Below are 144179 nucleotides of genomic sequence, written 5' to 3'. Positions count from 1 at the left end.
TAATAATAATAATAATAATAATAATAATAATAATAATAATAATAAATACTCTGCCTTTTTTCCTTCAGCGTTTCTATATAATCTATCCCAAACTTCCTAGACTGTATTTTCTACAGCTTTCTAAAGCATTGCAGGCAATCTCTGCCCACAGCCTGGAGGTTTGATCCTGACAGGACTCAAGGTTGACTCAGTTTTCCATCCTTCTAAGGTTGGTAAAATGAGGAGCTGGAGAGATGGCGACAATATGCAAATAATGATTACATTGTAAACTGCCCAGGCAGTGCTATATAATGCTATGGGGAAGTATATAAGTCTAAATGCTATTGCTGTTGCTATTGCTAAATGTGTGTTGCCCATCTAGCATCACCCTTTCCATCTAGCACTCAGATTTTCCAAATTGTAATCTTAGGGATTCCCTTCAGAAATGCCATATGTACATTCTGCTGCTTGCCTTCAACCAGACATATTCAGCATATTATGGGTAGCATGAATAAATATACCCTTTAGAAATCTTTATTTGCCTTAAAATTCCATGATCAACAGCACACTGAATTTATGCTTTTTATCCCAGTCCTTTCATTATCTAGTCTTGTGTTTTCAGAAGTTCAGATTTTCGATAGTCAAAGAGCTACTCTCTTCATTCCCATGTCAAGAGATCTGTTCCACTGAATATGCCATTTCTCTGAAATTAAACAAAACAACCCAGTACCTCATTTTGGTGAATGGTGAAGTAGAGTCAATCAGCCTATGTGACAAATTTATTCCCCCTAAATAGTTACTTATTAATAGTTGCTTAGGAAGTCAAAAATATGAAAGGTTTAACATATATGAAGAGTATATTCTTCTTTGCTGATAAGGAAATAACTATTATGTTTCATACTTCAAAAAGGCAACTTCCTGGTGCATAATTCTCATTATGAAAAGTTATTCAGACTATCATCAAATTTCAATTATCAATTTTTTTTTCAATGAATTAATCTTTATTATAGTCCTTGACCAGACTGGTACAGTACAAAATATTGTCATGAACAGATGAGCAAATCAATGCATGCACTCTTGTGTCTCTGTGTGTGTTTGTGTGTATGTGTACAGTGATTTCTTCATAGTACCAATAACAGGAATTGAGCTAACCAGCAGGGAAGTATCAAATGTAATCTTTTTTATAATGTGAATTAACAGTTGATGGACCCTTGAGTCAATATTTGCTTAATTCTTTTGGCAGCAGCACAGAAATTTGCCATGTTGAGAATAATTTACTACTTCAAATCTGCCAAATATAAGTGGATATAAAATTCATTAGATCTATCTAGCTAATTCACTAAATAGGGTGCAAACAACAATAGAATGAACAATGCAAGACAACATGACTCACTCTTTCACATCACAGAGTTATTCACGAAAGGCGACATCTTCCTTTTAGCAACACTAAGGAAGAACTTTAAAACAAGCTAGTGTTAATGCTTGATGTTGTTTCAAGGTCAGACATAAAAAGTGGGTTGAAAAGATTTGGAAACCTCACCAAAATGTTGTTATGTCGCAATTAGCTCAAACCCATTTGCTGTTCACTATGCAAAATTTGCTGCCTTAGAATCTTTTTAACATTCTCATATACTTAGAATATTAGAAAATTAGACAAAAATATGCAAAACCAATTTTCTCTCTAAATTCCTATGTCAAACTGAAATATTACAAAGTTGTCAAGATAGGCAGGCTCTACAGGAACAAAATTCAATTTTAACTACAAATATAAAAACTGAAAGCAAGTTCTGATCACAAACTACTTGCCAGAAGTAGAGTTGCATTGATGCCCACCCAGCTATAGGAAAAAAACATGACTCCTTTCCAACAACCATTAATTTAACAATTACAGTGATTCACTTAATAACTATGGCAAGAAAGGCATAAAATGGGGAAAACTCACTTAACAACTGTCTCACTTAGCAACAGAAATTTTGGACTCAATTGGATTGTACGTCAAGGATAAATGATAGAAGATTGCAAATAAGGTAGAATCATTTGCCCCAGCATTAAATTCTCCTATTATAAACCCAGATTATAGGAAGGCAATAAAAAAACTGAATAATATATTTTCTAGTATGAGGTAAAGTTAGTTTGTATAAGCATGTTGCTTTTGAGGAAGGAAGTGAGCATTGATAAGCAACAGACTATGACCAAACTTCACAGCTTTTGAGAAGTGCTGCAGGCGTCACATTTATCCATCTCATTCCATAGGCTAAGCAAAATTTAGGTCCCTCATTTTTGGCACTAGGAGAAACATTTAGAATATATAAAATAAATCATTAATTTTGATAGTTCATCAACTTTCCTAAACAAAAGAATATCAATGCAATCAGTATGGGAGCAATTGGCTTGTTAAAAGTTCTATTTTGCAATAATTCACAAAGGCACAGTGCCTTAAATTGTACAATGAGGGGCAAAACAGATACAGGAGGAACAACAAAAGAGCTCTTTTAATGTGTAGTTCAGTAACATACTGTACTTCAAAAGCCTTAGCCTATCAGAAGTCATATTATCATCAGGGGATAGACCAGTGATGGTGAACCTTTTAGAGACTGAGTGCCTAAAAACTGGCCCCGCCCCTGCTCTACCTCCCTGTTCCACCCCCGCTCTGCCCCCCTATCCCCCGCCCCACCTGCCCACAGGACCACTCACCGCCTCCAGGGCCCGCTGCAGATCACCCAAGCAGCCCAGCAGCACTGCATGATGGGGTATGAGGGCAGAGTCTTGTCTATGCTGCCTGGCTGCCATGTCCTTGGCTGTGCTGCTCCATATGGGCCACGCTTGAGGGTGACTCTCATTCAGGGGGCTGCTGGAGAGGAGGGGGTCGTGGGGAGGCAAAGCTGGGGCAACGGCACGTGTGCCCACAGAGAGAGCTCCGAGTGCCACCTCTGGCACCCATGCCATAGGTTCGCCACCACTGGGATAGACAATGTACTTTCTCTTCAAAGCACTGGTTTTAAATCAAAAATTGAAACTTTTTCTGCATAGGAATGAAAGGCATAGCAGATAAGAGACCTAAAATATAAAATAGCCTTCGGAAATGAGAACATATTATTTTTGATTTCATACTTAAAATATAAGATAGCATTTAGAATACAGATTTTGAGATGAAATCTTTTATTAAACCCATTTAATTTGGGTCAAAAGAGAGAGATAGTTTATTTTTTAATCTCTGTCTCAGAATTGAACAGCAATAATAGTTAATCAGATTTTGAGAAGTTTCATATATTTGTTTTTAATGAAATCTTATTTATCTATTCTATTTTTTCTATAAAGCTACTCTCTTTAGATTTGTAAAAGGTAGTTTTAGTTTAATAATTAAATGCTGATTGTTTTCCAATAGAATACACATGGTCAATTTTATCAATAGTTCAGTAGAACAGAATAAATATCCTGTATTCTAATATTTATTGTATATACCAATACTTAAATAAGTTTAAAGTTTAGCTAGATCATACCAGCCATGGTTATCTGTAGCTCATACTGTCTAATTTGAACCACAACTGGTTTCAAAAGACATACATATTGAAATCAAATCACATTTAATACACTGGTCACAGTGTATTTAAGTGGCAATAGATAGATCAGGAAGTAAGTTTTGATTAATATGTAAGGTTATAGAAGAAACGCTTCACTCTAAATACAAAAAAATGTATTTATACATCTGTCTGAATACTGCCCCACACTTACATAACTTGTCATGAATAACATTAAGGTAATATATACATTAACTAAGCCATGATGATATGTAAATTAAGAAATTATATTAAAATAATTAATGAAACATTGAAAGATTATAAGTTTATTTTTTAAAATCAGTATGAAGGTTGGGCATTAAGCCTACAGAGTAAGGGCCAATGTTATATCTGAAGAAAGTACATTTCACAAACTGAGCACTACAAGGAAAAGCCATTATTTATGTTTCTGAGAGAGACAATGACCTCAAAAAACATTCTGTAAAATATAGTAAGTGATCAGTTTCATAGCAAGTTAAGCGGTTCCTTGGATAATCAGGCAGCAAGGTGTTTATACTTTCAGAGGTCAAAATCAACTCCTTAAACTGAGTCCAGAAGGTTATACATAATGCATATCTTTCAATATCAGGGTGGTATGACCTTGATCTTCTTTTCCTGTACACGAGCAATGCTTATATTTAATGAAAGCTAAACAAAATTAACAATGACTGATTCTGTTTCCATTTTTCCAATACTTCCAGAAGACAATTATACTGATTCCTTCCTCACTTATTGTGGAGCAAAGAATTGGACCTTAATGCTAACCATTACCCTATTCTTTTGTGGAAAGCCTGCAAAAACCAGTTATTATAGATTTGTGCATGAGTTGTTATTTCTTGGATGCTGGGATTGTTTGTTTTCTTGTTATATTGATTATGCTTATTTTTTTTAAAATAATGTAAGCCACTTAAAATACTGATTGGATTGAAACACATGTAATTTACAAGAGAGAAAGAAAGAGACCCAGGCATTATTGCCTTCTATTTGTATCCTTTCCATGTTCTCCCTTTAAAAAAAAAACATTTCACCATACAAACATTAGTTAGAGACAAAAGAACTGTATCACTGTATATTTTAATTGGTTTTGGTAGCTCTATAAAACTTAAGTACTTGTTACGATCATCATGCACAGTAGAAAATTGTTTGGGTCAGACAATAGACAAGGTTAGTTGCTCATTGGAACAGAAATCCATATATTGACCTTTATAGATTACTGTTTTGATGCAAATGCATTTCAGTCTTTTGCAAGTTCATTTATCTTATGATTTAAAATAAAGACCATTTTGCTAATTAGGAGACAGCTGTTCAGTTAAGTAAATGACTCATAGAAACATATTTATGGTATATAACTATTTTTCAAACTTTAGAAACTTTAAAAGGAAATAGAAAAGAACAGATGCTTGTTAACAGTATCCTGAAGAGTGTTTCCAGAAAGTTGTTGAATAGCTCTTAATTTAAAGACTAAATGATACAAAGCAGGAAATTCCCAAACATTGAAATGTTATGGTTGTGATTATACCTCATCTACTTCATAATTATCTGTTTTGTATAGCTCATGATTACATCATTTTGAACAGTAAAAAATCCTTGTTCAGTACATAATAATGTTCAATAAATATGGTGGTTTGCCTCATTAGCAGAGGATATTGTTTTTATTCACATTTTTCTCAACCAAGTAGTCTCTCCAGAGAGGTGGGAAGAGGGGAGTTTAAAATATGTTATATACAACAATAAATATTAAAAATACTCAGTCTGATCCAACTTCCTAAATGATGTTTGTGAAAGCCTCTTCTGCTGTATTTGCTGATTCAATCTAAAATATCATAGGTTCAAGATCTACCAACAGTTCCCACTTACTCCTGTATACCTCCAAATTCCCTCTTTTTAAGCAGACCTTACTTTGTCTCAGACCAGTTCCACATGATCCCAAATAGTTTTGGCAGTTTGTAGAAATACATAATCAAGCAGCTTCTGAAGCAAGACATACAAATGTAGACATGTGGACAAACAATAAGTTAGTTATTTGATCTTGAATTGCATTGGGACTTAAGAGGAAAGCAGAGTTTGTCAAGATAAAAATGACAGTTTTACCAATAGCCTGTAATCAGATAGCTTCAAAACCTAAAAGCAAAAGGAAGAATTCCATTTAGCCACAAGAAGTGCTGGAAAAAATGCTCTTCAGTCAAGACAGTAGACTCACAGTGGAGAGGTATTGATGTCTTCGTTCTGGCTAAATGCAGAAACTAGTATAGTTTGTCTGGTAGAGGTGGGTATGAGGCATAGATGTTTCTGGATTTTTTTGTAATAAATGACATGGTATTTAGCTGCCAAAGTGATATGCTATAAAATCTATGAAATAATGTAATTGTGCCAGGCAAAACTAGATGTCACTGATGTGATTCCTGTAATATCTCAGGAGATGATTTTGTTCTTTAAAATGGTGGTGTTTGCTTACCTTTGGGGACACACATGAGCATATGAGATTGAGACTGCTTCAGTGACTTAGGCACAAGAGGTTCTGCTGAGATTTTTTTCCCCATTTGCTTTCATTGTTTGTATCGTGACAATGGGATGGCTTTGTTCCTCTGAAGCTGATAGATATTATAAAAATATGGTATTTGCCAGGAATCTACTACTGATAACTAGGGGCCTTTCAACTACTCTTTTTCTCCAGGTGTTTTTCTTAGTGGATTGTGTATGCAAACTAAATCCATTGACTCATAGATGACTGGGTGGAGTTAGTTTAATCTTAGGCATGACTGGGTCTATTTTGATTCAATTTAATCCCACTAGGAATGGTTGATAGATCAAATAACTTTTTATTGGTATTCCCACGACATGCATTCCTTCCACTCACTGACCCAGTTATGCATGTTATGGAACAAGGTCATTGGCTGATTCATACATGGTCTGAATAGAACAGAAATGGCTGCATTGATGGGGGTCTGTTGGGTAGCCCATGGTGACAGGCACCTTAAGAGAACACAGATAACATGATTTGTTATTGAGCTGCATTTTGATACAAATTACATAATGGCATCTTTCTACAATAAAGTCATGATGCATTTGCTATCATAATGATAACATAGTTTGTAAAAAATGCCTATATGTTTGCTTTTACCCATGCTCAACTTGTGTATTTATTTTATATGGAAGCAATGTCATAGTCACATCTTATTCAAGTAGCATCAGCTTCTGTGGTTGTTTCAAGGATTCATTTTATTTCTGGACTTGTGAATAAATTCTGGACAACACAAGATAACATCAGTGACTTTTCTGAAATTCTTTACTCCTATCCAATCTCATCTGGGTTTTTGTAGCCCAAATATAGAACCCCTGTTCTTGAAGAGTGAAATGATCGTACAGTACTTGAAACGGCAGGAAAATGGGACAGATGGTGAAATTAAAAACTGAGTTATTTTTGTTGCATTACCTCATTTGCTTAAGTAAACTAAGTACATAGTCTTCATTGAATAGCAACAATTGGGACCAACAACTTGGTTGTTAAGTGAAGCAGTCACTAAGTGAAACTGTTACTATGCTTATGATCTTATTTCAGTTTTTCCTAGCTTTACAGCTAGGAAAGGTCTGGGAAGGTCGTAAATGCAAGGATTGGTCATAAAGTTAATTTTCATCACTGGCTTTACTGCAAACATTGTAGTCAATAATCAAGGACTACCTGCAATAATCAAGGACTACCTGGCTGCTAATTTTATATTTTCCAAGATCATTGAAGTGTATGTGTAATAAAATAACAACTTAGACCAGGGATCCCCAACCCCCGATCTGTGGACCAGTACCGGGCCACAGCATGCCAGCAACTGGTCTGCACAAACAAGCAAAGACCCATCCATGGGATGCAGGCAGCACACAAAACCATGCCCTTTCTGGACCACAGAAAAACGTCTCTCCACGGAACTAGTCCCTGGTAGCCAAAAGATTGGGGACTTCTGACTTAGACTATTAAGATAGCAGAGCAGAATATTAAAGATTGTAAATAGTTATATGCTTTTATCAGTCTAATAAGCTAAATCTTTAATTGTTAAGTTTCAGGCCATGTATTAAAGAACAAACCATGCTTGCTTCAAAATAGTTTGACTGCTACATATATAGTATGGGAGATGATTCCTGGATTAAAGATGATTAGGAAGACCTATAAAGCAAATCATTGCCATTATTATCATTATTACAGGTGATCTTCATTTAATGAGGAAAACCAACATTCTAGATTTGAGACCTGACCATTACACGATGGGGTGAGCGGCCATCTTCACCTAACCCCTGCCTATCTAGCAATTCAAAAGCATGCAAATTCAACTAGATCAGGGGTGTTAAACTGCCGGTCCGTAGGCCGGTTTCATCATACCAGAGCTGCGCCCACCCCATTGCCGGCAATGGCAAAAAAGCTCCGATACGTTGCGCAACATCACATGACGTCGCGAGTTTGACATGTCTGAACTAGATGAATAGGTTCCTCTTTGGTGGGGAGGAAACAGCACTTCATGACATCGTGCTGGTCACATAACCATGGAAACATTTTTGACAGTGCTGGCTCATGGCCTTGAATTGGAGATGAGCACTAGTTGGCAATACTAGTGGAGTAAAATCTGCAGGCACTCCTTTACTTTCCACCTCATTTAATGGCTACTTGCTCCATAACCATTCAAACTTACAAAGGCACAAAACAAGAGGTAATTATAATTGGTCTTAAAACTTACAGCTGTTGCAATACCTCTGTCCTCATGTAATTGCAATCCAGGTGCTTGGTCCTGGCTTGCAATTACAATGTTTTAGCATCTTACCATCATGCAACCACAAAGCAAAGCCAATGAGGAAGCTAACAGAAGTTTACAAGTTGTAATCTCACTTAACAACCTGCACAGGTCTTGCTTAAAGAATGGCAACCAGGATTGCTAGAACTACCATTGCCAAGCTGCACAGTTATGTGGGGTTTTTTTTATCTTAAATTCATGTTGGTTAATGATGAAGTTTCATGTCCCAATTAATGACACTATATCATTGTTAAATAAATTAGTGTAAACAATATTAATTTCACTTATCCCCAAACTTAGCTACTGGAGTTTATATGACATCTTTGGAGAAAAGATTGCAGAATGTATTTATAGAGGAGCAATAAATCTAATGATGGCGATCTTATTTGCTACCCGCAGTCTTGCATTACCCGCAGTCTTTGCTACCCATAGTCTTGAGGAATTCAGGGAGTTGAAATCCATACAACTAAACCTGCTGAGGCTGAGAAACACTATTCTAAACAATCCTGCATTCTCATCCTCAGTGTTCACTTACAACAACTGTTCAAAGCTTCAACAGTACTGAAAGTGATTTATGACTGGATTTCATACCTATGATCACTGCAGCATCCCCATGGTCATGTGACCAAAATTAGGGTGCTTAGCAACTGGCATGTATTAATGACAGTTGCACTGTTGGGTCATGTGGTCACCTTCCCAGCCAGCTTCCAACAAGCAAAGGTAATGAGGGAAACCAGATTTACAAGATGACTGCATAATTCACTTAACAACTGCAGTGATTTGCTTAACAACTGTGACAAAAAAGGACATAAAATAGGGTAAAACTCACTTAACAATTGCCTTGCTTAGCAATAGGAATTTAGGGGTCAATTGTGGTCGTACGTCAAGGACTACTGGTATACTTTCTTTTATATTTTTACTCTAAGAACAACTATCAGTACAAAGAAGCCCTTTTCTTATTTCATACAAAAAGGATCTGTTGTTATCCAGTCACTTCTGATTCTTCATGATCCAATGGACATCACTTCAACAGGCTTGTCTGTCAGTAAGTGTTTCTTTGATTTCTTGTAAACTCAGCAGGAATTGTCTTCTATTGGCCTTTTTTCCAGTTTCCTATTATTCTTTTTTCAAACATCAGGCCTTCCGCCCTAACTCTTAATGTGTATTTTATGTATAAAACATTTAAGCTTTAACTAGATTTTTTTTTGTATTAATAGTTAAGAGTGATCAATCATGTTTTATTTCATCTAGTATCGGTTTGTTCTTACAATCATATCTTCTCAGCAATTTTCTTTAGCATCACAATTCAGAGTTATAGATTTTTCTTGCTTACTCTGATGGTATAGAGTTCACAGATTAATATTACAGTTGGGGAAGCCGTGACCTCAGCAAATACATATCCTGGTGTCAGTCTCATATCTTTGTGTTTTAAGTGATAACTTTCTATGCTGTACAGTACTTAAAATTAACTTGTAAAGAAGTCATTGGCTTTGCTCCATTTACTTAATACAAAAATGTTACTATCCTGGCACACCCTTTTGAAATTTGGAGAAGGATATAATAATAGCTAAGCAAAAAGCTATGCACTCTATAAGTTTCCATTGATAAATTATTGTTTGAAAATGTAGGGAACAATATCAGTAAAAATAGGCAAGTATTTTGTGCAAATGTTTATACTGGTGGGCTTGAAGGCAAGAACAAGCTTTAGAAAAAAAACTTATTTAACCTTCTTTGAAAATACTATTTGGTTTAGTTGAAATCACTGTGATTATCCTAAAAGACTGAATTCTTCCTGATGTTCATATAATAGGTTCTCCACTTTGTGTTGCTTAGGGGTTTTTTGGCAGATTGTGTTTCAACTATTTCTTCTAGTTAGTCTCACATATTTGCTGCACTAGTTATCTAAGATACAGGTGGGACTTGTGACCATTTGAGGTTATGATGGGCTCCTCCCCAAAAAAGTACTGATGACCTGGTTCTGAAGTTCCAATGTCCCCCTGTAGTCAAATGACTGAATTTTGGGCACTTGGCAACCACCACATTCGTGGCCATTTCTAGGATTCTGCAGTCATGTGACTGTGATTTATGTTTTTGCTAAAAATCAGCATGGAGTTCCTCTTTCCAGCAAAAATTGCCCATAGAAAACAATGGGTTTAATTAACGACTATAGCATTCACTACATGACCACTGCAAAAAAAATCAACTTTATGACCATCATGACATATGACTATAAATGGTAGGCTCCATTACAGTGATAAGGTAAGAACTATTTATATAGAAGAGTATCTAGGGATTCCATATAATGAAACTACAATTATTAATTGTGATTTGAAAAATATAAATAATAATATTTGCTAATATTGATTTTACTATTCAGTTTAATATACAGGTTGTCCTTGCTTAACATCCATTTGTGTAGCAACTGTTTAAAGTTACGATGTTGCTGAAAAAAATAGACTTGCAACTGGTCCTCAAACTTAGGATTGTTGCAGTGCTCCCAAGGTCACATGATAAAAATCTGAGCCCTCCTTTGTTTATGATCACTCTTCCTGCCCCCCCCCAGATGTATTTTCTGCCTCCCTCCATTCCAATTACATACCAGTCATGTCAGGCCAGGGCATGAGGGCTGCCAAGGAGGCATGACTCTTGGAAGACTGTTTCTGCAGTGGCGGAGTCTTGGGCAGGATGGATGTGACGCAGGGTGTTTCTTATTATGCAAGCAATCAATGGGGGATGGAGGTGCGTTTCTCTGGGGCTTGCCACACTGCAGCTCTGGGGCTGCTTGCTGCACTGCAGCTCTAAGTCTTCTTCCCATGCTGCAGCAATGCGATTTCTTGGTATATATCACTGGGGCTGCTTGCTGCACTGATTAATTGGGATATTTGTCACACTGCAACAATGGGACTGCTTGCTCCTCCTGGCTTGTCATCACTACCAAGGAGATTATGATGATCCTGCCAAGGAAAAGTGCAGGGAAGAAGGTCTAATAGGATGGCGATAGGGAGTGGTAAAATACCTCTTGACCTCATTCAGGCAGAGATGGGGAGACAGAGATAGACAGGTGAGGGAAGTTAAAGTGGAGGCAGTGCCTTGCCTTGGAAGAATTAAGGCTTGGGAGGGCCCAATATGGGAAAGGTTTGGATCGGGGTGGGTCCTTGCTTGACAACCACATGGGATTCACCTAACAACTGCAATTAGGAATGCTGGCATTGCTGCCGCCAAGCAGAATTATTATGTCCTGTTTTGTTTAACTGCCATTTGGGTTAGCAATAAAGTTGCCAATGTAAAGTGACAACTACCTGTACCCTGTATTCATTTTGTTTTGTAAAAGGTCACACAACTCACTGTGTTCTAAATTCAGAATTAATTTCATGGATGTTTGAGTATCTGCAGATGGGAAGTAAAGAAGGAACAAGTTTCACTGAAATCTCTCATACAGTTGTTTCATTATGAGACACATAGAGTGGGATCCACAGAACTGCCTGTACAATCCTTACTTAATTATATTATAATTATTGGGCAAGCCAGTCTTGGTGCTCATGCTAAGATTGCTTATGTACACTGGAAAATGCAATAATGTACTAGTTATATAGTATCCTAAGATATTCTAGCAACAGTGCAAAAAGCGCAGTAGAAGCAATAGTAGAAAACAGCGTTAACATAGCAACCATTTTGGCTGATCCCACAGATTCCTTAGCAACACTATCATCTCTCAGCATTCACAATGTTCTCACATTAGTCATGCATGGAAGACACTAATTAGCATACAGCAACAGTGATGACATCTGGCAGTCCATTCTATACAGGATTCTATACTGTACTATGGCTTCACTAATATAGCTAATAGTATAGCAAGTAGTGTTAAGAGTACTGTGGAACAGTGAACTGACCACTGGAGCCATCAAGTATTTTTCCCATCTGAGTTCCAGTTTTGGTGTTCCCTGTGAAGGAGGGTTAAAACAGCTCCACCCTCTCCTAAATTGGGAGATTTATTTTATAAAAAGGGAACTGAAAGCAAACATCTGCATGAGTGCGTCAAGAAAAGAGTCAAGCCTGGAAGCTAGCAGAGATGTGAGAAAGAGAAACTGCCAACCCAAAGCAGGAATAGACTTCAATCTGCAAGAGAAACGTTCAATTGGGACAAGAGAAGAGAGCCTAACTAGAGTCCGCAAACCCATGCAAGACTGCAAATCAAGCCAAGCCCACTGCATGTAGCAGCCCAAGTGCAGAGTTCTACAAACCCGCTTCAGAAACAGAGGACTGAGTGATGGAGGAAGAGAAAAGCCCATTCATAAGTCTAAAAAGGAATGCAAAGGATTTTCACCTACAAATGGACTGAGATTGGCTACAAAAGCTGAATACCTGGGAGAAGAAAAAAGATTTAAAGGGCTCAGACATAGTTAAGATAAGAAAACATTGTTACAAACACAGGCATACAAACATAGAAATAGAACAAAGAGAAATTTAAGAATAGAGATAGTTCTAAATTTATAGTAATAATAGGGAGGGAGCAGAATAAGATATGAGTTTAAAGTTGTAAAATGGAATAGTTGTGTATGGAGAAAGATGAATAGTTTTTGTGTACTTTACCATGTTAAGAAAAATCTTAACAAGTACCAACAATTCACTGGCAATTGTGCATGCAATTTTCCAAGTATAAGTTTTCTGTGAGGTTAAATCCAGTCACCTATGCGAGCCACTGCTTTGCCAAGAATTATACCAGGACTACAGAGAGTTTTTATTCTCAACACAAGAATCAGACAATTCCATCATTTAGAGAACAGATTTTTTGAATATTATGTCTGATTTGAGGCATTACAGACAAACTGCAACCGATTTGGACAAGAACCTGCGAAGATAGCTAGAAATTCAAAATTAAGTCCTATGCAGACAGTTTGAAAGAAATTAGATTGTTTACTGTTGAGAAGACTAAATGGAGATTAAAGACTAAATGAAGATTAGTTTTCTTCATCTACCCTTAGGGATGTCACCCAGAAAGGAAACACCTATTCTTTATTGTTTCATAGTATAGGATATGTGTTGTCTGTTTGATCCACATTTTTAAATTAACTTTAAGAAGAGGTTGCTTAGACAAGCTAACTTTTCCTATTTATTTTCACTAGCTGTGAGATAACAAACTTCCTTTTCTAACCTTAATTAGATCATTATTTTCCAGTTTTGTCCTAACTAGGTGCCCAGGACTTGTTAGATACTTATCACTGTACCTGATAATATATATATATAATATATAACCTTCCTTTGCTGATGCAACTTGTGGGGAGAGAGGGGTGAGGAGACAGGTTGACAAGCTATAAAACAAAGTTTGTTTTGTCAAGCAAAAGTAACCTCCCATGGAATTTTGTAGTGTATAATGAGGTTGGCCTTGAAGGACAAAGGGAACATCCACTACCAAGGTAACAATCAGATAAATGAAACTTGAGCCCGAGCCCGACTAAGAAAGTAGTTTGTAAAAAGCTTCAGGCAGCCAGTCTCCCACCTCCACACACAACAATTCTCATGAAGGTAAAAGAGGAAGAAAATGCAACACAATCAGACTTGCAAGATTCTATTGCTGTGTCTGTTCTGATAAAAGTAGCATTCAGTCTGCAATAAAATTGTTTTAGTGTCTGTTTCTGCCTGATAGATATATGTTCATGTATCAAATGTAGATGCATTAAAATAAGGTATTTATTAAAATTAGCAGTAATACTTTCCATCAAAAAGTCTGTGTTCATTCCCTGACTTGATAGTTTCAATTCTGCTCTGCCCTTAAAGTATTTAATGGTTCACCTTTAAATATATATATATTTATATTATTTATCTGAAGCCTCCGGATGCTGTTTTACTTTCTTCCTTTGTAAAGCAGATGCAATCTCCATTTCTTCAACAGGAGACAAGGCATATGAAATATGACTCTTCTCATTAAGATGATTTAGATCATGCCATTATAATATTCTTTTACTAAATCTTATTAGTGTTATATGCAAACTGCCAGGAGCCACTCCTGAATCATTAGTATACTGGGAGACATTGCCATGCAGAAATTTGGTAGTGATGTCATTTTTAATTAAATGTTTGTCTGGCAATCAACCTAATGCTTTTATACTTGTCATATAGTTACTGAAAGTTTTCCTTATTTAGATTATTATACTAATTTTATATATTTCTCTTTTTAATGTAAGATCTTCTGGACCCTGTAAATAAATAAGTAACCTAAAGCTAATGAATGGGAAGGGGAAATACCATATCAGGTGAATTAGAGTGATGGCTTCATGCCATATCTTCAGTAGTTAGTTGAACTCATAAATTTCTTCCAGAAAATACACATAGAACTCAAAAAGAGAAGAAACAGTAATTTTGCTGAATCCTAATTTACCTCCTGAAATGTGACATACATGCCAAAATAATATTCAATTAGCTATTGCATGTCTTCCTAATTCTTAATAATTAATTCAGAATACTCTAACAACATGGTGACAGTATGTAGTAGTTAAGGGCTGTCAACTGTCTTGTGAGATGAGCTTAGAGACATACAAAATGTTTTTTTTAATCTGCGAATATAAGATGAGACAAAAGGAGATAACACACATTTCTCTCAGACCGAAACATTCCCAACTGGAAAGGGATGCTGGAGTATTGGCATAGGGGAGGAGAAAGCTGGTAGACTTGAAAGAAAAAGATTTAGGAAAGAAAAAGAAAGCTGATAGTTGGAAACCCAAAATGGATTCTAGACAATGTTGGCTTATGAAGACTTGTTGGTTCCAGGGAAAGATAGGCCAAGACTCGTGAAACATTGCTGAGTGAGTTCTGAAGATCATCAAATAAGATGGGAGATGAGGGACATGTTTTTCTAAAGAAAATAAGCTCTATAGAAGGTTGAGTAAGGCAGCCAACATAAATAATGCCCATTATAGGGAGGATTGTAGAAATAGCTATACATATAACTGAGATGATTTTACTATAGGCTGTAATATTTAATTAGACAGTAAAGAAGTGGTTAATCTACCAATGCTTCACTAGGCCCATATAATTCGAGTCTGCTTTACTATTTTTCTGCTGATTATTAGAAGGCATGAAGAAAGACAGGACAGTGAGAATCCAGTTGAAATGGTTTTAAATGCCTTATGTAAAATTTTGAGTGTTTTAAAAAGTCTGTATTGTTGAAAGAAACTTTATCTTTTCTCTATATCAAAAGTTTTTAATTTTTTTAAGCTATGGATCCCTTTGAGATAAAACTGAGTTTGACAACTTCTTTCTTTTTGTTGTGCCATATCCGTTATCGGACGTTGGCGATCATGCTGGCGATCCTGTTTTTATCAGCAGCTGCACGAAAAAGTGCTGCTGAGTTTTGTCCAAACCAGTCCCTTAGATTTTGAAGCCACGATGTTCTTCTTCTGCCTGGACCTCGTTTGCCTTCAATCTTTTCCTGGAGAATTAAATGGTAGACATGAATTCAGATTATGATAAATTCATTTTGTATCCAACAATAGTGCCAAAACTATACATTTCTTTTATTGAAGTTGGTATTAAAGGCAAAGCTATATCAATAAATGTTGAAGGCAAAAGGAGAAGGGGACGGCAGAGAATGAGAAGGTTAGATAGTGTCACTGATGTGGTGAACATGGATTTGGGTGGACTCTGGGACACAATGGATGATGGGGGGGCTGTCATGCTGTTGTCCATGAGGTCATTGAGAGTCAGGCATGACTTAGCAACTGAACAACAACAAAGATCAATAAAGATCAACCTGTCTGCCTGCAAGTCTATAGGTAGTCCTTATTGAACAATCACTTATTCAGTGACCATTCAAAGTTATGGTGGTGATAAATAATGGGTCTTGTGGTTGCAGCCATTACAGTTTCCCCATTTGATCACAATTTGGACACTGAGGAATTGTCCTGTCCCAGGTCATGCACACACACAAATACACAAAGAGATGGTTTTTTTCTCTTTACTAATGAGACTTACAAACACATACACATGCAATATAAAGACAAGTTCCTCCCCTCCAAAAAAGTTCAGAAGTTTGGCATACAAGAGTTCCATATCAAAGCAGCATGCAGGAGAGTGGTCAGTGAAGTCCAAATGTCAGAGCTTGTAACAGAATTGTCAGCTGGTTCAGGTTCAAATTCAGAGTTACAAGGATCATGAGTCAAGGCAAACAAAGTAGAGTTAACTAGCAGTTGTCATCAATGTGAAGCTGCTGCTTCAAGCTCCATTTTAATAGTAGTTTCCACTGAAGGCCGATTTAACTTTTACATAATCCACCATTTTACAAAACTAGGCTATATTGTCATTAATTTACATTTTGTCAAAACTGTAGAATAGGCAGGTGAAAAAAGAAATTCTTTTAAAAGAATTTTCTGTTTTCAAAAGTAATAATAATAAAGTTGGAAGGGACCTTGGAGGTCATCTAGTCCAACCCCATGCTCAGACAGGAAACCCTATATCATTTCAGAAAAATGGCTGTCCAGTTTCTTCTTAAAAACTTCCAGTGTTGGAGCATTCACAGCTTCTGGAGGCAGGTTGTTCCATTGATTAATTGTTCCAATTGTCAGGAAATTTCTCCTTAGTTTTGTAGTACTCATGAGATCAAAGCCCAAATTTCATGATTTGCACTTACTGGTGGCCTAGGTAGCTGGCTGAGGTTTCCTAAACTACAGCAGGTTTGTGTGTGCTGATGAGCTGGGTGGTCATAAGTACTGGATAATAAAAAAAGTGTGTATTACAGGATAAAGAGAGTATTTATTTATTTATAATTTAATTTATACCCCGCCCTTCTCCTCATGGGACTCAGGGCGGCTAACAGCCTCATAAAAACTACAATACAAATACAATAATTAAAAGCCGAATTAAAAAGAAATATTTAAACAGGCCGATCAATTAAAATTATCCTTAAAAATCCCCTGAAACTTTAAAATCATTAAAAATTATCCCTATTNGATTTTACTATTCAGTTTAATATACAGGTTGTCCTTGCTTAACATCCATTTGTGTAGCAACTGTTTAAAGTTACGATGTTGCTGAAAAAAATAGACTTGCAACTGGTCCTCAAACTTAGGATTGTTGCAGTGCTCCCAAGGTCACATGATAAAAATCTGAGCCCTCCTTTGTTTATGATCACTCTTCCTGCCCCCCCCCCCGATGTATTTTCTGCCTCCCTCCATTCCAATTACATACCAGTCATGTCAGGCCAGGGCATGAGGGCTGCCAAGGAGGCATGACTCTTGGAAGACTGTTTCTGCAGTGGCGGAGTCTTGGGCAGGATGGATGTGACGCAGGGTGTTTCTTATTATGCAAGCCATCAATGGGGGATGGAGGTGCGTTTCTCTGGGGCTTGCCACACTGCAGCTCTGGGGCTGCTTGCTGCACTGCAACTCTAAGTCTTCTTCCCATGCTGCAGCAATGCGATTTCTTGGTATATATCACTGGGGCTGCTTGCTGCACTGATTAATTGGGATATTTGTCACACTGCAACAATGGGACTGCTTGCTCCTCCTGGCTTGTCATCACTACCAAGGAGATTATGATGATCCTGCCAAGGAAAAGTGCAGGGAAGAAGGTCTAATAGGATGGCGATAGGGAGTGGTAAAATACCTCTGGACCTCATTCAGGCAGAGATGGGGAGACAGAGATAGACAGGTGAGGGAAGTTAAAGTGGAGGCAGTGCCTTGCCTTGGAAGAATTAAGGCTTGGGAGGGCCCAATATGGGAATGGTTTGGATCGGGGTGGGTCCTTGCTTGACAACCACATGGGATTCACCTAACCACTGCAATTAGGAATGCTGGCATTGCTGCCGCCAAGCAGAATTATTATGTCCTGTTTTGTTTAACTGCCATTTGGGTTAGCAATAAAGTTGCCAATGCAAAGTGACAACTACCTGTACCCTGTATTCATTTTGTTTTGTAAAAGGTCAAACAACTCACTGTGTTCTAAATTCAGAATTAATTTCATGGATGTTTGAGTATCTGCAGATGGGAAGTAAAGAAGGAACAAGTTTCACTGAAATCTCTCATACAGTTGTTTGATTATGAGACACATAGAGTGGGATCCACAGAACTGCCTGTACAATCCTTACTTAATTATATTATAATTATTGGGCAAGCCAGTCTTGGTGCTCATGCTAAGATTGCTTATGTACACTGGAAAATGCAATAATGTACTAGTTATATAGTATCCTAAGATATTCTAGCAACAGTGCAAAAAGCGCAGTAGAAGCAATAGTAGAAAACAGCGTTAACATAGCAACCGTTTTGGCTGATCCCACAGATTCCTTAGCAACACTATCATCTCTCAGCATTCACAATGTTCTCACATTAGTCATGCATGGAAGACACTAATTAGCATACAGCAACAGTGATGACATCTGGCAGTCCATTCTATACAGGATTCTATACTGTACTATGGCTTCACTAATATAGCTAATAGTATAGCAAGTAGTGTTAAGAGTACTGTGGAACAGTGAACTGACCACTGGAGCCATCAAGTATTTTTTCCCATCTGAGTTCCAGTTTTGGTGTTCCCTGTGAAGGAGGGTTAAAACAGCTCCACCCTCTCCTAAATTGGGAGATTTATTTTATAAAAAGGGAACTGAAAGCAAACATCTGCATGAGTGCGTCAAGAAAAGAGTCAAGCCTGGAAGCTAGCAGAGATGTGAGAAAGAGAAACTGCCAACCCAAAGCAGGAATAGACTTCAATCTGCAAGAGAAACGTTCAATTGTGACAAGAGAAGAGAGCCTAACTAGAGTCTGCAAACCCATGCAAGACTGCAAATCAAGCCAAGCCCACTGCATGTAGCAGCCCAAGTGCAGAGTTCTACAAACCCGCTCCAGAAACAGAGGACTGAGTGCTGGAGGAAGAGAAAAGCCCATTCATAAGTCTAAAAAGGAATGCAAAGGATTTTCACCTACAAATGGACTGAGATTGGCTACAAAAGCTGAATACCTGGGAGAAGAAAAAAGATTTAAAGGGCTCAAACATAGCTAAGATAAGAAAACATTGTTACAAACACAGGCATACAAACATAGAAATAGAACAAAGAGAAATTTAAGAATAGAGATAGTTCTAAATTTATAGTAATAATAGGGAGGGAGCAGAATAAGATATGAGTTTAAAGTTGTAAAATGGAATAGCTGTGTATGGAGAAAGATGAATAGTTTTTGTGTACTTTACCATGTTAAGAAAAATCTTAACAAGTACCAACAATTCACTGGCAATTATGCATGCAATTTTCCAAGTATAAGTTTTCTGTGAGGTTAAATCCAGTCACCTATGCAGAGCCACTGCTTTGCCAAGAATTATACCAGGACTACAGAGAGTTATTATTCTCAGCACAAGAATCAGACAATTCCATCATTTAGAGAACAGATTTTTTTGAATATTATGTCTGGTTTGAGGCATTACAGACAAACTGCAACTGATTTGGACAAGAACCTGCGAAGATAGCTAGAAATTCAAAATTAAGTCCTAGGCAGACAGTTTGAAAGAAATTAGATTGTTTACTGTTGAGAAGACTAAATGGAGATTAAAGACTAAATGAAGATTAGTTTTCTTCATCTACCCTTAGGGATGTCACACAGAAAGGAAACACCTATTCTTTATTGTTTCATAGTATAGGATATGTGTTGTCTGTTTGACCCACATTTTTAAATTAACTTTAAGAAGAGGTTGCTTAGACAAGCTAACTCTTCCTATTTATTTTCACTAGCTGTGAGATAACAAACTTCCTTTTCTAACCTTAATTAGATCATTATTTTCCAGTTTTGTCCTAACTAGGTGCCCAGGACTTGTTAGATACTTATCACTGTACCTGATAATATATATATAATATATAACCTTCCTTTGCTGATGCAACTTGTGGGGAGAGAGGGGTGAGGAGACAGGTTGACAAGCTATAAAACAAAGTTTGTTTTGTCAAGCAAAAGTAACCCCCCCATGGAATTTTGTAGTGAATAATGAGGTTGGCCTTGAAGGACAAAGGGAACATCCACTACCAAGGTAACAATCAGATAAAGGAAACTTGAGCCCGACTAAGAAAGTAGTTTGTAAAAAGCTTCAGGCAGCCAGTCTCCCACCTCCACACACAACAATTCTCATGAAGGTAAAAGAGGACGAAAAGGCAACACAATCAGACTTGCAAGACTCTATTGCTATGTCTGTTCTGATAAAAGTAGCATTCAGTCTGCAATAAAATTGTTTTAGTGTCTGTTTCTGCCTGATAGATATATGTTCACGTATCAAATGTAGATGCATTAAAATAAGGTATTTATTAAAATTAGTAGTAATACTTTCCATCAAAAAGTCTGTGTTCATTCCCTGACTTGATAAATTCAATTCTGCTCTGCCCTTAAAGTATTTAATGGTTCATCTTTAAATATATATATTTATATTATTTATCTGAAGCCTCCGGATGCTGTTTTACTTTCTTCCTTTGTAAAGCAGATGCAATCTCCATTTCTTCAGCAGGAGACAAGGCATATGAAATATGACTCTTCTCATTAAGATGATTTAGATCATGCCATTATAATATTCTTTTACTAAATCTTATTAGTGTTATATGCAAACTGCCAGGAGCCACTCCTGAATCATTAGTATACTGGGAGACATTGCCATGCAGAAATTTGGTAGTGATGTCATTTTTAATTAAATGTTTGTCTGGCAATCAACCTAATGCTTTTATACTTGTCATATAGTTACTGAAAGTTTTCCTTATTTAGATTATTATACTAATTTTATATATTTCTCTTTTTAATGTAAGATCTTCTGGACCCTGTAAATAAATAAGTAACCTAAAGCTAATGAATGGGAAGGGGAAATACCATATCAGGTGAATTAGAGTGATGGCTTCATGTCATATCTTCAGTAATTAGTTGAACTCATAAATTTCTTCCAGAAAATACACATAGAACTCAAAAAGAGAAGAAACAGTAATTTTGCTGAATCCTAATTTACCTCCTGAAATGTGACATACATGCCAAAATAATATTCAATTAGCTATTGCATGTCTTCCTAATTCTTAATAATTAATTCAGAATATTCTAACAACATGGTGACAGTATGTAGTAGTTAAGGGCTGTCAACCGTCTTGTGAGATGAGCTTAGAGACATACAAAATGTTTTTTTTTTTAATCTGCGAATATAAGATGAGACAAAAGGAGATAACACACATTTCTCTCAGATCGAAACATTCCCAACTGGAAAGAGATGCTGGAGTATTGGCATAGGGGAGGAGAAAGCTAGTAGACTTGAAAGAAAAAGATTTAGGAAAGAAAAAGAAAGCTGATGGTTGGAAACCCAAAATGGATTCTAGACAATGTTGGCTTATGAAGACTTGTTGGTTCCAGGGAAAGATAGGCCAAGACTCATGAAACATTGCTGAGTGAGTTCTGAAGATCCATCAAATGGATCTATTTCTATAAAAACAGCAAATTGAAATCTATTTGAATTGCAAAGAGAGTGATGATTATACAAGTTTATATATATTATAATGGAAATAACTGGCATATGTTAGGAGCACCTGTTTAGTGATATGTAAACTACAGTGATCAATATTTACTTTCCTTAGAAAAATGGTTTTAAAAAGGTGGCCTACAAGATGCTATAGCAGTATTTTTTTTATCAAGAATGCTTGACAATGCCTTCTTATTCTTAATTTATTCCAACTACACTAATTTTCTTGAGACATTGCACTGTCAAAAACTTACATTTAATTTTGTTCAAAATAGTTTTCACTGAAGGCCGATTTAACTTTTACATAATCCACCATTTTACAAAACTAGGCAGGCTATATTGTCATTAATTTACATTTTGTCAAAACTGTAGAATAGGCAGGTGAAGGTAATTTAAAAACTCCATTTTAAAAGAATTTTCTGTTTTAAAAAGTAATAATAATAAAGTTGGAAGGGACCACCCTATAGTCCACCCCCCTGCTCAGGTAGGAAACCCTATATTATTTCAGAAAAATGGCTGTCCAGTTTCTTCTTAAAAACTTCCAGTGTTGGAGCATCCACAGCTTCTAGAGGCAGGTTGTTCCACTGATTAATTGTTCTAATTGTCAGGAAATTTCTCCTTAGTTTTGTAGTACTTATGAGATCAAAGACCACATTTCATGATTTGTACTTACTGGTGGCCTAGGTAGCTGGCTGAGGCTTCCTAAACTACAGCAGGTTTGTGTGTGCTGATGAGCTGGGTGGTCATAAGTACTGGATAATAAAAAAGTGTTTATTAGGATAAAGAGAGTGACCTGGATAATGACTTTTTACAAAGTGGTATCCTAAAGTCTTGAAGAAGCCTTTGGGGTGGCTTCATTTTATTTTTATTTAAAATAAAAATTGAAGAGACGCCAAATCCTACAACAACATCTGAATAAAGATCAAGACTGACAGAAGTAAATGAAGGAATATAAAGATGGTTTGCTTGACCAAAGTTAAAATAAGACATGTTTCTATAAAGCTATGATAATGTTTACTTTTTGCTGACATCGACTGAAAACTTAAGATTTATGGATTTACATTTAGATAAGAAATGAGTTATAGGAAGAAAATATATTTTTTGAAAACTTATAGGGTGAAGAGTTATCAAATTTGTTTATACCCGTACTGAAGATTGGAAGTTACTTTTTTTAAAATTTCTTTCTTTTGCTTTCTTTTTTCTTTTCCTTTTTTGTACTTTTTAGTCTTTCTCTGAGTTTACTTTGTATTTGCTTTTACTATTGTAATTACAATTACAACTTCAATAAGATTTTTAAAAGTATATAATCAGAGAGAGAAGGAAGCAATAAAAATAAAAAGCAAACTGTTAATAGTAGAGAACCAATTTCGTGTAGTGTTTAAGGCAGCACACTAGAAATCATGAGATCATGAATTCACGTTCGCCTTAGGCACCCATCTAGCTGTGTGATCCTGAGCACTCACTTTCTCTCAGCCCTAGGAAGGAAGCCGTGGCAAACTACTTCGGAAAAATCTTGCCAAGAAAACTGCAGGGACTTCTCCAGGCAGTGTTCAAGAAGTGGGCATGATTGAACGGAGGGAAAACAAACATAAAAAGGATGCTTATAAGGACCGTAAAACTGAAGAAAAAAAATAATAGTGACAGCAACATAAATCTACATATTGAAATATTTTATATCAGTATGAAAATCAGATATTATAGAGTAATTGACAGCTGCAACTATGGACAAAGCCAGTTATTTGATAATATTTAGTGAAAATATAAGAAGCTGAAAAGAAAAAAGAAAAAGAAAAAAGGCACCTTTACAACCTCTTTTCTTTCTGTTATAAACCATTTCTAGAACTGTTAGCTTTACAAGATCGCTACCAAACGTGAAAGGCCATAAACTCCTAAACTACCTTAGCATATGGGGCCAAGAAAGGCAGGTTGAAGTTACAGGTACTCAGAACCACTGAGTGCCACCTGGTGGTATGTCTTTTCTATGATGATGCTCAGAAATACTTTTCTTTCTAAAGTTCAGCTGAATATATTTTAGCACAGAAAGGGATGAATGGGTATATAATTCTTTCTCCAAGGAACTTTGGCATCTGTGTTATTTTCTGGTATAAAATAGATTTATTCTCAGAGGCGTTTTAAATAAATACATTTTTTTAGAATAGTTTATTTATTTAGAAAATTTGTATTGACGCTTACTCGCACATGGCGAATCAAGGCGGCTTACATAAATAGAAAACACCCTATAAAAATAAAATAACAAGAGGGAAAATAATAAAATAATATAATAATTTCCCACTCCCATCACAGTACACATTAAACTAGCCATTTGAAGGGCTCTAGGTCTTCAGTGCCTTCCGAAAGAGTGTTAGAGTGGGGGCCAGTCTAATCTCTGAGGGAATGATGTTCCAGACACAGGGAGCCACCATGGAGAAGGAAATCTATATTTAAAACATTTGATTCATCCATCCTGCTGTCTCAATTATTTTAAAGTTTCCAAGAATTTTAAAAAGTGCTTTTTAAAATTGTAGTGCTTTATTAAAGGCTTTTTATTGTATTTTATTTTGTGTTTGTGGTTCACTATAATAATGAATATTGCCACCCAGTGCAAATGGCTGGAAAGTTTAATAATCCTATAAGAATTCTCAATATCTATGTAGAATTAAATAATATTTTGAATTGGATTGGGAAGCAGATAATCCAAACAATTATTACTGAAGGACATATGTTTTCTGAATGAAAGCAGTCCTACTAAGCATATTTGGGATATATTAATTCAAGTGAAGAAAATATGAGTTGCCACCACAGAACCAAGCTTCAACTTTTAGAGGAGCTGTAAAACGTCAGTGGTCCTATGCTAATATTAAGAGTTGTGTGGGACGGCAATGCCAATTTCATTGCCTTATGAGTAGTGATTAACTGCCAACTGACAAGCTACATTTCAGTGGCACTAAAGGGATACAGTTCAAACATAACAGCAGTTCTTTACATACTGAAATTATGAGGCTGAATTTCTGGCATAGTCAGTAGTGGTGGGAGAGACTTCATATAAGGCAGCTTCTTTGCTTCTTTGCGTTAGAAAGAACTTGCAACTTTAGAAATTTAGCAGTTATACCATTAAAGTATCCACCATTTCTGTGAAACTTTATACAGAAATTAAAAAAAAAGTTGAATATAACATTTGGGTTCTGATCAGCATCATAAGATTTCAACATCAACAAAGATTTAGTCTTAAGAATTTGAGAGTGCTGATTAAAATTTTCTTTGTAGTTTGAGTTGCAAGACTTGATTGTAAATCTTATTAAGAATGCATTGTCTAACATCTTTCCGACACCTTTGATAAATAGTTTAAAATTAAATGAAAAATTCAGCTCTCCCATAATCATCTACTGTTTGCCACCATTAATGTTTAGGACAATTAAAAAATGTATTTTTTTTTAATCACAGTGAAACCACAAGTAGTCCTTAACTTAGGACCACAATTGGGATCAGGTTGTCTTTGAATATTCATGAGATCAGAAGACTGCCGTGTTCCTTTTCTCAGGAGCATCTATCTGTACTCTTGGGTACTTCTGAATGAGAAGTTAGGTCAGTGCTTCCAGAAAAAACATCTGTCATCTTCTTCTGTAGTGAATGCAGCATCTGGATAAAAAAGAGCCTGGAACTTTTCATATGTCCCCTGTCAATGATCATTTTAAATTAGTCATGTATTATAACCTATGTTGCTGGGTGATGCGATGTTTAATTATATCTTTAAACAGCTTGGAATATTTTAATTGCCCCAAATCTTTTAGGAGGATACAGTATGGTTTCAAAATCCAAACAAATTGCTTTTAAAAAATAACCTGTCCACTTACCTCTTGATAAGAGGATTATTTGTCAGATTCCACTGAGCTGTTCTGAATTTGTAGAGCCTTTTAAATAATGCAACTGAGAAAAATAACAATAAAATACATTGAGAGGCCTACATAGCATAGATGCTTCTATGTTTTACTTGGGCAATATGGAGGATTTGAAATGTAACTAATTAATTTGATCTGGAACATGGAACAGTTCCTGAGGAAGAATTAATAAATTAATTGCTTCTACTATATAATTGTAAATTGTTTTCTAGGACATAATTATTTTGACAATCCCCAATGGAACATTTTTGAGAATGATCTGTACCTAGACCTAATTTTATTTTGATTTTATTAGACATTAGAGAGAAGTAGCATCTGACACAATTTTCAGACTCTGTGTGTCAACGCTGCTAACATCGGGTGTTTTAGCATTGACAACATATGGAAATGTAACCATCTTTTACCTTTTGCTTTTAGAGTTAGATGATGCTGAGAGGGGGGATGTGAACGAGAGTCCAGCTAGACATAACAACACTAAACCTAGCGTGAGAAACAAGGTTATTGTAACCAGAGCTGATAAGGAATTGGCCGGGCTGGAGAACTGGAGAGGAGGCCCACGCTTCAAGCTAATTGGGGAATGTGATTTATGACTGTTAATTGAAGAAGGGAATTGTGCTTTAATACTATGTGCTCAGGAGAGGGGAATTCAGTTTTTGACTTCGGTTATGCAGTGCTGAGATTATGCTATTCAAAATAAAGATTATTTAAGGTAAACAATGCCTTGAAGTTCTTTTGAAGAGTTTCATCTGTCGGAACCATGACACTGTGTTGAACTGGGCAGAGAAAAGTCAGAGAGTATGAACTGTACTTCCAGTCCCCATTGATGCTAATGGGTTTTAAATTGTTTAACTGTAAGCAAAGTACTATTGATTACAGTGGTTATTTTATCCTGCTGCATCCATCTATTTTAATTTTAGGCTCTAGTGCTCACATTACGATTAACATACATACCAGAACTTTGAGTAAACTGGTTGCTTGCTGGCTTCATAATATTAAAAAAAAATATCTCTCCAGGTTTGTGCATGGGAGAATTGTAAATATACCTTTAATAAGACATGATAGAATGCCTCTTTATTTCTAACCTATACACATTTTGTTTGAAAAAATTAATACCAAATGTCTTGTAATATTATATCCTATTTCAAGAGTTGTTTTTATTGATATATAAAAATGGTTGTTCTGGAGGCAGAGTTATATCAAAAAATGTATGGAGAATTTGATTATCAGTTTGTAAGTTTCCTTACTTCCTGCTTTATTTTGATTAGAGAAAGAAAGGAGAGAGCAAAAAGAAGTATTTCATTTATTCAAGTAGGTAAGGGCTGTAGTATGTATATATACATATACATAAACATACATACACACACACACACACACAAACATATATATGGATATATATATACACACACACATACAGCCCTTACCAACTTGAATAAATATATATATTAGCAGCAACCCATGCTGTGCTATTACATCAGGCATGTCCAACTGCCAGCCCACGGGCCGGATGCGTCACACCAAAACCATGCCTACCCCATTGCCGGCAATGGGGAAAAAGTCACGTGACGTCACAAGTTTGACATGCCTGTATTACACTGATGTAAAGCTGATTGAATCCATCATGATTGCTACAAAATTGCTCCTAGGCTACATTCATATAGTACTCTGAACTAACAAGCTTGTTTGATGATTAATGAATCAGTCACTGACTCTATCATATGTCACAATGGCCACTTTCCAAAACTCCAAAATGGGTGGCACGCTTAGAAAGATTGAGGAAATAGTGATAGCATACATGTTTGTTAAGCAACTTTTTAGCTAAGGGTGTCCTATGAACACAACCATAAGATTGATTTTATATTTTTGGCCCATTTCTCAGACTAGCCAACTAGCCTCAGATGTGTTTCCAAGTTTGCATTCAATAGGAAAGCATATTAACCTAGACTCTGTGATCCAAATGGATCCAATTAATCAGTTCCAACTAAAATTACAAATACTCTTCTGACAACTTAAGCAGTAATGAGTTCACATTTTAGGGATGCTTAAATATTTTAATAGTTGCTTTTTGTGAAATAGGTGACTATATAAATGTGATTAATAAAAAATAAATAATACACCAGCTTCTGTTTACTAATTCAGTGCAATTTATACTACAAAGAATTTGTGGACAAAACATAGCTATGTGTTTTCGGTGTAAATTTACATGAGTGTTTTTTCAAAGTATTTCCTTAAATAGCACTTCTTATTTAACAAAGATTAAGAATATATTCCTTTTAATTAATAAATTTAAATAAAGTTAATTTTATAAAAACAACATTCAATGAGATTGTCCATTGTTCTTAATGAGCTGAAAGACAATAGTACTAAAATACAAAAAAGTCATACGTATAATTTATTTCAATGACTATGCTGTTGTTCATTCACATTTGCTTTTCATTATTCTAAACTATTCTCATTTTCTATAATTTCACAAGTGAATCTTGATCTATTTTACTAAAAGCACGCCAAGCTTTGAATAGTGCTCATCTAGGAACGACATATGAGTCATGCTAAGCAGCATTCTTAATTATGTATTAAAAAATGGCTGTAGATTCTAGAACCAAGCTTTTAAGTTTGTATTTTGTTAATATATATGAATTTTTGTAACCATTAGTTTCTTGTAAAGAAATGTCATGTATATAATGTTTTCTGCGTTGATATTATCAATTAATTTACCTTAAAGTGCTTAAAACAGTTTTACTCTTGCAGTCCTATTTGTTTGAAATTTCAGGTTTTTTTACTGTAGCAATTGGCAAACATTGAGAAGAAAAGATATGACAATGAGAAACACTTACAAGAGATATACTGTAGATTTTGGCTGTTGCCACAATCCAGAGCTATATAAAGTGAGCTCACGACACTCAGGAATTTTTTCCCCAGTTTCCTTTTCCTGTGGTAAAATCCCTACATAACAGCAATCCATTTCATTGCAAGGAATTTCTATCCAAAGTATTTATCAGTCTCTGCCTTTTCATAGAAGTACTGCCCACATGTGTGTGTGGAGAAATACATCTCAGGGCAGAGAGGGTCTTCTGGGGGTGAAACTGGTTTTAAGTCTGCGAAATTGTGAAAATCTAAGGCATGGGACAAGAAACAGTTAGTGGCAACCAAAATGGCAAATCATCAAACTCCAAGATTATTAGCCAAAGTTCAAAAAAGCAAGAACTAGGCAAGTAGAGGCAAACAGGTGATCTATCCTGAAACATGGTATGATATAGCAAAAGAAATCCATGGAGAGCCAATGTGATTAACAAGTTATTTATATTAGAACTAAGCCTGATATTTCAATTATAGAGGGTATTATAATTGGTATTCCAAGTTGGGACTCAATCAGCGCTAGTAAGAATCAGTATAATTTCTTGAAAACTAGCTGCCTTGAAATTCAAAGCAAGATTATGATCCAAAAGCACCCTTTAGATTGGCTTCAAGATTTCTGTGACCAAGTGGAAAACCCAATTTACATTATTTTTGGACTCATTTAAACTGCACTAACATCATTAATCTGCCTCTGCCTCTATAATAACTATTACTCATTTTAAACATGCAAAAATAATCTTCCATATTATGTAATATCTTGTATTATAATATATAATGTGCTATATATTTATACCTAGATTCTGGATCTTTCTGTTGGATGGATTTTAACATAATATTGTTCATTTTTTGATATTTTATACAAGTCTGGTTGTGTGAATAGTTGTTAAAGAATCAGTATGGCATAATTTTCTTCATAGGTTACTCAGGTTACATGTTTTGTTCTTCCCATTCACATTGAGCTGTGTGGGCAGTGGATCATCTTTATTGTCAGTGAATAGATTATATATTTAGCTGTTCATCTGTTCTTCACATAATGACAAAAAACCCATGTTCTCAGTAATTTCAAACTAATTTAGGTGGCCTTAGAATTAGTTCTTTCTTTCCCACAATGTATTCCTAAATTATATATATTGAACTACAGCTCCTATATTTTCATTCAGAAGAAACAGTACTGTTATGGGAATTGTATTATACACAACTATGTCTGTAAGGTGCTACATATTAAAAAGCAATAAATGATACAAAAATCAGGAATTCACAGTTTATTAGAAAAGGCAATGATATAAATGTCTCTTAATTTATATGCTGTAAATGTCTATATAGTACAGCTTAATTTGAGCCCGAGTAATGAGGCATCATAATGTCAGGATGTTTTTCATTGATTATAGCTCGGCTTTCAACACTATTCTGCCGAGTATCCTTATTGGAAAGCTGACTGGCCTGAATTTTCCCCCCTGCATCTGTGATTGAATTAAAGACTTTCTGAGGAACCGGCTACAAACAGTGAGGGTTGGATCTGTTTTATCTATCTTCCTGAAGCTTTGCACTGGCTCGCCACAGGGCTGCATGCTTAGCCCCTACCTGTACTCTTTGTATACATATGATTGTGTATCATCCGACCCGTCCACTGCGATCATCAAGTTCGCAGATGATACCACCGTAGTGGGTCTTATTACAGGTGGAGATGAGACAGCATACAGGGGGGAGGTACAAAAACTATCCTCATAGTGTCTAGAGAACAACTTGCACCTGAACATCGGCAAGACAAAGGAAATGGTGTTAGACTTCCAGAGGAAAAGAGAGGAACCTGCCCCACTTTACATCAGAGGGGACTGTGTGGAGAGAGTTTCCTCCTTCAAATTCCTGGGAGTCTACCTCTGTGAAGATCTTACCTGGAAAATTAATACAGCCCAGGTGGCCAGAAAGGTCCAACAGAGACTCCACTTCCTCAGGGAGGGTAGAACAGGGTAGAATGATGACTCATGACCTTCTTCTACCGGTCTACTATTGAAAGCGTTCTCACACACTGTATTGTGGTTTGGTATGCTGGCTTGATAGCCGCGGACAGCAAGGTATTACAGAGGGTGGTGAGCACGGCACAAAACATCATGGGCTGTTCCCTGACACCACTGGATGACATCGCCAGGGCCTGTTGTCTTAGTAGAGTGAGGAAAATTCTCAGGGATGACTCACACCCTGGTTGGTACCTCTTTACTCTCCTACCATATAGCCAGCCGTACCAACAGGCTGAAAAACAGCTTCTATCCATGGGCTGTCAGACTACTGAATGGGACATAATTTTATGCATGATAGACTCATGAGGCCGGTGTGCTGTGCAATTAGCTCACAAGGTATAATAAGCTGGTGGGTTTGTAGTCACTGTGAGTTGTGGGGGGGCACGGAGGAAAACTCAGCCAATCTCACTGTATACATGTTATACTTTGATAATAAAGGTTCATTCCATTCCATTCATTCCATTCATTCCATAATCTTTAGATTTGTTTTCTTGGCTGTTCCCTAGTATTCTCAGAAATCCTCTTCAGCATTAAGTGTCCAATATAATAATGTAAATAAGGACTAAATTGCCAAACAAATATATGAAGAGGAATGAAAAGGAAGACTGAGAAAGCCGTGTTGAATGGAATTGGCAAGATTCTCAGAAAACAAAAAGCAAAGCAAAGATTTATGGATGTGATGGATACAAGGTTTGTAAGGATAGAAAAATATGGAAAGGTTATAGAGGATAATATTTGTGTAACCTGATTCTATTTTTGTTTCCATTTTTTTCTTAAATGATACCTTTAATTTCTGGGCTATGTCATACTCTTTGTCTACATTCTGCTAAATGTTGCTTAAGCCAGTGGTGGGATTCAAATATGTGAATAACCGGTTCTCTGTGTGGTTGCCACTTCTGGAAGTCCATTCTGGGCATGGGCAACAAAAAATTAGCTACCGGTTCTGCCGAAGTGGTGCAAACTGGCTTAAGCCAAAAGGGTTGTGTGTATCTGTGTATGTGTGTGTTGTAGTTCAGAAATATTTGGAGAGCAGGATTTCTTTCTTTGTATCTTATAACCATGAGAGATGGAATGCACCTTCAATCTTAGGCATTTCTTTTTGCATGCTATAAATGTGCACATGACATGTATTGTAGTCTGTGCTGGGCATACATAGCATAGTTAAGTTTAGATACAAATGAGCTTTATATCTATATTTATTTCTATCTCCTATCTTAATCAGAGAAATTAGAAAACCTATTGGTTTCGTTCACAAGGTTAGTACAGAGTTGTATTGAATAAAGCTCCTTGAACAGGATGATTTTATTCTGAACATAAAAGGCAATTTACCATTCTTCTTGCAGTCCTCAACCTCCATATAACCTTCTCAGGAACATAGAGAGAATGGTTCTGCTGTTTATAGGAGGAGGGAAACTTTTACCAAAAATAATTACTCCTATACCTTTTAGTTCACGTACATTCTACAAATGAAAGGATATCTTACATTTGGTAACAGTTCTAAATATAATCCACAGGTATTCATACTATCCAACCCAGAAACTACAATTATGACTGTTTTATGACAGCCTCTTTTGTAGCATAGTAGATCATGTTTGCAAAATTGTTGGTAATGCTAAAAAAATATTACACCGAACTGTCACAAACAGTAAACATGATGTAACTGAAAAGATTTGATTCTTTCTGAGGTGCTCTTAAATGCTTTTAAAACCATCCTCATCTTTGAATAAATTATTGTATTCCATTTGATTGACTACTCAAAATGCTATTTATCTTATACTTTTAGAATGCTTGGCAATACTTCCTGTCAAAAGCAGATGTGAGAGACTGAAAAGAATAAAAGGACCACATACTGAACATTAAGGCGGAAATAAATCCCTTTGAGCTTTTTCTAATTTATCTTCTCAGCCATGTTATCAAATGAGATTTTATTTCTTATCTCAATGATATGTGATATATCTAAATTATATGTGATATATCTAAATTGAACTTTAATTATGAATATTTCAAACCTGTAGAATTTGTTGTCTGACTGATATATTATCTCAACAATCCCCATTGGAACATTTTTACTTCATTACTTTATAGGTAACTCAAGGCAGTGAACATATGGTACCTAATATTCCTTCTTCCTCCTATTTTCTCCACAACATCAACCCTGTTGGTTGGGCTGAGAGAGAGTGATTGTCCTAAAGTCACCAATCCAATTTTGATGCCTAAGGCAGGACTAGAACTGGTCTCCTGGTTTCTAGCCTGGTGCCTTAACCACTACACCAAACTTACTGTTTTAAATATCTAACTATTCTCTTTTAAGGATTTTAGAGTTCTCTGAATTGACAAATGTATCAGTGTGACTGTAAATTGAGACATCCCATGGCCAAATAACTATTTCTGTGATCAGTTTTGTGATCAGTTCCATGCATTCAAATTGCGTGGCTAGGTGCCTTGTTAGATGAAGGGAGATAGATTCAACCACATTAGCACTGATTGTTTTGTATGAAGTATTCTTATATCAATCCATAATCTACATACTACTATTATATACTATTTCTTTAAGAATGGAACTAATCTTCCTTTAGTTTAATAGTTATAAGTGACCAATATACAGGTAGTCCTCAATTTATGACCACAATTGGGACTGAAATTTTAGTCGCTAAGCAATGCAGTTATTAAATCAGCCACACCCAATTTTACAACCTTTTTGCCATGGTTGTTAAGTGAATCACATAGTCATTAAGTAAATACAGCTTCTGCTATTGATTTTATTTGGATGCTGCGACCATCATAAATATCTGCCAGTTGCCAACCACCCAAATTATGATCACATGACTGCAGGGATGCTGTGACAGTCATAAGGGTGAGAACCAGTTGTACATCACTTTTTAAATTACCGTTGTGACTTTGAACGGCCATTAAATGAGTGGTTGTAAGTCAAGCTCTATTTGTAGTACTGTGCTTCAATGAGTACTATCACAAATTCCAAATATACAGTTTATATATATCTATATCTATATCAGATGATGTATGTATCTTTTAACATATCCAATTGTAGCATGATTTCTTAAAGAATTTTCACAGCATCCATATATTTTTTTTAATTTGGATCCAGAATATTAATTGCTTTTAATTTCCATTGTAATTAAAGTTAACCATAATAAACTTAATCACATTGATTTTCAGTAGGAATTAACTCAGTATGCCTCAAATGTTTTAATACAATAAAGAAAAATCAAATATGCGTATTATTACATCACTTCACATTTTTGTTCTCCATTTTTCTAGGGATTTCTTGGTCATCTATCGGTAAAATACGTGCATATATTCAGATGACTCTGGGACATTTTTTGCATCAATAATGAAAGGATTATCTGGCAGTCGCAGTCACCATCATGGGGTTGCCTGTGAACCTGTATGTGATTCTCTGCTACATCACTCAGATAGGAAGCCATATTTGTTAAATCCTATGGACCATCATCCTGCAGATCATACTTACTATAATCAAAGAAACTCTTTTCAAGGAGAATGCATGGCTCCATACAGTGATCAGATTGCTAGCAGCACATTTCCTCGGAGACATTATAATTCCCACAAAGAACTTAAGGATGAATGTGCTTTGGTGCCACATGGAACAACCAATAAAGGTAATCGCATCCCTGCCAATCTTTTGGACCAATTTGAAAGGCAGCTTCCTCTTAATAGAGATGGCTACCATACTTTACAGTACAAAAGGACTGCTGTAGAACATCGTAGTGATAGTCCAGGAAGGATCCGCCACTTGGTGCATTCTGTTCAAAAGCTTTTCACAAAATCTCATTCTCTTGAAGGCCCATCAAGGGGCAGCATCAATGGAGGCAAATCAAGCCCAGAAGACACACAGAGTATAAGATATGGCAAACGTAGCAAAAGTAAAGATAGAAGATCAGACGGAAAATCCAGGTCAAATGCATCTGGATGGTGGAGCTCAGATGACAATCTAGATAATGATGTTTGTATTTATCATGGACCAAGTGGGATAATGACTATGGGAAGATGTCCCGACCGTTCCACTTCTCAGTACTTTATGGAAGCCTATAATGCTCGAAGCGAACATGCAGTAAAGCCTTCCAGAAGCAATAATGATGTTAAATGTTCTACCTGTGCAAACCTGCCTGTAAATTTGGATGCTCAGTTAATGAAAAAAAGCTCTTGGTCCTCTACTCTGACAGTAAGCAGAGCTCGTGAAGTTTATCAAAAAGCTTCTATGAACATGGACCAGACAGTTCTGAAATCAGAGACTTGTCAACAGGAACGGTCCTGCCAATATCTTCAGGTACAGTATATGTCATTTATTTGATTACTTGTACTTCTCTTGGTTCCATGTATATTTTTCACACTGAGATGAAAAGGTTGCAAATGAAAAGATGTAAGTGGGAGTTAATCTAAATACAAATTATGAATAAATCTGCATTTTGGTTGCTAAGAAGCAGTGTTTCAAATGAATGCATACAGTGAGGAACTGATTCACTTTCTTAATATATGAAAAGAACAAGAGCTCCTTAAATAATTGGGAGGGAGATTAAAAAGGCACTCTAGGCACACAAAACAGCACAGCAGGGTCACAAGCAGCTAGAGGTAGTAAAGCTTTCATTTTGCAGTACAATCTCAGTGAATTGATATTCCCAGGACAGAGATTTGTTGGCTTCTGTAATCGTGGGATCTGCCTTCATGTTATTTGGTGATGAAAACTTGAGACCTTTTAAACACTTAGTAATGTCACAGCGTTTTGTATACTATGAACCAACCTACAGTCAGTTTTTGTCACATACAAAACAACTGAACAGCCTTTAGGAAATAATTATATGAAGTGACCAGGTTGGTGTTCCTGGCTGTTATTCCTTTAAAATAAATAGCTAGCACTCTCTGAAAAATGCAAAGTTGAAAGACTGAAATTATTGAGTGTTCTGATTATACTCTTTAGGAGTACATCAGTGACTCCCGCACAAGCTGTTTGCAGTTAATAAAGCGTCACTATTTTTCACCAGTATTGTATCTTTAAATGTCAAGAATCAGATGTCTGCTCTTGGAGCTATCATACTGCCGGTTAATTTTTGTGGCAAGAACGTGGATCAGAAAATTAACACAGTTTCAGCTGTAAAAGATCTGTGGATTATTTTTTATGCATTTTCTTTTAAAATGGATATGGCACACTTAACTGTGCATGGACAGTGGAATAATGTCAAACAAAGAAGAGAGAAGACTATGAGGAAAAAAGAGGTTTGATCAATAAAATATTTTGTTGTTGTTGGGTGGGGGATTGTAGGGACTAAGTCATAGCTCTATTTTTTTTTTTATCTGCTGTATAGTTTTATTTCAAAACACTGGGCACTCTACAGTTAGTTCTAGCTGTATTTAGCCTGATGGACAGCTTGCAATCATAATTTTGCACTTGCATCTCCATGTTCAGGTAAAGGATTGGATTCTATTGTCCTGCTGACTTATAGTTTTATAGTTCAGATGACCTAGAAATGAAACCAGAATACCAAGTTTTAAGGGGTTATTTTTAAATTAAAAAAAGCATTATACATGAAGGCACATTCAAAAATATAAAGCAGCATGATGTATGTCCTGTATGAATGTTTATCTCTGCATATTCTTATGTTCTTGGAGGAGACTGTTAGCATCAGAAAGTGGGGAATTAAGAAGATTCAGTATGATACTGTTATGTTGTATGTCAGGCCAGACAAAAATTAGCTTTACCTTCAGAGACTTGCCAGTTACATAGCTCATGACCTACTATATGATTGTATATGAGTGTGTGTGTGTGAGTGTGTGTGTGTGTATGACTGTGACTGTTTGTGGATAGATAGATAGATAGATAGATAGATAGATAGATAGATAGATAGATAGATAGATAGATAGATAGATAGATAGATAGATAGATAGATAGATAGTCTCTTCTTTTGGCATGGGCTCTTTTGCAAGGACTAATAATATAACTAATAGGATTATCTCACCGAAATAAAATTAATACGCAAGTTTGCATACCCAGGAATGAGTTTCACTTAATTTAATGGAGCTTATATCTTATATCTGAGGGGATATGTACATGCTTGTCATGTTAGAGGGCGTTGCCTATTCTTCTTCACTTAATATATAAAATTCATTCTGAATGTATACTTAAGGCGTACTTAATTGTTCTTACATTTTGCCATGCAACATAAGATTTTAGGTTGACATTTATTTAGAAAGAAGTAAGAAATTTCATTATTTTGAGATGGTTAATAAAATATGATGGATACAAGGAAGGTACAGGGGAACAAGATGAGTACTTTAGATATTCTTTAACTCTATTAATCAAGTAAGAATTCCAAGTTAAAACAGTAATATAAGAGCATAAGATTTTTGCAGATTCTTTAACAAACAAGTATAAAACATTCATATTTGCAAAATCACATCTCTGTTATCCCTAGAAGAAGCCATGTTCATTAACGTTTATACACAACAAAACAAATGTATTAAGCAAAGAGAGTTGTCAGTTTTTTTAATTAGTTTCCCTGAAGGGAAAAACTTCCAAATAGGTAATTTTCAAGTAAGGTAAATTCCCAGGTTTTTCTAATGACACTGATCAACCATTGTTATCTTATTCTGATTATAAATATAATGATTTTTTTTAGGTAAATCCAATTCCTATGCATTATTTTTGCAGTTTAGAATATGAAGAATCTATACACGAAAATGCATACATTTCCATAATTGTGGTAGCAAATAAATATTCAGAGAGAATGACGAAAAGTATATCAAAAGACAAAATGAGCATGATTTTTCTGCATTTCTATTTTTTCTGTATTTATTTATTTAAGCTTCTCAAGTTTATAGGAGATCTCTATCTGTAATGAATGAATGTGAATATTAGAATTAACTATGATCATCATCTAGATAATTATTTATTCTTACTAATCTACTGTGGCTCTGGAAGCATGAAATGTAGATCCTAACTGATGCTCAGACCTCTCAGTAGTTTTATTTACTAGCATGTCTATTATTGTCATATAATTACCTGTCTGTGTCAGATAGAGATAACTTCTAGACATTCTAGAAGTTGTGTTTGAAGGTATTTTTTAACTGAACAATGATCTTGAAAAATAAATCTTGTTTTTCATTGTGTTTACATTTATCTATTTTAATTGGTTGAAATCACTGAGAAAATTGGTAATTGATATGATATTATATTGATGATGTCCATTCAGCTCTACTATCATGTAATCCAGGCAGGGCAATGTAATAATACTTTTGAGTAATGAAACAGAGGGGGAATTGCATCTAATCAGAGTGGAAGTGCTATTAATAGGTGTTTCATCCTTTTACAGAAGTGATCTTCTGTTTCTTAATGTCATCATAATTTCACTTTAGATCAGATAAGCATACTTTTAGATTCAATTCTGACTTTGAATGGTGCTATAAAACCAGATAGTTTTCACAGTTCTTGTAGTCTTGATCGTAAGAAAAGCCCTGCTGTACTTTAATTAGGATATAATGATTTAACTCTCTCTGTTCCATCTAGAATTAGTTTTAAAAATATCCAAATTCACATTTATGGAATAGGGGACACAGTGGTTGGTTTCAGCTGAATCTGGCAGCTCAACGTTGAGAAGGGGGTGAAGTGGGAACTGCACAGGGTTTTTATTACTGTTTATGCTTATCGTAAATTCTAAGTATTTTTCTTTGTGTATATATGGTAATTTTATTTGATTCTCCTAAATCTTCTTCATTCGCTATTATTGAACAAAAAAGGATTAATCTGAGTTGTGCTAGTAGCAACAATGATATTCATACCGCAAATGGAGAATTATTTTCTTTTAAATCCAAAATATCTTAGATGTAACATTTTAGCCACCAAAAATCTTTGAGATATGAAAGTCATTAAATAGTTTCCATATCTAATTAAACTGGGGGAACAAGAATATAATTTAATTATATTAACCTAATGTACTGCTATCTTCAAAGTTCAGAGTAGATCACATGGGAAATGGAAACAAAATGTGAGATTGCTGTTAATGACATGAATCATACCTTTTAGATTTTTTTGTATTAATTGCTTCAGTTGAATCATTCAAAACCTTGAATAACTATTTGGAAGGTAATAGAACAACACAGGATAGAACAGAATAGAGGTAGTCCTTGTTTAATAACCACAATTGGGACTGGCAACTCTGCAGTCATTAAGTAAAACATCATGTGACCACAACAAATTTACAATTTCACTCCTGCTTAGGTTGTTAAATGAGCAGTTAAATGAGACATTGTGTGAACATGACATTTATTTTTTCTGCTGGCTTCCCCATCGACTCTGCTTGTTAGAAGCTATGAAACACACAAATGGCAATCATGTGACTGCAGGACTCTGTAATGCTCATAAACATCTCCTGGTTGTGAAGTACCCAAATCTTGATCTTGGACCTGCAGAGACTCTGTAACAGGACCAGTTGTAAAATTACTTTTACAGTGCCATCATAACTATGATTGCTAAACAGGGCAGTCATTACGCTAAACTAGGAATGGAATGGAATGGAACGGAACGGGACGGAACGGAACGGAACAGAACAGAACAGAACAGAATATTGATCCTCCATCTCTTTTGATAATAAAAGCTAGAGTCAAGCTGACTGACCTCCAACTGCAAAATTAGCAGAGGCTGGTGACATTCTATCAACAACTAGTTATAGCAATAATAATTTAAAAATGACTTGGCTCCTGAAATCTTATTTATGACTTGCTGTTTACTAATTAAAAGATAATATAAAAGACCAAGTTATTTTACTTTATTTTTTATTTACTCAATTTTTGAGCAACAATGAGGTTTTAGACGCTTACCTGTTTAAAACAAATAATGTAAGAATGGAAACAGTTAAATTCATAGCAAAACTTCCATAATTGAACAAAGTTATAAAACATACTGTGAGGAAATATTTAATTGATAATGAAAACATATCAAAGTAGTAATTTTTTGTTACTGAGGAATTTCCATATCCATATTGCCACAACAAAGAGAGTACTTTGTCTGATCACCCTCTGCTTAATTTCATATTTGGAAGGGGAAACTGCTGGAAAACAGTTTCTGATCAAGATGGACTTCATTCTAGCAGCAAGTCAAGCATTATGCATAAACATAAGTGCTCAGGAAACACACTGATGCCTCCAAAGCAGCCAGATCAAGCTTTTAAATCAGTGTTTCATGCTAGGTGGGAAATTCTGGGAACTGAAGTTTACCTATCTTAAAGTTGCCAAGTTTGAAAAACACTATGCTAAATGGACTGGGTGGTCTGATCCCTGAGGAGGTTTTTATAAGCCCTAGTAGTCAACAGCCAATGCAGCTATACATACAGTATTTTGGCAAAAGTGGTCCCCAAATGGTCCCCTAATTAGTAACAATAACAGCTGTGTTTTGATTTGGTAAATCAAATATGTCCACATGCCCATATGAGGTGAGGAAACAAGCAGAAGGTAAAAGGAAGTATGCAATGAAGGAGACTTAACATTTAAAATATGCCAAGTCATCTCAGAAGTTGACAGAATATAGATGTATTAAATGCTCTCATTTAATTACATGTATAGCTTTTATCCAGGAACTAACATGTATCATGATATCTTTATATTTGTGTAATAGACATTAATTTTTCCTGCCACAATATGAAACAGTGCATATCACTATCACAAAGGATGGACTAAATATGTAGCATTTTCTATTATGTTTGTGCAAAATGAAAAGAAAAGAAATATGTATGAACATTACATCCAGGCAAGAAAAAATCTTAAATATAGTTGGATTATATTAGATAAAAAAGGAAGTTACAATAAGAAGTGGAAGCGACAGTAAGATTCTTTGAAAGTGTCTGCTAGCTTTATAAAATGTCAAAATAACGAATATTTAAACATTTTCAAAAAATGTTTGACAGTTTTCAAAAATCTTTAGAATTTTTCATCAGACCAAATGGTAAGGAATTTTGAAAAAACTTACATGTGGGAGAAAAAAAATAAGTAATCCATAAACAATGGAATTGATTTTGTAGCCAGAGCATGGAAGAAACTTTTTTCAAGAATTCGTAACTTCTGTTGAAAATTTTACAAGAGTTTAACAACAGATGGAGTTGGTTTTCCTAGTAGGATTTCTTTTCAAGCTTGAGTAGGTCTATGATTGCATTTATTAGTTGGATTTGGACAGTGTTTCTCAACTTCAGCAATTATAAGAAGTGTGGAGTTTAACTGGCTAGGGAATTTTGGAAGTTGCTAAGTAGGATATCAATTAAAACAGTTATAAGAATTAATTTGTATGTGCCTAATGTTAATATTGCAATAGAACATATCAATTTAAGTGTTGCACACAATAAGAGAAAATTTACAAATCAGTCTGCTTTAAGGAAAATAATTGTTTCTTATAAATGTGGAATATGATGTAGCAATAATTTAGATTCAGTTTTCTTTCAGTACTTCCATCTAAGAAAGAGGTTTGTTAGAATCAACAAAAGACCATGAGAATTGCTGGCCAAATAGGAACTGCATAACCAGATTGAATAAAGCAAGGCAAGACAAAGCTAGTATGTACAGTATAGGATTTGTAATTGTAGCCTATAAAGTATTTGGGTATCCCTTATGAAATAAAGAGAAATATGATCTTAATTTATTTGTACCATGGAACCCTTTGAGAACCTAGCTAAATGTCCAGACCACCTTTCAGAACAATGTGTAAATGCATAAAAACAAAATAAAGTAAATACAAATTGTGTTACAAAGAACTATTATGATCGAATATAGTTATCAAATATAAAAAATAACAAAGAGGTGATGCAATAGATGTGAAAATAAATATATACATTTTTCTGAAAGTAATGGATCTTCTAACAACTACTCATGTACCCATATAACATTCACACTTTGGGAAGATATATTTGGTCTAGTGGTTGAGGCACCAGGCTAGACTGCAGAAAATTGTGATTTATAGTCCCACCTTAGCCATAAAAGCAAGCTGGGTCAGTCTCTCTCAGCTCAACCTCACAGAGTTGTTGTTAGGAAAATAGAGGAAGGTGTGTTGGATATGTTCACCATCTTGAGTTATTTGTAAAAATAATAAAGACGGGATGAAAACAAAACCAAACAAAATAAAATATTGGATGAAGAATCAGATCACAATTCTGATATGGCTTTCCATTCAACATCCCAATTTCTCCCCATATAGTTGACAGTTGGAGACTGTTGGTACTTTGACTCTTTCCATTTTACATTATTTCCCTTAAAATGCAACTGTAAAGAGCTACTCTGGTTTAAAATTCTTCGAGTATTTACTGTATCCAGTTGTAGGAAGTCAGCACCTCCCCAAGAAGGAAATATTTGGGGGAATATTAAAAAAGGCAAAATATTATATTTCCCCAAAGGAATAATGGAAAGGAAAAAACCTTAAAAGGCTTTTCTGCCCAAGTTTCCCCCAGGCAGAAACTGTGCAGGCCAGCTCTGTAGAAATGCAGATTTGATAATCCTACTCAGAAAGACTGGGCCACTTATTCATAAACAAAATGACTTCAGCCACAGCCCCAGAGAAGCAGGACTTGACCTTTAGGACATAATAGGATTAACCCACCACCATTAGAATACCAAAGGGCACACTCAAGCTCAGGTCAAAGTACATGCCACAGGAACAGGAAGAACCTCAAATACAAAGCCCAAAGAAGGTATAAAAACCCACCACTCCCAGTTCCATTTTGTCAGCCACCCCAGAAACATGCTGTGTCACTGAAGTTTCTGGCAACTAAATAAACTGAACCTTCTTGGTTAAGCAGTCTCCATTCTGTTTATTCCCGGCTGAAGATTTTTCTTTCAACACAGTCATTGCACATATAAAATACTTAAAGCCATACAAATGAGATAGAACAGTAAAGAAATGAAGATCAAATTCAGAATGTTTGTATAGTGGTGAGGTTTATTTTTTTATCCCACCTGTATTATTTTAAAAATAATTCAAGGCAGTGAACAAATCTAATACTCCTTCCTCCTCCTATTTTCCCCACAACAACAATCCTGGGGAATGAGCTAGGCTAGGAGAAAGTGAGCAGTTTCAGTTTTGATTTTGAATGCCTGATGATTGAGAGGCAGCTTCATATAACAGACAGGATGGTGTGAAGCAGCAACTATGGCAGTGGTGGCAAACCCATGGCACGGGTGCCAGAGGCAGCACTCACACATGCCGTTGCCCCAGCCTTGCCTTCCCTTGTGACCCCTTCCTCACCAGCAGCCCCCCTGGAGGAGAGTCACCCCCAAGCATGGCCCACGCAGAGCAGCGCAGCCAAGGACATGGCAGCCAGGCAGTGTAGACAAGACTCTGCCCTCATGCCCCATCATGAACAGTTGATACTGCGGGGCGCGGGCAGAGGGCGTGGCCGCCATGGTGCTGCTGGGCTGCCTGGGCGATCTGCGGCGGGCCCTGGAGGTGGTGAGTGGCCCTGCGGGCAGGTGGGGTGGGGGCAGAATGGGGGCGGAGCAGGGGATGGTGTCGAGGTGGGGCCAGTTTTTGGGCACTTGGTCTCTAAAAGGTTCGCTGAACTATGGTATTCTTGTCATCTAAAGACTAAACTGTTATTTTCTATGTATTATTGTCTATGAGCCTAAACTAGATTTAAAGAAAAACATCTGTCTCATTACTAGTAGTGAAGGAAAATGCAGTGCCAAGTTAATCAGTTTATAAAAGGGGATGATGGAGATTTTTTTTCCAAAAACCAATAAAACACAGGCCTAAGTTGTATTTATGTTCCTTTAATATGTTCACCTTAGTGTTTAATAGCCTTGTATCTGTAATTCTTGTTATTACTTACTTGAATACAGGTAGTCCTTGACTTATGACCACAACTGAGCCTAAAATTTAGGTTGCTAAGTGAGACATTTGTTAAGTGAGTTTTGTTCCATTTTACAACCTTTCTTGCCAGAGTTTTAAGTGAATCACCACAATTATTAAGTTAGTAACACAGTTACAAATTCACAGTTAAGTGAATTTGGGTACTCCACTGACTTTGCTGTCAGAAGGTGGCAAAGGTGGATAATGTGACCCATGACACTGCAACTGTCATAAATATGAATTTGTTGCCAAAAATCCGAATTTTGATCATGTGAACATGGGGATGCTGCAAGGTTTTAAATGTGAAAAGTGGTCATAAGTCACTTTTTTCAGTGCCATTGTAACTTCGAATAGTCACTAAATGAACTTTTGTAAGTCAAGGACTACCTGTAATGAGTTCTGATTCACACATTTTTTTAAAATTAAAAATATAATAGGAAATTTAATGAATTAAACTCAGACTCAAATTTGGTGAATTAGACTCAGGCTCAGATGTGGGAGAGGGTTTAATGTACATTTAAATATGAAAGAACTCCCAAAAAATATCAGAGAAAGAGACTGAAATTGATTTAAGTACGCCTACTCCTCATTTAGCAACCACGTTCCATTTCAGTGAATAGGTCATCAGGCAAAATGGTCACTAAGTGAACACATGACAGAGAGAGAAAAACTGCAAAGATCACTAGTCGCTCCATCTCATTTAAATGAAATTTTCTCATATAGCTGCACTACTGTTGTGCCATTGTTATTCTTATCCCAGTGTGCATTGTTGTCAGGAGCACAAAATTTGATCATAAATGTGCACATTGGTCAGAAAATGAGGTTTTTTATTACCATTGTATTTGTGAATGGTCGCTAACTCAGGTTGCTAAATAAGGAGTGGGTGTATGTATGCTTTTTCTGTGGGTGAAAGAAGGGATAGCAGTCACTTCTTTGTCAAATGTTTAACGCTTGATGTTAGAAGTGGGAAGCAAGAAGGGAAAATGTAATTTTATTCCTGCTGGTGTCTGTTTTGGCCAGACTCCATTGGAAATGAGTAAGTCAGTTTCATTCCCACTGGATCTCCAGATGATCTTTGTTTTAATTCCTAGCAAGCAGTTTTATTTTCCTGGGAAGGGAAGGAGTCTTAAAGTTTTAAATATTAAAACTTTTAAAAATATGAGAAAGTTCTGATTGCTACATGTTAATAATAGATACACAGACAATTAGCTAATTATATGGCAATCACTTAGCTTGCAGTGCTTAAGCAATAATGCCCATCCTATCAGGGACTATAGGCGGACTTTCATGGCAGTTCATATAGGCCTGTATGGAGGTAAATGCTCATTACCCTTCATATATAAGTGCAAATGAACTTGGCCAAACTGCTTTGAATAGAGCAATACTTGAATGTCATATTTTTTTTTAAAGAGAGAAAGAATATCTCTCTGTGTGGGTGTATATGTGTGTGTGTACAAATACAATACTTGTTTATATAAGCATTAATTCTCCACTGGAATTTCCAAATTGTCCATTGCAGTGTCATCAAATTATTTGTGTCATTCAGCTATAATCTCACATGTGCAACAAGAGGAAGAGCAGAAATACTCCAAAGAGTCAACTCCTAGGAGTCCATCCTAAATTCAATTTGCTCTGTCACACATCTAAAAAAACAGAGACCCCATACTCAAAGAACCAAACCACATCCACCTGCCTTCAGTAGACATTTTCTTTCTTACACACAATATAATTTGTTACACAAAAGAAAATGCAGAAGCCTCTTAACAGCCACTACCAGTAAAAGGCTTGGAAAAACACCACTGGAAAACATCATATTTTCTGACATTATTCTTTCCATCCCAATCTGTCCGTGTGTCTTTCTGCCTGTTAGCAGAACATTAAAATCATTCCAAATTTGTCTTTATAGGAAAAACTAGGAAAAAGAAAAATTGCCTTGAATGGATCTGTCTGGGACTTGGAATGGGAAAAGCAATTAGGTGGCATCTTTTATGTTTTTGTCTCCTCCATTCTAAATTCTCTCCCTCTTTCTTCTTGGTCGTGTGAGTGATGAACTTATTCAGAGAGTCGGGTGGAGAGGAGGAATCCATAAGTCACACTTTGCGTATTTTTTTTAGACTTGTTTGCCTTGAATCTTGATGTTGCCTCATCTCTATAAATAAATAGATAAAGCTTGATTCCTGAATACAAAGCTGGTTTCTACTAATGACATGTGACATTATTTCCTGCTATCATTTGGGATGATTTGTACACACTGTATTTTAAATCTCATTGAGGCCGACTGTAGCAGTTGAGTGTAGAATAATGAGTCATTCTAACCACTACGCAACCTATCAAATGATATGGATATATTTTAGTTCCTTTTGTTGTTTTATATCTCTTGCAGTTTGTCATAGTTTTTTTCTATACTTTCAGATAGTTGAAATCTTATTTTAAAGTTCTTAGTATAAGCAATTTGTTGAATCAGGTTATTTTGTGTCCTAATAATGGCAAACTACATAGTTACCAAGGACAAAACTTATTCAATGACAACATACAGATAATCCTCGAGGTAAGACAGTCCATTTAATGAACATTCAAAATTATGACAGACCCGTCCCAAAAGCTACGTATGACCCCACTTCAAAGTTACAAGGGCTGCAGCAGGCCTGCGTCATTCACGCTTATGACCCACCACAGGATTGCCCTCCCACTTCTCTCACACCATCCCATCCTACCAGAAACCTGCAGTGCTTGGGCCTCCTCCCCACATCCCCATCATGCCCCACACTTAGAAGCTCTCCAGACCTCGTGTTTTAAAAAGGAGGGCAGTCCCTGTGGCCATGTGGTAGCTATCCAAATGCGGCCATCATTTTTTCCTGCTTGGTTGTGAGCAGGACAAAATGGTAGCCCCCAGAAAAATTGGTTTATTTTGCTACCTTAGAGAGTTCTGCACATGCTATAGAAGCTTCTGAATACCGTAGAAAGCTTCAGTAGAAAAATGAAGAAGTTTGTCCTCAGCCCATGCAGTGGTGATTCGAATGCAGTTATCCTTTTGTGGGCAGGACAAAAATATGGTGAGAAGAGTGTTTTGCCTGGTAGGATGGGAATCAGGCCTAAGGCTGGGAGGACCCAGTGGGAATGCAAAAAAAGCCTTTTGAGACTCAAGGTATGGGAAGTGGAAAATGGGGAGTGTCGGGGAGCTTAAAATCCAAGCCGAGAAGAAAAATAAATATTATAACATAGAACATAGAATAATAGAGTTGGAAGGGACCTTAGAGACCTTCTAGTCCAGGAGTCCCCAAGCCCCGGTCTACGGACCAGTACCGAGCCACGACATGCCAGCAAATGGGCCACACAAACAAGCAAAACTCCATCCGTGAGATGCAGGCAGCACACAAAACCATGCACCCTCTACTCCATGGAAAAACCTCTCTCTATGGAACCGGTCCCTAGTGCCCAAAAGGTTGGGGACCTCTGTTCTAGTCCAACCCCCTGCTCGAACAGCAAATCTTATACTATTTCAGACAAATGGCTATACAGTCTCTTCTTAAAAGCCTTCAATGATGGAATACCCACAATTTGTGAAAGCAAGCCATTCCACTAGTTCTCACCGTTAGGAAATTTCTTCTTAGTTTCTTAATTGAATTTGAATATACAAAAATGGAAAATAGATACATTTTATTTATTTATTTGCTTGTAAAATTTAAGTAATTACCCATCTCATCTGAAGGAACTCTAAGCTGCATATAATAAAACCAGGAATTAAAACATTTTGCAAACCCATTAAAACAGTAGGAATATATAAAACAAGACTGTAGAAGGTAAGATGTTACATATTATATAACCAGCATGCAGGCTCCTTATTAAAAGGATATCCTCAGATTTGCTGGAAAGAAGAAAACATTTTGAAAGCTTTCCAGATGTTTAAACCTAAACAGGTCTAACATTAAGAAAATAGTGGTATATCAAATAGGTTAGGTGTCTCCAACCCCCGGTCCATGGACCAGCACCAGTCTGCAGCATGTCAAAAACCGGACCATCCAAACAAGCAAAGCCCCATCCGCAGGATGCAGGCAGCACATGAAATCACACCCCCATTGGTCCGTGGAAAAAACCTTTCTCCATGGAACCAGTACCTTGCGCCCAGAAGGTTGGGGGTCACTGAAATAGATAACGACTTTACAATAATGAGAATCCTGGAAAGGTACAAGATAATAATATTCATAATATTAAAAGAGCTTTTAATGGGAACAGTCTGAATAATTTTGACTGCATCCAGACTAATTTCGGGTGTGCTATATGCATGGTTCATGGCAGTTCATAAATCATCCAGATAAAGTTGGCATTTTGTATTTTACTTTCTTATTTTTTCTATGACCAGAAATATTCTATTTTGATAGAATGACTGAAAACAAAACTGCAAATATGGTGTGGGTGTTCCATAGCACTTCATATAGATTTTATGAGGGTGGCTTTGATGAAAGCAGTGATATTTATTGACCTTTTTTCATTCTGTCCTAAGTTATTATGAGCAGACAAACTTGTTTTGTAAATTATTCTTTCTCCCCTTTTTTAATTACTGTGAAAATCTAAGATTCCATAATTCCAAATTATAAAATAACATTTAAGAACTGCACAACTCAGCTTGGTTTTTCACTTTTTGGTTTCATAATAGAAAAAAAGCACTGTATATGTGCAGATATAGAAGCTATATCTGAAAGGAGCATTTTTATAAATGAAATTGTCGCCCATAGTCTCATATGTAATATTGATTCTGAAGAGGTGAAAGATTTGTATTAACTATAATGTTTAATCATTCATTTTTAAGACCAATTCCTTTTCAAACTTATTTGCTTTAGTTGACCACATGAGCTTTGTCATAAGAGATTCCATGGCAAATATTTTTTAAATTACATAATTAACATAAATTCAGATATTATAACAGCTTTTTTATTGTTATATCACATTTTTATTCCATAACTTCATGTAAAATAAGTAAAAATATGCATGTATGCAATCTCCCTATCATACCTATGCACAAGAATCTTCTCAACTAACAGTTGGGATTAAAAAAGAGTCAACAAAATTAAAGGGAAATTGGACTTAGTTTGCTTGTGACTACGTAGGGGTTCTAGACTGATCCCTCTTTTAACTCTGGCCACAGGTTCTGCCACTCATTCTACTACACTGCCCTTCCCCCCAAAAAAACTACAAAACAAAAACAAATATGTTTAACCTCTAGTACAGCCTATCCTATAGACAGGACAAGTATGGTTTGTTTCCAATACAAACACATGGTTGAGGGAAGGGAAGGGATTACTAGATCAAACAACATTCAATCTGTTATTCTCAGAATCTCAAATACCTTTTTTAGAGATGACATTCATTCACATATTAACATCTGTTTAATAGTTAATATAAGTTAAAAATCTGCTTTAACATGCAGTCTTTAGGAATAAGCACAATGTTACCTTTTATTTTGTAGAATGACTCTCTAGATGTATAGATTTCAGCAACAACAAAGTCAACAACTAAATAATATTGAATAGCACGTATAAAATCCATAATAAATCCTAAAAGGCATTGATTTGAAAATCTATACTAAGCAATCATTAGTCATTGTTCTTCAATAGTGTAATTTCACTTCCTTTAAATATTTGCATATTAATAGAAAGTTCTACTTGCTCTCCTGTGGTGAGTGATAGCCAACCACTCCTCCTTCCTAGACCTCCTGTTTATTTTCAAACTCAGATTTGCCGTCACGAAGCCCAAAAGAAGCTTAAATGTTCCCAGCTGCACTAAAGTATAGCAGAACTGATATGAATAATGAACTTGTTATGCTACAAAACAAGTCTATTTGCTTTTTCACCATACAAGGTAAGATCATAGAAATTATAAAAGATAATTCCCTCCTCCCCCCCCCGCAAAAAAAAATCAGAGAAGAGAATCTATTTTAGAAGAATGTATGATGTACGTATTTATATTTCAGCTGCGGTTGAGATGTTTAAGGAATGTTCTTGCACAAATTATTATGCTATTTTACTTTCATTGTTGGTTTATTATTATTTTGCTTTATTTAGGACTAGAATTGTATTGAAACAATACAAAAAGCCTACAGTTTACTCAGAAGGATGTACTGTGCAGTTCATCATTTTATTTATCAGCTTAATTCAAAGTGAATTATAGAAAAAAGGATATCATACTCAATATATTAATCAATGTTATTACAATATTAAAAATATATTAAAAATATAATTTATCTGTTATATATTTCAGAAAATATAATAGATAATAAACAGTAGTGAATTCCTTGCTAAGAATATAATAAATCATTTAGTATACATACATGATAGAAACATTTATATTAGAGAAATTTTATTTTGGAGGGAGATAGAGAAAATGATGACCTATGTTTATTTTATTAAATACTTTATTTGAATTAGATTGTGTACTTGCAGCCAAACACTGTATGGATTTCATAAACCAAACTGTAAGAAATTTGTATTTGTTCTAAACTCCTAAGAAATACAGATTTATTTCAATTTTTTTAAGTGATTAAAATAATTTTGTAATAAGATGAATAATATTGACATTTGAAATAAAAAAAAATGTATCATCATTTGTTTTTTCCTTTCAGTCTTTCAATTCCTCATGGAGAAAAAAATAGTTGTCTTGCTTTGTAGGTTGGCTTAATTTCATTCATGGTTCAGTGATCCTGTGTGGGATAATGCTTAGACTGTTGGGCTAGAACCAGAGGGTGCCAATTTCAAATTACTGCTCTGCCACGGAGTTCTTAGGATGGTCATTTTCTCCCGTCTCTCTCATTTTGTCTCAATTTATATATCTTACAAGGTTTACGAGGATGAAAAGGGAAAGAAGATCACCATATATGTAATTAACTTCGGAAGATGATACTGATACATTCCAGAAATAGAATTACAGTCTTAAACAAATTCAACTTGTGTTAAATAATAGATTTACTCATTTGTCCTAATGGTTTTTTCAGTAGTCATCTCTAGTGTTTATAGCAATCAAATTAAATCCCACACCAAAAAAAATCAATTCTAGGATAGGGGTTTCTTTTTATTTCTTTCTAGAACTCTGTGGAGAGACAAGGTTGGGGAAAGAGGAAGATATTGGATTAACTAAAATCTGCATAGAGAAATGACCTCTGAGTATTTCGGTCATTCTGACTGTTTCAAAAATAGACCAGTCTCAAAATGGGTCCAGAACATTCCTCAAAATACGAAGGCAATTTGGAAATAAACTTCCGTTTGGTTATCAATGACAGACACTTGCAGATACAGAACTTTTATTATACACATTAGAAAACTAGAAAATTACATTACTTTTCAACATAATTGCCGTTCAAATTGAGGAACTTGTCATAACGTCTTACAAGATTTGAAATTCCTTAGTAATAGTCGCTCGGCACCAAATCTGAGCTATAGGGGGCGAGCATTATTGTGAACCAACACCACACTGGAAGTCAGCAAGCCCAACACTTGTTATAGATGGCTCATCTGAGTTTTCTTAATGTTTTACAGTAGACTTCTGTATTGATGCTCCATAAACCACACTCCATAAACTTCACTAGCAGTATTCCTTTGGCATTTTCACATTTGGCGGGATTTTCTATGGCACCAGTGTGGTGTTGGTTCATGATAATGTTTGCCTGCACACTGCTAGATGCACCCAAGAACTTTTGAAGCAGTTCCGTTGAGATGTTTTTGATCACCCCCTATAGCCCAGATTTGGCGCTGAGCAACTACTACTAAGGAATTTCAAATCCTGTAAGACATTATTACAAGTGCCTCAATTTGAATGACAATTATGTCAAAAAGTAATGTAATGTTGTGGTTTTCTAATGTGTATAATAAAAGTTCTGTATCTGCGAGTGTCTGTCATTGATAACCAAATGGAGATTTATTTCCGAATTACACTCATAGAATATTTGGCATACTAGTAGAAATGACTTTAAGATCTTCTATACCTTGTTTCACCAACTCCAGTGCCCAACCAGGAAAACAAGTAAATTGTTGATTTGGCACCTGGGACACTATAGAATAGTGTTTCTCAACTTTGACAATTTCAAGATGTGTGGACTTCAGCTACTAGAATTCCCCAGGTAATCATAGTGGCTAGGGAATTTTGGGAATTGAAGTCCACATTTTCAAATTGCCAAGGTTGAAAAACACTGCTGTAGAATCTCCATCTAACTTGGTTGCATTGGTTTCTGCTGCTTGTTCCAAGGTAAAGTACTGAATAAATGAATTTTCTTTAAAAAAAATATGTTTAAAAAAACAATTAAAGGGTTAAGTCTTTCATTTGTGTTACTGTTATTTTGCTGTAAAATTCAAGTCAAGGATAAAACAGGAATGAAAGCTATTTTGGGGAAAATATTTTTACACATTGTAGTCAACACTTGTGGCTATGGAGAAAAGTGATGTATAGTAAGTTAAAGCTTAAAGGTTAGAAATATACTTTTAAAAACTTTGAAGACGTTTCGCTTCTCATCCAAGATGTCAATGCCTGGAAGTTCTTTGAAGTGTTTCATTAGCCAGAACTATAACACAAGAAGCTTCTTGGATGAGAAGCAAAATGTCTTCAAACAAAAACAAGAAAGTTCAGTTGCCTCTTGAAAAAGCACCTTTGGGAAACCATGACCTGGATGGCTGAGATTCTCCATATACATACTTTTAAAAAGTATACAAAGAACTTATTTTACAAAATTCAGCTGTTTACTGATGCAGAATGCTTTTTTGTTTGTTTGTTTGTTTTTGCTTCTGTCCAATTGTGTCTGATTCTCACTGACTGCCTGGACAAATCCCTGCAGTTTTCTTGGGACGGTTTTTCAGAATTAGTTTGCCATTGCCTCCTTCCGAGAACTGAGGGAAAGTGACTGGCCCAAGATTGCCCAAGCTGGCTTTGTGCATAAGGCAGGACTTAACCTTACGCTCCCTCAGTTTCTAGCCTGATGCTTTAACCACTATTGGCTCCCTGCTTTATTTTGGAAAAGCATAATATAGATATGATGCAAAGGAAGCAATTACTGTCTTCAACCATAACAGTAAAACAGCAAGTAAGATCTCAGAATGTTATATTGATGCTTTTTTGGAATTAATACTTCCTGCCTGGGTCTTCAGGCTATTCAATTTATACATTAAAGTTGTATATTAAACCATTTTTAATGAAATGTGTTCATAAACCTTTAGAATGCTGTATTGTCCAGAATTACATCACACTAATATAGCAACTCTCTTGCTAGGTTGCTCGTGAAGTGTATAGATTGTTGGATTTGTAAGATAAGGGAGTACCACTTTCCTATTTTCCAATGTTGGTGTTTTTTTTTAAAAAAAAAAAACTGAATTGTTCTGCATTTGGATCAGTAAGAGTAACTTTCTTTGCCAGGGTCATTCAAGTAATGAATTGCACGTACTCATTATATTGATATTTGTGTCATACTCTAAATGCCATTTTGGGATCTATCCTTGGGTTGATGTTCCATGCATGGGGATAGGAAAATAAATTTATTGAATCTATTGACAGAGATTTCTGCAGCTTACTATAAATATGCCCAACTGACAGAGCTCCACAACTTTGAATTTGTACTGTGAGATCACAATATTGAGATCCATGTTTTATCTTTTCCTACTTTTATGGATACGACCTATCAAAGTCTATCAAAGAAAATGTGTTTTACATTTAAATTGTTTCTTCAATCCTATCAATCAACAGAAATGCAAAGGAAGTGGTATATTCTCAGTAAATGGTATCTTATCCTGTAAGAATTTACCTTATATGAGTAGTCCTAGGGGTACAATGTTTCAGTGACCATTCAAAGTTACAGTGGCACAGAATGAGCGTGACTATTTACCAATCCATAAAGTTGCAGACATTGCAGTATCCCCGCAATCACATAATCATAATTTGAGCACTTGGCAATTGGTTCATTGTTATAATTGTTATAATCGTTGCAGTGTCCCATGGTCACTGTAACCTTCCCTGCTGGCTTACCCCAAGAAAAGTCAATTGAGAAACCAGCAAGAGATTGAAAGTCATTCCCCCTCCCACTGTTTTTTCACTAACCGTGACACATACACTGTCATGTGTCTGATTAACAAAACACTTAAAAGGACTTTCAGGCATATTTTTTCCTAAAAGCATTTATTAAGGTTACAGAGACGTCAGTACGGCATGGTGGAAATGCTTAGATCTGGATCCTTTTCCGTTGTACATACATTCTAAGCATTTTTCCCTGCCTCTATTTTGGGGTCATGGTTCACATCTTCCAATTAACTTGGAAGATGTGATTTACTTCCGGTTTCTTTTCCCCGGGCTTTCACTGTTGCCTGATTTAACTATAAAAATACCAGACAGTTCTGCATATTGTCAAAGCAAGAATATAGAGTATTTGCAGTGTTGACATACACACTTATTGCCTGCAACACTGCACACTCACATGTATTTCATAGCACCTTTCCCCTGCACTCACCCTCCATAACTCTCACCCACAGCTCTCAGCCACTGTCCAGCTTGCCTTGAACTCCCATTACTTTCCATTTAATGACCTTTGTGGTTGTGAGGATACCATGGCAACTGGGATTGCTGGAATTGTCATAGCTGAGTAGTGAAATTACATGACATAGTGCTTTATGCCCACATTGTTTAGAGATGGAAATTCTATTGCCAGTTGTTATTGTAACCTGACAACTACCTGTAGATACACATCGGTATTATTGTAACAGGCATGAGTAGATCAGTATCCGGAAGAGTGGGATTCTGGAATATGTTTACTGATTACTGTTAGGAATTTCTTATTTTTGATTTATTTTTTCTAATATTTAATTTCATCAGATGAAACCCAACATATTCCTTCTGAACGTTTGAATCACATTAATTGTAAATCTTCAATGAATCTGGAAATTTCTGAATTAATAAATCCAGACTGATAAAATTCTATATTATAATTATAAACTTAATCAGCAAGTCCAAGACCAGCTAGAAATCTTAACAAATGAAGGTGAATATACGTGTTCCAGGAAAATGTTGCAGAATCCAAACTGGGTCAGTCATCGGGACAAGAGGTTTAGATTTCCAAGCTTTTGGACTCTTGCTGGAGAGAAGTTCCCTGAGGATGGGCTCCAGCAAGAGTCCAAAAGCTCAGAAGACTAAATCTCTGGTCCTGGTGACTGACCCAGATTGGTCCTAGAAATTTTAATTTTAGACAAGTCACAGTACCATGTTTATGTAGCCCATTAGTCTTTTGATAAAATCCCCATTTTAATAGTTCAAAAAAGCTGAATCCTGAAGAAGATAGTGGTACGTCTCTACAAAAAGTACAAGCCAAAACAGTTTTGAGAAATAGATTATGCCTCTTTGTCACTTTGTCCATCAGAGAAGTTTGGGGATATGGTCAGGTTTGCATACAAAAGCTTCAGTAATGCAGAATGAAAGCTTGATGCTTCATTTATAAGAATCTTATTAGATATGCGTATTCTGCTGAACAGTTTAAGCAGTTCATTTGCAATGACTATTGCAAAGAAATTACTTCATGGTATAATATACCTTGATATAATCACAGAATCAGCTTTGGCTTCCCCCAACCCTACATTGCTTCTGGGAGAATTTGATAAGCTTGGATTTAGCATCAGTGTTCTTTGAGCGAACTGAAAAGATTTTGCATTATAGGTTCCTCAAGATGAATGGTCTGGATATACTCCTCATGGCAAAAATGAAGAGATTCCTTGTCGGCGAATGCGTAGTGGCAGCTACATTAAAGCCATGGGAGATGATGACAGTGGAGACTCAGACACTAGCCCAAAGGCATCTCCAAAGATTGCTGCGCGCAGAGAGAGCTATCTTAAGGCCACCCAGCCATCACTTACAGAGCTCACAACCCTCAAGTAAGTCTGTTTTAATTATTATTATTATTATAGGATACAAATTCAAAAATGATCAGATGGTGAGATTTCTGGACCACCATTTATGGAAATGAGTAGGAGTGTGTCTGTGTTATCAGTTGATATGTTAAGATGTTGTCTAAATTACAGTTTGGGTAAATAATGTGTATTACGTGCTATGATTCCCTGTTACATGAAAAGACAAATGCACATGAAGCTCATCATCTACATCTGAGACTTTGTTCTACTCCCATTGCCATCAGTTGGCATAGATATTGGATAAAGTGGTAGGCATTCCCAAAAAGGTTAATGCTCAGGTGGTGGAAATTCCTGTTAACTATACCTAGCTATCCCTGACTTTTTTTATTTTTCTGCAGGATAATGGTGACAATTGTCTTTCTTTAATGTTTCTATTGAAGTACATTGTTTAAATTGAAAGTAATCTTTCTTTTTTGTTCACATATTAAAAACTTTAATTAATTTGGTTTTTATTAAAATTAAAGCAATTTTTGTTTTAATACTGTTAGCAAAGCTTTTTGCTCAAACCAGACTAATAGATTATGAGGAATAGAAAACAGATACATATAATTTCTAGCCTTTAAAATCGTAAATACCAATTTACTCACCTGAAAACTCGTGCAATTAACTCTTCCAATACAGATTTTGGAACACTTTTGTCTGTAATTATGCAATTTTTTAGTATTTATGTTTCAAAAAGCATTCTTCATTTTTGCAAGTAATTTTATTTAATGTAAGTTTATTGTATATTTTTGAGTTGTAAACTGCATTGCAAAATTTTTAGAAATGCAGATTCTTAGTACATATACAGATCTAGGAAATGAAAATTAATTTAATTTAATTTAATTAATTTAAAATTAAATCAATATTATAATGAAGCAAGTTAATTTCCCTTATATAACAGTCTAACCTTGCCTAGTGGTTGTATCAGTCTTGCCTCTTGTACATATAAAAATATTCTACCCATCTTTGCAGTGTTTGCAAAATCATCTTAGAAGCCTAGAATTAATCATCTTGATACATAAGATCATTTCAAATGTCCAGCAAAAATGTAAAACTCTTGTACTAGTGAAGTACTAGATCTGTTAAGTAGGACATGTTTGAGCTACATCTTATGAATCAGAATATTCTTTAATCAGTATGGATTTCTTTTCCTTTACTTAAACTGTTTCTGATTTTTTAATCTCAGATAATAGCCCCAAACTGACTGCATTAAAAAGACACTGCAACAATTTCTGTAGGGCTTAAGGCAAGTAGGAGTGAATTTATATATTCTAGTCTTATGACCACATTTTCCCTTTACTGCATGGAATATTGCTGTATTTCAATTTTCCAATACTAGATATTCCCAATATTTTTCCAATACTGGACATATAATATAAATCATCCCTTTTTGGAGAATGATAAGAAGACAGAATATTTCATTATCCACAGTGCTTTTTATCTGAGTATAAAATCAGAGCTGCATTGTGGTCACATTACATAAGCAAAAATACTTTCTGATTTCTTTTAATATATTTTCTCCTTAGCCCACCTCACAATCTCCCTCCTACAATCTGTTCCCCATGCCATGGTTTCCATGTGGTTACAGAACACTTTTTGAACATTATAGTTAAAATTCTGAATAAAACACAGCTTGCTGTGATCATGAAATCACACCTCCGCTCTTTTACTCCCATTATCCTACTAGGAAGTGAGAAGCTGTTGTTATTTTTTCCTTCTGATGGCAATGTTTGCTGGGAAGGGAGGAGGGGAATAAAAATAATTAACAGGCAAATAACACTGTACTGATTAAACTGATTCTTTTTTTCCCCATGCAGATTAATGCTTAAAATATTTTTTTTTATTTTTAAGTGTACAGATAAAAGCATTATGATTTAACAGAACATGGCCTGTGAATCTAATGGGGGGGAAAAAGACAGAGCTAGCTCCGGTAAATCCTTGAATTATCACCTATACAAAATATAGTGCTAGCTATTACTTGAATGATGGAAAAAGCACTTTTGATGGAAAAAGCAATGGCACTATCATTTTCTCTTTCATGATTAGGTGCTGAATATAAGCAAGCCTTTAGGCAGATGGTACATGAAGTTAAACAATGTAATGCATAAGGGGTTTACAATTGCTATATATAAACAGCAACAAAATAAAAAGCTAAAGCTCTAAAATACTTACATTTGAAAAGTGAAGATTTTTGGTTTAGCAGATCAATGTTGAAGTTACATTTCCATGGAGATGTTGCTTGTTCTTCTGCCAATAAAAAGCTAACACATGCAGATTTGCAGTGATATCAGATGAAAGTTTAACAATTGCAATTCAATCTTTAAAAAGATATGAGAAGTATTTCCCAAAGAACATTTAAGATGCTGATACTAAAATTGTTGATGATAGTAAAGAATGCACAATAATAATAGATACTTCCAAGTGAATTGTTATTGCTTCCACAGAAGGGGGACTTTTTCAAAGGCCTCAGGATGTGCTAATTTTTATATGAAGTAATTTTTGTGTTAGTTTGCAGTCTTCCTTGTGACATATTTAGATATTTAAAAATACATTTTATTTTCTATTTTAATTCAAAAATTCAAAATAATTATTCTGACTCAAAGTAATATTTTACAATGTTCATTTATAAATCCTGCAGTGCTAGCCTTCAGCAGACTACATTTGGTTTTATTATCTGTGATTGCTATCAACTTTATACAAAATGATTGCAAAAGTTTTATTTTATTTTAATGAAATTGTACTAACAAATATTAGCCACCATGTTTGTGTGTGCCTCTGTTTATGTAGGGTGACACAGATAGTTTATGAAGAAAACATATTTCAAGCACAGCTTTAAAAGTTACACTTATGAGGCACTTTTTTTAAAAATGAAGTTTTGTTTCGTTTATTTTTTTAATTAAATAAAACAGGAAAAATCAATAAAAATGAATTAAAAATAATTTTAAAAGAGTAGCAATGCAATTACATGACAAATAGTATAAATAATGGATTATCAGTTTGTATGTATATAATATTCAATAAAAGACAGGTACATTTCATTTCAATTTTATTAAAAATTACAATAATAAAAGTTAATACACTTAAAAAAGAAAAAATAGAAGATACAGAAAAATTAAAATATTGTAAGAAAAAGAAAATAAATATATAAAAATGGTTTCCTCCATCACAACAAGTATAAACAATTTCTTAAAATACAAAATCTCTCCTTTCCATATCCTATCTCTTATCTATAAACAAATCCATAAAAACTTATTTCAGTTCTGATGACACCAAAAAATCCATTAAAGGTTTCAGATAACAACATATTCATATTAACCCTGATCAAGTAAACCAATTTTGCATTCCTTTCTTTTCTTTTAACAATCTTAAACTTTATCCCTGGAAATAATGTTGAAGAACTTGATTGCTTTTCAATTTTTCTTTATGTCTTCCATAAAATTCTTTAAAGTTTTTACACACCTCTTTTGTAAATCCAATAAAGGAAAATTACTCAGATCAGTCTCTTTGTTTATTATTTACACATCCCTTTTAATTATTATTAAGACATCAGCCAATCTTCTTATGTCCAATATAACATCCAATTTCCCTATCATTCTTAAAGCCTGTCATTTTTAAGTCTACTTTCAAATTAGTATCAGTCTTATTAGGTAAAATTGGGTCTTTTTCCATAAATACTTTTAAGCATAGTCTATGTATAGAAGCAGACACTCTTAAAATTAACCTCTGGGTCCATTGTTCAACAATTTTCTACAATATGCCCAATGTTAAAATATTTTGCTTCATTCTCTGTTTGTAAGTCAAGATTGAGTGATCATTTTCCTTAATTGTAGTCTTTAGCTCCTTCTAGTTCCCTTTAGTGTCCAAGTTTTTATCTTATTATCCTTTTTAAAAAATAATTCAAAACAAATGCATTTTCCCTTTGGGAAGGATTTTTTATAATTAATTCCAAAATCCTATTTGGAATTTATCTGGACCCTTACTCCATTTGTAACTTTCTAAAATAAAATTTCCAGTCATACTTTTGCTATTTATTCAAAAGAAATTTAAGTCACATTTAAAACTGCTTTCACTAAAGATTTCAGAAAACTTACTTGATGCTATAAAATATATTGATCTCAAGGTTACTAAGAAAAAAAACAGTTAATAAGCAATTTCAAAAAGTTATTAGAAAAGGAAGCATCTGCTTAGTACTTCCTTAGAACAGGAAGAACCCCGGGTCCTTTCAAAGTGATAACTGCATTTTCAACAAGATAGCTATTCCCAAAGCTGTAAACCCTCCAGATACCACGTTCTTGCGTATTCCTTGTGAGAAGCAGCAGACTGGACACTTGTGGGTAATCTCAAATCCTTTCCTTGTTTGGACAGGAATTATCAAACATCTGGGCTCCTTGCTGGCTCTAAATTCTGTTGGCTCTGCTTTTCATCAAGCTACCTTTGCCATTTTTTCCCTGGATGTCACTTCATTGCAATCATCTATGTATAGTCTATTTCTATACTCAATTCATCCACAGAGCCAAGTAATATCAAGTCTTTGATATTGGATAACTGGGGACATTGTTTTAGTTCAGTATTTATTTTTGTATCTTCTCTCATCCTAAGTCTGTTCAGGCTTGGGAGAGTCCCTGGTCCTTTATGTAATTTCTTGCTTTGGAAATAATAACAAAGTAGGAAAAGCATTACAGAACATGGCTTCTGGAATTCTTTCTAACTACTTAATAATAGCTCTCCTTGGAGGAAAGATGATTAGAAAGAAGGAGTTGGCAACATTCAGCACAGCTGCCCAACTGCCAATTCCATGAGGTTGTATTAAGGGAAAATTTCTGGGATTTTCATTGTTGGTATCTTTTGCTTTGGTTGACAGCCCCTTGCATATAGCCCATTTTAACTTATTTTTTCTTTAGTTGCCATCTCCCTGCCATACCAAATTTGGTCCTGTTCTGTTCCATTTTCAGAGAGTTATGTTGACTAATAGAGTCATGATCCTCTTTACATAATTTGTTTTCAACATTTCATTGTTTTGGAAAGATTAAAGAGAAAGACAGCCTGGTCCTATTTTTTAATGCCAAAAGTAAGATACATAAACCAACTGAATTTGCATTTCAATTTTATAAAATATAAAAATATATTTGGGTCAGTGATGGTGAACATGAGTAAGTGACTTCTTAGTTTAGATGGAAGTTTCCTTACTTATATATTAGAATAAATTTAAATACTGGTACACATGCTTATGCAAAAGTGACAGCAAAAAAATCAAAGTGACATAAAATAAAATCAGATTTGAGAGACTGTAGAGGAAATTTTAAGCGAAGTTATATTCTTAAGGACAACTTAAGATAATGGGAAAAATAAGATCTGTGGAAGATAGATCATAGTTTCGGGGAGTTCCATATCTTTGTGCAAAAGATGAGAGGACTTGCCTTACCCATCCATTGTATCTTTCAATTTTCTTTCTCAAATGTAGAACTTTACATTTCTCTCAGTTAAATTCCATTCTGTTGATTTCAGCCCACTACTCAAGCCTGTCTAACTAATTTTGAATCTTCTCTTTTTTCACTGAAAGTGTTAGCTATCCTATGACAAGCCATGACCTCTTGCTTGTTCATCACATATCTAGACTTCCAGGCTGAAACCCAATCAAGAGTGGGGTGTTAGCTTTGTTAAAAATAAGGTGAAGACAGGTATTATTTTAGATTCTCATAGACAAGCTTCTCACAGGAGAAGGGGTGATGTGGAGTGCAGATGGCCTGGTAAAATAAATTCAGTTGGCAACAGAGCAGACTTTGGGAAGAAAAAGAAAGGAAGAAAACTGGAATGGAACTTTTTGAAAAAATGGGTAATAACCAAAATGAAGTTGTCAGCAATTACTGAATATGAGTTGTTGCTTTTATTTACAAATAAAAGGGCTGGTAAACCTGAGTTAGACTGGGGAGTGTTTGCATTTCATTTTTTTAAATATATTTTTATTTAAAAATTATTAATATAAAATAGAAATAGAAATAAAGAAGAACATTGTTGGACTCAATCTAAAGAAAAATAGAAAAGATGAAGAGCATAGAGAGACAATAACTAACAATGCAGAGAGCATGACAGGGCTCCAGATGATTGCAGAAAATCAACTGTTTTTATTAATCAGTGAGAAAATTGCCACTGTTTGCAATTACCACTAAAATTAGGAGAGTCAGAAAAGATGGTATACTGTACATATAAAGTCACATCATATTCTATAGATATGCATGCCTGGAGAGGCTTAAGACTATTATGCCTTGAACTGCAAGTTAACAGTACTCTTGGAAAAGCAGATTAAAAATCAAGCTTCAGGAAGAGATGAAAGAGGAAGTATGGAGATGGCCTCGTCTTCTTTAACCACAAGTCATTCTTGCTATCACTTACTAAGGCAGGGGTCCCCAAACTCCGGGGACTGCGGCATGCCAGCAACCAGTCCGCAGAAACAAGCAAAGCCCCGTCTGTGGGATGCAGGCAGCCCACAAAACCACGCACTCTCCAGTCCATGGAAAAACCTTTCTCCATGAAACCGGTCCCTGGTGCCCAAAAGGTTGGGGACCTCTGAACTAAGGAATCTAGCCGGAATACTGAAATTAAAAATGCTGGCGGGGGGGGGGGAATAACTTGCTTGTTTGCTCCAATGTTTGTTTGCTTGAATAAAAAGGTAAAAGAATCTGGATTTATTAACAAAAAATGAATGAGAATTTTTGGAAACTTTAGCTCTTGGCACAGTAGCATTCTCAGCAGATGCTTGTGCTTATCATAAATATCATCCCAGCAAGTTTCAATTATCTCCATCACATCATTTTTGTTTTCCCAAGTTACAATTTCTAATTTCCCCTATTTACTACCCATATATTGCTTTATATTGTTGTAATATGTTCCACTTTGAATTTGTCGTTCAAAGATTAGCTGCAAAATTAGAGTGTCTTTTGACTTGCCAGCAGCAAGACATTCATAATTTTTTGCGCAGATATTGATTTACAGCTCTGCACTCTTGTTCTGGAATTCTCCACTGACCATTAGTTTTAATACAAGCAAATGTTTTGGCATGAGAACTATCTGTATTGCCCAGAGCTGGTAGAAAGCTGCAAATGTGCACACACCAAGCATATGCACTCATTTGAATATGAAAATATAGACTTTTCTTTCCCTTTATCACTGGGCTGGACAACTGAAGTTGTCTAAGAGAATTCTTCCTTATGTTCTCTTCTTTAATAAGAAACACTATTGCACTGGCAAACTGATATACCCATTTCCTTTGAAAAATATTTAGAAATACAGTAAGGTCCATGCCCAAGCTAGGTAATATGAAGCTGGTTAGATGAGGCAGAGGATGAACAATAAAAAAGTATTCTGTGATCATCCAGCCACAGCACATACCCAGAAAACTTCCAATGTGTCTTTCCTGAACCTGTTCATCAGTATTCAGACTCAAGAATTTTTGCAATAAAGGCCTTTTCTCTTTATGTTAAAAAAGTGGTGATAATTGACATAGTACAATACCCTGGTATACAATTTAAATAATATTTTTAACATGGTACAAAAGGAAGGGTTTCTAAATGATTCCAATATTGTCACACTTACTCAAGAGAAGGCAGGGTTTCATGCAAGCCAGACCCAGATGGTCAGATCTTTCAACTGTTCCAAATTCATGGTCAGAACTTTGAACTATGACATGTATATCATAGCAGTGAATTTGAACGTTCTGTTTCCATCATATTTCACAACAAAATGAACTCTAGCACCTTTCTGTAAAGTGACAACTCTCTATATATTCCATTAAAGTAATGTGATATAATGCATGTGGATTAGCAACATAATCCTTTTCCCTGTTGGAATATGGCTTATGCGGTTAAAAAACATTCAATTTACATGTTTATTTTTTTTTCTTTTTCAGTGTTTACTTTAAGTTTATTTTATTTGAACATTAAAATTAAACCTCCAAATTTACACTGAGGTTAAAAAGGAGATGGGTAAATAAGCCAATTTGAAGTTCAAAGTTCAAAGAATCATAGCTATGGCTATTAGCATTTGCATTAATCTTGAATATTGATTTTGGTTTATTTTAAATGGAAATCATTATCTGGTATAGCAGGATGGACTTTCTTTTATTGTATTATTAAACTGCATGAGGTCCAAATACATCATAACACCTGCTGATTCAAAGTCCATTTAGGAATTAATTTTATATGGCATACTTATAGTGGAGGAAGAGATTATATTGTGATTTCTCTGTCCCTGGGCTTTACATTACAAAGAATCAGCAAAAATTAACCTTAGATTGATTTAAGACTGAAAGCATAAGGGAGAGAGAAGGTTTATGCAAAGATTTAATTCAAATATTTGTTCCAAAGGCGACATGGTTAAATGTCCTGATTGAATCAGATGTCTCTGAATCAGTTCAGTGATTAAAAAAATAAATAAATGTGACTTTATTTGTTAGTTCAAATTAGATGAGAGTGCATCTGCACACTATTAATAATTAATCCTTTCCTTGCCAATCATCCATTCTTTTAAGATTATGTCTGTCCAAGCAGTCATAAGGGAGATAAAGGAGAAAAGAAGCTTGTAATTCTATGTAGCCTATCCTCCCCACTTATTATTCCACATTGAATTTTAGATTTTGATTTTGATTCCCTTATAACAGTGTAGTTCTCCTATGTATAATTTCAAAATGGCTCCATTTGTCAAAATTTGACCTGGTTGCTGAGTGTTGATGGGATAAGCAGTTAAAAATATGAACAGATGGGACCTCACAATTCCACTGAGGGAAGACAGAACAGCTTTTAAAGGTTGGAGAAAAGTGTGATGTTCCTGTTTCAAAGACAGCTTTCTTTTTTGGTACTTTTAGACAATGTGTTTGTAATTGGCTTCCATAAAGGACAGCCACAGTAGGATTTATGCAGATATATATCTGTGCCTGTTACCTCTTGGCATTCAACACTACATGTGCAATTGTCATATCATCATTTTCAGCAAAAACAATTTAACATCAAATAACTACTTCAGAAATCAGTTCAATCCATGTTTTAGAATGATGATAAAATCAGAAAATGAAATGGCTCCTTGATTTTTCTCAATCAAGGATGTGTCCACAGCTTCTTTCCTCCATGTTTTTTTTTCCATATCTTTCATAATTGAACCTAATCAGCATCCTTTCTTTTGTTTCCAGAACTTTGTAACTTATTAATTTCTTAGTGAAGAGAAGAGATCCATTTCAGAGAGAGAGAGAGAGAGAGAAAGCTTTTCCTCACTGCTAGTCACTAACTCTTTTTGACTGAAAATAACTTGAGACTTCAAGAAACACCTGACATGTTAAAGCCTACGAGCTCAGGCTTTGATTCATTGCACATCAAAGAAAGCTCTTGCATTAGATCATTTTTAAGAAAATAGATATCCTACTTGATTAAGATGCTTTGAACAGTATTACAATAGTCTTCACTTAACAACCATGGCAATCATTTCAAAGTTATAACAATGCTGAAAAAAGTGACTTATCATCAGTATTTGTTATTTGGCAGTTTTTGCATATTTACAATGGTTGTAGCATCCCAAGATTATGTGATTGCCATTTGTAGCCTTCCCAGCCAGCTTCTGACAACAAAGTCAGTGGAGAAGCTGGCAAGATGGTGCAAATCTCAGTCATGTGATGTCTTGCTTAATGACTCTGGGTGATTCACTTATACTGACCGCAACCAGGATTTCTGGAACTCCTATTGCTAAGTGCAGCATTTATGTGATGTTCTGCTTAACAGCCATTTCAGTGACAGAGCTGCCAGTCCCAACTGGGATAAAGTGAGGATTATCTGTACTTGCCTTCTCACATACAAAAGAATGCACCAGCAGTTGGTGCAAGCAGCAGCATACCTATCTAGCATAATCTCATTAAAGTTAGCATGAGTGACAAAATTTGCACCATGTATTTCTCAAATATAAACTATAATAGATTTCTTGTGTATAAGTCCCTTACAGAAAAAAAAAACCTACCTAATTTCTGAGATCAGCCTAACAAAAAACTTTGCATTCTTTACTGAACTTTTCCTACCATAAGTAGCATTTATTCTAAGATCAGTAGATACTATCTTATATATTTTCTTTTCATAATGCCAACCGTGTTTATTTAATAATAATAATAAAGTTGGAAGGGACCTTGGAGGTCATCTGGTCCAACCCCCTGCTCAGGCCAGAAACCCTATACCATTTCAGACAAATGGCCGTCCAGTCTCTTCTTTAAAACTTCCAGTGTTGGAGCATTCACCACTTCTGGTGGCAGATTGTTCCACTGGTTAATTGTTCTAACTGTCAGGAAGTTTCTCCTAGTTCTAGGTTGCTTCTCTTCTTGATTAGTTTCCATCCGTTGCTTCTTGTCCTGCCTTCAGGTGCCTTGGAGAATAGCTTGACTCCCTCTTCTTTGTGGCAGCCCCTGAGATATGGAACACTGCTATCATGTTCCCCCTCATCCTTCTCTTCGTTAAACTAGTCATACCCAATTCCAGCAGCCATTCCTTATATGCTTTAGCCTCCAGTCCCCTAATCATCTTTGTTGCTCTTCTCTGTACTCTTTCTACAGTATATTTTATTATCATAGATCAGTGATGGCGAACCTTTTAGAGACCGAGTGCCCAAACTGCAACCCAAAACCCACTTGGTGCCAGGTGGGCGTGACCCATTGGGTAAGTGTGGCCAATTGGGTGGGCATGGCCTATTGGGTGGGCGTGGCTGCGGTGGTAACGGCAGACTGGGTGGGACTAAAAAGTTCAATCAATCAATTCCAACTTTGCGAGATCTTTTTTTTTTCCTGTGAGAAGTTGAAATTGATTGATTGAACCTTTTTTTTTACACACTGCGGCAGAGGCCTAAAGTGAAAAGGTTTTATAAAACCCAGCTGAAGGCCTAGGACTGGGGCGATGGTGTGAGTGCCCACAGAGAGGGCTCTGCGTGCCACCTGTGGCACGCGTGCCATAGGTTTGCCACCACGGTCATAGATAGTTATAACACATATAACACATTTATGCTGTTTGCCTGGAAATTTACTATCATTTCAAGACGAAATAATGTTCCTCCAAGTATGTACAAGCCTTTTCTATTAGAAAGTTCTACATACTGTATTTAAGCTGATTATTTGACAACTTTCATAGAGAAAAGACACATACTTCAGTGCAGATTGGAAGTAGTTTGACCATACATGTACATGTAATTGTGTAGCATGTAGCTTACACTATTCTTTTTTTAAATTTAATTTATAAATTCTTTGCCCTTTCTCATGCAATATTTTTTAAAGTTTTTTTTTCTTTTTCTGAGGTATGCATAATTTGGAGAGAACAGAATTAAACTTATTCTCCCCATATTGACACTTAAATTTGATGTGTGCTTTTGATTAAAAACAAAAACTGGAACACCGCAGAATGTATAGCCTGACATCCCCCTCAAAATGCAAGCCACATTTATCATATTTAGAATGCTTATCTTTACTTTTAAAATCCTTGTACTGAGAGAGCCCATGGAAATTCATTAATTTCTCCTTTCTTTCTCATCTAAGTAAAATTATATAGCACTAGAGACAAATGAACTAAATTATCAATTATTTTGAAAAGGTTGTCAACTGAAAGTTTTTTCTATTCATGATAGTTCCTGATTAGCGTGCACAATTTAAAATGCACAATTAGTATGTACATTTATTTGAAAATAGGTAGATTGAATATGGAAAAAACTGGTATCAAACTAAATCAGTATTTGAAATTGCCTATTTATGTTACATTTAATTTCTCCCTTTCTCTCTCTCTCTCTCTCTCTCTCTCTCTCTCTCTCTCTCTCTCTCTCTCTCTCTCTCTGTGTGTGTGTGTGTGTGTGTGTGTTTAAAGACTATGTTTATATTTCAACCTATACTACAGCTTGATTAAAATGATAGTTCTTAGAATGATTGTATGTGGCTAACACAAGATGAATGAGAATCAGTAAAAAAAAACCTATAGAAATTATTCTAGTTTTTCTTTTAGGCTTTTGTAGTTCATTTAAGTTTACATCATCCATTATTAAACAGCAGGTTTGTTCAAACCCATTATCCATTATTTCATATACTGTATAATGATTTATATCAGATAGTACTAGATAAGCCAGCAATCATCAGGCTATCAAAACAGCAGATTTTTCAGTTATATACAGGGCAACACAAATCTCTGTGGGTACTTTTGGGTAAAAATATTTAAGCATTCTACAAATTAACCTTAGTTTTTAGAACAGAAAAATCCTGCTTCAATCATGCCACAATAAAGAGGCAAGTCCATTTTGAAAAAGCATTTTTAAAAAGCCTACTGAATAATTTGCATTCTTCAGTAATGAATTCAAATCCAAGTTGCAACCCCCATTGAACTGAGTTTGGACTAGGTGAATGTGCCATGCTCACCATCAAATAGGGGAAAATAGTGAAAACGGAAGGAATCAAGATGCCCTATGGCAAACTGCTGGCCCGCAGGCTGGACATGTCACCCGGAAGCCGCGCCCACCCCATTGCCGGCAATGGCAAAACAGTCCCAATACATCACGCGACATCACGTGACGTTGCGAGTTTGACATGTCTGCCCTATGGAAACAACATCAAGAGTCTGGGTGAACATGATCACTACAAATAACCTGGGCATCCTTCAAGCTGACAACATCTGAAATGAAGAAAAAGTTTAGAAGTGAATACATCAAGAGTGTAAAGAAGATCTTATAGGCCAAACTCAGTGGAGGAAATACCATCAAAGCAATTAACACTTGGACAGTTCCAGTCATTAGATACACAGCTGGAATTATGGACTGGACTCAAGCAGAACTAAAAGCTCTAGAAAAGTAATGACAATGAATCATGGTCTTCATTCTTTCAGTGGCGTTGACAGACTCTACTTACCAGGGAAAATAGGTAGGCATGAAAAGTTACAAGCAGATCAGACGTTTGGAAAAGAAAAAAGGCATTGGAAAAATATCTGAAAAATAGTGAAGAAGATGCACTGAAGCTAGCATACCAGGAAGCTTACTGAATACTGGAGAAACCAAATGACCTACAAGAAAGATTAAATGAAGAACAGAAAAGAGGCATGGGAAGACAAAGTACTACATGGCCAGGACATTAAAAAAAATAGCAAGCAAGGCAGATAATAACAAGACCTGCCAATTTCCTGGTAAGAACAGGAAAGTTGAAGAAAGAGATAGGCTAATTCTGGCTGCACAAATGCATACAAAGCCAGAACTGAGAAGACAGCAACAGACAACAGGTGGCACCTCTGCAAAGAAGCTGAAGAAACAGTGGATCACCTAATTAGCTACTGCAAGAAGATTGCACAGACTGACTGCAAACAATAGCATGACAAAGTAACAACAATCAGGCATTGGAAGATCTGCAAAAAATACTATTTGTGTGCAAACAAGAACTGGTGGGACCATAAAATAGAGAAAGTAATAGAAAATGAAGAAGCCAGAGTGCTCTGAGACTTTAGAATTCAATCAGACTGGCACCTGCTGCAAAACACATCACACTTAACAATTGTCAATAAGAAAGGCAAAAAAAAAAATGTCTTGAGACAGCAGAATTGAAGAGAAGGAATTGGAGAAGATAACAAATACAAAGACCTGTAAATAGAAATGGAACATCTGTGGCAAAAGAAAGCAAAGGTAGTACTAATAGTAATAGGGAGTGATCCCAAAATAACTGAATCACCATTTGAACATCATCAGCATTAACAAATTCACCATTGATCAATTGCAAAAGGCAGCTTTACTCGAAACGACTTATATCCTGTGACACCATGGATAAAAATGACAAATCCAGTCTGAACATCTGGCTGCCGGTGCTATGAACTAAAATATTAAATTTATATTCTGTCCAATCTCAGCAACTCTGCATGGTTTACTGATTGTTAAAAATATTTTAAAAACAATGAAATAACACAGAGAACATAAAAACAATACTAGAAAAGAACACAAAGCTAGATGATGCTGTTTTGACAAATGGTGCTCAGACTTGGAAAAATTATTTGAACAAATGAATAGGAACAGTCCCCTTCTGGGGGTTGAGTTCTATGTTTATATATGGCTATGGGTCACTGGATAGATTTTTTTTGTGTGTGAATACTATGGTAGTTGTTTTGCTTTGATACATTGTATTGTTCTAGATCAGTGGTTCTCAACCTTTTTAATGCCGCGACCCCAACCGGTCGTAAGTCGAGGACTAAACCGGTCGTAAGTCAAGGACTAAACNAGGACTAAACCGGTCGTAAGTCGAGGACTACCCAACCGGTCGTAAGTCGAGGACTTTCCCTGCCCGGGAGCGCCGCGCATGCGTGGTTCCGCCCCCTGCGCCGGCTGAGGCGTAGCTGGCAAGCGGCAGAGACGGAGCAGGCCGACCACCAGCTGGCCCAGCCCAAGGGAGGTAAGGCACCCGCCGGAAAAGGGGAAAAAAATGGACAGAAAAAATGGCGGACAAAAAAAATGGCGGACAGCCTTGCTTGGCGACCCCCATGAAATGGTCGATCAACCCCAAATGGGGTCCCGACCCACAGGTTGAGAACCACTGTTCTAGATGAAATGTAGATATGGCATAGTGAATTATTGTTTGTTTTTTTTTTCCTTTAAGGATATCCGGTGAACATTCTCCAAAACTTCAAATCAGAAGCCACAGTTACTTGAGGGCAGTGAGTGAAGTTTCAATCAATAGGAGTTTGGATAGCTTGGATCCTGCAGCTCTGCTTACATCTCCTAAGTTTCGTTCCCGAAATGAAAGCTACATGAGGGCGATGAGCACTATTAGTCAGGTGAGTGACATGCCTGTACAATTAAAAAAAAATAAAGTTAGAACAAAAACACCTCTGATAAATATAAATATAAAATCTATATAAGAAAAAGATGTATGGACAATTCTGCAATAAAACAAATGTATGACAGCGTGTATTATTAAAAATCCCTTAGCTATATAAATGCCAGTTCCTAATAATCAATAATATTATTGAATAATCATTGGCACGATCAAGAGTCTCAAAATGGAACTCTATAAAATTGGTGGTTGGTGCCACACACAAATATACCTCATATGCCAGAAAATATAAATTTCTATACAGTACTTGGGAAAAACATTGTGATAAGGGCAGAGTGACTATCAAGCAACTTCCACCCACTGAAGGAACATACCACTTTTGCTTGGCACATCAAGGGGGTTACTTTACATATGGGTTGGGACAAAGAGGGAATATTAAGTGCTAAATACTGTATATATTCAGTGTTTCGCTTGCTCACCTTGTCCTTTTAAGTCCCTTCCCAATTAAAAAAGGGTACACATTTGGTCTTCACCCACTTTAAAAGGTCCTGGTGGGCTGCATAGAATCCCCAAGCCAAAAAGTTTGTACCCTGGCTATAAACCAGATGGCATCCCTGATAGGAAGTGTCTTCAGATCCTCTATCCATTTGTTTAGCTTTTGACCAACTTGTTTTTTTTTAATTGTGTTTAGAATCCATATCTAATCATTTTTTAAAAAAAATATTATTTTTTAACAGATTTCAATAATAATTGTTCAGCAAAAATGTGTTGTCTGAGTATCTTATTCACTAATACAAATTAAATTCCTAATCCCTAAATCTTTTCTCTAACCGTTGATAAAATAGGTCCCAAGTTTGAAAATATTCTGTTTCTTCTTTTTCTTTCAACCTTAAAGTAAGTCTGTCCATTTCCGCACAGTCTAATATTTTTTTGATTATTTCTTCTTCTGGTGGTATTTTTTCGTTCTTCCAATATTGTGCAAATATAATTCTTGCCGCTGTTATCACATGTAGAATCAAATATGTACTTTGCTTATCAAGTTTTTCTGGCATTATACCTAATTTAAAAAATCAGGTTTATAGTCTATGTGTTTCTCTAACATTTTTTTCTAACCAAGTGCTAGAATATCCAATATCTCCTTGCTTTAACACATGTCCACCACATATGATAATAAGTACCTGGTTTGTGTTTACATTTACAACATTTCTGTGACATGTTTTTAAACATTTTTGCTAATCTTGTTGGTGGCAAATGCCATCTATAAAACATTTTATATAAGTTTTCTTTGTATGAAGCTGACATTGTCAATTTATAATTTCTTTCCCACAAACTTTGCCACTTTTCTAAGTCTATATTATATCCAAAATTCTTTGCCCATACTATCATTGCCTCTTTTACTTGTTCATCTTCCATTTTGAAATTTAATAAGAAATTGTACATTTTTTAAATAACTTTTCATCAGAAGTTCATAATGTCTGATCAAACATAATCTGTTCTTTGTAAAATCCATATTGTTTAATATCTTTATCATATCTGACTTGCATTTGTAACTGTGACCACCATGTTAAATCAATGCCCTGATTTTCCATCTCTTGCCTGGATTTTAAGTTCCCTTCCAGAATTTAGAATATCTTTGTATGTCCATATTTTATCGAGACTGACTAGATTTGGATGTATGAATGCTTCCATTGTTGAAAGCCATTCTGGAATTTTCAAATAAATTTTACATTTTATTTTTTCCCAAGTTAATAATAATGCATTTATAATGTAGTAGTTTTGGAAGTATTTATGTATTTTATTTTTTCCGTACCATAGAAAAGCATGCCAACCAAGTGACAGGTCATGTCCCTCCAGATACAGCAGTCTTTTATTTTTAAGAGTTATCCATTCTTTTATCCATGTTAACACTGATGCTTGGTAATATAAAACCCAATCTGGCAAGCCAAAGCCTCCATTTCCCTTGGCTTCTTGTAACATTTTCAGTTTAATTCTAGCTTTCTTTCCTTGCCAGATAAATTTTTGAATTAGAGTTTAAATCTTCAAAGAATTTTTTCTCCAGTTTTATAGGTATCGTTTGAAATAAAAATAATATTTTGGTAATATATTCATTTTCACCGTAGCAATTCTTCCTAACATTGACAGTTGAAGATTCTTCCATTTTTCCAAATCAAGCTTTATTTGGTTTAACAATTTAATGTAATTATCTTCTTTTATTGTTGAACATCTTGCTGTCAAATATATTCCCAAATATCTGACCTTTTTAACTATTTGCAATTCTATTTTTCTGATAATTTCTTTTTTTTTTTTGTTTATCTGTAAAAATTTTAACTATCACTTTAGTTTTTTCTCTGTTTATCTTTAATCCTGCTATCTCTCCAAATTGTTCTATTTTTTCCAACAGTTTAGGAATTGTTTCTAAAGGTTCCTCTAGAATGAATACCAAATCATCTGCAAATGCTTGCAGTTTGTAGGTTTCACCTTTTATTTTCAATCCTTTAATTTCTGGATCTTGCCTAATGTTTCTATTTAAAACTTCCAAAGTTAAGATAAATAGCAATGGGGATAATGGACATCCTTGTCTTGTGCCTTTTCATATCTCTGTGTAATCCCCATTTACAATTACTTTTGCTGATTGTTTCTAATATATTGTCTGAATCGTATTTATAAAGTTTTGACCAAAGTCTATTGTTTTTAGTTGTTGAATCATAAATTGCCAAGAAACATTATCAAATGCTTTTTGGGCATCTGAAAATACTAGTGCCAGTTGTTTCCCTGGATGAAGTTCATAATATTCCAATGTATCTAGTATTACCCTCAAATTATTTTTTATTTGTCTCTTTGGCAAAAATCAATTTTGATCTGGGTGTATAAATTCAGTCAAAAATCTTTTCAGCCTCTCAGCTATTATTGAAGTGAAGATTTTATAGTCTACATTCAGTAGTGATATCGGTCTATAGGTTTTGATCTGGGTCAGGTCTGAGTCCTCTTTTGGTATCAAAATAACATTAGCTTCTATCCATGTATTTAGGAGTTTTGCCTCCAATAGAAGTTCATTACATACATTTTTCAATGGTGAACTTAATATATCTTGTAAACATTTATTAAACTCTGCCGGGAGTCCATCTGGTCCCGGTGTTTTTTTCGTTTTTTTGTCTTTGTATTGCCTCTGTCAATTCCATCATAGATCCATGAAATATAAGATTATAGGTTTGCACACAATAACACACCCTTAATTATTCACATATTATTTGTTGAATTAACATATTTTCATAAACATTCCTGCACATGAAAGCCAATTAATGTAGGTGAAACATTGAGCATACAGATCTATGCTTTCAATGTGCCTTGGAAATGAAATATTTGATCCATTTATTTAAGATGTTGCCTGGCTAGAGAAATATAGATGGCTCATGTATATCAAAATTTGAGGTATCTGCAGGATTCAAAACTTTTGTGGAAATGACCAAACAGTATCACCTGCCACACTGCAGATACCACATTTTTCATAAGTATACAACATCATAATGCATATATAAAGTGGATAGAACTTGTGGTGTAATGATATGACCGTGTTTTTTTATCACCCACTTCTTATTAAGTCCCCTGTGGATGTCTCTGCAAACAATGCAGATCTCTAAATGAGGGGTTCGTAGGCTGGTTGTAGGTCAATGTGTCTGTTGATGGAACTGCTTGTGGACCGCCAGGCTTCAATGAACTCACAAGCTTGGCAGTAGTAGCATGGCCGATGATTTTTGCGTTGCTCCAATCGAACTGGTGCTGTTTCGTGTCAATGTGGGTAGAGATTAAGAATTTGGGATTGTGGCATTTGATTGCTAGCCAGTGTTCATGGATCGTGGTTTTTAACTGACATGATGTTTACTCCACATAGAATTGGTTGCAATTGTTACAGTTGATTTTGTAGATTACATTGTTTCTTTCGTCCTTCTGTATCTTGTCTTTGGTTCTGGATAATTCCTTGCGGAGTGTGGCTGTGGGTTTTTGGACTGTTGTTATTTCTATAGGTTGGAAAATTCTGGCTGTCATTTCCATGATCACAAGACCCATCACAAGACCTTCACTTGACTTACCCACACCTGAAGCCCTTATAAACAGAAGAGCATTGACACTAACATCCTCTAAACTCTGCTGAAGATGTTACCTAGCCTGGTAACGAAATGTTCAGAAATCAACAAGCAAGTTTGGAGAATGAACCTTCACCCTCATCCTACACCGGAGCTACAGATATTCGCCACTATAATTCTGTTTGCTTTTTTCATGCATCTTTCACATTCTCTTTCCTTACATCCACTTTCAACTCATTTTGTTGAGAGTCATACTGTCTTTTCCTTCTAGTTTTTTTTTTACTTTGTTCTCTTTTTTCATAATCATTTTTCCCCAAGATCCACTTGACACTTTTGAAAAACAGTTTTCCTGCATTCATCACCTTGCACCACCATTATATCCTTTACTAATTATATCAGATTTTCATCATAAACAAATAAATTAGCCACTCGTTTAAGAATCACATCCATTCCTTTGACATGTATATACATGAACTGAGCCTGATAGTCTTTTTCTTAAACACTGTATTTGAAATAGATTTTTTTTCTAAACACACCAATCATCAATCTCATTCATTCTTAGACTGCAAATAGCTCAGTTATTTTTAGCATTCCCTCTTGTCTTGTCTTCCAGCCATCCAATTATGTCACCTAACAGAATATTTTTCCCTATGGATCTTAAACATTCAGTATTATTGCACAATTTTTAGTTATTTATCACCGTTCATTAGAGCAAAACATTCAAGGGACTCCAATTTACAAACTCCTGTTTTCATGCTTACCACACAACCTAGATGGTATTAATTCATACTTTCTAATATAACTTTTACTGCTTTCTTTTATAATTAAACTTACATCTTATCAGCTTTAGTCTACAAAAATCAGACTGCCTTCATTTAGATTATTACATTGTTCCCCTTTCTTTTTATGTTAGTGATACAGACATACAATATTGCAATTGGTTTTCCTTTCCTTTTTTCAATTCATATTCTGTATCAATCAAAATTCAAAGTTGCAATTTTCCATATACTATGGTAGTCACCAGACAGGGCCATAGATATTGGTATATTCCACCCATTCTAGCATTATTCAATCATTATTCAGCCATTATTCAATCACAACATTTTTTGTAGTATACAGTGCCAGTTGGTTCTTGTACATTTTGGACAGTACGCCACAAATCAAGAAGTTCCTTTCTGTATCTAGGCAAGCTGGCAATACTGTGAATAATTTATTCCTAGTTCTACTAATACACCCACCATTGAAGTAGTAGGCAGGAACTTGAAATCCTGATAGAAAGAAGTTGAGAAGAAAAAAAATTATATTAAGGAACCTTTTTTAAAAAAAAAATCCACATAGAGAGAACCCCAAGGATTATTCTATATTCATACAAAATAGTTTCCTCACTAAACCACAAGCAAAGCTGTGGCATTTTTAGGATGGATAGTGAAGTTAACAGAAACCTGTGACATAATAGCTTGTTACATGGTTGACTTCCATTTTGTCTTTGAATATAACTGATCTGTCAGTTTTATTTTAGATTTGAAATTCAATTGGTTCATAGGCTTTTATGTCACCAAGTAGCAACTTGCAGCATATAATTTACTCAGGGTTTAAGAGGTTCACTGCTGGATCTTAGTAGCATGTTCAGAATTTTATCATTTAGAATTTAAAGAGGAACAATAGATATTCTGCATCTAATTTTCCTGCAAGTTTTTGGACAAATAGGAAACATTATGTTAGTAATGATTTTCCAACATTTGCATTTTTTCTGTGCAGAGACCCTACAGAGACTATTAGCAGTGCTTGTAGTGAAGTCTGTGGCAAGTCAAACAGAAAAGCCATAAAGAGACATACCATAATTATTTTCATTTTATTTTCTCTTAAATATTGCTGCCATTGTTCATTGCTTGTTTACACTGGAATTTTACCCTGAAAAAAACAGTCCATAGGGGATGAAAGATCTGGGTACATCTTCAGCATAAAGATATTTTGAACAATAGCAAAAACATGATAATGTTTTTGTATAATGCATGTCATGATAATAGTCAAAAGCCATTGTGGAGGACTTTGTGAGTGACTGACATATAGATAGTTCTAAACTAACAACAGCAATTGGGACTGGAATTTATGTTGATAAGCAATGTGGTTGCAAACTGTACCATCATCGCATAGGAATGGCAATCCCTGCAGTTCTTGTTGCTGTTATTAACTGTCATTAAACAAGACAACTTCCTGCCAGAATTCCACAACCAAAGTCAGCAGGCAAGCTAGAAGGATGTTTCAAGTCCTTTGCCCGTAGGCAAGTAAGTAGCTGCTGCCACTTAAGAAGACAATGAGGGGGTGGGCAAGGCTGTGGAGGAAAGTCAAAGAAGGACCACAAGAGGCATATCATGTGGAGGGTGCAAGGAGACATATGAAAGTAGCCCTATGGGTTGGGAATGGTGTGTCAGAGGTGTAGCATGAATTGAGGAGGGTCTGTGAGAAGGATTGTGTGGGTCAAGAAGGATGCATGAGAGATGCTATATGGCTCAGTGAAGATGTGTGAGAAGTGTGGCACAGGGAGGGTACAAAAGGACATGCAAGATTCATTGCACAAGTTGGACAGGGTATGCAACTCTCAAGAGGTGATACACAGATTGGGGAGCAAAAGGCACTGTATAGGTCAATGAGAATGCATGGGGGTAGGAGATACTGTGCAGACTGGGTAGGGTACATGGATGTACAAGTAGTCAACACAAGCACAAAGGACATGGGGGAAGATGTATGGGTGGGTGAGATTTATCCCAGTTATATTTTACCTTTGACTTTAAGGGGGTGTTGGCATGGAAAATTGTAAGTGGTGATCATATAGTAATTAGACACTTGGCAAACAGTCATAATTGGAAAGCACTCTGATTGCAATCACAGGACTTCAGGAATGCTGAGACAATGAGAACTTCAGGGACCAGTCATAGCCATCATTCATTCATATCACTGTAACTGTACAGTTGTTGAATGAATGGTTGTAAGTCAAGGACCACCTGTAAATGTTTGCCTTAAATATACTGAACACTGTTAGTAATTTGTCATCAGTATTTTGTCACTTTTTTGTCTACTAAGTATTTACTATTATTTAATCATGAATTCCTTATATCAGTTTACACTTTCATTGCATTTATTTTATTGATTCCTGTTTCCTTGGATGACATGCTTAAAAAAAAATCCAGGTGGACTTTTTGACATCAAATACATGTAAGGCATTTGACTTAAAACATTTGGCATATTTAAGGCTTCATGTCTTTGTTTGGTAGTTTTGTAATAAATGTGGACAGTTTGCATCATGCTGTAGACAACCAAAAAATAAAGATATTTCTATTTGTAATGGAACATGAAAATATTTCACTTATATCCTTATATATTTTAAAAACCTACAACCCCAAAAAGAAATGGTTTATATAGCTTTTGCCCTATTTTGTGATTCTTTACAATGGGAAAATGATGTTTTGATCCCTCTTCTTCCTGCTATAATATGGTACTACAGATTGCACTTTCTATTCGTTATAATTGGGTACAATTAAGCTGTGTGCTTTTTGCCTGCAGGTGAGTGAGATGGAAGTAAATGGTCAGTTTGAATCAGTCTGTGAGTCTGTATTCAGCGAACTAGAGTCTCAGGCAGTAGAAGCCCTAGATCTGCCAANCAAGCGGCAGAGACGGAGCAGGCCGACCACCAGCTGGCCCAGCCCAAGGGAGGTAAGGCACCCGCCGGAAAAGGGAAAAAAATGGCGGACAAAAAAAATGGCGGACAAAAAAAATGGCGGACAGCCTTGCTTGGCGACCCCCGTGAAATGGTCGATCGACCCCAAATGGGGTCCCGACCCACAGGTTGAGAACCACTGTTCTAGATGAAATGTAGATATGGCATAGTGAATTATTGTTGTTTTTTTTCCTTTAAGGATATCCGGTGAACATTCTCCAAAACTTCAAATCAGAAGCCACAGTTACTTGAGGGCAGTGAGTGAAGTTTCAATCAATAGGAGTTTGGATAGCTTGGATCCTGCGGCTCTGCTTACATCTCCTAAGTTTCGTTCCCGAAATGAAAGCTACATGAGGGCGATGAGCACTATTAGTCAGGTGAGTGACATGCCTGTACAATTAAAAAAAAATAAAGTTAGAACAAAAACACCTCTGATAAATATAAATATAAAATCTATATAAGAAAAAGATGTATGGACAATTCTGCAATAAAACAAATGTATGACAGCGTGTATTATTAAAAAGCCCTTAGCTATATAAATGCCAGTTCCTAATAATCAATAATATTATTGAATAATCATTGGCACGATCAAGAGTCTCAAAATGGAACTCTATAAAATTGGTGGTTGGTGCCACACACAAATATACCTCATATGCCAGAAAATATAAATTTCTATACAGTACTTGGGGAAAACATTGTGATAAGGGCAGAGTGACTATCAAGCAACTTCCATCCACTGAAGGAACATACCACTTTTGCTTGGCACATCAAGGGGGTTACTTTACATATGGGTTGGGACAAAGAGGGAATATTAAGTGCTAAATATATATTCAGTGTTTCGCTTGCTCACCTTGTCCTTTTAAGTCCTTTCCTGATTAAAAAAAGGTACACATTTGGTCCTCGCCCACTTTAAAAGGTCCTGGTGGGCTGCATAGAATCCCCAAGCCAAAAAGTTTGTACCCTGGCTATAAACCAGATGGCATCCCTGATAGGAAGTATCTTCAGATCCTCTGTCCATTTGTTTAGCTTTTGACCAACTTGTTTTTTTTAATTGTGTTTAGAATCATATCTAATTATTTTTTTAAAAAAAATATTATTTTTAACAGAGTTCAATAATAATTATTCAGCAAAAATGTGTTGTCTCAGTATCTTATTCACTAATACAAATTAAATTCCTAATCCCTAACTCTTTTCTCTAACCATTGATAAAATAGGTTCCAAGTTTGAAAATATTCTGTTTCTTCTTTTTCTTTCAACCTTAAAGTAAGTCTGTCCATTTCCGCACAGTCTAATATTTTTTTGATTATTTCTTCTTCTGGTGGTATTTTTTCGTTCTTCCAATATTGTGCAAATATAATTCTTGCCACTGTTATCACATGTAGAATCAAATATGTACTTTGCTTATCAAGTTTTTCTGGCATTATACCTAATTAAAAAAATCAGGTTTATAGTCTATGTGTTTCTCTAACATTTTTTTCTAACCAAGTGCTAGAATATCCAATATCTCCTTGCTTTAACACATGTCCACCACATATGATAATAAGTACCTGGTTTGTGTTTACATTTACAACATTTCTGTGACATGTTTTTAAACATTTTTGCTAATCTTGTTGGTAGCAAATGCCATCTATAAAACATTTTATATAAGTTTTCTTTGTATGAAGCTGACATTGTCAATTTATAATTTCTTTCCCACAAACTTTGCCACTTTTCTAAGTCTATATTATATCCAAAATTCTTTGCCCATACTATCATTGTCTCTTTTACTTGTTCATCTTCCATTTTGAAATTTAATAAGAAATTGTACATTTTTAATTAACTTTTCATCAGAAGTTCATAATGTCTGATCAAACATAATCTGTTCTTTGTAAAATCCATATTGTTTAATATCTTTATCATATCTGACTTGCATTTAACTGTGACCACCATGTTAAATCGATGCCCTGATTTTCCATCTCTTGCCTGGATTTTAAGTTCCCTTCCAGAATTTAGAATATTTTTGTATGTCCATATTTTATCCAGACTGACTAGATTTGGATATATGAATGCTTTCATTGTTGAAAGCCATTCTGGAATTTTCAAATAAATTTTACATTTTATTTTTTTCCCAAGTTAATAATAATGCATTTATAATGTAGTAGTTTTGGAAGTATTTATGTATTTTATTTTTTCTGTACCATAGAAAAGCATGCCAACCAAGTGACAGGTAATGTCCCTCCAGATACAGCAGTCTTTTATTTTTAAGAGTTATCCATTCTTTTATCCATGTTAACACCGATGCTTGGTAATATAAAACCCAATCTGGCAAGCCAAAGCCTCCATTTCCCTTGGCTTCTTGTAACATTTTCAGTTTAATTCTAGCTTTCTTTCCTTGCCAGATAAATTTTTGAATTAGAGTTTAAATCTTCAAAGAATTTTTCTCCAGTTTTATAGGTATCGTTTGAAATAAAAATAATATTTTGGTAATATATTCATTTTCACCGTAGCAATTCTTCCTAACATTGACAGTTGAAGATTCTTCCATTTTTCCAAATCAAGCTTTATTTGGTTTAACAATTTAATGTAATTATCTTCTTTTATTGTTGAACATCTTGCTGTCAAATATATTCCCAAATATCTGACCTTTTTAACTATTTGCAATTCTATTTTTCTGATAATTTCTTTTGTTGTTGTTTATCTGTAAAAATTTTAACTATCACTTTAGTTTTTTCTCTATTTATCTTTAATCCTGCTATCTCTCCAAATTGTTCTATTTTTTCCAACAGTTTAGGAATTGTCTCTAAAGGTTCCTCTAGAATGAATACCAAATCATTTGCAAATGCTTACAGTTTGTAGGTTTCACCTTTTATTTTCAATCCTTTAATTTCTGGATCTTGCCTAATGTTTCTATTTAAAACTTCCAAAGTTAAGATAAATAGCAATGGGGATAATGGACATCCTTGTCTTGTGCCTTTTCATATAACAAAATTCTCTGTGTAATCCCCATTTACAATTACTTTTGCTGATTGTTTCTGATATATTGTCTGAATCGTATTTATAAAGTTTTGACCAAAGTCTATTGTTTTTAGTTGTTGAATCATAAATTGCCAAGAAACATTATCAAATGCTTTTGGGGCATCTGAAAATACTAGTGCCAGTTGTTTCCCTGGATGAAGTTCATAATATTCCAATGTATCTAGTATTACCCTCAAATTATTTTTTATTTGTCTCTTTGGCAAAAATCAATTTTGATCTGGGTGTATAAATTCAGTCAAAAATATTTTCAGCCTCTCAGCTATTATTGAAGTGAAGATTTTATAGTCTACATTCAGTAGTGATATCAGTCTATAGGTTTTGATCTGGGTCAGATCTGAGTCCTCTTTTGGTATCAAAATAACATTAGCTTCTATCCATGTATTTGGGAGTTTTGCCTGTAATAGAAGTTCATTACATACATTTTTCAATGGTGAACTTAATGTATCTTGTAAACATTTATATTATAAAACTCTGCCGGGAGTCCATCTGGTCCCGGTGTTTTTTTCGTTTTTTTGTCTTTGTATTGCCTCTGTCAATTCCATCATTGATCCATGAAATATAAGATTATAGGTTTGCACACAATAACACACCCTTAATTATTCACATATTATTTGTTGAATTAACATATTTTCATAAACATTCCTGCACATGAAAGCCAATTAATGTAGGTGAAACATTGAGCATACAGATCTATGCTTTCAATGTGCCTTGGAAATGAAATATTTGATCCATTTATTTAAGATGTTGCCTGGCTAGAGAAATATAGATGGCTCATGTATATCAAAATTTGAGGTATCTGGAGGATTCAAAACTTTTGTGGAAATGACCAAACAGTATCACCTGCCACACTGCAGATACCACATTTTTCATAAGTATACAACATCATAATGCATATATAAAGTGGATAGAACTTGTGGTGTAATGATATGACCGTTTTTTTTATCACCCACTTCTTATTAAGTCCCCTGTGGATGTCTCTGCAAACAATGCAGATCTCTAAATGAGGGGTTCGTAGGCTGGTTGTAGGTCAATGTGTCTGTTGATGGAACTGCTTGTGGACCGCCAGGCTTCAATGAACTCACAAGCTTGGCAGTAGTAGCATGGCCGATGATTTTTGCGTTGCTCCAATCGAACTGGTGCTGTTTCGTGTCAATGTGGGTAGAGATTAAGAATTTGGGATTGTGGCATTTGATTGCTAGCCAGTGTTCATGGATCCTGGTTTTTAATTGACATGATGTTTACTCCACATAGAATTGGTTGCAATTGTTACAGTTGATTTTGTAGATTACATTGTTTCTTTCGTCCTTCTGTATCTTGTCTTTGGTTCTGGATAATTCCTTGCGGAGTCTGGCTGTGGGTTTTTGGACTATTGCTATTTCTATGGGTTGGAAAATTCTGGCTGTCATTTCCATGATCACAAGACCCATCACAAGACCTTCACTTGACTTACCCACACCTGAAGCCCTTATAAACAGAAGAACATTGACACTAACATCCTCTAAACTCTGCTGAAGATGTTACCTAGCCTGGTAACGAAATGTTCAGAAATCAACAAGCAAGTTTGGAGAATGAACCTTCACCCTCATCCTACACCGGAGCTACAGATATTCGCCAGTATAATTCTTTTTGCTTTTTTCATGCATCTTTCACATTCTCTTTCCTTACATCCACTTTCAAATCATTTTATTGAGAGTCATACTGTCTTTTCCTACTAGGGTTCTATTTTCACTCTAGTTGTTGTTTTTTTTACTTTGTTCTCTTTTTTCATAATCATTTTTTCCCAAGATCCACTTGACACTTTTGAAAAACAGTTTTCCTGCATTCATCACCTTGCACCACCATTATATCCTTTACTAATTATATCAGATTTTCATCATAAACAAATAAATTAGCCACTCATTTAAGAATCACATCCATTCCTTTGACATGTATATACATGAACTGAGCCTGATAATCTTTTTCTTAAACACTGTATTTGAAATAGATTTTTTTCTAAACACACCAATCATCAATCTCATTCATTCTTAGACTACAAATAGCTCAGTTATTTTTAGCATTCCCTCTTGTCTTGTCTTCCAGCCATCCAATTATGTCACCTAACAGAATATTTTTCCCTATGGATCTTAAACATTCAGTATTATTGCACAATTTTTAGTTATTTATCACCATTCATTAGAGCAAAACATTCAAGGGACTCCAATTTACAAACTCCTGTTTTCATGCTTACCACACAACCTAGATGGTATTAATTCATACTTTCTAATATAACTTTTACTGCTTTCTTTTATAATTAAACTTACATCTTATCAGCTTTAGTCTACAAAAATCAGACTGCCTTCATTTAGATTATTACATTGTTCCCCTTTCTTTTTATGTTAGTGATACAGACATACAATATTGCAATTGGTTTTCCTTTCCTTGTTTCAATTCATATTCTGTATCAATCAAAATTCAAAGTTGCAATTTTCCATATACTATGGTAGTCACCAGACAGGACCATAGATATTGGCATATTCCACCCATTCTAGCATTATTCAATCATTATTCAGCCATTATTCAATCACAACATTTTTTGTAGTATACAGTGCCAGTTGGTTCTTGTACATTTTGGACAGTACGCCACAAATCAAGACGTTCCTTTCGGTATCTAGGCAAGCTGGCAATACTGTGAATAATTTATTCCTAGTTCTACTAATACACCCACCATTGAAGTAGTAGGCAGGAACTTGAAATCCTGACAGAAAGCAGTTGAGAAGAAAAAAAATTATATTAAGGAACCTTTTTAAAAATCCACATAGAGAGAACCCCAGAGATTATTCTATATTCATACAAAATAGTTTCCTCACTAAACCACAAGCAAAGCTGTGGCATTTTTAGGATGGATAGTGAAGTTAACAGAAACCTGTGACATAATAGCTTGTTACATGGTTGACTTCCATTTTGTCTTTGAATATAACTGATCTGTCAGTTTTATTTTAGATTTGAAATTCAATTGGTTCATAGGCTTTTATGTCACCAAGTAGCAACTTGCAGCATATAATTTACTCAGGGTTTAAGAGGTTCACTGCTGGATCTTAGTAGCATGTTCAGAATTTTATCATTTAGAATTTAAAGAGGAACAATAAATATTCTGCACCTAATTTTCCTGCAAGTTTTTGGACAAATAGGAAACATTATGTTAGTAATGATTTTCCAACATTTGCATTTTTTCTGTGCAGACACCCTACAGAGACTATTAGCAGTGCTTGTAGTGAAGTCTGTGGCAAGTCAAACAGAAAAGCCATAAAGAGACATACCATAATTATTTTCATTTTATTTTCTCTTAAATATTGCTGCCATTGTTCATTGCTTGTTTGCACTGTAATTTTACCCTGAAAAAAACAGTCCATAGGGGATGAAAGATCTGGGTACATCTTCAGCATAAAGATATTTTGAACAATAGCAAAAACATGATTAAAAATCTATATATTGTATAATGCATGTCATGATAATAGTCAAAAGCCATTGTGGAGGACTTTGTGAGTGACTGACATATAGATAGTTCTAAACTAACAACAGCAATTGGGACTGGAATTTCTGTTGATAAGCAATGTGGTTGCAAACTGCACCATCATCGCATAGGAATGGCAATCACTGCAGTTATATTTTACCTTTGACTTTAAGGGGGTGTTGGCATGGAAAATTGTAAGTGGTGATCATATAGTAATTAGACACTTGGCAAACAGTCATAATTGGAAAGCACTCTGATTGCAATCACAGGACTTCAGGAATGCTGAGACAATGAGAACTTCAGGGACCAGTCATAGCCATCATTCATTCATATCACTGTAACTGTACAGTTGTTGAATGAATTGTTGTAAGTCAAGGACCACCTGTAAATGTTTGCCTTAAATATACTAAACACTGTTAGTAATTTGTCATCAGTATTTTGTCACTTTTTTGTCTACTAAGTATTTACTATTATTTAATCATGAATTCCTTATATCAGTTTACACTTTCATTGCGTTTATTTTATTGATTCCTGTCCCCTTGGATGACATGCTTAAAAAAAAAATCCAGGTGGATTTTTTGACATCAAATACATGTAAGGCATTTGACTTAAAACATTTGGCATATTTAAGGTTTCATGTCTTTGTTTGGTAGTTTTGTAATCAATGTGGACAGTTTGCATCATGCTGTAGACAACCAAAAAATAAAGATATTTCTATTTGTAATGGAACATGAAAATATTTCACTTATATCCTTATATATTTTAAAAACCTACAACCCCAAAAAGAAATGATTTATATAGCTTTTACCCTATTTTGTGATTCTTTACAATGGGAAAATATACAAAACTAGGGAGAAGAAGGACGATATTATACCATGATGTCTAACGTGAAAGATAAGCAATATTAACCCATGTTAATTCGACACACGAAAAACGGACGTCCACTCACTCTACCTTCATTTACCAGTCAAACTTAGTCAGACACTCAGACATAAGTCGCTTGATCTCAGAGTCCGTCATCTTCGGGATCTAGACGGTTTGCCTGGGTGTTTCCGCATGAGGAGCCACAGTTATGTGAGAGCAATCGAAAAAGGCTGTTCCCAAGATGATGAATGTTTGTCTTTGAGATCCTCATCTCCACCTCGCACAACCACTACTGTGAGGACCATCCAAAGCAGCACTGGTAAGTCATCGTTGGATTGCTCTCCACTCATAATTTTGAATGTTAAATGTAATCACCTAAATGGCTCTTTTGAACCCTAGATCCTCTGAATTCAATGAATCTTCATGTCCTGCACAGTCACTTGCTTCATTTTCCTTAGATATCCCTTAAAAATTTGCATTGTCGTGTCTGTCCTTTGTGGATTGTTGCATGTAGTCAGAACAGTCTGTAACGGCTTATGCTCAGCAGATTAGTTTTTTTTTTAATTGGCAATACATGTGGTTCTTGATTTATGACAGCAGTTGGGACAGGTTGCTGTTGTTAAGTGATGCAGTCATAAATTTAGCACAATGTCACATGACCATATTGCTTAGTGACGGCAGTTTGGGTTGTTGTCATAATACTAGGACCATGTGGGTGTTAAGCAGAAAGAGATGGAAGTTCAAGGAAAGGAATGGGAGGGGTTTTGGAGGGGGAACTGCTGCAGATGACTACTGAGGAGCTTGGATAGTCAGCAAGGGTACTAGGGAGGCAAGTTGGTCGTGGCAAGTTGGCCATGATGAGTTGGCCATAGTGAATTGTCCTAGACCCCACTGTGCAGTGCAAGCAGCTGAATGGGTGCTATAGAGTACAAGATCCCTGGGGTTTTCTACTCTGTAGTGTGCCTTGTTGAGAGAAAAATCAGCAGGAGTGATTTATGGAAGCAACTTACAAACTTCCCTGCCCCCCATTGATTTTGCTTGTGAGAAACTGGCAGGGAAGGTCAGAAATGGCAATCATGTGACCACTTCTTAGTGCAACATCATAGTCATGAGGTGGATGCCTGAGTGCCTGGACTGCAATCACTTGATCATGGGGATATTGTGACAGCTGCAACTTTGCAGACTGGTCACAAGTCCGTTTAGTGTTGTTATAATTTTGAACAGTCACTGAACAAGTAAAGACAACTTTTGTAATGGTGCATATGGTAACAACAACATCACACCAGACTTTCCTTTGCACTTATAATTTTAAAAAATTGCATTTGTGTACCTAGCTTTGCTGTTGGTTTGTTGAGAAGCACCCCAGAAGGAGTGCTTGACAGCTTGTAAAGTACTTCGAACTGTTGTAAAATGTGGAAGCTTCCGTCTTCTCCTGAGAGAGTGGGGAAGAGAAAGAGTGAAAAAAAAGGGGGGGGAGATAGGGAGGCAAATCAGTGCATCAAAACTCTAGGCAGGAATGGAAGTAAAATGAAAGGAACAGAAGAAGCTGACAAGGCCCAGGACAGTGCCTGGGTATGAGTGTGCATTCACATGTACAATAGGGGGAGAAAGGGCAGAAACAGGGAGCAGTGTGTATGTATGTGTGTAAAAGAGATGAGAGCTGAGTTAGGTAAAACTGAGTTTGTTCATTATAGTCAATAGCACAATAGAGGTATCATCTTAGTACCAGTTTAGCCTAATCAAAGGCCATTACCAATATAGCTTCTTGAAAGAAATCATAATACTGTATAGCACTTCTGGGAGATGTCTCAAAGATGCTTGTATTTTTCTTTCACAAGGCAACTGGACTGTTTTTTGAGGAAGAAGAAGATATTTCACTTTTCATCCAAGAAGCTTCATCAGTTGTGATTGGATGGTGGGAGGATGGAAGGATAGGTTCTTACAGGATTGGGGGGCAGGGGGGGAATGGAAGGATTGTATTTCTTTGCAGTCATTTGGTTGTTAGCTCTCTCTGAGGACCATTGAGGCCACTTGGGCCACTTGATTTAGGTGCCTTCAGGGTCACCTAAATCAAGGATGCAAATATCTCCATAGACATTCTAGGCAGATGTTTTCATCTTCTGACAAAGCTGACAGCACATAACAGCAAAGATAGTCTTAAAGGATAAAAAAAAATCCTTAAACAGTAAGCATATATGGTTGACCATCTCTCCATGACCTTGATGGAGAATACACTTTGAGTGTCTTGGTAAATGTTTTTAAAAGTTTCAGTCATACTGATGCTAATTTTCTGTTCTTGGATCATCTATATAATTTAACATTTTTCTTCTGTTTCTATGTAACATTATAAAAATACAGAATACTCTTATTATTGTTGCATTTTGAGCTGACATTACTATGATTCTGGATAAATATGTGTGTGAAAGTTACATGTGGTATTCTTTACTATAGTCCCGGTATTTGGAATATCAAAATATTAGGAATGTTCCAGGTTTGGCTAAAATAATTATCATACCACCTGATAGTCCGCAGTGCTGTGCTGCTGTGTTTTGTCTTTCACCTTTTGATTTGTTGTGGGTTAATTGATGTGTCTTTACATTAGCAAGGAAGCTTTTTAATATGATATTATTTTGTATATATCCTAATTTTCCAGATTCTTTTATATTATTATTTAATTAATACTTTGTTTTATATTTCTATATAATTGTGCTGAGAATATATGGATTAGAAACTCCATTTTCTGATTACATGCAGAAGCTAAGAAAAGTTCTGTGTGTTCTCCTCATAAAAGTAACATAAATATTGGAGGAGGTAATCTTGATTATTGAATTTTCCCACACTATGATTTACTGTATAATGAGGATATTAATAAGGCAATCTCACAAATTTCAGAAACTATCATGAGTACAATGTAATGGCATTAAACCTAAAATTCAGCAAAAACACTTTTTAAAAAATTCTAATTTGAAGAAATTATATAATGAAGCCAAGGAACACGAAAAGACTGCACGAAAAGACAGGTGGAATTGAACCATGAAAATTCTTTTGACAAGTAAATTTCCACTTTCTTTCGAATCAGCCTTTAAAGTGTTAGCCCTTTCCTTACCCAAAAGCCTTAGTGAATAATTATACTCATTATAAATAGTCCATGTGCTTAATATACTTTCTGTGCATACAGTTTGCATGTAGAAGGGGGGAAATCGTATTTCAAAACCAAGAAATGATAGCTTGATTGAAGAACTGAAGTGAAATGGACCTCTTCAGATAAGCACCTATAGGCTCTGTGGTTCTTTTTGAATTCTCCCAGTGGTGATTTGATTAGACAATAGTTATTCTTACTGTTTCTTGTCAGTTTCTGTATATTGTGGATTCTGTATTTGTTTTTACTGCTGTGGGTCAGTAGACCAGCTGGCTTTGCTTTTTTAAACTATTTCTCCAAGTCTGATTGCATGTCTTTCTTTTTTATACATCTGATTTTCTTACCTCTTTAAATGGACAGCAATCAGCGATTTCAGGCAACTTATGTTATTATGTCCATTTAGCTACTCCTTACTTTTGTACACATAAAAGCATCCCTCATCTTTATGGAAATTTCTCTGAAAAGGTAAAAATGTTTTCTACCACTTAACGCTCTGTTCCATGGGCTTGCAACTTTCTTGACTTTTGGCATGCTGAATGTAACAATCCCAGAAGTCGGAATAAGAATACAATGCAATTAAAATTAAACAATTCATTAGCATTTACATGATTATACCATATATTTAATAATTTCTCCAAAATTATAACCTGATGATAATTTTCAACCAGCCTAACTAACCACTAGAAACACCTGTCAATCTTCAGCTTCCAGTTCTATTGTTCTGGTTTAAAACTTTGCTTTTTGCAAACTTTTGACAAGCAGAATCAATGAGCAAGCCAGATTCACTTAACAACCATGTTACTAATTTAACACTGCAGTGATTCACTTAACAACTGTGACAAGAAAGGTTGTAAAATGTGGCAAAACTCACTTAACAACTGAATAATCTAAAGCTAGTTTTATGCAGGATTAATGTATTTTCATGGAGCATGGCTTATGATCAATCAGAATCATAGCAGCATTTAAGACTAATTAGTGATTTGGAAACATATATTATAACTTGGAGACACTGCTACAGTCTTTCCTTAATCATATTTTCCTAAGCTGCATATTTGTATGATGCTGAAGATGATCAGTGCTCAGTACAGAAAATCATTTTTACAATTGCCACAAGCATTACTGAAATTCTCAATAAATTATATATGCTTTCTTTCACTGCTTATTGGCACTTACCAAATAACTCCAATAGCTTAGTAGATCAGGCTGCACCATTAAAGAAGCTATATTGATTCTTTTTAGCAGGATTTGCCCTTTTATGTCCATATGATTGATAAGTACTTTTAATTCTTTTCACCAATTTACCTGAATCGAGTTAGCTGCCCTGTAATTTTCTGTAAATTCTGCAACAGCTGTATAATTATAATACTATTCAGACATTGGAAAATGAATATCTGAGAGCTGAAATTTCACTTGCCTCAGCAATTTCCTAATACAGAGGCCAGTTTAAAGATGCTTTACAAATTTTGGTGGATCATCAAAGACTATTGTCTTAATTTTTTGGTGCCTCTTCCCAAAATTATTGATTTTGGCATAAACACTTGCTCTATATTTTCTATAGTGAAATAGAATGTGGCAGTTTAGCAATTTCCGTATGACTTTGAATACTCAGCTGACTCTTTGGTTCCAGTTACTTTTTATTTAAGTTGTTTTTTTGTTGGTGGATGAAAGATATCAAATCCCATTTTTCGAAATCCCTTTTACTCCCCTGCTGGTACATTTCTTTAGTGCTTGTATTTCCTTGTCCATGTCTTCGTTCTTATTTTATCGTTTGACTTTAACTAACATTAGGCAGTCTAGACAAGTCACTTAATTAATTTCCTCTTTATCCAACTTGTTTTGAGGGAGGATGTGGTAATTTTTTTAAGCAATTGTGACCTATTTTGATTTTCATTATAGCTATACACTAAGACTATTGCATTTTGTAATTGTTTTCAATTGATTCATCAATATGCAAAACGTTTCCTTGAATTTAGGGTTAACAATCTCAGTTAACAGCATTACCAATTTTAGGGTTACCCTTCAAATTATTCACAAATATGACTAGATACTTAAAAAAATTCTTCAGTAAGATATTTAATCTGTCTTCAGGCCAGGATACAGTAAAGAGACAGCATTACCCATACCCACTGATGACCTTTGGCAGAGTTGGGATGGGGTGCATCCTTCCTAGTTGTTTTCCTAGTGGCTTTCAAAATTATTAACCACAACTGGCTGCAGAAGTTAAGAGTAGGAGGCATTGTGCTCCAGTAGTTCATCTCCTTCCTCAGTGGCCAGTTCCTGTCAGTGTTGACAGGGGAAAAGAAATTGTGTCTGGGTCCTCATGTGTCGGATGCTTCATGGTTCAATGCCCTTCTTTCTCCCGCTTAAAATCTACATGAAACCATTGGTGAGGCCATCCACCAGTTCGGGGTGTGCTATTATCAGTACAGTATGTTGATGATATCTAACTTTACATCTCTAGGCTAAAATGCACAGGTGAAGCTGTTAGTGTATTGACCCTTGTCTGGAAGTTGTCTGGACATGGCAGAACAGACTTTGGCTCAATCCTAAAAACATTGAGTGGCTATGGCCGTTTGGAACCCTTGAGTTGGAGATGTCATCATCTTTGGTGTTGGATAGGGCTGTACCTCCTCAGTCAAAACTGGTGCACAACGCAAAGAGCAGATAGCAGCTGTGGCCAGGAAGACCTTTGCACAGAATCAACTTGTGTGCTAGTTGTGCCTTTCCTCAGTTAGAGGAATTTTTCAGTATCAGGATATTTTTTTTAGGGTGTGTGTATTTAATGTGATATTTTTCTTTCTCTACTTTTATGCTGCCTTTTTAGACAATTAAATTGAATTGGGGATGAAGGAGATGAAGGAGAGCATTCAATTCTTAATAAATCATTGGTTTAATCCATTTGCTGTTATATAATAAGAGATAGCCAGAGATGACCAGAGTCCTTTTTAGGAATCTCAGTCCTTTTCTAGGCTGTTGAAAGTGCTGTAAGTTTTTAGTGACTTTGTCAATCAATGTCCTAATATTATTAGGAGTGCTTGTCAATTTAAATGAAATGATTAACAAGTGGAATGGCATTCAGATACCATAGTTTTTTCAACATCTATAAAATAAATTTATAATTGTAGTTAAACACTAGAGGGAGATATTGTTCTTTGGAAGACTTTAGCAGAAGAGCTTTGAACTTCAAAGAAATTATTGCATTTATTTATTTGGAGTCAAATGCAAATTAAAGCTTTTAAATCATCTTTATGGAGAAATGTTGACAACTTTAAATTCTAATAAACATTTTGTAACTCTGTGACTATCATTTAGCATAACAATAAATTTTATTCCATGTGAATTTTGTTTGAATTGAAATATTGGAAGGCTTTGAACTATTTCTTCTACCTTAAACACCATCCCAAGGAAATGGTTTTTCAGACAGAATTCCATCTTTTCCCCTCTGATAGGCTGTATGATGATAATGAAGAACAGGACTTAAATATCCAAAATCTTTCTCAGAAAAAAAAATCAGAGAAACAAATCTGGATTCACTATTCAGCATTCCTTTCTCATCCTACCTTCACAATTTTTCCCCCTACCTGTGGAAACCTCTGAATTTGAGGAGATGTTTTACCCACCTGAAGCTGCATTTACAGTGTTCCCAAAGAAATCATTTAGACTGAATTATATCTCTCAGTTATCCAAAGATTGCTAGTGGCTGGGAATTATGCTGAAAAGATGCAAGTTACAGCCTACACAATATAGAGAACAGCAGAGATGGCTATTCCTGGATAAAGAAAATGGCATGCAAATCTGTGGTTGTAATAATGCTATACAAATTGATTCATAGCCATCTTTTTAAAATGTAGGTATGTAAGGTCCCAGTCCCTTACTTGAACTTGAGATACTATATCAATCTAATCAGATAACCCAAGCGGAGACTTCTTGATCAAGCAACACTTTATTTGATCAAATTAATCAGCTGGGTGGCCAACAATCTGGAACGCTGGCAGAGTTACATCCAGAAGTGCCATGCATTAGAAAATTGATAGCATTGCTTTATAAACTTTGTTAGCCAATGAAAATCAGACAACAGAGCCATTACATCATAAGAAAGACATCAATCATTCCTGTACACTCCCTTATTCCCTCCTTCAGTACATCACATCCATGTACATGTTTCCCAAGCTTGCATAAAATTTCTCTGGTGCAAAAGCTGATTACAAAAAGCAAGAAAGCAACAGTTAGACTAAACAATTTCCCTTTGTTCCAGAACCCTTCAGGTATAAAGAACAAACTGGGGATAATCTCTGTTTAGGGACTGATACATAAATCTGAATAATTTCTCTTTAGCACCATGGCAGTAGTGCAACATAAAATGTAGTTAGCACATAACATGTAATTTTATAAAGAATACCTATGCTTAAGAAACTGGTACTGTGCTATATGAATCATATTCGGTTCTATGCTATGCCAAGCCTGTACTTGATTTTTCTAAGTGTGTTTTAAGCTAAAGATAGTTTTACCAAAGGAAGAAACAAACAAGCCTAAAGCCTTGGAATGCATGGATTTATTTTTGAAGTAGCAATATCTTGACTGACCTCCAAGAGATATGATGAAACATAGCATTTGCAATTCTTTGAACTGGTAAGGTGGCATGATCTGCATGAAGCAGTTTGCCCTTATCTAAAAATCTATTTGTTTCTTTTGAAAATCCAAAACAGTCCCAGTAGTATTAAGTATAAAGTGTTATGTATTTTAAAAAACTGGATTTGCCTAGAGATTATTTCTTCTTTTAATCAATATGTTTTCTTGAAAGACAAAAAAAAATACAAGAACTGTGAAGTGCTCTAATAAGAAGAAATGTTTAGTTGTATATTTCTCACATGTCTTGATATAGATTTTTAAATTTATTGTCACCAGAAATATCACAAATGTGAATTGTTCTTATATTTATTGGTAAAATATTTTCTATATTCTTATAACTTAGTATTTTTTTTTCTTGCCATTATTTCAGTGTCTGCTTAAGGGAAGGAATGGTATTAAATTGAAGAACAATCTAAAAATATTTTCAAAATGTAACAATCCAATTTTACATTTGATTTATTATATTTAATTGATTCATTGATTAGAACAATATCTATTTTGTTTGGTTATGATTACCTTCAAGTAAGCATGCAGGATTATAGCCAGGCACTGCAATCCATTTACCTTTACTTGGGGCAGTTCATAGGACAAAACAGGAGTAGTTTTTGGTGTGTGTGTGTGTGTATATATATAATATGCATATTAGAGTTGTTTTGTCATGATTTTATGGCAAGTTTTACTATTTCAAAATAAACTGTAAATAATTGCTTATCAATTGCATTTGTAAATTATAGTTTTATTGTAAATTGGCTTATTATATGCTATGGCTTCCCTTTGACAACGTTGTGGACTGTAATATGTTGCAGCCTATTGCCTCAAAACATTCTCAAAGAAGTAATAGAATTTGGGGTGAATTTCACCTTACACTTGTTTTGTCCTAATCTAATGTGCAATTATCCAGTACAGTAAGTCCAACTCAAGTTCCTGATTGATTTGCAGTTTTTGAAGCAAACCATAATAACATATGTACATACTGACCTCATTTTCCTTGGCAATATTGTTTAAGAAATATAACTCTGAATGTAACCAATTCATTGACTATGCATTTTTCTTAATGCACTGTGCAATTTACAGGCACCAATTGTTTATGTATTTGTTAAAATTTACAGATTAGTTTTCTGAAAAGAAAAATGCCCTTATAATATACATTTTTGTCTGGATTTGAGATTCCTGTGTTATCAGATCCAGCTATAACCCCAGCTGCAAATGATCAAAAATCAGTTTGCTTTCTCCTCTCCTATCTCCTCCACTCAGCTCAACAGCTTCTCTGGTCACAGCATTGCAGCAGTACATATAGCATAGCCAAATTTTTAAAACATATAATTTGGAGCTTCTTTGTTCATTCAGCTCCTTTCAAGATGGGAAACCAGAGCAGCATGTCACATTTTCTGATTTGAGAAAATAAATATTTGGGCATAAAAGCTGTGGAATCTCATTTTCTTCATTGATTGAAAAAATTACTCTAGAGGACTGTCCTGTGATCAACAAGCAGAACTGGTAAGGGGAAACAGACTTAAACTACTATAGAAAGGATATGAGTTCTGGCTGCAATCCCAGGTTTGCTCAGGAGATCAAAGGCTTTTTGCTTAGCGTGTGGAGTACTTGGAAGAGCAGCTGCCCAGTAGCTTGTCAGCATCCTGCTTCCCCTCTCCCTTCCCTCTTGACAGCAGCCAGCTGGTTCCCTTCCCTTCCCACATCAGCTATTCAGTTCTGTCAGCATCTTCCTTCCACCAGGACTTGCTGCTTTGTTCTGCCAAGTGCTCTGTTAATGTAATAGCAAGAGTATCAATGATTGCACTTTTTAAACTTCTTGCAGAATTCTTTCGCTGTGTTTGGATGCATTGTCACTGTTAATCATATTAAAAGTTGTTATTTAAAAATGTAGTGTGTTTCCTCAAGAACCTAGTTGGATTTTGGAAATCAATGTTTATTTTTTTAAAACTTATATGTTACTAAATCACTATTGACTCTAGTGACAGCAAGGAAGCAGTCTCCTGTGGGTTTATTGCTGGGGGAGGCAAGAGAATAGCCATCTTGTTCAAACCATGGTTGGTGCGTTCAAAAAGACACTGCGTTTGCATGCTTCCTTTCCTAATCACTTTTGGAAATTGCTTGTTAACTGCTTCGCAACAATTAGTAACCTTTGGATTCATGCATATGAAAACATTGGGTGAGTTTCCTTTGAACCTTAGTAAAGAAATTTTATATACAAGTTTAAAGATTTAAATTTTTGTGTTTAGAAATAAACAGCAAAAGAGCAGTTAGAACTTTGATTTTGGAAAATTACAAAAAGACTAAGGATCCAGATGAATTTGAAATAAGATTTTGGAATTAATGTTGTGTTTTTCCCCACAGGAGAATACTTTTATTAAATTCCTTTTTAAAAAATGATAGGGTGAAATTTTGAAGGTTGGACACTAGAGGGAACTAGAAAGAACTAAAGATTACAATTAAAGGAGAAGAATATTTAAATTTGACTTATTAATACAGAATGGAAGAAAATATTTTAACATTGGATATTTTTTGAATAATGGATCCAAAAATTAATTTTAATAGTTTATGCCTCTATAGATAGACTATATTTAAAATATATTATGGAAGAGGAACAAGTTTTATCAGACAAGACTGAGACTGATCACTAAAAGGAGGAAATAAAAAGTTGGTTTACTGGATTAAGGTTAAAATAGATATATTGTCATCTCTGGTACTCTTCTTAGTGTACCTTTGCTGATTGGGACTAAAATGATGAGGTTTTTAAGAATTTATTTATTGATAAGAGTTTAAATATGGGAAGAATAGATCTTTGTTGCATTTTAAGAGATGATCAGTTACTAAAATGATAATCCCCACCAACACTGGTCACCAGCACAACAAACTTGTGTGTGTCTGTGTGTGCATGTATGTATTACCCTTCAAAAGTTGAACAAATTATTATTAATTACTGTTTTCCTTATGTAGGTTGCTAGCTCATTCTCCTCCAAAAAATATATGCTTTACAGTGACTCTCCTACACAATATATTACAGTACAGAAAAGAGCAGAACTCAAAATGGCTAAATACGGAGTAAAATAAGCAGCTGTTTCCTGCATGTCCTCAAGGGACAAATGAGAAGGCTGCAAAGCTACAGTATGTCTGAAGCTGTTTCATGCCAAGTGTGGCACATATCCTAAACCCTAAATACATATTAGCAACTTCTGTGATTTTTTTTTATTTTAAGCAAAAATGAAATCTAATGTTCTGTGAGTTTTACAGCACATGTAAATATGTGTGAAAACAGAAATACAACTACAGATTTGAATTAAAAATAAGTTCTGAAAATGTAGCTATGCCCTTATCTTTTAGCTTATGCAGTGGGTAAGGTTACATAAAAGAGATTTTTCTTCAGCATTTGTATTAATAACTTCAGTGAAGAGGTAGATGGATGCTTGTCAGATTTGCAGAAGACACAAAATTAGATGAATGTTTAACACGTGAAAAATTTAAATGATCTCAGTAGATTACATGTATGAAATGAAAGTATCAGATAATAATAACGAATAGTATTAAATGCAAAGATATGTATATAGGAAACAAAAATCAAGTGCACAGATATATGAAGGGGTGTATTGGTTGAAATAATTGGAGAAAATATCTCATAATAGTGAAGGATTGTGAATTGAATATAGGCGAGCAGTGTGACCCACTGTTTGATAGGCAATGAGCACATTTCTGAGCCTTTCCTTTAATCTGGCTTTTATTATCTTGCAGTAGTGAAAAACATGGTTCGATTCCTAAGGATCCCACTATTAAGTTTCATCAAATTACTCTAAGTGTAGTGAAGCAAGGAAGAAAAATTCCTATCTACTTTTTTAACATGATGTAACATATAATATGAGACAATATTATATATTTCTGTCATAACTTCCTGGCCTTTTAACTTTCCTCCAGCCATTGGTACTTTGGGTTACTCTTTTTTGCACCTTTTCTGCCCTGCCCATCCCCCCAGCATCATTTTTGAAGTACAATTAGATTTAAACGATAATATTTCAAGTATGGTCATAATATTTGTGTACAGGAAATACTGCCTTTGACAGTTGAACATTCTACACACTATGGAAGTCACCCTCACAGCTGTTTTCCTGTCACTGAGGAAAAAGATTATGATTTAACTATATAAACTCAATAATATGCATAACATTCTACTTCTTTATGAAAGTAATCCTTATGAAGTTCTGAAAGGAAAGAGACAAAGACTAGATTAAGGACAGTTTTTGCTTCACAGGCCTTTTGAGTAGATGGTCAGATTTCAAGTTTCACACCTTTTACATTTAAACAAAGAACAATGTGGCGATACAATACAGTACCATGTAATACAACACCAGAAAAGCAGTTTAAGCAACTGGCAATTTACCATTCATTTTTCACTTAAATCACATGATTATTACAAGAAGATTTACATTTACCCAATTATGAATGTGTTTTTAATAATAGTAAAGCTATGTTTTCAATAGTAGAAATTACTGATAACTTGGAAAAAAATTAACAGATGCAACTAAATTCTCCTAAGAAACCATGCAAGGATTGCTTTTTCAGATCTACAGAAATCTTCACAATTCCATGTATGCTTGTTTCAGAAAATATTTACTCAGTAAAAGTGTCCCAATTCCTTAGAGAACTTGCTGCTTTACAACAGCTAATATCTCTACCAGAGAATTGAGTTTTTTTAAGCAAACACAAGTGCCTGGTAGTAAGAATGGTCTAAAAGGACTATGAAACTCCGCTAAGGCTGGCATTTCAGATTTGCTTGGTAGGGAAAGAAAGTGTAAAAGAACATAAACTCATTCTAAGAAGATAAGTTATTTCTTGAGCTGGACATTGCAGTTTGATGTTCTGCTTTGAAATACTGAAGCTTCATAGAAGACTGTATTTGTTTTAAAGATGTGTCCCTAAGAGCTTAAAACAGCAGGTGTGAATGGATTTAATCAAATTCTCTACTACTCTGGTGTGTCAAGAGATTGTCTTCTAACATTCGCAACTACTTGTCTGCTCCCTACTTCATTGCATGAGGGGATTTCTTACCTATAGCATCCATTGGTATTAGCACTTTGGAAATCTAACATATAGTGAGTCTATCTTCGGCGAGCTCTTCACACTTCTTTACATGTGTCAAGCTCCTTTGTCATGTCTAGAGATAGGCCTAAGAGAAAAAGCAAATGGAAAGCTCTTCACTTAGCACATTTGTTGTTAATGCCAACGTTGGCTTGGCAACCTTCATGTAACCTAGGATCCCCAGTCCTTTGACCGAATCCTTTACTTGCTGAAGCAATAGAGAGTGTTACTTAGTTGGCATTAACTAAGATATTGTACAAGAGAATATTGGAAGCACTGATTTATTAGAATAGCTTTTATCTAGGTACTGGGGTGATCACAAATGAATTGTCAATAGGGATCCTTTTTGTGTAGTTGGTATTCAGATTTAGCCAGGAATCTACTATCCTGGACAACAGTGTGAAAGTTATTTCTGGGCATTAAGAACCTTGAATTTGTGTTTAATGTATTTAGGGAAAGAACCAAAAACCCTGATGTTAGTAATTATCTTCATCGTCTAATTACATGAATGTTTCATGTATGAGATTTGAAAAAAAGGAATGTTTTATAACTGTGTTGAACTTGAAATATAGAACCAAAAAAAGAAGTTTAAGATTTGACTAGATAACTATTAGACTACATAGATTTATGGTTCGGAGAAGAACACAGTGTTTCTGTTGTTTATCAATTTTTTCTAAATCAGAGCCCATTTATACATTATATGCTGTAAGACACAGCATGTCATTCTGAACTGCTGTGTATATTGTCACACCTAAGAAGGAAGATTACCGTAATATTGTTTGCCTACAAACAGAAATCTTGCTAAACCAAACCAATTATCTGCATAACTATAGATATACTCTGTGAACTGCTAGAGCAGAACCGTCTTTGCCCTCTTCCTGCCTATTAGAGATTTGAAGCTCTGCTGCCTCTTTGCCCTCTGGGAGACAGCCTCTCCCTACTGGGAATCCATACTACATTCCACCACAATATTTGCATATAGGTATAAGGAAAGACAAACAGTGTCTTTGCCTTTAAATCAGTTTTGTTCATTCTTGGTGACAGCCTGAAAAAGTCACTGAGACTGTCTTGACAAGAATTTGAAAGTAGTTTGCAATTCCCTCTTCCTCAAATGAGAAAGAATGACTGGGCCAAGGTCACCTAGTTGACTTTATACCTAAGGCAAGACTAGAACTCAGTCTCCCAGTTTCTAGTCTGATGCCTTAACCACTAATAGACTGGTTCTCTATAATGAGAGAGTACATGTTCAAATATAATAAAATTATTTAATTTAAAAAACTGTCTTGTTAGGTGTTGTTTATTTTCAACAATCTTCACTTCTTTCTTGCTGAAAATTGATAAACATCTCCATTTACACAGCTGCTAAAATAAACAAACAAATCAAGACAGCAATAAACTGCTCTTTTTCTGCCAAGTATAAAGTAATTTGTAACCACCTGAGCCCTAAAATTCAAAGCCTTTGAACTGCCAGCCACTAAGTCTTTCCATGTTAGTAACTCTCAGCTGAAACACAAAATAAGTGATTTTTTTTTTCAAATTTGCCTCTTTTTCTCTTCTTTTATTCCTTGTATGTGACTTCCACATGCTTTCTGTAGGAAATCTTTATTTTCTACTCTGGTCATTGCTAAATAAAAGTTTGCAATATTTCAGTATTTCCTATCAGTAGCCAGTTCACCAATACAGTCAATCTTTCATAGTTTCTCAAATTTGTGAATATAGACTNTTTTTTTTTTCAAATTTGCCTCTTTTTCTCTTCTTTTATTCCTTGTATGTGACTTCCACATGCTTTCTGTAGGAAATCTTTATTTTCTACTCTGGTCATTGCTAAATAAAAGTTTGCAATATTTCAGTATTTCCTATCAGTAGCCAGTTCACCAATACAGTCAATCTTTCATAGTTTCTCAAATTTGTGAATATAGACTTCCACCTTTTTAAATACACATTACTTTCTTTCCCAGTCAGCTTAAACACCAGCCTTCTGTTCAGCCAGAACTCTTGAGTTAACAGAGCTGTTTTGTATATTATTCTGTTATATACCTGTGTTAGCCAAACTTTTTATTATGTCATTCAAGGTGGCACAAAGTTTCATTTCCTGAAGCCAGGCAAAACTGAGAGTTTTTGAGGGAATAATAGGAATATTGCCTTTATTTTTCTCCGGCTGCTCTGTGAATAAATCTCTTGATCACCTCCATCATTTTAATTTGTTTAGCATTCCGTCATCTTCAGAATATAATTAAACTTCTCAATCTGGTGCCTACCATATCTCCTAGATTTGTGATTCATGGATTGGGCAAGGCTGTGCTTCACAGTCCTTAACAGCTGTAGAGTATGTGTGTATGTTTGTACTTTTAACTTTATTTTCTTTTGTAATTAATGGCTGGCACTCCTTGTTTCAAATTCCTGCCCCATGACTAAGCTATCTAAATGCACTACCTGCTAAAGTAACTTCCTTCCTTTTTCTCTTGGTCTAAAAATTTGCTCTTCCGGAAACATAACTAAAATAAAAAAAATCCCCATTTGGTTGTTTTAAGAATTATGGGAAGATTAAGATTGATGTTATGCACAACATAGTGGAACACACCAAGTTAAAGAAAAATGACATATGAACTCTTGCTTTTCCCATTTTTGCATTTGGGCAAGCAAGAAAAGGAGGAAGGGAAAGTAACTCTATCCTCAGAATGTACACGTTTCCTTAAAGCAGCCAGTTTATTAAACACCTCTCTCAGTTTAGTTGATCTGGCTGACATTTGTTTTGACCATCATTCACCCTAGCCAAAAAGGGAGTGGTTCCTTTTCTGTGAAGATTTCACACATTGTCTTGCAGTTGCCTTCTCCTGCCAATTTCACTTGGCTCCAGAACAACAACAAAAAAAGTTATTGCATCTCTTAAAAAAAACACACTCTTTTTAAAAAATTGTTGCCGTTGTTGCCATGATTCAAGTTGCTAGGATCTTGGAGTGTTTTAAAAAAAATCCAAGGCATGTTGTCCATTTGCTCCTTCTAGCTTATGCACCTGAAGTTCTCTGGTCAGTGCTGACCTTTAGAAGCTTCCACTGAAACTTGTGGCTTATTTTGTAGTTCCAGCACAGGAATGACAAATAACTTGCATCATTTCCAGTACAAAAGCCTGAAGTTTTCCATCTACCTTTCTGCCCCCACACTCCACCCACATTATGATTTGCTTTTTGTCTGCTTCTGAACTTTATATGTAACTTCAGGAACTAAAAGATTGCATTATCTTGTTTCAGAAGTCTTGTTTTTGTACTTTCTCTTCCTGCTCCTCTTGTCTTAATTCATAACATTCATTGAATGTTGTTTTAACGGAAGCATTTCTGACAAGCTCAGAAGTATTTACAATAATCACTTTTTAATATTTGTGGGTGAATGTGGATGTGTGTATAGAATATTTCATATGAGAAAGTGAATTATTGCTTTGTTCTGCAAAAAGATAATGGGAAGACTGATAGGAAATCATATACTATTTATAAAAAGTTCAATATATTCTTTTAGCATTTGAATTTGGGCAAACATGAAACTGGAAATGAAAGGACCAATATTCTAAAGAAGAATATTTTGTTTCCAGTAGAAAACAAAAATAAGTTTTTATCAACTTGTGAGTTGTCTGAAAATTAAAACAAATTCATATTTGTAATACCTGCCTAATTTATTTCAATTTGCATTCTCATTTTCGATATATAACTTATTTCATCCATAACATGAAATTATGTTACTATGTTATAATTTGTTATACTAACATATAATATATTAGATATACTGTGGTCTTCACTTTACAATGGCAATTAGAACTGCAATTGCCATCACTGAGCAACAATCATAAAGCACAAAGCACAATGTCACATGAGTGTGCCACTCAGCGGTGGCAATTCTGGCACTCCCAATCACCGTTACTAAGCAAGGATCATGTGGGTCATTAAGCAAGCACCCCACATGATTGCAACTTCCAACTTCCTGCTGATTTCCCCAGTGACTTATGGGAAGCCAGCAGGGAACATTGGAAATCATGACCTTGATTTTCTGTGGCATCCTAATTACAAGTCAAGCACTGAGTGCCCAGATCATGATCATGTGACTGCAGGGATGCTGTGATGGCTGAAACTCCAAGGACAAGGATAAGTACCATTCATTCAGCATTGTTGTATGACTTATAGTTTATCAATATGATATAATTGTGTAATGGTAATTTTTGTCTTTCATAACAGTTTGCCTTCTGTCTGAAAATGTTTTAAATGTTATCAATATTTTCTAATATGAAATAGCTTCTATGTAATTACATTCAAATAAATATCTTTTGTGATTCATTCAAAAATAGTTGATAAGTGGGTAGAAAATACATTGGTGTAAGAAATGCACCTGAAACTTTCAAAGCAGATTTCTGTGGCAAGAGTTTTCAAACTACTTAGTCATGTTAAATGATACACATTCAAAAGATTTTTAAAGTTTGTATCTTTTTTCTTCCATTACTAAAAACATTTTATATACAAATATATACTAAACCAACAAAGTCTAATTCTCTGTATATTAAACATAGTTAAATATTGCAATTAAAAATATATATTTTAGGAGACATCTTTCTGTGTTTCTGAGCTTGGTCACAAAGTTTTATTGACTTTATGGTAGAAAGTTTTCCATTTCAATATAAACAGATTGTTATTATGTGTTTATGAAAAAAGAAAACTAATTACAAATGTTCATATGTGTTTGCATTTTAGTTTCTTCTTGCATTACCACCTATAAGAAGACACCACCTCCTGTCCCACCAAGAACCACCACCAAACCTTTTATCTCCATCACAGCCCAGAGCAGCACAGAATCTGCCCAGGATGCCTACATGGATGGACATGGACCAAGGGGAGATATCAGTCAGTCAGGACTTAGCAATTCTACTGAAAGCTTGGACAGTATGAAAGCACTCACTGCTGCTATTGAAGCAGCTAATGCACAGATCCATGGTCCTGCCAGTCAGCATATGGGCAACAACACAGCTACTGTCATGACCACTGCCACCATTGCAACAGTAACTGCAGATGACAGAAAAAGAGATCATTTCAAGAAAAACAGATGTCTGTCCATTGGAATACAGGTACAAACAAAATGAGGGACTATATTACAGTTCAGTGTCTTAACTGCTATTGGGAGTCATTTTTCAGCCACTCAGACATCCAATCATTAAACTCTTGATTTTGGTTGCTCCCCTGTTTTACTTTGGTTTAGGTAACTCATATGGCAATTAGAATCACTTTAAGCTCTTCAAGTTTTTTTCCTTAAATGTAAGGATTTATTGAAGCTTCTGGCTATTTAATATATTCTTTTTTGAATGAGCACACAGAAACCTAAACCTGTGATTCATAACCCTGCAGGAGTGAGGAAATCATGAATGAAATCATTGAAAGGGAATGTGTAAAGCAGTGATTTACACTGCACCATCACCAGCGACATGTTTTCTGTCAGTTTAGCTGAATTGTCACTGCTTATTCATGCAACACATGTTACCCACTTCAGTGCAGCAGCTTTGTTCTATTTAGCTGTTAAATCAGCAGGGAGGGCCAAAGGATGATCTGTCTGATTCACCCTGTTTAAATAAATTATACTTTGAATTTATTCAAACAGATGAGAAACTAACTTTCTCCCTAAGATGTCCAGCTTCACCATGGGATGAAGTATTTACCTGAGTGATCCTCTGTCTCTGCATTTTGAAGCTAAGTGCCCTTTCCAGTTGAAATACAGATTCAGAGCAATACACAAGATCAAATGGGACAATCCTCACCATAAACTTTTTTTTATTGCTGTTGCAAACGGTTCAAGAATCTACAGAGCAGGCAGAACTGTTGCAGGGGTTTTTGGAAAGTTTCTGAATAAGGTGAAACAAGCAGCCTAGCAAGCAGTAGCAGTTCATCTTGTTGTTTTTTATTGTTGCATTTCTTTGTCTAAGCAGCCAAGGATGGCACATATGAGGTTTTTTTCCCTCCAATTTGATTCTTGCCACAGCTTTCTGATTATGCCCAAGTGAGTTTAGTGGCTGAACAGAGATTTTCATCCAGCTCCCTGGATTCTAATCATCTGGATTCTAAAAACACCTGTCAAATTATCTCAGTTGTCACTCCCTATACAAATAGATTAGATTTTTATTACACTGGCAGAGCAAGAAATTCAACAAATAAAACTTAACTAAAGTCCAGGCCCAGAAAGAATATAAATGAGATATAGTTTCTTTATTACAGTTAGTATTATTTCTACTTAGAATTAAGACATTCTATTCTTTGTTCTTATTATTTATCTTCAGAACCTTACTTTTTAAATAAATTACTAATCATAGCTGGGCAGGCTGTTAACAATTCAAGTAACCTCTTTTCTTTTCATCGTGATAAATATGCTGTTAAACTGGGATGTACAGAAATTTAGAATTATGAATGTTGTTCAAACAACAATCAAGCCACTTAAGGTTATAGTTTATTTGTGTGGAAAGGAAAGAGAGGAAGAAAACAAGCAGATATATTATATTTATAATCTCAAAATGTACACAAAAGTAGGAAGGGAGATTACACTAAAGGTAGCAAGTTCTTAGAAAGTACAGTAGAAAAACGCATTGTAACTCTTTGATACTTTGCATTGTTAATATATACATTTGCTCCTGTTTCTTACTTGGAATTTAGATTTCATATTACAATGAAATTTTCCAGAGAAGATAATGTTATACCAGCAGTGTTTGTCCTCAGCTAGAGGTTTGTCCAAGGAAACAAATTTTAAGAAATGTTATATTCAATAGATAATCAACATAGATGGCATTTGAAAAATTGATCTTACTATGAAGCTTGTTACCCATTTACCCATAAAAAAGAATAAGCAGACTAATAAACAACCCAGAATAAATTATTTTTGAATGTATATGCTGCCTTTCCTCCAAAAAGTTTAAAGACGCATAAGTAGTAATTTCTTACAGCAAATCTACAAGGAGGTTAAGCTGAGAGGTAGTAGTTGTTTTAAAATCATCCAGTAAGTTTCATGGCCAAATAGGATCCTGACTTGGTCTCCAACACTCCACTGTTATATGACATTAATTCTCATTCTTCTCATCCTGGATATAGTGGCTTATATACAATAGAGCACTTTCCATTTTCTATCAATAATAGACTACAATCAAACTATCTACTATATGACTGCCATCCAGAATATTTTCTGATCTCCTAGTGTGATTATGTAAAGAACAGAGAACTATAGAGCTGCACCTTGAAAAGAATAGCTAAAACAATGTTCTACCCCTATGACATTTTTTGTTATTTTTAGGATCTAAATCACTGATAAATCCCTCTCAGAAAGGTACAGTAAGTAATAGTATACTATTTATCATCTTTAAAGAAAAATGCTTCACTGTCCACAGTTCTTATTTTAAATACATTTATGGATTAGTTAAACAAATGCACTGAATGTATATTCTGCTACACTGAGCCCTATATATACTCTAATGATAATGGAGTTTTACTTTTAAGCTCCTGGTTCAAGTTGAGTGCCATAAGTTACACGCTCTTTGACAAAATTTAGACAAGATAAATTTAGTGCAGGAATCAAACTGATTCATTTTCTAAATAATATATGAAATCTTGCTGAAAATTTGTAATAATTTCATGCTGTCTTATAGAGGAGCTTTAAACAGAACAACAGAGCTAAAGTGGCAAGATACAGTTTTTAAAAAACACATCCTCAATAAGTTTACACATTGCCTTTAATTCTATTTTAATTTGGTTGTTCTGCAGGTTGATGGCGGAGATGAATCCTCTAGTTCTGGTGAAACCAGAGTGTGCAGTAAGTTCCAATCCATAGGTGTTCAAGTAGAGGAGGAAAAATGGTAAGCAAATATTAATTTTATATTCTAAGTGTGTTATCAATAGTTTGCAGCTATATTGTTGATGGTTAAAAAACCTTCATGAAATACTAAGAAGTCAAGTATCTATTTCTGTATTCCATGTGGATAAACTGAAATTCTCTTCCTTATTTTAAGGCCAATGTTAGAGAATACAAATGTCTATGCAGTGGTGATTATCAAGGCATATGTCCAAATGCTAACTCTCTGTCTGATTGTCTGATTTAGTTATTCCTTATAATATTACTGTAATAAACTTGAGTATGTGGTTTTTAATTGATTTGCCTAACAAAATCTATGAATTAAATTAAATGAAATTGAATTAAATGAAATTAAATTATAATAATCTTAAAATATCTGAAAATTTAGCAGCATAGACTAGAAAAATGTTTTCTAGCTAATCTTCCCTTCGTGAGGAGACATCTTCCTAAATTTGAGTCTTTTTTCAGATAAGTAAATTATATTAAAGCATAACATGCAATAGCAAAATAAATCTTTAGCACACAGTAGACATCCACATAGTATAAATCCAGCCCTTACTTTGGAGATGGCAGAATTTCCTGCAATGATACTTGAGCATGTGGTTAATTATTCCTATGATAAAAATAAAGATTTATTTACAACTCACTGATTACTTAATAACTTCATTTTGCCCTTGCAGCACTTTGTTAGCTAGGTCTGCTGGCATAGTCTAACACTGTAATCATGACAGGCAGTCCTCGACTTACAACAGTTTGTTTAGTGACCATTTGAAGTTACAGTGGCACTGAAAAAAGTGACTATGACTATTTTCACACTTACGAATGTTGCAGCATTCCCGTGGTCACGTGATCAGATTTTGGATGCTTGGTAACTAGCATGTATCTCTGACACTTCAGTGTCCTGTGTCATGTGATCAACTTTTGCAACCTTCTGACAAGCAAAGTATACATTTGAGTAATAAATAAATAAGATACCAGTGTGCAAAGAGTTTCCTTCTGCAACTGTTTTCTTTGTGGAAATTGTTTAATGTTCCCTCCTTTTTCCCACCATAGTAAATATCTTTGCTGCTGCAGATAGAAAATAATATAATGCTAAACAATTTAATATTGTTATTTCAAGCTATGTTCTGGTCTTGATTGATGAGAAAATACTAGCAAGAGTGGACGAGTTTGGTATTTAAATTGTGCTAGTTTGTGGGATAAAGGGGCCCATTAGGCCACTATGGGAGACGGCAGGGATTCTTCAAGAGAAGGGAAATGCCAAGATTGTTTTCCTTCTTTTACTGACAAAATATGCTTTTTGCATTATTTACATGGAAGCAAGTCCCAGACGTCTAGGATTTATTTGTGGATACATATTGCTCACAATTCAAGTCAGACTTAAGTCTCAGTTTCTGATTGACATATGAAACTGCAATTATAGGATGATGCCCTTGACTTGCTGGGATATGTTTTGAAGTTTTCAGTACAACTCTACCCTTGGATTTCCAGTGGTCTTCCATCTAAATACTATCTGGTCCAGTCGTATCTTGAAAAATCAATCAATTAGTCACTGACAGCTACCAGTCATCCCATGAAATGAGAGCATTGAATAATTTAGAATAATATCATTATTTACCTGGTGTAGGAAAGATATTTCCTATGAGTAATTAGCCTGGTTGTTGATTGATATAACACATGAATAGCAGCTGAGAGTGGGTTTCCTTTTAGATAAACTTTAACATAATGTATGCTCATGGGGAGGGCAATTTTCAATAATTCCCATCAAGATTGCAGATGCAATCTTGCCCTTGCACACAAGTTACCTACAGCTTTTGTCTGCAATTTAAAAATAAACAACAAAGCAGGTAACTTTCAAATGTTTAGCAACTGAAGTTTCATCAATTACAAAGTTTTTCATTACCTGCTTCATCTCGCTGTCATTGTCCGGGAGTTATTCAGTAACCACCGTCTGTCCTAAATGATAATAATGAAGCAGGCCGAAGTCATCATCAGTACTGTTGCTACTTACCATCTGTAACTTCAGCTCAGCTCAGTTACACATGTATTTGTTTCAGCTATGAGTCAGAGCCAACTGATATGAATTTTTGTGATTAAAATTTCAAGACATGATAAACAAGTACATAATAGAAACAGTCAAAACCACCTGTAAATCGTTTGGCACTGTTGTGCAAAAGAAGAATTTTCTTTGACTTAAAAAATGTAAACAGAACTCTGGAGGGGATATAAAAAAAGAGCCTGAATTATTTGGAATAGACTGTTTTGTGTTCTATGCTTATTTAGTCAGTCCATGGTTTCATGATTTTCTGCACTTTAGGCCAAGTAACTATCAAAGTATTCAGAGGCTGTAATTATTATTACCATATAATATCCTGCCTGTGGGGCATGAATGAATGCAAAGGTACAGATCTTCAAAGCACAACAAAGTGAGGAAATTGTTGGGATTTTACTCTAAGAACAATATAGGGACATTGATAAAACTCAATGCTGGTAAAGCAATATGCCACTAGCAGCAAGGTCTTTATATCTAGTCCAAATTTTCACAAGTGATATAGCTAAACTGAATCAAACTGAGCATGCCAAGTTCTTAATTTTTTTTAATTGCAAAAGTTTAATTTAAACTAGAAGGATTACAGGTGGCAATACATGAATGAGTGCAGGCCTCATTGACCAAGCAACAGACCCATAATTCCATCTTAGTTTTTGCAAGTTATTTTCCTACATTTAGAATGGAGATCTGTAGTACAGAATTACATAAAATGAACACTATCTGATCTGTAGCATTGTTTAAAGCAGGACTTTTCAACCTTTTCACCCATGGTACCACTTTTAGGAAATGGCAACATCTGAGTACCACCAGTCGCCTAGCAAGGTGTCAAAAATTTGATGACCCCCCCAAAAAGGAAAAAAGTGATAAAGTACAGGTAGTCCTCGACTTACAACAGTTCGCTTAGTGACTGTTCAAAGTTATAATGGCACTGAAAAAAGTGCCCCCCAAGCCACAGCCGAGCAAGACACCTGCCTACCCACCCGGCCACGCTCTTCCTCCTGTCTGAGGTTTTCATTGTTGTGAGCATTTCTGTTGAGGATTGGCAGCAGGGGTGGGGTGGGGGGTGTTTGGTTTGTCTGCTGGCTGGTTGCAGCAAGTTTTGGTCACTTCACATGACCCTGGGACACTGTGACCGTCATAAATATGAATCAGTTGCCAAGCATCTGAATGTAAATCACAAGACCCTGGAGATGCTGCAACATTCCAGCTGATTGGCACTTCTTCTGGGCTCAGCAGAAGCACCAGGATCAGCGCCGAGCTTTAGCTGGAGCCTGGCGCTGACCCTGGCGCTTCCACTGAGCCCTGACAGCCCCGAAGAAGCACCGATCAGCTGGAAAACAGCACTGATCCTGATGCTTCCGCTGAGCCCTGACAGCCCTGCAGCTCCAGCCGTCTCTCGCTCAGGCTTGTGCGGTGCTGCCACCGGTTCAGCTCATTTCCCTCCCCCGCTACCACTTTTCTAGGATGGTCACGTACCACTTGCCAGGTGCCAATGTACCACAGGTGGTACCCGTACCACTGGTTGAAAAGCCCTGGTTTAAAGCATTTGAATGGGATGCTTCGCAATGCACGGAAAAATGAACAAAGCACTTCTCTTTAAATCATTAAAGCAGCCCTGGTTTTTCCAAGTTTGTCAGTGGCTTGGAAAGTTATTACTGCCTGTGTTTGTGCATGCATATTCACTTCTAATCATTGTATGTTTGGAGCTATATATAATAAAGTTATATTGGTTTATTAACAACAGTGAGACATCTAAGTCAGTGATGAAGTTTTATTGTATGAAGATTTGTATATGTCATCATATTGTTTCTTTTTTGTTCATGAAAATAGCAACAATAATCTAGGTCATTATAGATATGTTTGAGGATTCACATTTTGTTAATATTAGTGAAAGAATTTTTCTGTTCTTTTATCAGATTGTGTTACATGAATCTCCATTGTAGCTCCATGCTTCAGTGCCAAGAACAGTCCACTCAGCAAGGCTTAGCCACAGTGTTGTATAAATAAATACAAAGGCATACAAAATTGGGTCACTCCTTATGACATGTTCAACACAGCCTGTCTTTTGTTATACAAGTTTAACCTCAGAACTGAGGGATACATTCCTTGTTTTAAAATGCAATGCCTGTCTCCAGCACTATATTTTCGCAGAGAAGTTCATAAAATTTGTATTTTGTGTTTGATGGGAAATGTTAATATATTTTCATGCAGCGTTTATTTCTCACTGTCCCATATGAAAGTTGTGCATCAGCCATTCCCAACAGAATCAGTATCTTTTATTACACTATTCTTTTTAAATTTCCTAAATGAAACATAAAAAATTATCACATCTATCTAAAAAATGACTGAATTTAAGGTGAACCACTATCAAAAAAATAATGCTTATAAACATATATACTCAAATTTTGTTTACTATCCAGCTGCCCGCATCTATCATCTATTTCACAATTAAACCATTCTTAATATTTTGTGTGCATATGTCACAGTTGTGTATCTATATCTATATCTATATCATCTATATCTATGCATTCTAAAAAAAGATACAGACATGTCAAACCAATATTAATTATTGACTTTTGATTGAAATTAATTTTACCCCACTTTTAATATTCCACCATACACATTTATCCAAACCATTCTCTCCCCCACAAATCTACCTACCACTTACAACATATAGATAAACGTAAAACCTGTCCTGAAAAATACATATAAGCATACTCTGCTATAAATCCCAATGAGTTTAAGAATGCTTAATCTCTTAGTCATAGGTGAACATTTCTGGGCTGTTTCTGTGAAAATTGGGAAGGAAGCTGCAGGAGAGCTTATTTATGTTTTTCTCCATTTGCAGAAAATGATGAATACTTTGTGCTGGACTGCAACTGAAGAAAGAAAACTACACGTGCTTACTTTGTAGAAAGTCCCATTAAGTTCATTGGCCGTTACTTTCAGATACACATACTTAGGACTGTTAGTGCTATATAAGCCAATATGCTAAACCTACTCCACTCTCTTCCCTTCTGCTTGTAAAGAATTAATGTCTGCAATGAAGAGCCTATTAATCTTTTGAGACTTTCCATCTATTGAGATCATGACATTTATAGAGTTCTCATTTGCTGTTCATTGCAGTTACCCTCTAGACATGGACAACAAAAAGCTAGGCTAATAAGGGTTACTTGTCCTCTTTGAGAAGTGGGTTGCCTTCCTTTCTGCCACAGTAGTTTCTTCCTTTATTACTATAATTATTTTACAGACAAATAAAGTTTCTCTCATCCACACACATGCTCATAAAATCACGGCTACTTATTTGGGGAAAACCTTGCTGTTTCTGTCTGTGTCTTGAGTATTACTGATTCAATTCAATTGTACTGTACGGAAACTTCCAGCTATTTTATAGAAATTCAAATAGAAATCAGTAGCAGCAGGTAGTGCCATGTGATGATACAGAAATATAGAAATCAGATGTAAGGGAAAATGAGAAGAGGTGGAACTGGCAGTCTTTTGCAATTTCTATGCCTTGAGTGATGAAAGAGGGACACTATTCTAAACATTGTCATGCAAATCTAATAATTGTGTTTGGTATAGTAGCATTCACCTGTGGAAAGATAGCTGTGATTTTGGTCTACAAGGTATCAGGATAGAAGGAAGGTGGGAGTATTCTGAGAAAATGTTAACTTCTGTCCTTTCTCAGTTTTGGCTTTCTACCACTAACACACACACACACACACACACACACGAAATGAATATTATTAGATACTAAACCAAAATCAAATTTTCAAGGACATCCTAAGGAAATATCACTATGACTCTAACCTAAAATGAATTAGGTGTAAAATCTTATTACATCAAGGATTAATGTGAATGTGATAATATTTGCACTCAAAGCCATGCAAAATGTAAGCCATTATGATGCCTATAAAAAGCAAATGTGTTTTTATTTCAATTGCTGATGTTATAAACTATCCAGTAGAATTTAAAGCTATCCCATTGTACAATTGCATCTGTTTGTCTGTAAAGTATACCTGCCTGTGAATGTCTGCATTGCTAAACTTTCTGTTTTGTGTTGTTCAGTTTCCGCAGATTTACCCGATCAAATAGTGTTACAACAGCTGTTCAAGCAGACATGGATTTCCATGAGAACTTTGAAATGTCCATGGACCCTCAAGATGATCAATCATATTCTGGGCCAATGTCAAGACAATATTCCCGAGATATTAGCACTTCCACTGTTAGCATACAAGGCTCAGGAAACCATTATCATGCATGTGCAGTAGATGATGACTTTGACACTGATTTTGATCCTTCCATTTTACCTCCACCGGATCCTTGGATTGATTCTATAATTGAAGATCCAATTGAAGCTGTTCAAAGGTCTGTGTGCCACAGAGATGGACATTGGTTTCTGAAGCTTCTTCAAGCAGAAAGAGAACGCATGGAAGGTTGGTGCCGACAAATGGAGAGAGAAGAACAAGAAAATCATCTTCCAGAAGAAAGTAAGTAATTCCAACGCTAACAAGAAAAGTTGCCTTTATTCGGTTATCTTTTAAATCAAAATCTAAAGATTGGGAAACCAATTCCACTTGTAATTTCTCAAGATATATCTCTACTGCTAAAAGTACCATAAAAAGCACTGTGCATTTTGCTAACATCCATAGCAAATTGAAGTGATACGGAAATGACTATCAGTGTGTGCTGACCTCATTACAAATGACACTCTTACATTCTTGCATTCTGACATTGACACAAATCTTGCACAGCATTTGCTTGACATTGTATAAGTAGTCATCAACGTATGACCACAATTTTGCCCAAAATTTATGTTGCTAAGCAAGACATTTATTAAGTGAGCTTTGCCCCATTTTACGACTTTTCTTGCCACAGTTGTTAAGTGAATCACTGCAGTTGCTAAATTAGTAACACAGTTGTTAAGTGAATCTGGTTTCCCCATTGATTTTACTTGTCAGAAGGTCACAAAAGGTGGTCACATGATCCTGGGACACTGCAACCGTCATAAATATGAGTCAGTTTCCAACTGTCTAAATTTTGATCATGTGGCCATGGGGATGCTACAATGGTCGTAAGTGTGAAAAATGGTCATAAGTTACTTTTTCAGTGACATTGTAACTTTGAATGGTCACTAAATGAACTGTTATAAGTTGAGGACTACATGTACACATTTTGTCATTCCTCCCCTTACTTGCATATGTTTTTTGCTTTCACTTCATTTTACTTCATTAATATTCCCAATATTACATTATTGGGAAAAATGTAACACATGTTAGGAACATCATAAAGCAACTGTTCCCTTTTGGGGGCTAATATAATAGCCCTCTGCAGTTTGTAATTTACACCAAGAAAGATGCATTGCTATTCCAACAGATCTTACAAAGATTTTGGTCCATGCACACTCTGAATAAAATGCCCTATTTTGAATGCAAAGCCCTAATACAGAGACTTCTTTCTTTCAATTATTTCCCACAACAGCAACAGGGAGTTTCCAGGGCTAAGAATGGCTTCAAACAACTTCCTCTTCCTTTCCCTTCCTCCATGATCTGAGCTGTGCTTATCCATTATGTCTTAATCACTACACCATACTAAGCCTTACTGTAACTTGCAAAATTTTTCTCAATATCTTGGCAGCTGAGAGAGGGAATGTTCTCCCATCCCACCCCGAAGCTAGGAGTAATCTGATACAAGCCTTTCCAGACAATGCCTCCTTATGTACAACAGCTGTCTGGAGGAGATGGCTTAGGGCTGCTTGACAGGGTCTTGTGTGCTCCATAGACATGTTTGTTATTATCTTTCAGAGAAAGAAAGTGTCACAATGAAAAGAGTGTTTCCAGTTATGAATGCAATTTGTTGTTACTGCTGCTGCTGATCCCGCTGTTGCATATAAAAACAGTTTATAATGTCAGTCACTGAGTTAAGAACATCTGGAAATAGTTCTTAAGTTAATTATGCACATGTTTTATTACATTAAAGTTTTGTTAGTTTCCTCTGAAAGTACTTATTCATAATAGTGATAATAATTAGCTTAATAAAGCCACGCCTGTCTGTACTAATTGCTGAGCATAGGTCAGTATTCATGATCAACATAAAATTGCCAAATCTGCACAGGAACACACATGTACCATGGGAATGTGTCTTTGATTAAGTTTTAGAAAAAACATTTTGAACCAAGAGATTGCACACGATGCCAATAGCTAAATAGATATGTCCCTTAAAAAAAACAACCTCTGTTATTAGTAGATTATTGAATAAACAAGAGCAAAGAAGCTAAAATTAGTGTACTGGACAATACACTGATTAGATTTGATTTTTGTTTGGTATTTCTATTCCTGGACCATCAACTAGTTTTCTGCCCATTGCACATGTTTATTTGTTCATTTTCTTTTAGAACATGGACACTTCTAAGAAGGTGCAGCTCAGTGGAATAGATTTTTCTGACCATTCTTTCTTCCCAGTAAACAAATAAGGTGATATTTTAGCTGAATTAAATATGCTTAATTTTACTTCTACATGCATCATATTACGTAATTAACAAAGTTTACCAGTGAAAGTCTCAGAGTGAGAGGAGTATATCCAGAATGGGCTTTGATTATTGATAAAAAGATAGTTTAAGAATGCTTATTATGCTTATTCTTAACATTATACATAATAAACCTTTTGTTTTGTAGGTGTATTCTTTACTTAGCTGATGTAAAAGAAATCAGAGAAAAAATATGTATAAGGCAGAACTACAGTAGGCTTTCAGTTAAATCAGTGTCCAACAGGAATACATGACAATATCCATTCAGGGATTTATAAATTATCAGCATTGTTTTTGGAGTTGGTTACATATTTTTGGCCATTGGGAATGGGTATTAATGAAATTAAATCTGGCACATCTGGAAACTGAAAATGGGGAAAGATTGCTATAAGAAGTAGGTATAAGAGGTGTCACTGCATGTACTTCGCATGCTAAACATTCAAGGTTCACTGTTTAGAATCATTGGATAGATTTGAAGTCTGAAAGCGTGAAGACAGTAATGCCTTGAAAACTACATCAAGCTGGGAGGGCTCAATATTATTATGTTCTGTTCATTTAACTCAATGCAGAACAACTTCAGCATTCATTTCATAGTCATCTAAGAATTTGTGTTAGATCACCAAATATTTGGACACGTTCTATCTTCCTCAATCTTCTTTCTTCCAGAAAATATTGGAATATTATAGAGTACTATTTTAATAAGGAGTATTCAAGCTATTGTTCAATATTGCATCCTGAAACAATTTTTAAGCAACTTGTCTTATCAGTACAATCACCCGAGCAATTTTTGGCTTTGTGCAAAATTCTCCTCTCATGCACAGCTGGGAGACCATCTCCATTCTATTTCTCTCATCCTTCCTTTCAATTCTTGAAATGCCTTGTGAAATGTTAGATGGCCCAGCTCCAGCTGAGGCAGCTGTTCTGAAGTCGATGCAGTGGGAAGGGTTCTCATAACAATAGGAACCACATGAAAGCTCTCCGATTAACTCCTCCCCCCTATTGAAGACTTCTTTCACTTGAGTGGTTTGCACATTAGTACAAATAAAAGACTAGACACACCAAGGGGTACATTTTCAGCACAGTGCCTAGGGAATTAGACACGCAACCCTTGCAAACAATAATGGGAAAATGGCAGTTATGTGTAGAATTCCCTGTGCTGTGTAGTGTGAATTTATGTTTCCCTCTTCAAAGTTGTTTCCTTTTGGTGTTGATGTCTAAAACTAAGGACTTCCAGGACCTCCAGAGGAAAAGATATAATATTTATCTACTAATATAAAGTATGTATATACTGGACATAGGTCTGCTCAGACATAAAGCCCATTGATTTTTGTACCTTAGTATTTTATGATTTTGGGAGATTGTTTAGAGTATGTGTCATGGTGCCACAGGTGCCTCATATCTACTCTGTCTTATGTGATAATTCTCAGAATTTATCAACAATAGCTGTAATGGTCCTCATAAAGAAAAAGATCAGAACTGCTGAAGTGGGGATCATCTCTGTGATAAAAATCATCCCACAATATTTTACCACTTTAAACATCTCAGCACATACTCTAAAGTAAGGAAGCCTAGGATTTCACAAGGAATTCTAGCATTCATCTATGAGCCCACACCACAACTGCCACCAATTTACAAGTGTGCAATTTTAGAATTATGCCGTAACATTTGCAGCTAGGACATAACTCCTATTGAATGTGCAAGACCTTCTCAGAACTGAATACAGATGCTTTTGAGATTTCTCTCAAAGCTCATTTAAATTTGGAGAATATTTTAGGAACAAGGAATAATTATTTTCAATTCTGAATGACCATGAAAATCTAAGATAAGATGCAAGCGGCTACAAAATGAAGGAGCATTTCCAGGAATAAAGTGGCATGAAGCAATTTAGGACCCAAGCCAGTGGGCCTCCTATATGTTCACAACTCATAGTCTCCTACCCGGTAGATAGATTTGCCTTTTCATTGGCTTAGAGATCTGTTTAACTTGGCACTGTACAACTTGCTACTTTACAGAAGTCCATGTATTTGGCCAAACCAAACATATGTTGCCTGTGGGGAACCCAGCACAGATTCAGTTTTGATTAAATAGTTTGCATTCTTTGGACTATTACTGTATTGTTTCAATGATAAACAGCAGAAGGATTACACATGACTCTCTGGATATTGTTGAACTGAGTTTCTATCATCCCTCATCATTCAACAAGCAACACAACTGAAAAAAAAATCTGCATATGTGAGAAGTATATAGGCCAAGTTGAAACACAGTGCTGGTTATTTTCTTTATATGAGAGTTTTCATTGTTTTTGCTAATTGGTGTATCTGTTGGAGGGAGTTCCAGTGACTGGGAATGTATGTTCACTTTTAAAATGAACTGTGGGTTTTTAGTAGTAGCTTTTGGAAAGGAATGGAAATCTTTTCTTGTAGAGGACTGCATTTTCTTAATTGAAATCTGTTAGCACCAATTATCAATGGTGAGCTGAGCTTAAGCAACCATTGGATATGGAACTACTAGGAGAGGGTAGCAATACACATTTACTCACTTTCTGTAATTCCCTCTCTTCCTCCATTCCTCTTTCTGACACTCCATTTTCTTTTCTATCTTTCACTCACTCTCATATACAAAAGGAAAAAAAGTGTTCTTCCCACAGATATTAATATGGATAGCTTGCAGATAGCATTTGAAATTAGGCCATAGGCCATAGGCTGCATATGATTGCACTTTGCTCACTCCTGAATTAGATCTGTAGCTGACTTTGTAACAGTGGAGAGATTTCCAATATTTGCTTACACTAATACATCACAATGGTGTCTTATGCTCTGATTATTTTTAAGTTTTAGGTAAAATCCGAACTGCAGTTGGTAGTGCCCAGCTTCTCATGGCTCAGAAATTTTACCAATTCAGAGAACTCTGTGAAGAAAATCTGGTATGTAACATGTATTATGATATTGGGTGTTTTATTACTTGCATCCCCAAAAAATATGTGTCTGAAGCAGAATAGCGTATAATGCCACTGTTGCTCTTTCCATAACTCAGGTGCAAGAATCTAAGGCTGGCCAAAATATTTTGATACTTGAGAAGAAAATCTTACAACCGCCTCTCCCAAGAAGTTAAAAAAAACCCACTAAAAATAAAATAGAAAAGTGAGTTTATAACATTTTCAGGCCTGTCTTTATTTTCAATTCTATTATATCACAGCATAAAACAGAAATTTACATTAAATTTAACCAAAAGTATGCTGTCTAGGACACAGATATATTGGAACTATACCAAAAAGTGGATTTTAAAAAATGTTGATTTGAGAAATTATTGAAAGCTCAGCAATGTGCCAGAATATTTTGGCCTTGTATTTCTGGTACAGGTAGTTCTTAACTTATGACCACAATTGGGACTGAAATTTCAGTGGTTAAATGATGTGGTTGTTAAGCAAGTCATCATGTAACTGGACCCAATTTTATGACCATTTTTACTGTGGTTGTTAAGCGCATCACAAGAGCAAATGAATCCTGCAGTTGTTTGGCTTTGCTTATTGGAAGCCACTGTGATGGTTACAAATTGTGATCATATGACTGCAAGACACTGCAACCATCATAAGTGCAAGCTGGTCACCAAGCTCCTGAATTGCAATCACATGATCACAATGGTTATAACTCCAAAGACGGGTCACTTTTTCGGAGGCCATCGTAGCTTAAAGCCATTGTTGAATGCTCATAAGTCAAGGACTACTTGTATATGCAATAACAGAAACATGTCCAGAAGAAAATATCCATAGTCATTACCTCAACATATTGCTGCCAAAACATTCATTCCAAGGTAAGATTGTTTCAGCTAACTTTCCCGCAAACATTTAGCCAATTTACAGCATATGCTATCCATACTGGTTGTGATGAAACTATGACATTTGTAAGGCTCCCCCATTACCTAAGTGCATGATTGCTTAGTTAATTTAATCAACTTGTATTGTTATTCCAGATCAATCTGATGCAGTAAGGTAGCCAACATCATTAGAAATAAAAAGCAAAATCCCATCTGACTTTTTCAAGGACTTTGAATTTTTTTGTGTTTTTTTCCTATTCTTTCCTCTCACACAGAATCCCAATGCACATCCGAGACCAGCCTCCCAAGATTTAGCAGGGTTTTGGGATATGCTGCAGTTGTCCATAGAAAATATTAGTATGAAATTTGATGAACTTCATCAGTTAAAGGCCAATAATTGGAAACATCTGGACCTACATGACAAGAAGGTAGAACATTGTCGATTTTGTATGCTTCATTTAACACCCTGCACAAATACTGGACAGATTAAATAGGCCTCTGAATACTACATTGATGTTAAAAACATGAAATGGATTTCATATCAGATTAATTCCACTGTAAAAGAAAAGAAAATGTTTACTTTAAGAATCACCTGGAATATTATCTGTAATATGTTCAGGCATATTTTTAAGGCAAACTTGTACATGTGAAAAATGGGAATGTGCTCATTTGTCTTATTATACTTAACGTATAATCATATTAGATAATCAACTGTTAGAAAAAATTGCCTCATATATTGATTCTTACAATTAAAATAAATAATATAGAGAGTACACAGTGCTGCCTAGTGTAAGAGTTTTGTTTACTAATGCACTATGAAATGTATAAGTAAACTAGGGGAATAGTGTTATCAGCACTGACTTGGTAACCAGCCCCATTCCCATGGATAAATGTATGGGTATCTGCCAATCAAGCCATCATAAATATTACCTGGAAAATCTCTTGTGTCATTACTTTATTTTGAGGGAGACCTCATAGGTAGTTTCACCTCTTTTATTTCATTCAGTAAGTTCTAACTCTAAAACACTAATTTGTTGTTGTTGTTCAGTCGCTAAGTCCTGTCTGACTCTTCGCGACCCCATGGACCATAGCATACCCCTAACGTCCATTGTCTTCCAGACTCAAAACATTAAATAGGATGGTAAATCAAGACTCAATTTTCTTTCCTAGACTTACCTGGATGTCAGGTAATTTTTAGTGTGCTTTCACACATTGTTTTCAGCAGTAGTATTAGAAGTAGTCATTGTTTCCCTAGAGATCAGTTAGCATTTTAAAGCTGAGATGTATCCCATCAATAATATCAGTAAAAATATACAAATTGACAGGTAGAATGGAAATATGAAAACTTGCATGCAAACATTTTTCTTTTTCAGGGCCCAAAATTGGGAAGGGAGGGAAGGAAAGGACATTAGGAGGAAAAAATGAAAGTCTTCTGAAATATTTTCTCCCACTATGAAATGTAAAAATGTACTGTTTAAATGAAGTAGTTTAATATATTCCTACCCAGTTGCCCTTAATAATATGTCTACCCTTAAATTTTAAGATGGAGACTTAAGATGGAGATCTAGTGGAGTAATGGGAAATTTATTTCAATGAGTAAAAAAAAAACTACATTTCCATAGCAAAGAGAAATTTGCTGTTGTTGTAACTGCTTATCTAATCAAATATTTCTAAGGCCCATGCCTTTATAAGGAAAAGCAGAAATTCAGTTTCACACAGATTAAAGAAAATTGAAAAAGAGGGACAAAGTGTTCCCCTTGCACCTGTTTGTTTAGGACATTTCAAGCTGTTCGTAATGTTGTTTATATTCCAGCCTATTCTGCCTATGATTATTTCATGTATTACTTTTAAGGCAAAGGATAATAGTATGGGAATAAGTGCTGTAGATATTTCATTTTTTTTCAAGAGATACTTTTTTTAAAAAAAATGGGATTTCATTCCATAATGTCAGTATTCTCAGAATCTTTGTTTTGTTAGGTATGGGAATATGAAGAAAGTCCAGGGAAAAGAATGGGCTTGTTGAACCATTCTTGAATTTGTTAAGCCCCATGCTGGAACCTTAACCAGTTCTGAATATTGACCCCCACCAAAATAAATACTGCATGATTAAGTCAAGTAAAAGAATTGTTCACCTATAAATGTTCAGTAGGAAAAAGCATGAAGTCATTTGGTTTAGACAACATTTTGAGAAAATCAGGCATTTGCATTCTTTGCTTGTTCCAAACCAAAATACTAATAAATGATTACCTCTTGAAGTCCAACAAGATAACATTTCTACGACAAATTTTTTGGTGATTCTAAAGCAGGGGTCCCCAACCCCTGGTCCGTGGACAGCACCGGGCTGCGGCATGCCAGAAACCGGTCCACACAAACAAACAAAGCCCCATCTGCAGAATGCAGGCAGTACATGACACCACGCCCCCTCCTGTCCGAGAAAAACTTCTCTCCACGGAACCAGTCCCTGGTACTCAAAAGGTTGGGGACCTCTGTTCTAAAGCACCCTATTTTTATTAGATGTTATGATACCTAAATAGGCCAAAGGGGTTTTTTGCTAGCATAAGAAACCAATACTTTAATGATAAACTCAACAAAAGGAGTAAATTAAACAGACCTAAAAATCAGGATGTTTCATCAACCTGTAGTGAACAAATATATTTTATGGATCATGGTTACCAAGTGTGGCTACATTAATATTTAAATTAAATTGCTTGTTTTCCCTATTTCAGCAAAATATGAAAAAAGTTGTGAATCTGTTTTTATATTTGTGCTTGTTATCCTTCATCCTAAACTTGGGTAACTGCCATAGTTCATTCTTTGCATGCAGATCGAATGCAGTGTTTCAAACAAATTCAATGAGGAACTGTTTTGATCAACAATGAGAAAATAATAAATCATAATTACACTTATAGAGCATAATGCAATTAATAATCCATTTAGGAAATTATTAAGATGAATACCATATAATTTTTGGAAAAAATAGAGTCTATGTAAACGAGAAATATATTTTGGATTAGACCCGTGGATCCAAATTTAAAGGGGAAAGGGTGAACTGGAGTGCATCATGCACTAATACAACATCTGTTGACAACTCCTTAAAGAAAATGCATCATTCCTGGGCTCCCATAGCCACTATGCAATCCCAGAAAGATGCATTTAATTTATAGAAGGCTAGATACAGACTGTATGACTCCTGTGCTCCTTTGCACTTCAAATCCAGATTACTCTGTAGCCCTATTTGGATCCTAGATATAAATTCTAGAAGTAACATACCCACATTTCTATCTCCCCCCCACAATTCTCTGTCTTTCTATATATGTATATGATATATTGATATATATCATGTGGATATATACAGATGTCTTCCTTTTTGTTAACTACGATATCTTTGGATGCCGAAGTAATTACTAATGTATATTCTCAGAATTCCTTGTTTAAGTTTTCCCCACCCACTTCTGAATTCAGTTTGTAGATTGTTGACTCTAATACTATATTTTTAAGAAGCACTTGCACCCAAAGTATGCAATGTTCCATGGCCAGTCACTGCCAACCACATGTTCTTTTTCATTTTGTTTTTAAATTTTGCTATGATAACTAACCTCAGGCTGCTAGTTCGTATGACTGTGTGAAATCGATCCATAAGTCTTGAATGTTGTAAGCCCATTTAGTCTTGTGTATGTATATTGTATACAAGGGGAACAGTGCTCATTATCTTTGTCTTTAATTTTTCCATATACTATTCTATTATGTGGAGTTAATTTATTAAGAACGTCCAAGAATTTTATTAATAAGATGGCAGATGATTTTAATTACAATCTTACTTTCTAATATTATAGAATTATGACATTGTATTAAGCAGCAATACCAAAAGTGCTCTCCTTTCTCATTCTGAATATCCAGAAGAGGAATTTAGATTGTTCAGCAGGAGCTACATACAATAGCCTCAGACATCACATATCTATGGAGAACTTGTGCTGTTATCAATGCCATCCTTTTTTGCCTTAAGATTATGTTCTTTTTTAAGTCTTTCAATGGCAATTCAATGAAGAGAAAGTGAGTTAACTTTAGGTAAACAAGTATCTTCTAACCACTGATTTGTCCTAGTTTGTTTGTCTCCCCCACCCGCCCTTTCTTTAAATTTTTCCCCTGAGAAGCTGTATAATGTCATTAACCTTCTGCTTTGATCAGGAGAGAAGGGCCCCTCCTCCAGTGCCAAAGAAGCCATCGAAAGGTCAGGTGCCACTCATTCGGGAACGCTCTTTGGAGAGCTCACAGCGTCAGGAGGCCCGGAAACGGCTGATGGCTGCCAAACGAGCTGCATCGGTTCGTCAGAACTCAGCCACTGAAAGCGCCGAAAGCATTGAGATTTACATCCCCGAAGCCCAGACCAGGCTATGAAGGGATCCAACCAGGAGGACTGTTAATGGCAAGAAATATCTCTTGTATAATTTGCCCTAGGTCCATGCTCAGAGATACCAATATGTATTTGTATTTCTCTCCTCTTCCTTTTATCTCTCTCTTCTCTCCCAATGAATTAACACTTCTGTGGTGTAACTGTCAATTCTCCAAGAGGGTTTTGCTAACATCCCTTGCTTTCTAAAGATTTGCCCATCTCAGCCTAGTGCTTTGCCATATGTACTGATGCTGCCCACTTTGCCTCTTGTAAAGAATCCCATACACCCACAAATAACACCTCTCTTCCTTTATGTCTCATGTACACACATGTATGCGCGCACACACACATATACACACAGAGAGATCTGTATGATAGATGCACCGATTTATTCATCTTTGTTCTTAAAAGCTAGTCTGTTATCTAGTGTACAGCAATATTCCATTATTTGGTATTTTGGAAATCCAGTATTTCAGGGTAATAATACCTTTAGGATTCTGTTGTCCTCCACATTGATAGTGAATGGAGCTTGGGCTCAGAATCCCTTCTTTATATGACTATTTTTTATTTTATTTTATTTTTTAGAAACAGAGAAACATATGATTTTGATCTTTCAAGATAATCCTTTTCATCTGTCATACCAGAAGGAGATGGGGCAATAGGTGTATTGCAGTAAAAGTTCAAATGAGTCATGGGGATGAAATGTCTGCCATTCCATGAAAAGACTAGCAGCTGCACAAACTGCCTCACTTTATTTCCTCAAACTCAACTTAGAATTTTTTTGATCAGGAGAAGACTGTAAAATCTATCTTCCAAGGTAGTAATATTTTAAGGCAATAACAAGAAAGCTTAGATGAATTTAAAAGATGACTGAAAATTGGGATTAAAGGAATATTTTCATCCAATCAATTAGTAAGAATTTTTAACATTGTACTATATTGTCATTTCCTATTACAATGTGTGCATTTTAAAAGGGAAAATCATTTGTTGATTTCCTGACTTTGATGAGCTTTCAGATTTTGCACATCTCCAACTAGCTGCTTGTTTCTAAAATGCTGTAAATGAAATACATGTTGTATACTACTCATGACCATTGATCTCAAGTGTTTCATATTCCCCTTTTTTTCTTTAAAATTGAGAATATCTTTCTTTACAAAACTGTTTTAAAGCATGTCGTCTACACCTAATGCTAGACTGTTTGGGGAAAAGACTGATAGGCAACAGAGCTATGCAATGTTTTACAAATGATTTCAAAAAATCTGCTTCAGCTTTGGAAGGACAAACATAGAACTTGTTTGTGAATCTTTAAAGCAGCCATATCTTTTCCTAGGATTATGTGGCTCTCTCCAGAGTTGCTAAAACAAAAAATCTTTTTGGAACCAAATATGAAACACTGCTTAGCCCTAATAAGCAATCCTGGTATAGGACTGTAGAATACAATCTGACCAAACAGAAAGTATGATGATTTCACAAGCACCACAATTTTAAGGAAAGCATCTAACATGTTTAAATCATTAGAGAATTAACAGTTCATGTCCTAAAGGAGGTGTTGGGTTCAGTTGCAAGGTTTGGTCTACATTCTGTTGCCAAAACCATAGATGAGATTAAAACACTCAACAGATTATAGATCTGGGCTATATATCATTTTTAGTTGTATCCTCCCACGTCACATGAGCAAAGAATTCTGGGTCACTTCTTATTTGAATATTTAACTTTACCCATATCGGCATCCATGTCAAGTATGGAATATAATACTTTACTGACAGATCAAGAAAGAACTTTAAAGAAGTGATCTAGTGCTAATGAAATACACTGAATGTCTTGTAATCTGTATTATCAAAGCTGGCTTTTAATTATGTTAAGGTCAAAACTTTTCAAATATGAAACTCTTAACTGGTTGGATAGTAAAATTACACCGTTCAATCTCGCAGTGATAGAAATTACCATTCAAAAGTTAGCTTTTTCTTTTGTGCCTTTTTTTGAGAATATATATCAACAGATCATGCCAGAACATGTTGTAATGATATAGCATCATTTTTAGGCTCTATCTTCTTTTTTTTTGTTTCAAGAATCTGGGAGAGGTAACAGGTATGGAAATCTTTAAAAAAATGTAAAATCACTAGAAAATTTGCTACCTCTCAAAGCCATTGATATATCCAAGCTATACACTTATTAACAGGGCACAAAATATCACTGCTGTGTTTTACAAGTAAAGGGCTAATAATTTCATATTTTTAAGACTTTTAAAGGCAAGGATAAAAATCCAGTGTTAACTCAAAACTGAAAATCTGACTTGCAACATTTGAATTGTATTGTGTTGAGAATGTTTTTGCTTTACTTTGTAGCCTCTTTCTAATATTTGAAGGCTTGCACATTGTTTGCAGTCAATATCAGTAGCCACCTTTAAATATAGACATGATGTTTTAAAAAAAATTGGACTCTTCATACACAGATGTGCAAAACATGTCATATCGATCTGTTTTCACAACTATATTATTTCCGTGGTATTTGAATCCCATGAAAAAAAGTTTAAAATCTAGCTGAAATGCTGCTGGAAAAAAATGTGTTAAGGTAATATATCTAGCAATGTTATATACCATATGATTACAAACAACAATGTACTACAAAGTAGCCAATTGTTTTATTTGGATTACCCCTGGGGAAAAAATGGTGAGGATCACAACTTAATTTTATATTTTAGGAAAGATGTATTTACACATCATGACTTAAGGAAATTTGTTAACATGATACCTCATTATTCATTTGGGTTTAACATAGACATAATAATTATATCTTCTAATAAATTCCTAGAACAATGCAGAAGATATGAAGATGTTGAACATCTGCAGGCAACAGAAGGATTTAAGAAACTGCAGTCCTGCAATGGACAATAGTGCCACCCAGATTACTCTTTGGCACTGCAGGTCTATAAATCAGGCTGCTGCTTTTACTCTGATTGCCTATATCTATACAAAGCAAAAAGAAAAACATTTTCAAATAATTTGTTTGCAGGGAACCTTATCATGCTCAGATTTCTTCAATTGAAATCGGTGGGAATTAGAAACTTTAATTGGCTAAATTGTGTCTTTTATTATTTCAATTGATTTTGTAGAGTTTATTTTATTCAAATTTCTGAATCTCTGCAAAAAAGCTGCAATCAGTGTTTTAAAGTACAATTGGGATTAGGGGATATTAAAAAAAAGAGGTTGACCTCTTAAATCGAAAGTTTTAAAATATTTATTATATATATTTTTGCAGATCTTTCCATAAAATACCTTTAACAGTGCAATACAATGCAAGTCTACTTAGATGTAAGTGTCACTGAGTAAAACAGAGTTTATTTCCACTCAGTATGGTTTAATACTCTTACCCAAGCTGGCACATTCAGATAGTTTGGAGTTACTTCTAAATCTTTTAGTAATTCCAAGCACACTAGGCGAACACATCTCAATAGTGCCAAATTGGAGAAGACTGTTAGGATACAAGTGTGAACTGTAATTAATCTGGGAGTAATCGCATTTAATCTGTGCTTTACTTCTAAGTAGACACACATAAGCATGCACTGTTGTTCTTTTGTAATGAGAGATAAAGAAAGATTAAATGTTTTAATATAAAAAAGTAAATGCTAGTATCTTATTTATAATATATTTCCATTTATTTATTGGGTGTCCCCTTAATGTTTTGTTATGCACTATCACTTTAATTTGTATTTTATATTTATGAATTTAAAGTTTGTTTTTTAATTTATAATGCATAGTTTTACTAGAATGTGAATCAGAATCAGTGACATAGATGCATTCTAGCTGTATTCCCAGTCAGGATAATCCGTTTTTGTTTTTTCCTTTTTTTGCAAAACTGCTACAGTTCTAAAAATTATAGATGGAAGGCTGGAGAGCATTATATGGCACTTTGAATTAGTTTTTCATAGGATTATCTACTTATCTGATATGTGGACACACAAACATGTAAATAGATTAATGTTTCCCGTAATGTAAAAAGAGCAAATTAATAAAATAAATAATGCACTGCTTGTAAGAGCTGTGGCTTTTCAATATAAATTTTTATTCCCTTTTTGCAAACAAAAAACAAAAAAAAATCCTGCTTTTGATGTGGTTGTATGATGTCTGGAGCAAACAGCAGCTCTTCTGAGTATGTACAGGATAGAGTGTTAGATTGGCTTTGTAAAGACTTATGTGAAGATTTCTTCCTACCTCATCCTTCTAATCCTTAGGAGGACAGATGCTGGTATATATCATATGACTTGATGGTTTTCTCTAAACAAATTTCAGATACTTTTTAATAGTGATGTGATAATTTTCTTTGAGCATCAAAATACTAGTGTAAAGGAGTCTAATACAAATAGAATCCTTTCTTTTAGCTTGGTTGGTTGGCTGCTGGTAGTACTATATGTTTATGTTAAAAGCTATCAGAAATAATTGGGAAAAAAAAGGTTTTCTTGCCATGTGGTATAGCCTCCATATTTTTCTTTTTCATTAGTTTTCACATTTTCATTCTCCATTTAGTCAAAAGTCATTAGAATTTTGACTGTAAATTTAAAAATCTTCATGTATGAACCAATGTTTATGTAATCTAATTATTTGTTAACTTGCTTATTTATTGGACTCGTATGCTATTCCAATCATAAGTGACTGACTGGCACATAGACCTAATAATCAGATTAAAAACACAACACACAAACATTAAAATATCCCAGGCCTTGCTAACAACCAACTCCTTGCAACATTTCTACCAAAAAATAGATCAAAGACAGCAAATCACAGACATGACAGGAAATCATCTTTATAGTTTTTCAGAATTCAGCCAGGCAGAGATCAAGCTGATCATCAGGGCAAAGGTATTCCAGATTTGGCGGGAGGGGAGTGAGTAGGAACTGAGAAAGCCTTTCTCTATGGTTTCTGCAGATCACATACTCTTGGAGAAAGGACCCAGAGGGAATCTTCTGTTTTGGATCTTACAATTGAGCAGAAACCACTGACAGTGAGCAATCGTGAAGATTCTAAGGTTCTGATCCATGAAGGGTTTTGAAGGGAAAACCAGCATTTTGAATTGCACTTGAGTGCAACTGGCAACCAGTACAGCTCTCAAAGAAATGCTTTTGGGATGAGTCTGGACAATCTGAAGCTTCTGGGTAGTTTATGCGTAAGAGATGACCAAGGCATGAGAGACAATGAGGAGGGACTTCCACTTCTCTAAAAGCCATTAATTGACACACAAGGTGCATCTTTGTAAATTGCTCCTAGCTACAGTTAAGGAATTTTTGAACAGGAGCTGAGGACACAGAAAGATCCCAAGATTGTAAACCAATTCTCTCTATGCATTGGACGTAAACCTGTTCTCCCAATCCAGATAACAACAGCCTTCAGTGCCTGGGACATTGCCTTGGCTACATCTCCTATTTGATCAACAGTTTAGCAGTAAAGCTGAATGTTATCAGCATGATGATGATACCTGACTCCATGCTGACTGATGATTTCACTCAATGATATCACATAGTTGTTAATATGGGGAAGGGAAAGCATCAAGTCTTGTCGCAACCCTCAGTGGAGTTTCTTATGGTTCAAACTCTCTTACCTCTGACTGGTCCACCCACTTAAACACATATATAAAAATGTCATTCCTAGTTCCAACACTCATAGTTGGTTCAGAACAATACCATGAATGCCACTAATAGATAAACAGGACTAGGAAGTTCGCATTTCTTGTATCCTGATCTCATAAGAACATGCAAATGGGAGAAAATGGGAGAAAGAACAGTCCCGCCTTGACCTTGTTATTCTTAAAAGGGATATAGTGAAGGTTTTGAACAGGCTTTTTAATTCTATGAACAAACCTACATCAATGAAGTGGCATTCCTGAAATCCTTGTAGTGTCTGTTTTGAACCTGGTCTTTTTTTTGAAGGACTGACATTCATGATTGGCCTGAAATCAAATCCAGAAAAAATGGGATTGTCTGGGCCTATCTGCTGTTGTAGACCTACCAGTGTCTTAACTGTGTATCCAAAAATTGAAGATTATTTAGACTTGGCAGTTGAACAATGGCTTCTTGAGAAGAGGTCACATTGTTACCTTTCAAGACATGCAGAAACATCCATTCAAGGAAAGAAGCATTTGCACGGCTTGAACCCAGCTTCCTGTTAACTCTCTGAAAGCTTTCATGAGTCAGAAAGGACCAGGATCTAAGCTACAAGTAGCAGGGCTGATAGGCCAGAGAACTCTATTTCTTCAGGACTCACAGCTTCAATCTGACTCACTAGATGACATTCTATGAATGTCATAAAAGCAGAGAAACAATGCCTTTCCTCAGTCTTACTGCCTCAGGTAAGCTTGAACCTCAGCCCTAATCCATGTTCAGTCAGGTTCACTTCTCCCTCTCCCTTTCTTTTTTGACAGCTATGCCCCAGATATGTCCTCTCAACTTCATTTCCTGAAGCTCCTCAGTAAACTGAGGAAGTGCTTGGAGCTTGTTAGGCTGCTCAGTGGCAATCATGACTAAGGCGAGAGCCACCTCTATGCTTGAGACTATAACTAAGTCCCAGAAACACAGACCACCACGGCCTTTAGAAAATTCCAACAGGATTTCTCCAAGAAACCCAGAGGATTTATCAGATGGACCATCTCAAATAGATAAAATAAATAGGTACCCAGCATCTCCAAAATAATTAGAGTCTGCTCTGATCATGATAAAAAAGGACATTAATTCATGTCTCCTATTTCCAAATTACATCTGGATATTTTTAACATCCACCAATCACAACCTATCATCCTGTAGTTACAATGTTCTAGGCCAGTGATGGCGAACCTTTTAGAGACCGAGTGCCCAAACTGCAACCCAAAACCCACTTATGCATCATCGGGTGCCGGGTGGGTGTGGCCCATTGGATGGATGTGGCCCATTGGGTGGGCGTGGCTGCGGTGGTAACAGCAGACTGGATGGGACTAAAAAGTTCAATCAATCAATTCCAACTTTGCAAGATCTTTTTTTTTCCCACGAGAAGTTGAAATTGACTGATTGATTGAACCTTTTTTTTGTACACGGTGGTGGAGGCCTAAAGCGAAAAGGTTTTATAAAACCCAGCGGAAGGCCTAGAACTGGGGCGACGGCACCGGTGCCATAGGTTCGCCACCACTGTTCTAGGCTATAGCAATTGCAAAAAATCTCTGAAGGGCAAAATACATTTATAGTATCTGTTCTCCAGATAGTACTCTGAATTTAATTTGCAGTGTAGTGGTAGCAAAAACAAGTGTTACAACAGTTTTGTTTCTATGATCACTTCATTGCTTAGGAGTTTCTCCAATAAAGTATAACAAGCAAAAACTCTTAATCATCCTCTGCTTTTTCAGATCTAAAAATTTGCATAGTGATTAGTACTTATGTACATCTACAATGACTTGTTGGTACAAGACATGTCAGATTTTATTTCAAGACATGAAATAAAGTCTACAGTAATATATTTGTGTTTAAGGACTCTATTTGGATCCAAAGAATGATAAATGAAATGAAAACCAACTCTTTATGCTGGTCTAGGAATGCCTGCACAATGTGGTAATGGAAGTGTTTATGCAGTGATATAAAATCACAGCTACAGAAGTTATATTTCCATAAATGTTTCCATAAGCAAAATAGCTCTAGGTTTAAATTCATTTTTTTCATGCATCGCTTAAGTGGAATAAAACATTTCTTCTGATAGTGGAAAGGCATAATGAATCCAACTTTGAAAAAGATTGAAATTAACTTATAAATCATCATTTTGGAGCATCCAATGTAAACCATAGACTGTATATGCAACCCTATAGATAGATATGTTTTAGCTATTTATTGCTCTTCTGCAATAATATCTTAGCTGTGTGATCTATTTTTTCTAAACAAGAAATTATCTAAATTTGCAATTTTCTGGAACAAAAAACAATAACTATATTTGAATAGTAATAATTCATATCAATTATTATAATGTATCTTCTCTTTAAAATAAGTGACAGAAATATGAGCTGATAATTTCAAATGTCTACGATCAGATAGCTTTTAATCAGCCTTTCCTAATCTGATGCCCTTCAGCTATATTTGGATTTACTATGTTTGGATTTAAACCAGAACCCAGCCATTTGGGAATTTTGAGTGTTACAGTCCCAATGCAGCTAGAAACTGATAAATGAAATGTTGTCCCTCTTGATTGATCAAGATTTCAGGCAAAAATCCTTTCACCTGGAGATGGCAAGATTAATTTGCAGGGTAGATTCGATTTATATTTCTTTCACTGAATCATAAGCCCATTTTTCTTTTATGAGCAAAGTCATTTATCCTATGAGATACAACACAAAAGCTTAACCTAAGACAATTGTATTGTTCTTCCCCATATGCACCTGCACTAAGCTTCCTTTGGAAATCCACGATTTATTCTGTTTCTTCCGTCTTTGTTAGGTTGGTAGTGGATTCTACTATTTTCCATTCATAAACCAGTATCTGTACTAGCTAGGCTCAAGATGCCATCCTAACAGAGATGAAAAGCTTGGGATAGGTATTAGAATTGACGAACAGTACAGTGGTCAAATGTGGCTTCTGGAGTTGTTGATGGGCCCAATACTTCGTCCTAAGATTTCTGTAGGTACTAGATACTCTCATGAGCCACACCAGGCCCTTTCCTATTTCCTAGATACAAATGCTGCCACAAGAAAACAGATGTTCCTGTTCCTGAGTATACCCCAGGCTTCAGACTAAACGGAACTCTCCAAAACTGAAGTATTGTTGGCCATTTTACAATGGTGAATCTTAAATTTGTACACAAATAGAAGACTGAGAATAATTTTGTACATAGGTATATTCAGTGAGGGTCACTCTTAGGTAAGTAGATGTAGAACTCACAGCTAAATATATAAAACATCCAAATCAGATTTTTATCAATTAGATCAAGGATGAGACTTTCCCTAAGTCAGTGATGGAGAACCTTTTAGAGACCGAGTGCCCAAAAACTGGCTCCGCCCCCGCTCCACCCCCTGCCCTGCCCCATCCCCTGCCCCACCTGCCCGCAAGGCCCCGCACCGGCTCCAGGGCCCGCCGCAGATTGCCCAGGCAGCCCAGCAGCGCTATGGCGGTCACGCCGTCTGCCCGCGCCCTGCAGCATGAACTGTGCACAATGGGGTGTGAGGGCAGAGTCTTGTCTACACTGCCTGGCTGCCATGTCCTTGCCTGCGCTGCTCCGCGTGGGCCACGCTCAGGGGTGACTCTCCTTCAGAGGGGCTGCTGGAGAGGAGGGGAGGCGAGGCTGGGGCAACAGCACGTGTGCCCACAGAGTGCCGCCTCCAAGTGCCGCCTCTGGCACCCATGCCATAGGTTCACCACCACTGCCCTAGTCTTGGATCCTCTTGTCTGACTCTGTTTAAACTAATAATCATAGTAATTTCTTACCATTTTGAAATGGAAAGTACACTAACATTGTAGCTTAAGCCCTAAAATAGGAATTCCATCATTTAAAAGAAAACCTAGAAACATCACTCTAAAGTCCTGTCCACATTGATAGAAACCTTTCATTTTATGACCCTCATACCTTTAAAAACTCTGTTTAATTCAGCCCTTTCCCACCAAAACATGATCCATTCCTGGTTTAGCAACAAAATAAATGAGTTTTTATTATGGATTTTTTTTCTTCCTCCACAATATCTTTCCCTTTTTTCTCACTGCAGTAGTATTAAGCCAAAAGCATCTTAGTGGCCCATAAGTGCTTTGGCTGTTTCTCACTAGAACAAAGTTTTATTAATTCTGTTTTTCTTCACTTAGAATCATGGTTACTGCTACACTGAAAGTAATTTAATCTAACCAAAAATATCTTGTGTGTCAACTAAACAAACTTCATAATAATGTTTTCAATAGAAAATAGGTATTTTTAGGGAAAGTATTGAAACCAAGACAGATAACAGTTGAAACAATTTAAAATACTCAAGGACATTAGCTAAGAAAGTAAAAAAAAAAAACTACAGCAGCTGATAAATCTGAAAAATTAATAAAACCTATAGCCATATTGACAGCAAATTCAGCTCAGATTTAAAACAATTTCAGTTAGTTATATCAGATTTTGATGTAGGCTGCCTTGCATATCATTTTGGGCTCAGGTACAAGATAAGCAAACAGTTGATTTAACAAGGTACTGGAATCAGACCCACAAACATAGCTTATATACATCAGAAACTTAATATTTTAGATATTCTTGGTACTATGAAGAATTTTGGTGAAACTTGGAAACTTGTGCTTTTCACTACAACTATGTTTAGAATAAAGGCATTTCTGTCAGAAAAAATGTATTTGAAATAACTGTAGAGGAATATTTTAGTGGACAATATTTCAAGTGGGAGAACATTAGGGGAAATTTAGTATTGTCCTCTTCCTTCCAGCTATATCCAAATTGCTGCCATTTAAAGGGGTACTTAAAAGTGCATGTATTCAATGAGATGATCCTAGCCTACATTGTAATATTGCTTTCAAATTCCATTTGAGTGGGAAATTCTCTTTAAAGGAATTATATAATTCTGTATAAATTCAGAATTTAATTCAACATATTTGTGGGCGATAACTTGAAATTGTTATTTTTAATTAGATCACAAATTCTTAGTTTTATGGGGAAGAAACAGCATTTGTAAATATTGTAAATGAAGACTGGTGATATTCCTGTATCACTGAACATCTACCTATGTGTTTGTATGCATATTCAGCTGGCTAGGGAGAGTTATCTACATGCTTTAACATCTGATTGCTACAAAGATATTAGAATCCTATATTTAAGCTCCTAAATCAGGAATATAAATGCAGATATGGTGTTAGTGTCTATATATGAGAACATGTACAAAAGTCTCATTCCCACCATATTTATCCATAGGGGAGGAGGAAAGAGAAAAAGAGATGCCACACACACAATGTCTTCATTCAAATGATGTAACATTTACATAGATAAATCATTTCTAGACTGCCTACTTACACAAGGATTTGCAGCAGTTTAGAGTAACAACAGCCAATAAAAAGTAACGAATCTAGGTAATCTAAGGCAGCCCTAAGACCATCAATGCCCATACGCTTTGTATAATAGGAAAGTTTTCAACGCTTTCTTAATAGGATGCATTCTTCACCTCTGCAAATAAAGTACACAAGGGGTAAAGCTTTTTCTGAGAAGTCTTTTTGCTGAGTGCTCTTTTTCCTCATCTCCTGTAGGGTGAGTACCTTTATCATGTGCTGCCACAGCATTAAGTTATAACCAGCACTTTGCTTTTAACCCACAAGAAAACATAGCCAACACCATAGTAACACCACTTTGTTTAACTCATGGGCTTCTGGTTATTAAATCAGCTGAAATTTCCAAGCCATCTTAAAAGCAGCCCCAAGACCTGCATAAATTGTCTTACAGTGGAGTGTGCCAAAGACATGATTAACTTTTGCCAGGGAATCCCAGTTCAAAAAAATCTGAAATTAACACAAAGACCTTCCTGGCCACAGCCTATATCTAATGTTCCAGGAAGTGTCATGAATCCAGAAGGGCCTCCCAAAACATGGATTTGCTCCAATAGAGGGGCATGACCCTATTAAGAATCAAAATTGGAATTGGGTTCAGGCCAATGAAACATCAACAAACAGTACCAGTCTTGAAGAGATGTAATTTAAGCTTGATTTGACCCATCTAGATGCTTAAGAATCCAAGCTCTAGACCAGAACACAGACAGCAATACTTAGGGTAATGATGTTTAACTGATTTTCAATATACAGATGCTACTGCATGCCAAACTAATCATTTCCTCCAGCAGCTTCAGGGGGTTGTTAAATAGCATAAGGAAAAGGATAAGTCTTTGTGGCAAGACGACTATTTCTCCCCATACACCAACTGGAACTGCTCACTTAGATAGGAACAGAATCATTGCAGAATTGTATCTCCAAGTTCAAATCTTAGCATACATCCAGAACATTGCCATGGTTGATGGTATCAAAAGCCACCAACAAGTCTAAAGTATTAGGACAGACACATTGCACTCTGATCAAACGAAGATAATACACAAGGACAACTAATACAATTTTCATCCCATGCCCAGGCCTGAATTTCAACTGCAAGAAGTCGAGGAAATTTGTTTCTTTAGAATTCTGTTTAGATTCTAATTGCCTTTTCCAAAATTTTCCTTTAAAAGGCAAGATTAGAAATTAGTTAATAGTTGTCCTAAGTGGCTGGATTGAAAACTGGCTTTAGAAGAAGGCATACCGTTACTTTCCTCGAGATGACTAGAACTTCCCACTCTCTTAATAAACCTGCTGAACCACAAACATGGATCAATGTGGGAAAATTCATGTCAAAAAGGGCCCAATACACATTTGACTGATCTTGCTCAATCCAAGTCAGATCTTCTTGCAAGACATTGCCTTGGACTTCTTGAAATGGAACCAAGCTTGGAGCAAATGTGCAATATTTTATCTATAAACAAAGTTGTAAATGTAGCTTCATGACACCAGCAGTATCTTCACTGTTTTTCCCCAAATGGGAATGGGTATCCGTAAACAGATGCAAGTCTGCAGATATGGTAAGGGCAGAGAAATTGCTGTCCTATTTGTTATGGTATACTCCCAAACAGAGATAAAACTGTGATTGGTTAGGTGCATATTTTTTTCCACCATCACTTTGCACCATCTCTGCATTTGTTTCATCTTCTGCAGTTCCTCTACAGAAAGAATCAAGGAACTTGCTAGGTTCTGCAATGGAGGACAGAAATTTGGAAAAATTCCATTCAACTTCCTCACTATTTTCATGTTCCTGAGATTAGTGAGACATGCAAGAAAGCAGACTGGGGAAATCCTCAAACAATCCCCCCAAAGCCCAAATAGACCTTGAGTGGATTATTTCAACATTTCTGCAGAGATTAAACATGATGGCGAGATGCATGAAAACCAGAAAGTGACTTGACCACAGCAAAGGGCAGTTGTCCATTTTCAGATCACATTGCTGCACTCTGAAATAAAAACCAGGTTTAACATGTGACCATCTGTGTGTATTTGGAGGCGAAAATCCGGGTCCCACTTGAGAATGGCTAATATCTCTAGAGCAGTGATGGCGAACCTTTTAGAGACCGAGTGCCCAAACTGCAACCCAAAACCCACTTATGTATCATTGGGTGCCGGGTGGGCGTGGCCCATTGGGTGGCTGTGGCCCATTGGGTGGGCGTGGCTGCGGTGGTAACGGCAAACTGGGTGAGACTAAAAAGTTCAATCAATTCCAACTTTGCAAGATTTTTTTTCCTGCAAGGTTGAAATTGATTGATTGATTGAAACTTTTTTTTTTGCACACGGTGGCAGAGGCCTAAAGTGAAAAGGTTTTATAAAACCCAGCTGAAGATCTAGGACTGGGGCGAGGGCGCGCGTGCCCACAGAGAGGGCTCTGCGTGCCATAGGATCGCCACCACAGCCCTAGAGAATGAAAAAAAATTATGTGTTTAATAATCCTTTGGGGCAGGGTCATCTTAAATTCAGTTTTCAGATGGATTTCCTATAAGGCATTTTGGAAAACAGAATCTTAACAAATCATATTGAAATAACCAGTGATTAATCAATAAAACAATGGAATCACTTATTTGTGAATAAACAAGGAACTTGCATTTAAATGCTTACTTGTTTAAGCAGAACTGTCTACAAGCAAGAATATGCCATAAACTGTACTAAAGGAAATACATTAAGCTCATATAAATCTAACAGCATGTTTCATTGCCAGCAACTTATAATCAGGAGGACTACATTTTTTTAAAAAAAAATATAGTGTTAGAAGAACTGAATGTCTCCATGTTACAATGCAAATTTGCTATCTTTTGAAACACTAGTTCAACAAAATACTCAGCATAAATCAGCTATTAAAGAAAATATTTTATTACGTCATGAAAAAGTATAATCATTCAAATCCAAACTTGTTTTAAAATCTGAATTTTTTTAAGACAGCCTGTTGGTATATTTTGTTCCACATGGGAATGATATGAATACTAATCTTGTTACTAAATATTGCACAGTCTGAAAGAGACAAATAATGAAAACAAAACAAAATCACATGATCTTGGGAACCATCTCACATTATTAAAAAAAAAATCTACTAAGAAACTTTAAAAGGAGGAATTTGCTTCTACAGTAGCTTTAAGTTTATAATCTTGGAATGACTGGAATCCACTGAAGACCATTACAGGGATAGGAAGCTTCATTTCAGCAATCCCTTGTGCAAATAAGATTAATTAGAACAAATAATGCAGTTAAATCCTTGATATCATTGAAACAATTGTCACATCTTTCTATTACATCCCTGTTGGGGGAGAGAAAATATGAAGAACAATTTATGCCATGAGTTTTGCCTGCAATTCCATCTCTGCTGCCTGTTTCAGTGCAACATCCACCAGGAGCTGAAATCCACTGAAGTCCTGATTGAGATCTGGGGGAGTTGGAGGAGGAGTGTTGAAAAGCCCACTTTGTGCATTTGAACTAGGTCCCAACTTATCCTCGTGCAATAGGAGAGAGTTGTCTGTAAAGCTGGTAGGTGAAGCCCACTGAAGATCATCCGTGGTCTGACCTGTACCAGTGAGCTGATTGAAATGGAAAGGGACATCTTTCAGTGCAGTTACGGTGGTATGACAAATTACCGAGGGACGAGCCAGAAGAGATCCTGGAGAAGGAGCATTACAAGTCTTGTTTGATCCTGGGCTAGCAGAGAAAAAGGAGCTCTCAATCAGGGGGATGCAGTTTTTTGAGCTGGAAAATTCCGTTAGGTGGCCATCAATTACCTTGGTCCCTCTTCGTGAGATAGTAAATTGATTTGGGTCCTTCCCATCCTTCCTCAACATGTCAGGCAAAAGTCTGCGCCGTGCATTGATGAACCAGTTGCAGACCTGAGAATACAATGACACTTTCATTCTTACCTTCATTCAATTCCAATTATGCCTTGCATGAAAGCAGTTCAGCTAAATGCCTGAATCCCTTAAAGCTAGATTCCTGAACCTGATCAAAAAAAAAAAAAAAAGGCTGGCAAACAAGTTTTGACACACCCTAAAGACTCTTTCTTGGTTTGGCCAGCCCTTCCTCTCAGCAGAAAACCCAAATATTGCATTGAGTAAAGCCTTAAGTTTGGTTTTAAGTCTGAATATATGTAATGAACAAAGAGTAATCTTTGAGTAATGAACAAAGAGTAATCCAATTCATTACAGTTAGGTTAATTAACAACAGGAAAATATTTTCCTCTGAAACAGTAACTCCTCCCTAAAGGAGTTACTGATTTGCCTTGTTCAACTGACTATGTCAACAGGCAAAAGAGAGATTACCTCACCAAGTTTACCCTTGTTTGAGTATCAAGCCAGTTTCCTGGGCAATAAAAGAAAGTCCAACAGTCCTTTTTTGTTTACTGTACAAGAACTGTTTCTCTTTACAAAGAAAACGTGTGGGATACCTACAAAGAAATAATACCAATTACTCTCAGCCAACATGTCAAAACAAGATTTACAATAAACCCCATGAAATAGGCTAAACTGACACACTCCAAAAATACAAATATACTCATCACCTGTTACAAATTCTGCAAACACAATGTATTATTTAAAAAATAAATCAGGCAGTTAATGGATTGGAAGAACATTGTGTTTAAAATCCCACAGACAAAAGGAGTATTTGAAATTTTCCTTTTATGTTTTCATACCCTCCTCCCCTGTATGATTTAAAATTAATAATAAATGCCATTTGTTAGAAGCTTTCTAGTCTTGAAAAAGCTTCATATCTTTAAATTAATGCACTTAGATTATTTCAAATATTGCTGCAAACCTTATTTCAAATATTAGAAAATGCAACTACATATATATTTACAAAGCAAGTAAAACTTATATAGGGAATTATTACACATTCATCTTTTTTACTGGTTGAAAGGAGAAAGCAAAGCAACACTTAATTTACATACTCAGAACTGTACACTTTTTTCAGAATTTGGAACAAAAAACCAATCATTTGCATTCTTAGGTAAATCAAAGTGCTGATAATTAGACATGAACTGATTTCTAATTATGCAGAACGAAGTATTTCAGTAAGAAAGGGCACAGAGTTTCAAAGGTACTACATCCAGAAGATTTGGAAAAACTGAAATTCACATTCTTTCCATCACTATTACTTTGCCTCATGTAAATCAAGATTTCTCATCAAGCTGGAAGCTTAAATTGTCCTAATAAAAGGCACAGATGGGCACTGAACATTCATACTTATTTTAGGCACTGACCAAAAGGTTAGTCCTGAGTGAGGAAGCATCCATACCACTTAAGCTATGAACTTTGTGGGTCTACAGCAAAACCCAGGCTGAAATAGCACCTTTGTCAATCAAATATCAAGACATTTTTTAAGGAAAGTGGAAGCTAGTAGTCAATAGAACACTGAATATTAATTTTCTTAAAAGCAAAATACATAGTATTCATCAGGTAAACGAACCTGTCATTAGTGCCTTAAGCTTCACTAGGACATGCTTACATACCTGCAGTGTGGAAAGGTGCGTCTGTCTTGACAATAGTGCTTTCTCTTGTTCAGAAGGATAAGCGTTGTAACGGTGTTCATACAGCCAGTCCCGAAGAATCTGCACCGATTCTTTGGGCAAGTTACCCCGTCTCCTTCTCTTGATTGAGCAGGCAGAAGAAGAGACTAGGTCCCCCTGTAGGTACGATAGTAGTAGAAGGCAGAGTGACGGACTATAACGTCGTCGCGGATACTACGTGTACTTTTCCGTCCACACTACGATAGAAAAGATTAAGACGTAAAGAGATGAGCTTGTGCAATAGTGGTAGGAAACGTTATTTTACACCATTATACGTGGTTACTCCTAATCCGTCTTTCAGGATCAACAGTGGTGGCGAACCTATGGCACGGGTGCCAGAGGCGGCACTCAGAGACCTCTCTGTGGGCACACGCACTGTTGCCCCAGTCCTAGGCCTTCAGCTGGGTTTTATAAAACCTTTTCGCTTTAGGCCTGCACCGTCGTGTGCAAAAAAAAAAAAAAAAAAGGTTCAATCAATCAGTCAATTTCTACTTCTCGCAGAAAAAAAAGATCTTGCAAAGTTGGAATTGATTGATTGAACTTTTTAGTCCCACCCAGTCTGCCGTTACCACCGCAGCCACACCCACCCAATGGGCCACACCCACCCGGCACCCGACGATGCATAAGTGGGTTTTGGGTTGCAGTTTGGGCACTCGGTCTCTAAAAGGTTTGCCATCACTGTCCTAGTATCTTTCATTCTGAAAATCTGGGCAACTTGGGTATCTGTCTGTATACATGCAATGATTTGCTTTATTTGGAGAACCACACCAATTATTGTCCAACAATGTAGATATGCATATGGCCAATTTTCTTCAAAACCAACTCTACCACTTTTTACTAACTTAGAACAGTTTTTCAGAGCTAATTCACTTACAGCACTAAATTGTGCTTATTTAATTATATTAGCAATCCCAAAAAAAATAGCGTATATATATATATAGAGAGAGGGGGGGAGGCAGCACACAAACCACTCTCGCTGTCTATGAGAATAATAAAAATAAACCCACAGAATGAAAAATTCGCACTCAATTTTTTTCTGGAACATCAGCTGTCTCCCATTCACAGTTGACCTTTTTAAATTGCTGCTCTTCATTACGCTGACTTTATATAAATATTCTAACATTAAGTCATCTAAGAATAATAACTTGGTAATTAGAAGACATACTAAAATTAAGCCCAATAATAGCTAGATATGAGACTTCATGCAAAACAGTTAACATTTTGCATGGAGTATCACAATCTCATTTATGAATAGAAATGTCAATCCTACTTCTACAACTGTACTTGCAAATTAGCATTTAGCACTATTATACTGAGAAAAAATTTGTGAGAAAATGATAAATTATGTCTCAGAATGATATCCACATTTCCTTCATCTTCTCCCTGAAGTCCTCAAGAAAGGTGGTTTGCCTACATTAGAATGAAGTTTTTTGTTTAGTCTTTCTATAGGTACTACAGATAGTCCTCATTTAGCAACCATAATTGAGACCAGCAACCCCCATTGCTAAGTGAGGTAGTTACTAAGTGAGAACTCATTTTTTTATTTATCAAATTTGTACCCCGCCCTTCTCCTAGCGGACTCAGGGCGGCTTACAGCCAGTTAAAACAGATAACAATACAAAATACTAAATTTAAAATGTAATTAAATGAAATATTAATTATTGGCCGTTTCTTTTTAAAATTATTTTAAAACCAAATTAAAATACTCCTTAGGCCAGTCCTGCTAGCTTAAATAGCCATGTCTTGAGGGCGCGGCGGAAGGAGGGGAGATCCGGAATCACCCGGATCTCTGGGGGTAGTTCGTTCCAAAGGGTGGGGGCTCCAACAGAGAAGGCCCTCATATGACCACAAATGTGCTATCCGTTCTCCCACTCCCAAGTCCTTTGAAATGCTCACCCCACTGGTGCTGGGATAGCTGGCTTGAAACTGACAAGACAATCTTTGACTTTGTTTTTGCCTCCTAACCACTTCCCAAGCTCTGGGAATGCTCACCCCTGATATAATTAGCAAGAAGGAAATTAATGTTTCAATTGAATGTAATTTACATTCAATGGAGAGGAAGGTATTACAAGAGAGTAAGCAGGCACACAATGGGGAATACACATAGAAAGCAAGATGCTGGCCTTGGCAACCATGAGTGCACTGAACAAATGGCCTAGTGTATCCCCCACTGTGTACCTTCTTTTTTTCTTGTAACGTTTCCTCTCCAATCTTTCTACTCTGCAAACTGGGAGAGAGCAACAGGTCAGGCACAGGACAACACATAGCAACTGTAATCGCAATCCCATGACTGAAAGACACTGTGAGGGTCATAAATGTGGCCACTGGTTGTAAAGTTATTTTTTTCAGCACCACTATAACTTTGGGTGGTTGCTGAATGAGGCAGTTGGTAAGCAAGGACTACCTATAGTTCAATTATTCTTTTAGCACTTCTTTAACAGTGCTAACAGGTTTTATTGTAACAAGAACTCAGTATATTTTGGATTGGATAAAAAGGGGAAATGATTATAACTTCTGATCATAACTCCATCTCCATGAACACAGACATTTTCGTCCTATATATTGAAACACATCAGGAAAATGGTTCAATCTCTTGACAATGGCAGCCACACATCAAAACCTGTTCTTTCCAATAGAATAACAGAGCAAAACAGCTCCTCTCTCTGAATACTGATCTAGTGACGTTACTTTCTCAAACTAGTAAATACAAGTATTACTAACGGATTTAATTAATTCAACAACCTCTTGTGAGAAGGATTGTTCTTTTGCGCTGCCACCTTTTATTCTTTCTTGTTCCAAAGTAACACTGGAAATAAATTATGAAATTTATCCCCCAGTATAAATTTGAAAACTAAGCAAAGTTAATCAAATTTGTTAATCTCGACCGTTTTCTTTAGTCCGACTCTCAACACCTAATTTTTTTTATTTATGTCTTTTGAATAAGGTTACGTAGGGACTGCCTTCTTCGTCAATCCGTTCCTTAATCCAATAATAGTGGAGGTAAGATTTAGGAAAGGTAGGAGGTAAGGTGAGTGTACTGGATCTGACCTCGACGTTAATTTCCTAACCTATAACATCCAGAAGCCACATTCTGTACGCTTTCTCTGCTTTGCTTGTTCTAGCAACGGTCCTGTATCTTTTCAGAATGTCTGATGGTGAGGGATAACAATTGTGGCTTTCTTAAGCATAAAATACATTGATGGGAAAATTGCGCTCATTGTTTATCGGTGGATACTTTTTTCCTAGCAACTTCCAGGGTTATTTATGAACATAAACTCTGGTAACCCAATTTGTTATTATATTTTTTAAGAGATACTGTTCAATAAAAATTGAAACTTTTCAAGATAAATAAGAAATGCATTTGTATCTACCAGTGTCAGCATAACAGATCATGTGCAAGGCTAAGAATGAGATTTCTGGTGTTCAATTGTATCAGGTCTCAAGATCTAATTTTGGTCATGCTCTGTCACTAGTGTGTCAGTAAACCAGGTGATTACAATACAATAGGTCGGTGTTCTCTAAATACAATGATAAAGCTAACTGTTGGACCATTTATCCTGAAGAGAATACAGAGATTAACAAGGTGTCCTGCAACATAAATGAACCACCAGTTGAGAAGGGATTGGTGACAAGTTGGAAAGCAAAAGGAAAGGCCCCAGACATTTACTGTAGACGTTGATTGGTTTATTTGCATTTCCAGATATTTATCTAGCATATTCAGTAAGGGGGTGTGGTGATGTTTACAAAACTTTCTTAACCATTGCTGATTTAAACCTGGTTTAATCAACTAATTGACATTTCTGAGATCACACAGTATACCTAGACACAAGATCTGGGTTCATCCAACAGGGTTAGCCAGTTTGTGATCCAGTGCATCATGTGACCATAATATATGAAATCTGGGGTCTCTTTTCATTGTGTTTGATATAATTTATAATATGTCAACACATTCACATGGTCTCTTTCAATAGAGGGGTTTGTGACAGAAGTCTTCCCATGAATGGAACAAATGTAAAAAAGGGGGGCCATTCAATCAAGGTTTGAACTATACAAGGCCAGATTTTTTTTTTCATCAGTGCTCTTCCAGCAATAAATAGCCTAGGTTTCAGTCTGATACCGGTGTTATATTTCTATTTGCTAAAACTTTTGATAGCAGAAAGTAATATAAAAAGGTAGTTTATACCTTATAGAACCCATAGTAATGTGTCAACAGAATGGAATATTCCTTTTAAAAACACTTTCGTACTGTGCTGCCAGATAGTTTATAATATTGAGAGCTTATTGTTGTAGTAGTTCCCTGCTGTCCGGATGAATTTGGGACCCTACTTTCCATATAATAGTCAGATTCATGGACCGTTAGTCATTGCTCTTTCCATACACAGATAAAAAAATGGGAATTCATTCAGGAATGTAACAAAAAGCAAGTCAATGGACCCTAGTATATTACAGAAGATTGACACCAAAATGCTGAGAAAAGCAATCAAGCCAAACTAGTTCAGCTACCTGGAACAGAAGATTACCTTAAAAGTAAAGAAAAAGAAACAAACAAGTTTGAAACTTGAAATAAAAAGTGTTCAAAAGCTAGAAAATTTATTCTGGTCCCTTCAAAACAAAATATAAAAGTTGATCTCCTCCTCACCCTATAAACATAAAAAAAAGAAGAACCAGTAAAGCTCCTGACAGTATAAATAAAAATTAAAGCAAGAACAAACCTGCAGTACTGAATGGCCTTTGATCTGCTTACTTATTGTGACATGTTCCCTCTGCTAAGAGGTTAATGATACAAAACAGGTTTAGGCTAAACAGGAGAAAAATGCTATGCAACTTTGGGGGGGGGGCAGATAATGAGATTTCAATGAAGGAGCATTAACTCTTTGAACTG

At 35.6% G+C, this 144179-nt stretch overlaps 2 protein-coding genes across 2 annotated transcripts; one reads left to right on the top strand and one right to left on the bottom strand.

Moving 5' to 3' along the window:
• Positions 1-33873: 33873 nt before the first annotated feature.
• DLGAP1 (DLG associated protein 1) lies at positions 33874-122734 on the top strand. The gene is made up of 11 exons (XM_015823193.1): positions 33874-34827; positions 55045-55259; positions 69895-70072; positions 77715-77811; positions 85413-85556; positions 102824-103194; positions 105863-105954; positions 112069-112490; positions 117358-117449; positions 118615-118767; positions 122525-122734. The coding sequence occupies exons 1-11, from the start codon at positions 33874-33876 to the stop codon at positions 122732-122734; spliced, it is 2928 nt and encodes a 975-aa protein (XP_015678679.1).
• Positions 122735-136200: 13466 nt separating this feature from the next.
• On the bottom strand, positions 136201-143494 carry TGIF1 (TGFB induced factor homeobox 1). Its single transcript, XM_015823192.1, has 4 exons — positions 143481-143494; positions 142019-142103; positions 139241-139414; positions 136201-137624 (listed from the first exon to the last, which is right to left on the bottom strand). Exons 1-4 carry the CDS (start codon positions 143492-143494, stop codon positions 137076-137078), a joined length of 822 nt encoding a protein of 273 aa, XP_015678678.1. The 3' UTR covers positions 136201-137075.
• Positions 143495-144179: the final 685 nt, after the last annotated feature.

The sequence above is a fragment of the Protobothrops mucrosquamatus genome, unplaced genomic scaffold (assembly GCF_001527695.2).
Source record: "Protobothrops mucrosquamatus isolate PMUCROS unplaced genomic scaffold, P.Mucros_1.0 scaffold1795, whole genome shotgun sequence".
Classification (NCBI taxonomy): Eukaryota; Metazoa; Chordata; class Lepidosauria; order Squamata; family Viperidae; genus Protobothrops; species Protobothrops mucrosquamatus.
This window is presented reverse-complemented; position numbering and strand designations above follow the sequence as displayed.

Coding starts and splice junctions, on each gene's coding strand:
- TGIF1 (XM_015823192.1), bottom strand. Junction 139,415..142,018: donor TTGTTGAATTAATTAAATCC/GTTAGTAATACT, acceptor TCGTACCTACAG/GGGGACCTAGTCTCTTCTTC. Junction 137,625..139,240: donor CGCACCTTTCCACACTGCAG/GTATGTAAGCAT, acceptor TTGTATTCTCAG/GTCTGCAACTGGTTCATCAA.
- DLGAP1 (XM_015823193.1), top strand. CDS start 33,874: ATGAAAGGATTATCTGGCAGTCGCAGTCACCATCATGGGGTTGCCTGT. Junction 112,491..117,357: donor AAATCATCTTCCAGAAGAAA/GTAAGTAATTCC, acceptor ATTATTTTTAAG/TTTTAGGTAAAATCCGAACT. Junction 118,768..122,524: donor TGGACCTACATGACAAGAAG/GTAGAACATTGT, acceptor TGCTTTGATCAG/GAGAGAAGGGCCCCTCCTCC.